Source organism: Onychostruthus taczanowskii, unplaced genomic scaffold (assembly GCF_017590055.1).
Source record: "Onychostruthus taczanowskii isolate IOZ18803 unplaced genomic scaffold, ASM1759005v1 scaffold13, whole genome shotgun sequence".
NCBI lineage: Eukaryota > Metazoa > Chordata > Aves > Passeriformes > Passeridae > Onychostruthus > Onychostruthus taczanowskii.
This window is the reverse complement of record NW_024498462.1, coordinates 10,928,570-11,067,621: the sequence shown is the minus strand read 5'-3', so window position 1 is coordinate 11,067,621 and position 139,052 is coordinate 10,928,570. Positions and strand designations below refer to the sequence as shown.

The following is a 139,052-nucleotide window of genomic DNA, read 5'->3' as shown; positions in this document are numbered from 1 at the left end:
GGGGCCGCGCTCCGGGCCGCGCACACGCGGAAAGCGCGCGGCGCTCGCGCTACGGCGGCCCCGCCCACGCCCCGCCCCCGCGCCGCTCCCCGCGTTCCCATTGGTCGATGCGGCCGTCAGTCAGCGGCCGGGCCCATCTCGCGCTCCCCATTCATGCAGTTTGGTTGCGTGTTGGTGTATTTTACTGTTTGCAATAAAGAGGGGGGGATTTTTTTTTTTTTGTTCAGTTTCTGCCGCAATTAACTCTTGGTCCCTTAAACATCTTCCTTTTTATTTTTGGGGTTTTTTTTCCTGTCTATTTTTTCTTTTTTTTTTTTTTATTTTTTTTTTTTGCAGGACGGTCGGAACAGTTTTTCGCCGCTTCCATTTATTTTTCGATATCTTATCTCTATTAGGTTTTGCAATCAACTATTAAGGTGCAACTATGCCCAAAAGAAAGGTAAGTACGAAAAAAAATTAATTAAAAAACGAGGGAAGGCAGATGGGGAGAGAAGGGGGAGAGATTAAAGCGGCAATCGCGGAAATTTAGCTGTAAAAAAAAAAAAAAATTTAGCGCGCGCGCGCGTGTGTGTGTGGAGTTTTTTGGGTTTTTTGGTTGGTTTCTCTTTTTTTGCGTTTTTAATTTTCGGCGTATGTCCTAGAGCGGAGCGGGGAGCGGAGGGAGAGGGCTCGGGGCGGGCAGGGCAGCGCGGCGAGTTCACTTTTGGGCTGTTTTGTTTGGGAAGGAGGAGAAGGCTGGAGCAGCAGTGTCTCCATGCTGGATTACAAACAGCCATAGTGCTGTGCTGCCCCTGTGGAGAACGCGGGGCAGCAAAACCCCCCCAAAACCTGCGCCACGACCCCCCCAGGGCCCCCCACCCACCTCCGCCAGCGTTTTAATCCCCATCGCGCCATTCCCGGCTGGATTCGCCTTTAAACGTCGCCTCTTTCTCCTGCGTTTGCCTTTGTTCTCCTTTTTTTTTTTTTTGCCTCCCACTTCTTGTCATACCAGATGGTTGTGCAATGGTAATTTGGGGCCATTAGGCGGCGCAGAATTTGAAACTGGCCTTCAAGGAAAGCGGGGAAACGGGATTTATCGCCGTAGTCAGGAACTTTGGGGCAGCGGGAATATGGGGCGCCCCCCCCATCCTTCACAGCGCGGGCTGGGGGGGCGGGGCGGAGACGCGGTCGCCCCACCATCACCGTGGCGCCCGCCTGAGGGGTTTCGACCCGGTGCAGGCGCCTCACGGTCCCGGACGGGGCCGCCGGGGGCCCGGACCCAGTCGAAACGCTTCGGGCGGGCGCGATCGCCGCCTTCCCGGTTGTTCCTCATTGTCCTTGCGGGGCCCGCGGCGACCTTGTTGTGTGAGGGGAAATTGGCGGGAACTTTTCGAACTCGACGTGATGACGTAGTGACGGCTGCCGCGGGGCGTTGTGGGAGTTGTAGTCCGCGAGGCGGCGGGGATGGGGGGAGGCCGCCATTGCTGCGGGCGGTGTTGGGGGGCCCTGTTAGCCCCCCCAGCTCCCCTCAGGGCTCAGGTGGAGTCACAGGGGATGGTGCTGCCTTCTCACCTCAGTGTCTCGCTTTCTTTGCAGGCTCCAGCTGAAGGCGAGGCAAAGGAGGAGGTAGGAGTTGTGTGTGGTCCCCACTCCAAGAATTCCCGTGGGGTTCTGCAGAAATTAGGAGGCCCACGCAGCTCATGAGGGGTGTTCAGCCCCTGGGGGTGGCCTGCGCCTAGTTTTGGGGTGCTCGGGGCCATCACTGTCCTCAGAGGTGGCAGGTGACCCCCCAAGGTGGCACTGGGGGTCCAGCAGCTCCCCTGGGCTGAGGTCAGGGACAGGTTCCAGTGGGAACATGTCCCTTTGAGTCTCACAGCTCCTGCAAGGAAAGAAAATTTGTCCCTTCGAGGTCGTCAGCAGAGTAAAGTGGCGGCAGCAGAGAGCTGCTGAGCAAAGGGTCACTTCTGGGAAGTCACAGAATACTGCGAGTTGTGCGTACAAGGATCATGGGTCACAGCATGCTTTGGGTTGGAAGAGACCTCAAATGTGCTCTGGTTCTGCCCCTGCCACGGGCAGGGACACCTGCCACCATGCCAGGGTGCTCCAAGCCCCATCCAGCCTGGCCCTGGACACTTCCAGGGATGGGGAGTCATCAAGGTCCTCACAATAATGCCTATAATTTCATAAATCCTAGGATTTCTATGGGGCTCCATGATGCTGTGTTATTTTGGGTGGCTGTCATGAGAAAGCTGTGCTTTATGTGCTCTCTGAATTTTACTGACATATCTTTCCTTATGCAGCCAAAGAGAAGGTCAGCCAGACTATCTGCTGTGAGTATCTGTAGTTACCCTTTAATATTTTATCACTTGGGATGGGGACAGTTAAAAATAAACTGTTGGGGTTTTTCCCCCAGAATTGGGAAAGGCACACTTAGAGTATTGCAATATTTAAAATTCCCATTCCATGTTTCTGTTCCCTGAGCCTCCCCAGGCTTCTCATGTGAGATACAAGGTCTGTGTTAGTGCACACTCCATCTGCACATTCCATCCACAAGTATCCAGAGTTAAGGAATATTGATTCCAGGATGGATTTGTTCCCTGTAGGACTTCTCCATACAAATGCTCGTGGCTCTGTAAATCACCTGCTCTCTCCTTAGCCTGGTAATTTGCCCATTGATTTTTTTTGCAGGGCTAACCAATAATTTTCAAAAGCTACCAAGATAATGCTCATAAAAATAAGTATTTATTTCTGGTATTCACCTGATTTGTTTCTTGTGTTTTTTGCAGAAACCTGCTCCACCCAAACCGGAGCCAAAGCCCAAAAAGGCAGCACCTAAGGTAAGGGTTTTGAACTGAAGTTATGTTTTCCTTCTCAAGACATTTACAGGGATAAAACCCCAACAATTAACCACTTTGCATATTCATAATTATCTTGAAAGTTTTAAGGTGGAATTATGTGAGCTGAAATAATGAGAAAGACATAATTTCATCCAATTGCTGCTGAAGGAATGTGGTAAACTGAGCAGATTTGAAATCCCTTGTGGTGAGGCTTTGCTGCTGCTTTCCAAGGCTATTCTGAAGTTTCATATAATGCATTGTTGGGAAAATGATGCTTGGAGTAGGGATCAGAGACTCAATTAGAGGAGGCATTGAAAATCGTGCTTTTAATTACAGTTTCTTACTATATTTCCATTCTGAGGCCCTCTCTGCAGTTAGTTATCAGTTTATCACATTTTAATCACTCAGGGTTGTAGAGACCCCTTCAGCTGGGTATTTTTGGAAATGTCAGAAACACTGGCACGTCTGAGTATAATTTAAAAATAAACTATTTAAAGCTCTTTTTTAGTTTGGAGCAACAGTTTGAAATTTCAAAGGGGGCAGTTCTGCAATCCATGAGGGATTTCTTTCCATCCCCTTCTTATCACCCTTCCCAGCCATCAGTTTGCAGTGCCTTTTTGCTAGATTTTTCTGTAAACATTTAGGATTTTGCAGCTAAAAAAACAAACAACAACAAAAAAAAAATAAAAAAAACAACCCCATAGACACCCCAGCAACAAAACTTCAGTGATAGTTTTTAACCTGTTCCCATCACACATTTTCCTTGTGGTTTGGGATGATGAGGTGGGCAAAGCACAGTGAGGAGACACTTTGGTTGCAGAGGGAGATGATGGGCTGGGAACCAGGAGCTTTTTCCCTTTCCTTTGAAAAGGAATTGGCAATTGCCTATGGCCCAGCAGTCTTCCAAGTGAGGGAAGTTTCCCTCCACATGCTCTGTGTGGAACAGCAGAGATGCTGTGGGAAAGAGAGAGAACCCCACGTGTAATTTTGGGCTCAGCTCTGTAAGCTCAGTCTGTGCAGAGCGAGCTTTTCCCGTTCCATCCTGGCTGCAGCTGGAATTCTAGACCAGTTCCTGGCTGGATGGAGCCCTGGACACTCTGGGTTGCACTTCCCTCTAGTGGCTGGTGCCCCAGGCAGAGCAGAGCCAGCTGCTGGTGGCACACAGGGCAGGGCAGCAGTGGATGATCCACGTTGTTGTATTTTGGGTTTTTCCCAAGTGTGCTTTTCTATTTTCATGGAAACATCGTGGGGTTTAAACCCTAAAGCTGCCTTAACTGAATGTGAAAAGTTGGAGGAACAGGGGTGCAAGAGTTAAGGTTTGTAAGGGACTGGCAAAGCTTCATTTGGGCTCCCAGTGCACAGCTGGCTGGTGTGGTCTCCCTTTGGGATCGTGCAGGGATCCCCTGGGAGCTGTGCCTTGGGAATTGCCCAACTGCCCTTGGGAAGAGTTGGTCCTCCTGCTCCTGAGGTGCTGTTTGAAGCCACTTGAGCTGTGGTTTTGGCTCTCCAGAACTCCTCAAACACCATCAACACCTGTGCAGAGGGTGATGGAGTAAGAATTGTGGAGGCATTTTTAATTTTTGTCTGCCCCAAGTGCTTTACTTGTCAGCCTTCAGGATCTTGGAATGGTTTCCATGTTTCAGATTTCACCTGTTAAACTTTGCCATGTTGAAAAACACGGAGCTGGCAAAGGAGTTTTGTCACTTCTAAAATGCAGGACCTGAATTTTGAACTGTTGTTGCCATCTCTAGAGCAAAATTATTGAGGAAAATGAACACAGTGCTGTAGCTGAGGACATGTTGTGTCCTGTGGGACCCTTTCTCTCCAGTCAGTTCAGCCATGGAAGTCCATTTCCCTGGGTTCTCCTCCAGGGCTTTCTGAAGAGGGACTTTTCCAGCACAGAGAATTGGGTTTAGCTCTGTTAATGCTTTGTTGTGGGGTTTTTTTGGTGGGGTAAGGGAACAGATAAGCAGTGCCATGGTACAATTGTAATTCTCACTGCCAAACAGCACCAGGATAGTGGGTATTCCCCAGACAGGGACTCCTGACATCACACTCTGGGAGAGTTTTCAGGGTGGGATGAAATCCCTCAGACTGAGTTGTCAGAGGTTAGAGAGGAAAGAGACCCTTACTCACTGAATGTACTGACCCCACCTTAAATTTTCTGCATTATTGGAGGATCTGCTGTTAATTTTGGTGAATTTTTAATAATTGAAGAGTCAGATTACTTTACCCCTTAACACTCTCGAGTTTGCCCTTAGCAGCTCATTTCTAAGGTGAATTAACTGTGTGCATTAATAATGAGGGATTGAAGTAAGAAAGTAAACTTTTTGTAACCTTTTAGTAGTCACTGAGACAAATCTCCTGAGCAGATAAATGTATATCCAGTAATGTTCATTTATCCTCACTCAGCTGTGAGCAGATCTTGCAGGGTTTCTGGTTCCTCTGTGGGAAGTAGGTTAATCAAGCAAGGGGCTGAGCCAGTGCTGTTACTTACTGGCAGCAAGAGGCACATCTTTGGAAGTGAAACTAATGAGGGTCAGGTATTTGGGTCAGGATCTGACCTTGCCTATGGAAAATTATTACTACAAAAGCATCAGGTTTTGGGTTTTGTTTTGATTTAGCTTGATCCACATATAAGAAACTGCACTTAAATAATAAATGCAACTCTCTCGTGGTTAGCAGAGCGATGCTGTTAAGTCCCCAGTTTTTCTGGCATAGAAGTGGTTTATTATCACAAGGAATATTTCTGGCAGGGAAGGGGAAAAGTCCTTTGCCTACAGCTTTGTTACAGTTTTCTAAATAGGCATTAACAGCACATCTGAAGTATTCTGGTGTTTGCACATGTTGGTTTTCTTCTGTGGCTGCCTTTCAGCAGCAGGGCAGAAGTACAGGCCAGTTCAACATTTTTTAGCTAATTTAATTGAATGCCTATTTAAAATGAGAATTCTTTTAACCCCAGCCATGGCTGCTTTTATATTCTGCACTTCCTTGTAGCACATTCAGGACAGACTGAAGGAAAACATTTCTCCTGTGAAACTCTGATCTCACCTCAGTTAATAGGAAGTTTGTGGGGTGGAAGGAGGTTGTGCAGAGAGTTTTGGAGTTGAGAACATGCTGATGCACAAGGTGGAAATCAGGATTTAATACATCACTGTCTGTTTTCTTAACAGAAAGAAAAAGCAGCAAATGATAAAAAGGAGGACAAAAAGGCAGCAACAAAAGGGAAGAAAGGAGCCAAAGGCAAAGAGGAAACTAAACAAGAGGATGCTAAAGAAGAAAACCACTCTGAAAATGGAGATACCAAAACTAATGAGGTACTTTAGCTCCAGTGAAGCTGAGAACAGCCAGATGTGCTGGAAGCACAGCTGCAGGGGCTCTGCTGGGCTCCAAGGGTGGGGGGTCACTGCCACACTGTGAGGACAGAGCAGCTGTGGCACCTGCCCAGGGCAGCTTCCAGGGAGAGCCTGCAGGAATGGCCTTCTCCTTCCAGCTCCTTCCTGCCCTGTGCTGCAGCCCTTGTTCAGGTGCTGTCTGCTGGCCCTGGCCCCTCTCAGGGCTGGCTCACAGCAATGCCCAACATCTGGGGAACAGGGGAGCCCAGGGACATCACCACCCTCCAGCCCTGAGCTGACTTTGCACATCCCCTCTGGACTGCTGGGTTCCTCCTGCTCAGCACGGGTTGGTGCTGGGCCAGAAATCTGGTTTTGAGTTCTACACAATTCTTTAGAACAATTATTTGGCTCAGAACAATTCAACAAGGGATTTGCAAAGTAGACTCGGTCTTGCCTCTTATCTGCAGCCTCTTCCCACAGCTCCTTGCTGTGGCAGCTCCTTACCTCAGCTGCCTTTTGCTAGGTCCAGCTGCATGCTCCATCAGCTGCTGAGGGATTGTCCCAGCAGATTCCTTGCTGATAGTGAAGCAGTGTTTTCCCAGGGCTCTCTTTGCCCCTTGTGTTCTGTCACTGACAGTGGTGTCTCTTCATGGGTTGAGTGGCACCATCCAGCCAAGGGTCCTTTATTCTTCCCTGTCTGAAACAAGAGCAGGAGCTGCTTGGTTAGAGCACTACATGGCTGATGTGCTTCAGAGGGGCTTTGAGGGAGCTCTGCAGGTTTGATATGTGACTTGGAAAGTAAAAGCACATTTTTATAGAGAAAGGTGAGAAGCGGCTGATGTGCTTCAGAGGGGCTTTGAGGGAGCTCTGCAGGTTTGATATGTAGACTTGCAAAGTAAAAGCACATTTCTATAGAGAAAGGTGAGAAGCAATTCCCCAAAGTTCAGACAGAGCAGGATTGTGGTTGATGTGTAATTCTTCCACTGCCCCATCATGAGGGCTTGAACTTCCCCTAACATATAATTGATCCTAATTAAAATATATTCCAAATCTCTGCCTCTCTGCAGGCACTTATTCCAAAATTACCTCACTAATTAATACTCCTGTGTTTTTATTTTAAGAATTATCAGCCCATTGTTATATCAATGTTTTCTGTGCATTCCTGTCTATCCACACAAAGCCTTGTCCACGTCTGTGTTAACAAACTGGTCTCTTTTTGATGCTGGTTAGATTGGAATCCAATTAGCATTACCAATAATATTTCTATTCTTCCCAACCCTTTTTCTAGGCACCAGCTGCTGAAGCATCTGATGACAAGGAAGCCAAGTCCGAGTAATGTTAACCCTGCCCTATATCTCCATCATTTGGTATCCGTACCTCCATGCTGTATTGTTAACAGAGAGGAATATTTTTATCAACTATTTTATAAATGCAGGTTTTTTTAGCATGAATTTAATTATGGAACATCTTCATCTCGGTTACTTGGGAATTAAATCCCTAACAAACAAAACAAAACAACAAAAAAAAAAGTCATTGTTTTTAAATTTTGTGATTGTAATAGTTTGTATGGTACATGGAAAGAATAAGTGGTGGTAGCTTTTGACTTCTGTCAGTGTGTCCCTTTTTGTGTAAGTCATGCTTACAGACTTCAGATTTTAATTTTTCCCTTGTATGTGTTGTATGGTTTCTTAAAGTGGGGAGGTCTCAAAACAAATAACCGTGTGAAACATTCCAGTGGTTCTGTGGGTTGCTTTTATAAAGAAGGTGAGCTATTTTCATGAAAAAAAACCTAAGAGCTGGAAATCTGTTGTTTCCCAAATGTAATTTTATTTTGTCAGTTTTGAAAAAAAAAAAAAAAAAGAAAAATAAATAAATAAAAGTGTAATCCTGTTTTTAAATGAAATACAAACATTTCTTTTCAAAAAGGGCAGGTTGGTTGTATGTACCCACTGTTAGGAATTTTGCTGGATTTATCTTAATAAAAAAGACTCCTCAAAAGCTGATTGTGGTTTGTTTCTTGTGCTGCTGGAAAGGTCCCAGATTCCAGGAGAGCTGCAGTGGGAGAGGGAGAGCCCATGGAGAGCTTTGGGCTTTTGGCTGGGGCTGAAGCCCCTCTCTGCCTCAGTTGTGTGACTTCCCATTAATCCAGGCCTCCTTATTCTGGGAAAGAACTGGAGCAGACCAGTGACCTGGGGTTAAGTCCCAGTTCTGTTGTTACAGCTTTTTTGTGCAACTTTATCAGCTCCTGCTAAAACCTGCCTTTATAGAAAGTCTCTTCACATCCAGGATATATCTACAGGATATATTTAATAAGAAGAAAAATGTCTGCAATGCAGAAACCTCTCTCCCATTAAATTGTTCCTCGGCCCAGCAATCCAAGAGCTGGAAACCCCAAACAGCACCTCAGTGAGAGTGTCTTGGATGCAGTGGGGTTCAGGATGCATCCCCCAGGGCCACTAGAGGATGTCTAAATGTGGATTTAATTTTCCAGGCCTGAGGCACTGGGGATTGTTATTCCTGCTGCTCCACCTGTTCTGTACAAACACTTGGGGTTAGCTGGGCTCCAGCTTCCTCAGCAGTGAAGGTGAGGGAGTTCTGAGGGGCCTTTTCCTTGGCACTGTATTCCCTTAATCCAGCAGAGATTTTGGGCCATGCTCTGGTCTCTCCTCCAGTGAAAACTGATGGAGCAGTAACTGAATTCCCTGTGCCTGGTGGAAGTGTGCTGAGCTGTGGGTAAAACCAGGGAGACTGAACATCCCAGTTGGAACATGCTCCAGCAATAGTTCAAATGTCATCCTGACTGACATCTAAAAATGATTCACCAAATTCCCACTCCTCCAGGACAGGCTGGGAGAGCAGGGGGTGTTCAGCCTGGCAAAGAGTAGGCTCTGGAGACCTTGGAGCCCCTTCCAGTGCCTAAGGGGGCCTGAAAGAAGGAGGGAGAGGGACCTTTCATACAGGCACATAGTGACAGGACAAGGGGAAATGACTTTAAACAGAGTTCAGGGTTAGATGGGATATTGGGAGGGAATTCTTCCCTGTAGGGTGGGGAGGCCCTGGCACAGGGTGCCCAGAGAAGCTGTGGCTGCCCCTGGATCCCTGGCAGTGTCCAAGGCCAGGATGAATGGAGCTTGGAGCAACCTGGGACAGGGGAGGGTGTCCCTGCCCATAGCAGGGGGTGGACTAGATGATCTCTAAGTTCCCTTCCCACCCAATCATTCCATGATTCCATGAGTTTAGCCAGCAGTCAGTGAGAAATCCCAATGGGCCTTCTCCCAGGAGAGAATGCATATTGGAAATATTTTAGATTTGTGTTATTTCCTACCCCAGTGGTTTCTCTAGAAGGGCTTCGAACAGGAATCCAGCCCTGCAGGAAGGTGGAGCCCCTTCTCCCAGCCCTGGTGCCATGGCACCATCTCTCTCTGGCTCCACCTCCAGTCAGAGAGTCTCAAACATTGTGATTTAAGCAGCAGACACTGAGTATAGCTGATATTTCCTTAGCACAGGATCCATCCATCTGCCAAGGTACAAACACCCTTTGGAATGAGGTCACTCTGATCCCAAGTCGTGTCTCTCCATCTGAGCCCAGAGGTTGTTACACAGAGCGTACAACTGAGTGTTTGGTTTTGGTTATTTCTTTCTTGAGTGCCAGGGTGGGATTTGTTCTTAATTCTATAACTATTGTTCTAATCAAATTCCTCTTTCAAATAAGTACAGAAAATTGCCCAAGAACATTTTGCTCAAATTCATAACTTTTCGGAGCCATGGGGTATTGAGAGAGTTGCACAACTGAATGGATTGTCTGGTTTATGCCAAACCCTCCTCCACGGCTGTCCTGGTGTCTAGACACTGAATCCAAAGGCAGCTCCATGGCAGCTCCCAAGCTTGGCTTATTTTGTCTGAAAAGGAGAGGTTTCAAACTTTCAGGTATTTGGAATTTGTGGAGAAAGTGCCTTCCCCAGGGTCCTTGGCGATCTGTTCCCTGTGTTCTGGGTGTTACCAGGTCTGACCCTGCTTGGGAAACATCCACAGATTACTGTGGATCTGGTTATCATTATTCATTGTAACAGCTGGGGACCTTGAGGATGCAAAGGTGAAGAGATTCATGAGTGTGAAGGTAGTGGTGGTTCTGAGGTGATGTCATGGGAAGAGATTTGAGCAGTGTTTGCAACACCCTGCCATGGTGAGGTGTCCAGGCAGCTGGTCAGGATGAGAGGAGACAGCCTCAGGGTGCACCAGACAAGGTTTAGGTTGGATATTAGGGAAAAAAGGGTTGTCCAGCCCTGGCACAGGCTGGAGTCACATCCCTGGGGGGAATTTAACTGTGGATGTGGCACTTGGGGACGTGGCCAGTTGTGTCCTTGCCAGTGCTGGGGGAACAGTTGCACTCAATGGACTTGGAGAGCTTTTCCAACCTAAATATTCCTGTAATTCCATGATCCAGCTTTTGGTGCGGGCTCCCAGAGCAGCACAGTGTCCTCACACAGTATCCTCACGGGATCTTCAACAGAACTGGGCAAGCATTTGCTTTTGTTTGCTCAGAACAATAAACCCACTGAAAACCACTTTGAAAACACTGGTCACTGTCCTGGGAGGGACAGGGAAATCAGAGGAGGCACCTCCAGACTTCATCCTGGTCTCCACCATCAGCAACGTGCTGGAGCAGCACAGAGGGAAAAGGCACTGCTGCCTCAGCAAGAGAATGGCAAACACAGTGAGGGGAAATGGGGGAAAATAAAATAAAACAACCCCACCAAGCACATAAAAGGAAGGGTTTTGCAGGGTCATCCCACATCTACCTTTGCTCCTTTGAGTGAAGTGACTGTACACAAAAAAAAAGAAAGCCCGTCTGCTCTGGAGCCAGGCTGGGAGAGCTGGGGGAGTTCACCTGGAGAAGAAAAGCTCTGGGGAGAGCTTGGGGCTCCCTTCCAGTGCCTGAAGAGGCTCTAGGAGAGCTGGAGAGGGCCTCTGAACAAGGGATGGAGGGGCATCCCTTTGGAAGGGATGGAGGGACAGGGCTTTAAGATGAAGGATAGATTTAGTTTGGATATTGGGAAGAAATTCTTCCCCATGAGGGTGGGGAGGCCCTGGCACAGGGGCCCCAGAGAAGCTGTGGCTGCCCCATCCCTGGAAGTGTCCGAGGCCAGGCTGTATAGGGGATAGGGGAGGGTGTCCCTGCCCATGGGAGGGGACAGAACCAGAGGATATTTGAGGTCTCTTCCAACCCAAACCAGTCTGGGATTCTGTGACACTCCATCAGCTCTGATTTTCAGATCAAGAGCAGCTCCCTGGCAGTTAATGGAGTAACACTGGTGTTAATCTGATGAAGGAGGAAGAAAATTGAATCTCTGCAATGGAAACGATGGCTCCTCCCTCTGTCTCGGTGCTGCTCCTTTCCCGTGCAGCTGCCGGGAGCCCCCGCTCTGAAACTTGATGCCCTGGATGGGCTCCAGGAGCCGGGAACACCCCGGGCCCGGCGCTGCGCGGCTTCCGAGGAGCTCCGTCCTTTGAGAGAACAATGTCAACGTGGCTTCCAGAGACTGTCCCCGTGCCCGGAGGAGCTAGAGGTGGTCACAAGTGAGCATGGACAAGGGGACAGATGTCACTGGTGACTCATGTGTCCCCTGCTTTGGAAGGGGTGTGATTGGGATTGGGCTAGCGTGAGTCAGGGAGGGGATGGGGAGAGGATCAGAACTGCTCCTACCCCTTTCACCCACACCTTTCATCTGTTTTCACAGAAGCTGTGGCTGCCCTGTCCCTGGAAGTGTCCAAGGCCAGGCTGGACGGGGCTTTGGTCTCCTGAAAGGTGTCCCTGCCTATGGCAGGGAATGAGATGGGCTCTAAGGTGCCTTCCCACCCAAACCACTCTGTGATTCCATGATTCCATGACCATCCCTGATTTATCCACCTCTGCTGGAAGACGACAGGGAGGGGCTGGTAGGACAGGATCCCAGAGGAATGACACTCCCTTTCTCCTGCAGCACCAACCAGGGAATCACTGGAACAGTGTCAAATGGAAATGATGTCCAGGGATTAGTGTGAACTTCAGGCTGAGGTAACACCTGAAAGCACGGAAAGGAAGTTGGTGCTGATGTGATAAAAAAGGGAAAAACAGCAAATTGAAAAGCTCTGTTCCTAAGAGTGGGAATCCAAATGACACCATAAAGCTCTCAAAGGCAACTTAATACAATTGGACACATCTTAAACAATTCCAGACGTTCTTAAAAGGGGGAGAGGAAGCATAAATTACACAGGAAAAATGCTGGATTGAAACCTAAACACAGAGTGGTCAAGAACACTCCCACTCCCAGCAGCATTCCCAGTAAGGGGGTTCCAGGGCACAGCTGCTCCCCTTTGGAAGTGCCTCCCTCCCAGTGAGCGAGGTGTGCTGCTTCCACTGGGGATGAAGAGCAGCACAAGCCTGGAATTCTCAGTGAAAGCTGCTCCAAAGTTATCCCAGAGCCAAAATCTCACAAAATCGCTGGGGTTTTGTTTGTTTAACATGAACAATTCGGGGAGGGGGTGGAAGTGCATTTCTTGGAGCTCAAACCAGATGTGCGACATCCCAGCCACAAAGCTCCAGCTTCTGCGCTGTTTGTTTTCCCCCCAGGAAGATGAAAGGAGCTGTGGAGAAGGTTTGGATTGTGGCAGCTCTCGGGTTTCACCCTGGCTCCAGGGGCGCTGGCAGAGGCTGCTCTGTGGGACCACAAACGAGTTTTGCTGTTTCACGGATCCGGGGCCACTGCTCCCCTCGGAACACGGCCGGAGTTGGAGGTGGGCTGTTCCTAAGCCTCAGGCTGAGACTCAGCCTTCCAGCAGGCTGGAATTTTGCTTGGTTTGGTTTCTTCCTTCATATAAATCCACTGTCACGGAGGTGCTGACCAGAAGTACTTCCCCAAGTCATGGTTCTATTTTGTGCCAGCTCTGCCAGGAGAGAAAGGCTGGAGTTGCCTCTCCGGGCCTCATCCAAGGGCAATCCTGCAGGATCTGCCTTCTCTTCCTATAAATCCTTCCACGCTGCCAACAGAAAGTTCCAAATCCAGGCCAAACGTTCCCTGCTGTGGTTTCACCACCCATGTGGTTACAGCCTGGTTATCAACGGATATCTTGGAGTAAACCCCGACTTCCCCACTCCGTGTTTACTCCTGTGCTCCTCTATACCTACAGCATTACCCTGGGAATAATTAAAATAATTAACAAGTGTAATTAACTGTTGGAGGGGAAAGGAGACTTTTAGGACATTATACCAGCAACAATTAAATAAATTACCCTTTTTGTCTTGCAAGGAATTGACAGACAGGGGGGAAAAGGATGCGGGATTTGTATTCCCTGGTGCAGCGGCACAGGGACAGTGAATAGGGGTCGGTGGCTCTTGTGTGGGGACACAAAGCAAACAAAGAGGCCCCAAATGAAATTACAGAGTGGCAGATGCAAAACGAGCATATTTCACACAATGAGTAATTAAACCATGTAACTCATTGCCCAAATGGAGCATAGGAATCATAATGGCTTAGGAAGTGATTACACAAATTCTTGGAAGATGATCCAGCGGGGCTGTGGGACACAAAGACATGTCACCAGCGCAGGACCAGCACCCCGTGGTGGTGGGAGAGGACCCGGAGCTGTCCCTGGATCTCTGGAAGGAGCTGGGGAGTGAGGGGACACAGGTTTGTACTCCCCCTTTTGTTTGATCCCCTCCAGCCATTCTGGGCACTTTGAAAGGAGGAAAACTTCCCTGCTGTTCACTGTATGTGGCTGTTGGTGGGGACAGACACACGGCGTGGATGTACCCAAGGTACCACCTGTGTCCCTGCCAAGCCTTGTGCCACTGACCTGGGCTGTGCACATGCCCCTGTGCAGGTGTGTTCCTGGAAATATTCTCCATTGGAGCTGAATTTTTCCCAGGAGGAAAAGGGCACCACATCGTCCTGTTCTGGGCAAAACCCCCTCCCCAAATGCCACCCTAGGGCTCAGGTTTGCTGGGTGCTGCTGGTGCTGAAGGTGAGGTGATGGCCACCACTGGGCTGCAGAAGGGGCCAGATTCCCAGCTCCCAGTGCTGCTCCATTTGGACTTGGGAATTATTTCCAACCCTCTTTGTGGCCCACCTTGGCTATAAATCATTTTGGCTTCACTTGGTGCTGTAGCCTCTAGGTGGTGGTCCTTGTTGGGGGTTCCTGCATGGCTGCTCTGCACACACAGCAAGGTCATCCCTGGGAATTTGGGGTTATCCAGCTGCTGGGGTGATGGCATGGGGACCAGGGGCAGGTACCACAGCTCTCTGGGTGTCACAGGATGTGGCACCATGCTGGTGGCTCCACAGGGCTGGGGGATGGTGACAGCAGCTCTGTCCCTGCTCTTGCTGCAGGGATGCCCAGCAAGGATGCACAAGCAGGGACCAGAGAGCAGCCAAGGCAAAATGTATCCATGGTTCTCCTCCATCACCTGGAAGTGTGATGTCCCTGCAAGAGCTGGAACCTTCTGGAATGCTGGGAGCTCTCCCTGCCTGCCCCACAGCCTCTTTGCTGACGAAATTTGGGGTGACAGGAACAGTGCAGTGTGTCCCATGAGGACAGGCTGGGAGAGCTGGGGGTGCTCTGGAGAAAGCTCTGGGAGACCTTAGAGCCTCTTCCAGTGCCTAAAAGGGCCACAAAGAAAGATAGACAGAGACTTGGAATAAGTCATAGAGTGAGAGGAGAGATCTCCTGGCCTCAGCAGCCCACGACATCCCTGGGAGAGCAACAATGTGCCCATAGCTGCAGCAGGAATTGGTGATACTTGTGTACAGTTTACATATTTATGTTTTATACATATCACAGAATCCACAACTGCTTTGGGTAGGAAGGGGCCATAAACCCATCAAATTCTACCCCCTGCCATGGACAGGGACACCTTCCACTAGCCCCAAGGCTGCTCCAAGCCCTGTCCAACCTGGCCTTGGACACTCCCAGGAATGGGACAGCTACAGCTTCTCTGGGCAACAATATTGAATTATATATAATATACATAATATGAAATATACACATATATCTGTCTATAAAATGTGGTGGTAGGTGCCATGTTCAGATCAGGAGTGACTCTGTGTTGAAGCTTGAGTTGATGTCCTGGCACCAAGGGCTGTGCACCCCTTCACTGATTGTCCCCAGATGCCCCACAATGTCTCCGTTCCCTCAGCAGGGACAAAACCTTGTGGGTTTTTTTTGGTTATTCCCTGATCGGAGCCCTTGACTCTCCATCTCACTTCTCTCAAGAGCTGCATGACAAAACCAGCAGTTCCAGCCTATTTTGGCGACCACTTGCTTCAGGAACCTCAGGAGTTTCATCAAAAGCCTGGATGGATTTCGGGTCTCGGGTTTTATTCATTCCAGCATTGGCTGACAAAGCCCATTACATCATCCCTTTGGAAGAGAAATTCTCCGCAGCTGCCTGTGTGGCACGAGGGGGGGGGGGGGGGGTGTTTAAAAAAATAACACAGATTTTTGTTTCTTTCTTTCTTTCAGGGCAATTTTCATCCCAGTTGCTGGAAAACTGAATGCTAAAAAGCTTCAAAAGTGGGAAGGAAAAGGGCAGTGCGCAGCAGTTCCAGCCAATCCTGGGCTTATTATTTTTATTATTATTATTATTATTATTTCCTTTCCAAAGACCGAGGGGGGAAAAATAGCCCCATTACCCCGCGCATCCAGCGCGCCCAGCCAGCCGTGAAAAGCAAAGCCAGTGTCATGGCAATGGCAGATGGCACAGAGCGGGAGCAGGAGCGGGAATGGGAGCGGGAACGGGAGCGGGAACGGGAGGGAGGGCTCCGGCCCCGACCTCCGCGCGGACCGCGCTCCTAATTAGCCCCGGAGCAGGGACTAATTAAACCCGGAGGTAAGACAAGTGATTACTTTTCCTCGCAGTGATGTGGACGGAGCCGGAGCCGGTGCTGGAGTCGTCCTGACATCAGTGGTAGGAAACGATTTCAGTCTCGGCGCATCCCCCCCGCGCTGCCAGGGAGCCGCAGCAGCTATTCCCTGCTCTCCCAGTGACCAGGGGCTGCAGAGAATGTGGCATTGCAAGGAAATACCGATGGGAAGGAGAGAGGCAGCGTCTGGATGCTGTGCTGGTGACGTCAAAATGTGACAGTCTCACTTATTAGCATTATTTGGCACCAAAGTATCCAAGTACCCCCTTGAACTCACCCAGGGTTAGAAACTCCTCTTCCCTCCTCCACAGCTGTTTTGGAATATTCTTTCATGCTACATAACCTCATTCCTTTTAATCCACTTCTTCTGGTTTCCTATAAAAGAAGCAGTTGGAAGTAAATTATTTTCACTGCCATTAAACTGGGCACAAAGCTCTCAGAAAATGGGATATAGAGAGGAAAATGATGATATTATATAATATAAAGATAATACAGAAATATTATATTATATTATATTATATTATATTATATTATATTATATTATATTATATTATATTATATTATATATATACAGTTATTCTGTAAATGTATTTATTTTTGCACTGCAAGAACTGGAAGTCCAGAGCTGGTCATGCAGCTGCAGTTGCTGATGATTCCTTCTGAGATGTGCTGGGCTTTCCACGGCTTTTATGGATGGGCTGAACTCTGCAAAAACCACGGGAAAACCTGTAGTTGTGGAGCCTTTGGTATTTCTTTGCCCATTCCCAGGCAGATGCTCTGTCCTCAGCACCCTGGGTGAGCACAACACCAGTGCACACTGCCTCTGCTCAGCTTGAAATAGCTCCAGCCCTGCCCTGCCTGCTGGAGCACTGGGAGCATCTCTCCACCTGGACCATGATCCCAGTCCCTGGGGATCAGTGGGATTTCCAGAGCAACATCCCCCTCTTGCAGAGCATCATCTGGATGATTCAAACTCAAGCGTTGCAGGATTTCTGCTTCCCAGTGAAACACCAGACAATTTGTGTTTCTATATTTACCCTGGATTAGTCAAGGGTTGCTGCAGGACCAGATCAGGGGTGCTGGGCTTTCCATGGCCTTATGCTCCATCCCATAAATGCTCTTGGCCTTTGGCAAGCAGGAGGAAAGCCTGACAGGAAAATTCCTCTTTGCTGCCAGGGTTGGATCCCTGAGGAGCTGCCAGGGCTGCTGCAGGTCAGCACAGCTCACAGCCTCACCCCCACCACTGCACTGCCCATCCCAGCTTCCCTCACACACAGGTGGTCAGAGTCACCCACTCCAGTCTAAAAAGCATCCAGAATTATGAGAAAACTTGGGAATATCTCACCAGCAGCGCTGTGGCTGAATCACCACAGCTCCAACCTGGCTGGGATGCTCATGGGATGAAAAGAGCCAGGGAGAGTTTGGAATTTCCAGAGAAATCTCTACATTTCTACCTGTTGCTGTTATTTAATGCAGAAACAAGGGGAAAGCAAACCTGTCTGGAAAGAACAACTATGGAAACGGAGTTTGGGATTGTTGGAAAGGGATGGACTATGTCCATGAAAAATATTAGCAATAATTAGTCCCAATCATTGCTGTGAGCTGCAGATATCGATAGTCTGGATCTCACATCCATCAGAATGACTTGTAGTTATCAGCAGCTCCAGGGTTTTCCTGCCCTCCAGCAAACACATTTTTCCTTCTTCTGGAGGTCTGGTCATGTTCTGTTTCATTTCATTGCTGAGAGAAATTAAAATATTTCTTACATCTGCATCAGCATCTGGTAACAGATTAGGAATTAGGAAGCTGAAAATTTAGCTGAAAATAAGAATTTAGGAAGCTGAAAAAATATTTAAAAATACATAAACATAAAAATATATACATATAAAAAATGGGAGCTTCCTCCCCGTATTCCCTGAGCATATGAGGTTGCTTCCAATGCACATTTTATTTTAAGGTGAGTTATTTTGTTGCCATAGTGACATCATTCAGGTTTCCAACCGCTGCCGTGTTGGTTTTCTCCCAGGCAAGACTTGTCACAAGCAGTCAGCGTCCCCAGCCCCTTCCTGGCCAGCAGCTTCCCACGGGGCTGCAGGATTCCCTGGAATTCCAGCCTGCAGGATGAGCTGTCACCACTCCCTGCTAAGGCACCGGGGGACACAGGATCTGGGGGAGCCAGAGAGGAGAGGCAGGCAAAGAAAAACTCCGACCAAAAGGATTTTCCTCTGCTCATTCCTTATCCTTCTTCCTCCACCCGTGCAGTGAGCTGGGAGAAGGTCAAAGAACCCGGTAGCTTTATTAATTAGTGCTAATTAATACACTCAGCTGCCTCTGGTGTTACTGTGCTCATGTACCCCAGGCCTTGACACAGGCAAGAATAAACCATGTTTGCCCCCAAAAGATTAAAATCTCTGTAAATCCTATTTCTTACTGCACAGGTGTCTCATGGATTTACTTTACTACCCAGAGAGCTGCATTAAAATAAAGATTTTAAATACAAAGGTCTGTAATTATGTTAATAAAGATGTAAAGAAATGGGATTCTCTGGTGAGGGAATATTTGTGGGGTTATTTGGGTCAAATGGGCTCTGTAAGTGTATTGGAAATTAATATTTAATTTTATGTATTTTTACATTAAATATTTAAATTCATTGTGTTACTATGATGCTAAAGACTTTTAATGGGAAATGCATTCTTTTTTTTGGTAATTAATTTAATTAAAGTAGGCAGAGTGTGCCTCATTAGCCTAAAACCTATTTCATGGGTGCCAGGCCCTATATGTGACTGAGAGCCCGAGTGCCTGTTCTACTGCAAGGCCAAAAGGAGCTCAAAAAAAAGCTGTTTCAAAGGTTTGCTATGTTTTTAATTTTAAATAAACCATTCCCAGATTATCAAATCAAGGCTACATTCCCGTGGCAGACCTGAGCCCTGTGTAAGCCTTCCCAGCATTGTAGCATCTGGCTAAATCCAGCCCAGATTAAAGCAAAGCTTTCATTGCACAAACTCTCCCTGAAAGGAGCAGGATGCTCCTGACGCCGGGAAAAGGACAGAGCTGGGAATTGCAGGCAGAGGATAAGGAATGCCAAAGGCAGCAGCAGGGTCCAGAGGAGAGGAGGCAAGGTCCTGTGCTGTACGAGGGGCTGGTGCACTTCTCCCCTGCAGAGGGAATTTGGGAAGCAGAGCCATTCCAGCCACGGCCGTTGGGTGTTCCTGAGATCAGCCCGGCTCCCTGATGGAAACCCTCTGGAACACAGCCTGGACACACCAGTCCACAGCTCAGCAACAGCCTCCACAACAAGGCTCTTGGCTTGCAGAGGTTTTAGCCAAAGCCATTGTTTTAACACCCTTTTTTAATATTTATTTCTGAATGTCTTTGACTGGGGGAAGGGTGGAAGGGGCTCCCAATTTAATTCCATAATCCTCCTAAGCCTTGCTTAATGCACTCACTCTGCCTGGCCTCTGTGAATTCTACAGTGGTGTTTTGGGTGGTTGCAGCACTGCCCTGGAAAATGTCCCATCATTTATTTTGCAGCTATTTGAGGGAAATGATTCCCAGGGCTGGAAGCCTGGTTGTTAAATCCATATTGCCAAAGGAAACAAACTCTGTCACCCAGATGGGGCTGGACCTCGGGGCTGCCACGTGGATTCCTGGATGAGGTAGCTCAGAGTCCAGTGAAAACTCCCAAAATTAACATTAAAGCAGGAGCAGGAGACTTCAGCAGTTGGTGAAAAATGTCATTTTTAGCTGAGGGGGTGGGTGGGGCTGCAGGGAACAAAGCAGAGTGCCCAGCTCTGGGACACCCACATCCCCTGGGATGAGTCCCCCCAAGCATGGCCATGGCTCACCCCAACTGCCCTTGGGTGGGAGGGATGGCAGTGCTGCTGGAGGGAAATTCCAACAACAGATTTTGTCCTGCTGCTGTCTTCTCCTGACAGGGAGGGAGTGCTGCAGCCTGGTTTGTTTTCCACATGTTCAAGAAAGACAAAACAACACTTTCAAGAGTCTTGAGGCATCTCACGAGCCTCCGGTCTCCCTAAATTCCTCCCTCAGTTCTCAGGATTTCTCCAATATCTGCTTGAAACCTGCACCAAGAGGACAGCATCACTCTCAGTGGGATTTTTCCATGTCCCATTTCAGGATGCACTGTGTCTCTCATGGGAATGTTTCTCAGCCATTCCAGAGGCATCCTGGAGTCAGCAAAGACAAAACCCCAAATACAAGGGCATGGGGGGCTGGCAGAGTCCATAGGCAGCAGCAAAGTCAGCATGGGAAGATGGGTTTGGAAGAAAGTCAAGGTCTGAAAGGTGTTACCTGTGACAACCTCAGTCAGCAAGCAGGAGGAAGGAGCAAAGAGAGGAAAAAAAAGAAAAGACTGAGATCTACTGACTGCACAGAGCAGGAGGGAGAAAGGTGTCCAGAGACATCATGAAACACACGGAGAGAAGAGGATCCTCAACAGGAAATGGCAGATCCTTTAGACTTCAAGGACAACGTGGAGAACGAACAGGAGAAGCTTTCTTCCACCTCTACAGCCTTATTCCACATTTATGCCATTATAATCCAGGGATAACAGAGAAAACCTCAGGGAAATAAGGACTGATGGCACAGTTCTGTCCTGATGGATCCCATGTGCCTTCACAGCTTCACCTCCCACCTATGGTGGTTTTCCAGCAGAAACTCAACCACACAGAACTTGGGGACTTCATAAACTCTTAATAGACTTTTATTGGTGTAAGAAAAATGAAAGGGAACAGCCAACAGGGCAAGAACTTGCAGGTGCTGAAAACCACCTCACTGGAAATTAAATTACACTAGTCCTTCAACCAAAAAAAACCCAAACAACACTTTAAAGGACCCTCCAAGAATGTAAGGCCACTCTAAATCAAGATGACACATAAAATATTCTAACAGGTTATGTCTCAAGCCCTAATAATTTAAGGCAAAAAATAAAAAGAGATTCTGAAATCTGAGGACATCAGGGGAAAGACTTTTCCCAGAGATAGAATGCTGGAAGGCTACAGGAGAATGTGAACCTCAAGCCCTAATAATTTAAGGCAAAAAATAAAAAGAGATTCTGAAATCTGAACTCCTGAGGACATCAGGGGAAAAACTTTTCCCAGAGATAGAAAGCTGGAAGGCTACAGGAGAATGTGAATGTCCATTAAATGATGGAAGTGCAAGAACTAAATGAAATATGGGGTCACTCTACTGCAGAGGAATTTATGGAAGCTTCCATGTTAAAGCTTGTCCTTATGAGGGATAAGAGGGAGATGTCATCTCGAACTGAAGATCACGAGAAGAGGCTTTATAATCAATAAATAAAGATAATGGGAAAAGAATTCCTGTATGGGACAGCGCTTTGAGAAATGTTCCAAAATCCCATCCTTGGATTCCATGATCAGTGACTTAGAAAGTTCACTCTAAACTCACACTCCTGTGAACAAATTTACACAGGACAGTTTTCCAATTCATCACCTCATGCAGTAATTGAGAATTAATTTTTTAAGACTGTATTTAAAGAGTATTAATGAGCTTATTTACAATGTCTGCCTGTTAAGCATATCAAGAAATAAAAAAAAATCATAAAAATGTTTTATAACCTTTTATTTCAATAAAAGCAGTGCTGTAAAAAACCCTATTGCACTCCTTCCCAATATTTCTGATATTTTTGTAGAATGAAAAATATAATTAAAATATAGAAATCCTCAAAACTTTTTGGAAAAGGGTATGGGATACAGAGGGATGTAATTTTATTAAAATTGTTTACGTAGCTGAGGGCATTCCAGTAAAATTTGCATGTCCAGGGAGAGATGTGATAAATTCCCAGCTGCAGTCAGATGCTTTGTGCCCAGGCTTCCAGCAGAAGCCAAAAATGCAAACACCTAAAAAATCACAAACAAAACATCAAAGGATTATTTACAAATATTTAGCATGACTTGAAGTTACTGAATTAGCCCAGCAGTGATATCAGGTGGTATTTTTGGGGCAAGACCCTTGAGCAGGGGACCCCTGGACTGGCAGCAGCCACAGCAAGTCAGAAGCTGGAAAAGGCTGGGAACAGGGGCTTGATCCCAACCAGGGGACACAGGTCAGAATCAGGCCCCTAGGCAGGGATTGTGCAGAGTGCAGTAGTGACAGCAGCAGTAACAAAACCTACCTGCTCACTTACACCCAGTAGTAATTTTGCTGCTGTGAAACATGGGGTTCCAGGCACTTTGAGGTACAAAGTTGGAATTCAGAGATGCTGAGGATGGACCTGACATTGATATCATTCCCCCAGTCCTTCTGCTGGCAGAGCACAGAGGGACACAGAGCTACCCCTTTTCCTGGGTGTTCCATCCACAGCTGGATTTGGCATTTCTGTGTGAAATACAGAGAAATGTTTAGATAATAGCCAGAAATGTCACTGCTCCGCAAACCAGGCAGATTAAGTTCCCCCAGCCGCAGCAGGGCTGCACACACTGATCACAGCTCACAGCAGCTAATGGCTGCCATAAGGAATATGAGATATGGATCAGCCCACGGAGCAAGGGATTCCTGCTCCAGGCAGGTGGAATTTGGGCTGAGTGGATTTTAGCATTCTCAAAAGGAAAAAAACATCATATTTACATCACCAGAACAAGTAATTTTTCAACAAGATGAACTGCTGCAAGATAGAATTTAGAAACAAAGGCGAGCGGCGTCCTGGCTGCGCCTCCATCGCCTTCCCATGGGATAATGTCGCACCCAACTCTTGGATGTCTGGCACCATCTAGAGGAATAACTGGAATGATGCAGCTGAGAAATTAAATAATAAATTATTATAAATAGCAAAAATCCTAGAGCAGATCTTGTGTAATATCTAACAGCTATTTAGATATAATTTAACAGCTCTTGTCGACGAAGTGAACCATAGGAAGGAGTGGAAACTTGGAGATTTGTCCTGCAAAAACAGGATGTTCATTTGCACACAAAAGCCTTGCACTCCAGCAAGTGTGATTAGTGCTAATTATTTTCCATCTCATTTTTTTAAAATAAACTATGATATCAAAATTTGAGGTTGCATGTAAAGATCTTAAAATAAGCTTGAACTTTTTATTATTCCTTTATTCACAACTGTGTAGCACAAGGCACCCACTCCTGAATTCCTTCTGAACAACTCTTATTTTTGAATCACCTAAACAAAAACTTGGATTTAATTTAACTACCATCCTGGTTTGTCCTTTAGCTCAATATGAAAGACCCAAGATTAGCAGAATGTTCATAGAAATTCTCGTGGGTTGCTTCCAACTCACGGGTATTTTATGAAATGTACACAGAAAACATTTTTTTTAAAAGCCAAAAATGCTTAATTTGTTCCAGTATTTAAATCCAGCTGGATTCAGGCATGTGCATCCCCATCTACATTTACTGGAAAGGTACAATGCAGGTAAAACCACCACACCTGCACAATTCCACTCTAAACTTTTTGATTTTAACATTTTAACATTTCTGGTTATGCAAAACCACAATTCTGTTTTCACACACACAGCTAAAGCAGGATTTGACTCATGAGGGCAGAATAATCATAAATAAAATATGAGAGAGACACCTTTACCTGGTTTTACAAGCCGATTGGGGGAAAGCTCATTTAATTTTGTAGTTAAATTAAACAGGGGGTTGAATTTTACTTTTAACCACAACTGAGAGTAAAACTCCCTACAACACCAAATGGGGAGAAGCGATGGGTATTTGAATGTCATCAGTTCCTACTCCTAAAATCCCTCAAAAACTTCCATTTTTTTTCTTTAAAGAGCAGTTATTTTTTTTTTCTTTAAAGAAACAGCTACAATCCAGCTTCTTCCTTAAAGCATCTCTGCTCCTGAATCCTTCCGTGGCTCATTAGTCTGTTCTCCCTCCTCCTGCCACCAGCTGCTGCTGGCATTTACATAACAGAGCTGTGCTCTGAGGAAAGATGAATCAGCACATCCATAAAATCCTGCTTTCACTCTGAGATTTACTATCACCCCCAGCACGCTGCTGCTTGGATGCAGAGGATCTGGAAAAAGATGAGTCATGGAGCTGCAGAATCCACGTGTGGTGTGGAAATGGAGCTCCTGGGGAAAGAGAGGATGGCATTACTCACCAGACGTGACTCCTGGAGGGGAAAACCCGGGAGAGGTGGGAAGAGGTATCGGTAACAGCCCTTGGAGCAGGCTTGGGGAGTAATGAAGCAACTGGGAGAGCGTTAAGGAGAGGAAGCTGAGCTGCCAGGGAGTCAGGAATGTCGGGAAGAAGCTCGGGAGTGACTGCACAGCAGCACAGTCCAGCCACAGCTAGGCCGAGGGAAGTCCCCTGTGAACTGTTTGGAATGAGGAATGCTGGTTGTACCTGCCCCTGGTGCAGGTACAGCTGCACCCTGCAGCACACACAGGACACACCCGGGGCATTCCCAACACTCCCCCCTCCTGCTGATGCAAGAATCCATCCGAGCCCCATGTGGAGCAACACCAAGCACGGCAGAGCAGTGACCCAAGGTCCACACTGAGCACCAAGCAAGGAGCAGCCAGGTTCCCAGCTGGGATGCTGCAGGAAGGACACAAGCAAGGCATGGATAAGCTGACTTTGGGAGCATTTTCTATCCCAGGCTTTTGAAAGCCCCTTTTAGTTAGTACAGAAATCCTGATGGACTCTAGACAGGCCCAAACAGAACAATCCTGCCTGGTGGTGCTGCAGCTTCACCTGTGCCACCCCCAAAGCTCAAATGAAAGCAAATTGTCAGTGGAGAGATTCACTAAGGCACCAAAATGTGCCAGGGAAATGTCATATTCCTAAAGAAATACAGAATCACGGAATCCCAGAATGGTTTGGGGTGGGAGGGGCCTTAAAGTTCATCCAGGGGTCCTGCTGGGAAGCTGGGAGAGCTGCTACTGTTGGGAAGCCACTGGAATTTGCAGCTTGGTGAGGTGGCACCTCGTGTCTGTCCACTGACGAGCTGAGCAATGAACCTGCCCTGAAAACATTCCAACAGTAACTGTTTGGAGCCTACAAGAAAAATGGAAAGGGACTTGGGACAAGGGGAAATGGCTTCCACTGCCAGAGGGCAAAGTTAGGTGGGGTATTTGGAAGAAGTTTTTATTGAAGGGGCTGAGGATTTTTTATTGTGAGGCCCTGGCATGCGGTGTCCAGAGAAGCTGTGGCTGCCCCTGGATCCCTGGAAGTGTCCAAGGCCAGGCTGGACAGAGCTTGGAGCAAATGGGATAGCAGAAAGTGTCCCTGTCCGTGGCAGGGGTGGCACTGGATGAACTTTAAGGTCCCTTCCACCAAACTGTTCTGGGATCCTATCAACAGCCACTGAGAACTCAAGAACTTTAGAGGAGGACGAAGAGGAAACAGGGTCCACGCATCACCCAGTTCATCCAAGCTCCTGGCACAAAACAACTTCCACAGGAGGATGAAGGGCAGGTGAGTACAGGTGAATGATGTGAAACGGCTTCATGCCAAATCCCCAAATCCTCCCTAGACTGGTCGGGTGCCTGGAGGCATCCCGTGGAGCTGCCAGCAGGAAGGACTGCATCCTGACTGCACAGCAACAAAACTCGGAGCCAGTGCTCCACAGCAAAGCCGGTCTGAGCAGCTGCCCAGACTGAATTTATTCTTAATATTTCCAGAGCATCGACTCACAGTGATGCAGCTCTCTGTATTCCCAGCATGAGGAGAGGCTGTCCTTTGCTATGCCATGATGACAGTGGTTTTTACACTGGAGTTCTAACACTGAATGTCAGGTCCTTGAGATAAAATACAATTCACTTGATGTGTTTCAGCAACTCATTGCTGAAGTGATGTCGATTTCAGGAGCTCTGACAGGATGCATCTCATGGAAAAATATTTATTTCTATTAAAACTATCTACTTTGACCCGGCCTCTTTGTTCCTCGGGGAGAACACGTGCTGTATCCATCATATTGGAATTTCCTGGTCACTGGGCGCAAACAATTTTATTTAACTCCTAAAGCCACCTGAGACACTTCCCTGCAGCCAGGCCTTGTTTACCGAGAGCCTGGAAGGGCTGTCACCTCCCCACAGAGCAATCCTGTGTCCCCTCCACGGCACACGCGTGGGCTCCATCCCCCTACGCTTGACAGGATCCCTAAGATTCCTGAATCCCTTCATTCTCTTAAAAACTGCTTCATTTGAGGCACTCACGGGCCTCCATTTCCCAGGCGCTGCCAGGCAGGAGGCCACGACCAGAGGCCGAGAACACTGCGGCCGTGAGGGCCGGAGCTGTGAGGGCTGAGGGCCGAAGCCGCGAGGACAGAAGCCGTTAGCGCTGCCCCGTGACGGCTACGGGGCCCTCTAAAGCACAGCCCGGCTCAGCGCAGCCCCGTGACCGTGGCCAAACGCCTCGGGCACATCCCGGCTCTCCCGGCCCTTCCTCTTCCTCCCCTTCCTCCTCCTCCCTCAGCCGCCGCCCGGAAGTGGCGGGCGCCCCCCCGCGGCGCGTCACCGGGCGGTGCCGGCGGCGCTCGGTCCGCGGAGCCGCGATGAGCCCGGGCGGGACCCGCGCCCGCACCCGCACCGGGACCCGCGCCCCGCACCGGCACCGCCGCTCCGGCATGAGGCTGCGCCCGCACTAGGAGCCGAGTCCCCCCGGGGCGCCATCCGCCACCTCCCCTCCCCCTCCCGAGGAGGATGGCGGCGGCGGCCGCCCCGACCCAGCTGGAAGCCGGTGGGTATCGCTGGCGGCGGGGGCTGCGCTCCGCACTCCCTCCGTTCTAACCGTGTCTAACCCGCTCTCCCCCGCCCCTCCGCAGAGCTCTACTACCTGATCGCACGGTTCCTGCAGTCCGGACCCTGCAAGAAATCCGCCCAGGTGAGCGCGGAGCCGGCGCTCCGGCCGGGCCGGGCGGGCGGCGACGGGACGGGACGGGACGGGACGGGGCGGCGGAGCCGCTGCGCTGCGGTCGCCGGACTCACGTCCTTTGTGTGTTTCTGTGTGTCCCTCTGTCCCCAGGTACTGGTGGAGGAGCTGGAGGAGCACCAGGTGAGGCGCCTGCCCCGGCGGGACGGGGGAAGCCCTCGGGACGGCGGGGTCGGCGTTTGCCCTGCCCCGTCTAACCCAGCCCATCTCCGTCCGGGACACCCGGCGGGAGCGCGGCTGCCCCGCGGCGGGGCCGGGGGGCAGCGGCCGGGGGGGCTCCATCTCGGGGGGGGGGCGCGGGCGGGCACCGGGGGGCGCTCCCCGGGGAGGGGTCGCTCGGGCTCTGACGGCCGCCCCCGTCCCCGTGTCCCTCCCGCAGCTCATTCCGCGGCGCCTGGACTGGCAGGGCAAGGAGCACCGCCGGAGCTTCGAGGACCTGGTGAGACAAGTTTCACTCTTGACTTTTCCGACAACTTCCCTCCGCCCCTCGCGCCGCCGCTGCCGCACCGGGCGCCGCGTCTCCCCCCTCGCCCCGTTTGTGTGTTCCCCCCCCCACCAGAGCTGCGGGGGTGCGCCCCGCCGAGGCCGCGGCGGGCCGCGGGGTGCGGAGCGGAGGGGCGGGCAGGGAGCTGAGGCGCGGCGGGGCCGGGGGCTGCCGGTGAGACCCCCGTGGGCCGCCCGGTGGCACCGGCGGAGCGGCCGCGCCGCGCTATTGTGGGGCCGGGGGTTATCCGAGGGCACGCACCGGGGCCCGGCGCGGCCAATGGCGCTGCGCCTTACAACGCGGAGAGCGCTGCGCGGCGATGTGAGGCGGCAGCTGATTGGCTGCGGCGGCGCCGCGGCCGGGCCGGGCTCGGCCGCGCTGCCGCGGCCCGGCGGCGGGGACGTGCCGGACGTGCCGCCGGGCCCGGCGCTGCCGGGCTGGGTCAGGGATTCCCGGCCTGCGGCGGCCTGCGCGAAACCCGCCCCTCTCCGCGGCGTCTGGGCCTGCTGTCAGGCAGGAAAGGAGGGGTTAGGAAGTGTGGTGTTGTGGCTGTTAAATGCCCGTGGAATACACGGAGTGGTTGCTTTTGCTGAGTGCTAAACCCTCTGAATGTGTGTCATTGAGGAAGGTCAGTCCCTCCGCAAGGCCGGGGGTGGGGGTGGCCCTTGGCCCCGCACCCCCAGATGTGTCTGTGTGAAAGTGACAAAACCGAAGCTGTTCCAGTCCTTTTCCAAAGGGTCCAGGCGGCCTTGGTTTCACTTCTGGGAGCTCTGGGCGATGACGTGTGGCGCTGATGTAGCACTTTGCAGCTGGGAGGCTGTAAACTTCCCCACAGCGTTTGTAGCATTGGTACCTGTGCCCAGCGCTGGCACTCACCTGGAAGGAATGGAAAGCACGTCCTGGCCTCTCCCGGCTCCATGGTGCAATCGTGACGTGGGATTTTGCCATGACTGTTGCTCAAACTCCTCTGCATCTGGCTCAGGAGCTGTTTCCCACTTTAGCAACATTATAAGAGCTCAGGTGTGGACAGAACTCCTTGTGCCCAGGGGAGACCTTTGGACCAGCTGTCTTTCCCTTTCTAAAGCCTGTGCAGAATTTCAGGTGGAAGCTGGGCTTCCTCACACCTCTTGTGGGTGAATCTGGGACTGGGAAATTTAATTCTAAATTGAGTGAGCAGACATAGAATAAGTTCTGCATTCAGTAGATTTTGGTGCTCTATGGTCTTCCTAGAGAATCTGAAACCTAACTGTGGGCTGTCTCAGGTTTAGGGTGGTACTGCACCCAATATCCAGGAGGAATATTAGCAGTGTAACTGTGAAGTCTGGTGTCAGACGGTGGTTTTGTGTATCACTTTGATTAACATGTAATTTTTTTCCTTTCATTCTCTTTGGCACAGATATGAAAGCCTTAAAACCTTAAAATCTTTTTTTTTTTTTTAATGTGTGTGTGAACATGCACTTTTCTTTAACATTTCAGAAATGAGAGAAAAAACATTTTGAAGTGAGTTTTGGAGTTAATGGAGAAATTTCTTATTTTTGTATAAACTCATAATTAATTTTTTTTTCTTGTGTTTTAAACTAATCAGCATTAACCAATACTTTTAGTTTACCCTTGTATCTTGTATTATTTAACTGTTTCTCATGGTTTACAGTAAGGACCAGGATTATAAATGAATCATTACAGTGAGACAGGTTGATGCCAGGTGGGATGAGCTGAGTTTCTGTCTGTGAATCCTCAGAGTGTTAAGGATACTAAAGAAAGGCCTTTTCTCCCTCATTGCTTAGGGTTTGCTGTGTTTGGAATTTGGACTTTTGGCTGCATATGGTTGTTTATTAACCTGAGCTCCTCGACTTCAGGGCTGGCTGGATGTCTGAATGCCATGTTCAGAACAGAGCCAGGGTTGTGAAGGACACAAAGCACTCTGACCTTCATTTTAATTATCTCAGGCACATAATGAACCAAAATTAAATTGGAGATGCCAGCAGTTGGAGGTAAAGGGGTTTTTTTCAACCCATTTCTGCTTTTTACAGCCAGAAACCCAGAATCGTTTACAATCTCAGCTGGGTGGTTTAGCTGCTCTGGTCAGGCAGGTAATTGAATTCGTGAGGGTTTACAACCCAGAGAAGTCTGATTTGTTTGTTTGCCCAATATTCAGACAGAGTATTTCTTGTTCTGGTGTTTCAGCTTTGTTTTCCATCCTCAGTGTGGCTGTTCTGGTTCCGAGTGGTGTTTTTCAGAAAATATGCCAATACTGTGACCCCTGAGTACGTTGTTACTGCTCCTGGGCTTTTGGGAGTGATAAAGATGGAGCAGCCCAATGGCCACTGGATGGTTTTTATCTAGGGAATGTTTACTCCCACTTCACTCACGTTTTTAGGCAGGATCTGAAAGCTCACTGAGATTTCTTTGTTCCTTTTTTTTTTTTTCTTTTTTTTTAATAAACTGAATCTTTTACTTTAAATATCAGGTATCACAGGGCAGACGAGTAATTTAAGACACGCTAATAAGAATTGCACCTATGGAGCAAAACCACACAGAATGCAAGTTTATGTGCATTTGTGTTCCTTTGTTTTTCCTGTTTATTTTCACGTTGGAACACTTTTTTGCCTGCAGCATGTGGCTGCCTGTCTAGGTAACCAGAGCCACAGAGTATCCTGAGCTGGAAGGGACACACAGGACCATCAGTCCAGCTCCGGGCCCTGCACAGACACCCCAACATTCCCACCCTGTGCATCCCTGGGAGCATTTCCAAACCCTCCTGGAGCTCTGGGAACGCTGGGGCTGTGCCCTGGGAGCCTGGGCAGTACCAGCACCCTCTGGGGGAAGAACCTTTTCCTGATCTCCCTCTAAATGTCCCTGACACACTTCCAGCCATTCCTTGGGTCCTGTTCCCTCTCTCAAGGAGTGAGATTGGAGCTGCCCCTCAGGAGGAGCTGCAGTCCCCGATGACTCCCCTCAGTTCCCTCTTCTCCAGGATGAATTCTCCAGGTGTACTCCACAGTGGTTTTACTTTCTCACTGACTGCTGGTGGTCTTGAGACATGAGATGTGTTTGTAAAGGGGAGGGTCGGTGAATCACAGAATCCCAGACTGGTTTGGGTTGGGAGGGACCTTCAAGCCCATCCCATTCCACCCCCTGCCATGGGCAGGGACACTTTCCACTACACCAGGTTGCTCCAAGCCCCATCCAGCCCGGCCTTTTGAAGGTCTGAAGTGTGTCCAACTTGCAGGCAATTAGTGCTCTTGTTTTAAATGAGCCACAGCAGCTTGGTGTGGAGTCAGCTGCTGTACAGATGAGTTGAGCTGAACGACTCTGATTATCAGCACAGTCTCCAGTGACCTGCTGTTCCACATTATCTTTGTTTATTCCTGATAAAGGTGACTGGCTCTGCTCTGGTTTTAAGAACTTTCTGATGGGCTGAGTCTTCTGGCTCAGCCTGGTTTGGTCTTTGTGCTGAAAAACATATAGTTCCAGGCAAAACAGAAAATCAGCTGTTGTTGGACAGTGGGGAATTTGCATCCATGGGCGGCTGTGCTGGTATGGAACAGCTTATGGGATTTGGCTCCGAGTTCCTGCCTTGCCCATCTGCATTGATTTAAAACTAGCCCTGAGTCCGAGGTGCTGGTATTTATAGATCCTGCCAATCCCAGCATTAGCAGAGCAGAGATGTTACGGTTTTGTCACCTCAGGAAAATGTCATCTGGTAGCATGGTCGTTCCAACCTGTTCTCTCCGGGGACCCCAGTGGGTAAAGGCTGTTTTAATTCCAGTCTATTTGCATATTGTTGGCGTCTTGTGCAGGTCCAGTGTCTGAGCTTCCTTTTGCTGAGATTCCCTATTTGAGGTCGTTGGTAATTTCCTGCTTGCTCAGCTGCCTCAGCCTCTTGGCCTCCTCCACTGCTTTTTGATACAGTTGTCAATTGATTCATAATTGATGGTTATTTTGGCAAATGAGGGAGGTGTTGGATGACTACCTGGAGGAGAGAAATCCACTGCTGAGGCCCAGCTGGGCCTGCCCAGCAGGACTGGGGACAGAGCAGTCTCCAAAGGGCCGCGTCACTGCCTCGTTCCAGTCTGCAGCTCCTGCCTCCAGTCTGTGCTTTGAAGAGGTGTTCCACTGGGCTTCCCAAAAGAAATGGTTCCCAGAGCTCCCTGGTTCCCATCTCTGTCAAAACAGACATCTTGCTTTAAGTAGTAATCACAAAGAGTCTTTTTTTGGTTGTTTGTTCCCCATGTATTGAAACCTTCCTTGGAGGAGGAGTTGTCAGCAGCTGTAGAATCACAGATTCCTGACTTGGAAGGGACCCACAAGGATCATCAAATCCAGCTCCTGTCCCTGCTCAGACACTCCAAGAATCCCATCCTGTCCTGAAGGCATTGTCCAAGCTGGGATCAGTCGCACCGGGGGATTTTGTTTCAGGGATCAAGAAGTTGCTTGTCCCAGCTCCAGGGAGGACTCTCTGCTCGTGGTCTCTGAGGTGATGCTCCAACCACAGGACCATGAACAGGTTTAGGGGTTGAATTTCTCCCAGCCCTGACGTGACTTTACTAATAGTTCTTTCCTTGTGCTTATCACTGGAGCAGCTTATCTCAGCCTGGCTCAAGCAGTCAGGACTGGGAGAGTTTTTTAAAAAGAATAGATTAGCTTCACTTAATCTTTCACTTTTTAGATCCATTGTACCTGTGTGGTTACTGTGTCAGAGAACTCATCTGGTTCTGTTGCATTCTTGTGCTCTCATATTTTAACTTTTATAGGGTTTTTCACTTCCTAAGGCAACAAAACATATTTTCTTTATGATTTATCCCAAGATGCAGCATTTGTTCTCACTTAGCACGTTTTCAGCTCTGCATTATTTTAACTTGCATGGTTTGGGCTTGTAGTGCAGCGTAGTACTCATGTCTGATTTTTTCCAGTTTTCTGATTATTTTCTAAAATATTTTCTAATTATATTCCAAAATATTTTCTAAAATATTTGAGGAGCTGATAATATCCTTGCTGCTGTTTCATTTTGCCACGTGGGATATGGACAAGCACACACTAAGAGGTGTAGCTGTACCTTTGCCTTTTTCCATCCCTCTTTTAAGCAAAATCTGATCTGGGAAACGTTGTTTTTTTCAGCTGGATGTTTGTAGCTTCATGTTCTAGAAAAATACTTAAAATCCATTTACAACTCTCTCAGAGGTGAAAAGAAGGATTTTTGATTCAAGTTCTTCTGGGAACCTGAAAATAGAATTGCTTGTTTAGCTCTGGGCTGTGATTTAAGCATTTTTTTCTAGAAGTTATTATGGAAAAAAATCACCAGGAGAATTTGCTGCTCTTGCTGCCTGCCTATGGAGCTGTTTGTTAGTAACAGCAGTGCTAATATTCAGATTAAGGGCTGCTTATTTGGGGCTGTTGTGGGTTGTAGAAACAAGGAAATGTGCAGGGGAAGAAGTGAGATCAGGGAATGCTGTTGGGTCCCACGTGTGTCAGAGTTTGCTCTTTGCTATTTCCTTTAAAACTGTGCTTTCATCTTCAAGCCACCAAGTCTTTTTCCATTTTGGAGGTAGTCAGGAGTGCTTGTGGAACACCTTGGGCTCTGTCTCTGCAGTGGGATATTTGCTGCCAGGTTTAATTCTTCACCTTCCTAGGCACAGAATGTGGTGAAACTCCCAAACCAGCTCCAGGGTGAACAGGGGAGTGTTTGCTGTGCTACACTGGGAAAATGGTTTGGATTTTTTACATTTCCAGTGAGAATGGTATGGTTTGGGGTTTTTTTGGTGCTCTGGAAGTAAAACTTCAGAGCTTCTTGGCTGGTCTTTTTGATCTTTTAATCTTAATGTTTATACATTACTGTGTGTTGGCAGTTGGTGACTGAGGGGCTTGTTGCTGGTTATCAGAGATGGAAGTAAGAATTTCATATTCAGATTTTACTTAACTGCACATTCTCTCTCTAGAGCTTCCCTTTCAAAAATCTTACACACTGAAGGGAGGCTGCTGCAGCATCATAAAATATTTTGTAGCATAAACACATTTACAGTTTTTCAGGAATGAGTCAGAGGCAAATACCAAAGTTTGGATAATCCTTTTCTCTCATTTCAACTTCTGTTATATTCCATAATTTACAGTGAATTTACAGTGAGAGACAATTCACTGTAAATTTCAGTGCTCATACACTGAAATTGACTGGTTTTACCCATAGGAAGGTGCCAATATAATTTCAGAACTCTGATTTTAGGGAAAAAAGCTAAAATGACTGGAGAAACCTGTCAGTACAGGAGAGCATTCACAGGGTCATTCCTTGATGCTCACTCACAGGATGAAAGGTCTTGGAATGAGAACATGGTAATGCACTCATCAGGTTTCTCATTCCTGCCCTGAAAAAAATGATGATTTTGGATCTTTAGATTCATCATGACTGATGAGGTGATTTTTAACCAGCAGTGACTGAGGGATGAGTAGAGGGAGGAACCTGTCTCTTCTCCAAGAGTTCCATTCACATTGGAAGAGTTTTTAGTCCCTTTTAATTAACTGGTAATTTGTATATTTAATTAAATATATTTCCCTTTTCTTTTTGGTTAAAATGTGAGTTATGGGACAGTCTTGATCCATCTCATGGTGCAGGTGGTGACGTTATCCAGCCCTGCCTGGCTGTGCTGGGTCCTGTAGCTCCACTGCTATTCCCAATTAGAATAAAAAAATTCCCAACGACGTGTGCTAATAATCTGTTTGATGACTCAGTTGAGTGAACAATGTTTTGGCAGCAGGGCTGAGGGAATTACAGACCTTCTCCTTCTTCCTGATGCCTGGCACTCCCTCCCTCTGGTGTGCTGGGGCAGGAGCTGGGCACATCCCTGGGATGGTAGGAGTTGATCCATGGAAAGAGGTGGATGGAGCTGTGTGTCCTGTGTCACAGGAGCTCTGATGAGCAGCTTTTCCTGCCAGTTTGTAAATATGGCAGACAGGCAGTGCAGGGCATTCTGGATAACGAGGCACAATTTATTTGTTGTTTGAACAGACTGTCAGAAAAACTGTTGTCACTCAGTCTCTGTCCAAAGGGAAAAATAAAGGATGTTCTCCCAACATGACAAAATTGGAGCCCTACACATGTGGGTCTTAAAGATACCTACTCCCAGGAGCTGGGGAAGTGTGGAGACTGAGTATCGATTTTAGGGATTTTAGGTAATTTTTAAAGTTTTTATTCTTTTGCACATGTGCTTCATACAGTGATGTCAATGCAAAGGTGTTTCAGTTAAGCAAAAAATGGGAAGAGAATGAACCAAAAGGTAAAAAATGTTTAAAAAAAGTTGTTTCAGCAGGGCACCACACTGGGTGGTTTTGTTTCTTATTAAGGGATATCCGAAATTTACAATTAAGCTGTTACAACCTGAAATTTCTGGTGTGGCTTTTGCAACACTCCACTTTAAAATGCAGTATAATTAATGTTGAGGGGATTTTGAGGGGGTTTAGGCTTGGTTGCAGTAACTTTACACTTCAATATGAAGCAAAGTACTACCAGCAGAAGGAAAAATAAAGCAGTTTTCAAATGTCTGTGCTGTTTGTGTGTTTAGGTGGCTGTCAATGCACACATCCCTCCGGATTATCTTCTTAGGATCTGTGAGAGACTTGGACCCCTCTTGGACAAGGAAATCCCCCAGAGTGTCCTGGGGGTGCAGACTTTGCTGGGTGTCGGGCGCCAGTCTCTCCTGAGGGCAGCAAAAGGTAAGATTCTCAATTTATCTGGGCTTGAATTCTGTTTTAATGATTAATCCCCTTTTGTTGCCATTCCTGTTGGGATTTCTGTGTGTTTGCATTTGCCCTGCTTTGTCTCCTGTGCTTGCCAGCTTTTTTCTTCCTAAAATGCAGTTGTTGCTGGCCCTGTTGGATATATTTTCTTGGGTTGAAAATGCCATTTTAAGCAATTCTTGCCTACAGTTGCCTGATCTTGTTACTTTCTCTGCCTCCTTCCCCAGTGTGTTGGTGTTTGTGTAAATGATGTGAATGGGATTAGGGGTTTGATGCATCTGAAAAATGCCATTTTTTCCATATACATTTACACACATCTGTGTCTAAAATCACTGAGCTGGGCTGTTTTTCAGCCTGGCTTTTTCCATTCTTTGACTGCCTGTCTGTGCAGGCACAGGACAGGGTGGTGGCATCTGAGGCAGCATTTAGGGAGTAGCAGAAGGCCAGGCTGATTCCTCAGTGACAATTCCTGCTTGTCCTTGCATCAAGTTAATTTAAAAGCCCCCGTTCCTTTCATGAAGAGAGCACCAGTCCTTTTCCCTTTGAAAAACTCTCTCTGCTTGAGAGAATGATCCTGAGAGCAGTTTTGTGTTAGAACTAAAGAGATCTGAAAGCCATCTGCTATTGAAGTGATTCCTCCTTCCCTCCTCACTCCATGCCCCTGCCACTTCCTCCCTGCAGGAGCCAGAACTTCCTTGATCCTGTGATGTGCCGATTCAGAGAGCTGAGATGTTGCAAAATTTGTTGTAGTGAATTAAATGAGCTGGTGGAAAAGGATCACAGGGCTGGAGGTGACACAGGAGGAGGAGCATCATCCTGGGAGAGGAGGAGGGATAGCAGAGCAGGACCTTCCTGTTTTGGTGGCAGTTGAGCACTTAATTCCCTGTGAATTCCCTTCACATCCTGTGAAGTCACCGTGATGCTGACGAGCATCTGCTGATCCATTGGATATCTCCTGGAGGGATGAGCTGTTCCCAAACACGTTGCCCTACAGAGTTTTGGGACTGAGTCTTGTTTTGCCTGTGCTTTGCTGTAATTAGGTGCAAAAATTCAGGTTTGCAGAGGAACACTCCTTCCTTTCACACTCAGTTTGCAGCTTAGAAGCAAACAGCAGCAAAATGTAAAGAGAAAATAAACTTTTTTTTGCAGGGGAACAGAAGGGTTTAGGTGGATGGATCTATTTTAGGAAGTCTGAATGCTGTTTTTAATGAGTATCATTTAATACTCTGTGCAGCAGTTTGGGGTTTAATCAGAAGGTGCTCTCAGGAGTCTCTGAGTCACCTCAGCTTGTGCACTTTATGTTCAGAGACCTACACGGTGCTACACAGATCCACCAACCTGCGGCACTGTCCTTCTGTTTCAGCACTTACTCACCGTGGAAGCTCATTTCTCTCCCTCCAGATGGCCAGAAATGGAAGAAATCCAGGTCTAATTTCTGAGGCACTTTGAACAGTCTCAGAAAAATCACTATTGTTCTAGAGAGGAGCCTCTCTGAGGCCAGTTGGCAGCAGCGGGCTGGAGAGTCTTTAAAGAGAACACTCTTCACTTTAAAACAATGATTTTTTTTGGGTGGGGGGTGGGGTGCAGAGGACAATCTGAAAGGCGGGCACATTGCCACATATTGCAGGAAAACAGATTTATTGGAAAAAACCCTCACTTCTCTCACTTTTAGGCAGCAAAATGTGAAATCTCAAATTTGCAGTTCTTAAGCAGAAGTGCTTTAAGTGTTGGCATTGCAGAAGGAAAACATGGCAGAGTTCAGTTGGGCCTCAATATAAAGTGCACCCACTTTTTAAATTCACTTTTTCTCTCCATGGATTTAGAGTCAATAATCACCCGAATTAAGCACATATGAGTTGAAACCATTTACGCTGACTCTGCTGAGGAGCTGGAAATCAGAACCTCAGTCTTTCAGTGAGGAATCTGACAAACTGTTTCATCAGACAGATCTTATTCTGGGTTGGTGGGAGCGGTGCTTGATCTCTTGATTATTTAACATATTGATTATTTCTTGTCCCTTGTCACTCTTGCTGGTGCAGACTTCAGACACACACTATGGAAAGGATCTGCATTTGCAGCTCTGCACAGGGGCCGACCCCCCGAACTCCCGGTGAACTACGGGAAACCACCAAACGTGGGTGAGTCTGGAAGCCCACAGAAGCTCCTTTTCTCCTCTCTGTGTTTCTTCCTGTCCCACAGAAAGTCCCTCTCACTGACTAAAACACTACTCTGGCTTTGCATTAATGTTTTCTCTGACGTTTCATGATTAATTAGTCTAAAATAGGTCTCTCCCTGACAATAGGATATTTTTTTTGTGTTATTCAGGCTTGGATTTTCCACGGTGTGTGTAGCCATGTTTTGCATGGTTGTTTGGAGGACAATGGGCTGGAGTATTTTTTATGATATGCTTCCACAATACATACATGTGGTTGTAAGATAGGATGGGCATGGTCGCAGGAGCATGGAATCCTGGAATCGTCATGGAATCCCAGCCAGAACAAAATGTCTGGCTCCCAGGGAACTTTTTTGACTCAAGAATTCCTTTCAGTTGGATTATGACAGAAAACAGACTGCTTGCAACATCCCTCTCCAAAAAGGAAATAATCACCAAAGCAACATTTGTGTTCCTTCAGCCTCAGTTGTCCACACAATTAGATAAAGAACTTGTATAAAACTCAGATATATGTGGGCTCTCAGCTTACATCTCATCACAGAGCTGCTCTGTTTTATATAAACTCAAGTGTTTGCCTTGTATGGTTTGAACTTTCATTAACTGCTTTTATAGCAAAAAAAAATTGATTCTTGCAGGCATAAAAGTAAATCCTGGTTTGTTTCTTTTTAGGGCATTTTATCTCTGTGCAAATGGATACATTTTCCTGGTTTGTCAGGGAGTCCTTTCACTGCACATCCTCCCTCCCTTTGGAGAAACAGGGATGGTGCTGGCAGTTTTCTGTTTCTACCCTATCTGTGTATTTATTATTTTAGGCTGGTTCTGCAGTACTTTACTGTGAGCAGTTGTGCTGATGGATTACTAATAGTCTGAATTGTAGATTTATTGAACACAACTCCTCTGGTTGTATTCCTGCACGGATTCTTGGATCAATTCTTTCATCAGACTGGGTGTTTTTGGAATATGTGGTATTATTAATGAGGCATCATGGCAGATTGGACTTCAGCATTTGTCATGCTTTCATGGCAAAGGACTGTGCTGCTTGCTTGGTAACTATTTAGTGAATTAAAAAGCAGAATAATTTTTTTTGTTTGGGTGTTTTTCTAATTGCTTTTTTTTTTTTTTTTTGAGAAATGCAAAGGTGTTATATGGAAAAGGGTCTTTCATAGCCAGGAAATCATTTATAGAAGTATTGATTCCTGAAGAATACAGTCCTTGGTGTAGCTACATAAACTACTATTAAGAGAGGAAAATGTGCATAAATATTAAAATAAGAATTTGACTTCAGGCAGGAGTTTGATTTTGGGATTCCTTGTTCATCCTGAAGAGGAGGTCAAAAAATTCTGTGTCTGTTTGTGCAAAATGGGTGTTTTTTTCCTGGTGAGTGCTGCTAGCCAGAGATGCTGCAGTGTGTGTGTCTTAAGTACAAGATGAAGTGTGCCCGACCTCTTTATTATTTTGGCATAACTGTGAATTCCCACACTGTGCTGGCTCAGGCAGATGGATTTTTCTGGAATTACTTGCTGAAGGAGTTGGGCTGAAGTAAAAGACACCCATTAATGTGTATTCAGGAGTGTTCAGGATTGTTTAAGTACCTGTGCAAAGTGGTAAATAAGGTATAGAATGAGCAGCCAGGAGCATTCTCACATCGTTTCCCTTCCAGTGATAAGGATTTAATCTTTCCACCATAAATGCTGAGAGAATGGGGTCGCTGATGGGATCAGCTGGGGGGACCCAGCTGCAGGAGTTGCAGTGGTTTCCTTCCCATGTGATTGGGATGGGACCTTGTGGTCCATAATCCAAAATAAAAAGTCCTGCACTTTTTATTTAACGCTGGAACTGGAGCAGGAAATCCGCGTTGCCTTTTCCCATCGTGTTTGTGCAGAGCTGGGCATCTTCTGGCTGGGGGAGTCTGGGAAAGTGCTGAGCTGTGGAAGTCATTCCCAGGGATGTGGTGCCTGTGTGTTGGGGCTGTGGTGATCTGGAGGGGGACAGGGAGGGAAAACACTGGCACAGAGCTTCCTGCTGCCAACAGGATGGCATGGAGGAGGAGGAGAGTCTGCTTCAGCCTTTCTGGGCAGCTTTTGCTGTAGTGGAACTTTCAGGGCTCCCTTTGTGCTCTTCCAGACAGAAAGTGGAAAGACTGGTCATGCAGTACCTCAGGACTGGGAGTGATTCCCCTTTGATAAAGCTGCTTTTGATGCTACTTCGATTTTGTCGGGGTTGTTTTTTTTTTTTTGTTTTTTTTTTTGCAGGCAGCTCAGAGCAGATTACAAAGAAGGTTGTTTTCACTCTTTAAGAGCTGCTCTAACCTGAGGATGGAAATCTTTCTGTGGGCAGCTATTGTTAGTGAAAAAAACCACAAAATTGGGAAGCAGAAGGTTTTCAGCACAGTCTCGGTGAATAAGCATTTCAGCTGGGTGGAAATTCACAGCCAAGGTGATGCAGCCACCTTGGGCCTGCCAAGGAGCAGCGCTGGGATGAGGTCAGGAATCGATGATGGTTGTGCTGGAAATGAGTTCCATGAGGTCAGCAGCTCCCAGAGCTGGAACATGCTGTGCTTTCGCTGCTTTTCCTGGGTCCAGGCTCTTTGTGGCCACACAGCCACTCTCTGAGAAGGTGTTTTCCATGTGAGAGCCAGCTGTGTTTGTTTCCTGGCATTCCTATGAAACCTTGTGTCTCTCCCAGGAGTGGTACCCGATCCCTGCTCGGATTTGTGATGAGGGCAAAATCCAGGTGCTCATTACAAAGTCACACTGCTTCTTGCAAAGGTGAAACAGTCTGACAGGAGCTCATCACCCCTGAGAAACTGATTTTAAAACAAACATTTGCACCAGCTTTCCCATTTTCTAATTTTCCTTGCAAAAAGTGGATCCAGACAAGGGTTTTTAGTGAGAGCAGGAATTCCAGCTGGTGCTGCTCAGTGACTTTGCCTCACTGAAATGCTTGAATTCCTTCTGAGGTTGTGATTTAACTTTGAAGTCTGGGCTTTGTCTGATGATTGTTTTTTAAATCCAGCTTTCACTGGTGGGTTGTTGTTGCTGGGTTTGGGGTTTATCCTTCCTAGGTGAGCTTTCTTGCCAGGGTTCTTACATTGTGCCGTTACCTGTGGTAGAATGTGAGGTAAATTGTGATTTAGGAATTGCTGTTGTCAGCTTATGTGACTTGCGTTAAACACTGCAGTTTTCCTCAAGGTGTGGCCTTCTGGGACCAAGGACTGTGGGGAAAAAAAGAGAAAAATGCCTGTGTTTTACAAGTTGGTAGTTGGAGGAGCTGAGATGGCCCTTCAGTGTTGGGACAAAATTAACTTTTCTTATCAAGAAGGCTGGATCTCCTCCCTTTTTATGGGAAATAACTGTCTTGAAAGTTTTTCCTGGCAGGGAATAGCGAGGGGGTGGACTTGGCAGCTCTTACATCCAGTGTGGCATGAAATACATCAGTTAATGAGATAGGTTAGTAAAATTTTTTAGGGTTACTAAGTTGCTGTTTCTCTATGTGGGAATTGTTGGGTTTAGTGCTTTGGGGCCTTAGGAGGACAATAACTTAATTGTGCTGGAGAAAGGAAACTTGACAGGGATTTTTGTCATGTGGGGGTAATTCCCTATTTAGATATTGTGTATTAATCTTCCTAAAAATACAGGAATGGAGAATGTTTGCTTTGTTCCTTTGAAGCAGTGATAGTTTTTTTTTTTTGTCCAAAGATGCTGCTGCCTTGATAAAGTTGTTGCTCCTCATGGCTCAACAATAGTTCTGGATGTCTCTGATTGAAGCATTTCATAAACAGAGCTTTTTATTTGGTAATTATCCATGGGAGATGGAGAAGTTTTATCCCCATTGTGCAAATAGGGAAATAAACACAGAAAAAAAAAAAGAAAGAAATTACTTTCATATCCGCTGAAGCTGAACTGATTGCAAGGCTGGGAATCGACTGGAAAAGTGAGGTGCCAAAACTGTGGGATTTTGGTGCCTTTTGGTGCTTCCTTCATGGGATTTACAGCAAACAGCAGTGACAAATGTTCAGAAGGATTGCAGGGGGACACAGGAAATATTGTGATTATTAGGAGTATTTTGACATGAGAGCGTATCTTTTTGATTCACACAGTTCTTTGTGTGGTTAAAAAAACATTCAAAGCCATTTGAAATTGCTTACAGGCAGATACACTGTTATTATGTATTTAAATATATAAATATATATGTATTGAAATGGTTGAAACCTTGAAAGGCACAGCAGAATCACCATGTTGCTGAATGACTCCATGCCTCTGTTGGCACACAGGGTGGGGGGAAAGGGAGGTGTAATCTTTTTAAGAATTCAGCTTTTAAGCTGTCATACTCGAAGAGTAAATAAAATAATGTGTAGGCAAAGCTGAGGTACCTTGAGCATTTATCACTGCATGATCTCTGTGTTAGAGATAGGAAAAAAAGAGTGTAAAATTTCAGGTTTACTTTGCTCAGGGAGACAGTTTGATTTAACAGCCCTGTATAATATTAGGTATCATTTGAATAGTAGGTAGGTAGTAAATTAATTTGCTTTAGTGTGTTTTGCTTTTTAGTATTGCTGAATGTGTGTTTTTACATGCAAAGCAAATATTGACGGAAGGTGAGGTTATGCTGGAGCCTGATGGCTTTTGCAAGCATCTTTTATGCAGCTTTTTTCCCCTTGTGTCATGTTTCAATTGCATTGAATGATTAAAAATAATCCGCATTTCAGAGCCTAAAACTGAGACACAAAAATGCTTTCTTTAAAGCTGGAAACAATTTCTTTTCCTTGCTTGTGTGTAAATACTTCAATGGTATCAATTTACACAAGGAGTTATGGGTTAGGAACTCTTTGAAATGGCATTTCTTGCCTTTGTAGATTAATTTTTTAACGTATTCCCTGATCTTTTTTTGGCTAGATTGGCAGCGATATCATGAGACAATTAAGACATGGCTCGAGTTTTTCACTAGAATTTTAAGCTGAAGGAATGAAAGGCACTAAAGAGCTCCTGTGAAGCCCAGCCCACATCAAGGTGCAGGGGAAGATAAGGAATTGCTCCAGGGGATCTGCTATCACAGGGACTCCACAAACCCACCAGCACAGCTCTGTTAGATCCTCAAGTGCCTCTGAAAAACCCTCTCAAAACTTTCAAATCCAAAGTTCAAGTGCTGTGAGTGAGGATAAGTTGGGGAAAATAGAAATAGGAGAGAATTGGTGGAATTAAATTCCCCAAAATGGTCTCAAACTGTGCATCCAGTCAAAGGCTTTTTTACAGGGTGGGTTGGTGGGTTTTAGGCTGTTCTTGGAAGGGCTGCTGGCTATGGAAACAGGAGGGAGTTTGTTGTGGTTGCAGTTCTTCCTCCTGCCTGCCATTCCTCCACTGGGAGTTTCCCATCAGTGCCACCTATTTCTTGTCCTTCAATTCCATGGGAATGCACGGATGTGGATGTGGATGTGGATGTGGAAGTCCTTTGGCCCTCACGTGTGATGTGGAAGCCATTCCAGGCAAAGATTTTTATCACTTTTTATCACTTCTTTTACCACAAAAAAAAACCCCTTAAAATAAACTATTATTATACTCTTCTTGTAATTGGTACTAGTAACATGTAATTTCCTAAATTTCCAAAATTTCTTTTCTTCCTTCAAAGATTTTCCTTAAAGCTTGTCCATGTCCATGTAGGATAAATGTATCTGTTACCTGTTCATGAATTGAACATTGGAATAACTCCCAGTTGTGGTGGGAACTTTTCATTCTGCTTATATTTTTGGTAAGGAAGCAGGTGCAGCCTGTAGTGGGTGCTGAAAGGCTCCATCAGGATTGGGATTTCTTTTTATAACACTGAACAGAATGTTCTGATAAGGTGGAAGAGTTTCAGATTTATTGCTGATTCTAATAATAAGGTCATTAATCAATACTATATTTGATTTAATATTTATTTACTCTGAGTTCTGGACAAAATTCATGTCTCACTCTTCTTTTTGCTTCTTTTTTCTCTCCCAGTTCATATCCTTTCTGCCAGGCAATTAACTGGATGTGGCCGTTTCAGCCACTTGTTCCCAACATCCACCTACCAGCACATGAAGATGCACAAGAGGATTTTGGGGCACCTCTCCTCTGTTTATTGCATAGCCTTTGATCGCAGTGGGAGGAGAATTTTTACAGTAAGTTTAAAATTTGGACCTTTTTCTTTTTGAAGATTGCTTTGTTTGGTTTGATTTCTTTCCTCAACAGCCTCTTAGTCACTGATTGAGATGGAGATGTGACTCCGTTCAGCTGCAAGTTGCTTTTCTACTAAACTTACCTTCCTGGATTTGTAGTGTGTCAGTGAATACATGACAATTATTTTAAGTTTTTCTTCAGAATGCACTGACATCCATTTCTGTGGTGATGCCCTTGCTTTTGGATATATTTAAAAATCAACAGATATTTCAAATGCATGTTGCATTTTTAGCTGTTAATGTTAATCCCTGTGCATGGAGTGGCAGGACAAGGAGGAATTCCCACTGCCAGAGGAGAGAGTTAGGTGGGATATTGGGAAGAAGTCCTTCTTTAATGAGGGTGCTGAGGGCCTGGCACAAGGTGCCCAAAGAGCTGTGGCTGCCCCATCCCTGGAGCCAGGTTGGATGAGGCTTGGAGCAACCTGGGACAGTGGAAGGCATCCCTGCCTTCCAAATAGATCCCTTTCCAGCATAAGCCATCCTGTGATTCCATGATTCTCTTTTATCAAATTGAAATCCTTGACTCCCTAAGATCATCCCCAGGCTCCACAGTTCATAGAATCAGAATCCCAGAATGGTTTGGATGGGATGGAATTTTCAAAGCCATCCAGTGCCACCCCCTGCCATGGGCAGGGACTCCTTCCACTATCTCAGGGCCCATCCACCCTGGCCTTGGACACTTCCAGGGATCCAGGGACAGCCACAGCTTCTTTGAACAACCTGTGCCAGGGCCTCACAGGGAAGAATTTCTTCCTAAAATTTGCCTCAGTGGAATCCCATGGAGTTGTCCTGTCAGTTCACGGGGGTTGTCATCCCTGTCCGTCCGCGGTGATCCGTGTGTGACACGCATGGAACATATCCCATCTTTTCTGTAACCTTTGGGAATTCCTGTGGCATTTCAGGGGTCAGATGACTGTTTGGTGAAGATCTGGGCCACGGACGACGGGCGCCTGCTGTCCACCCTGCGGGGCCACTCGGCCGAGATCTCGGACATGGCCGTCAACTACGAGAACACGCTGCTGGCCGCGGGCAGCTGTGACAAGGTGGTCAGGGTGTGGTGCCTCAGGACCTGTGCCCCCCTGGCAGTCCTACAGGGCCACTCAGCTTCCATCACTTCCATACAGGTAAGGACTGATGGGGCTTTCTCCTAAATCCTTGAATTAGAGTGGTAGTAAGAGCTGTGGCGGTCAAGGGTAAAATCGATCTTTTTGGCTGTGATTTCTCCCAGCTCAAGGGTGTTTTTCCTGGTTAACTCAATCCTGTGGTGCCCAGGGGATAATCCTCCTGATTCCATGTGCTTTTAGCTGTGTGATCCCACTACTGCTTCCTTAGGTCTACAAAATGGGAGATCTGATGCTCTTTTAGAGCAATTCAGCAGCATCTCCTTGGCTCAGCTCGTGTTTGGCATCTTTGGTGGTGCTCCTGGCACAGCAGCTGACCCAACACTCTTGTGTTCACTGAGAACATTTGTTTTTCAGAAGGATCAGTTAAAATTCCTTACTCCCTATTTCTTGTTTCCTTGTTATCTTAGCTTGTAGCTTAAAGAGCTGCTCTGGATGTTGTAGCAAATGCAGATTTCTTTAAAAACAACTTCACAACTGCCAGGCAGAAGCCTTCAAAAAACAAAATTCCAGGATAAAAAAGACAATCCCTGCAATTTGGCAGGTGATGCACATAGAGGGGAGAGTGAGTGGGGCTGTTTGGCTCAGAATCCCTCTCTCCTGGAGTGGTGCTGCCTTGGATTCAGCACAGGCTTCTCCATTGTGCCAGTATTCCCCAGGAGTCTCATTTCTCCCCATCTTCCCTACACTTCCAGTTTTGTCTGATTTCAACCATGTAAAGGTGATTGTGTTAGAAATGGGTTTATAACTGGTGTATTATTTGTTTACATGTTTGTGTGTGTATATATATATATATATATACATGTGTGTTTGTGTGTGTGTTTCTCTCAAGCTCTTTGTAAAACAGAGTTTTATGATATAATTTAAAATATAATCAGTCACTGCTTTTTGAGGAAGCAGTGCTGGATTTATTTATCAAATTACCAGGTAGCCTGAGGATTAAAGGTATTGCTGCAGTTATGAAATCAAGAATAAAAAGCTTTCCCACTCCTTAGAGAGGTTTAGGAAGATAGAGGAGAGGGGATCCTGCTGTGCAGCTGTTCTTCGTTGGGCTTGGATGCAGGAATGGTTGTATGTGCCATGTTTGATCCAGTTCTGTCCTGGGAAGAACTGGTTTTGCTCCATTTACAGAGCCTGGGCTCGTTTCATTTCTCCAATTTCCTTTGTGTGGTAAAAACAAAGAATTCCTAACCAAAATGTAGGTGTTTTCCATTTCCTCAGCTTTGTTTTTATGGAAGTTCAGGTTCTGTGCTTACCCTTGCTCTCTGTACTCCTGGGGAGAAACTAATGCCTTAGTGAAAAACATTCTTGTCAACAAGTTTCCAGCATGAAAGAAGAGAAAATAGGAGCTGGTTTAATTGTTACAACTTTTATTTTTAGTTCTCTCCAGCAAGGAAAGGAACAACTCGATACCTCACTTCCACTGGTGCCGACGGAACAATCTGTTTCTGGCAGTGGCATGCGAACACCATGAAATTCAAGTGAGACTCTTGAGATAATTACAATTATTTTAACTCAAGGAGGAATTTATTTTTAATTTTGGCATGGAGAAGAATGCTGAGATAATGAAATAAGGGTGTTTTCTTGCTCAATAAGCTGGTGTGTGGGGCAGGAGCACTTTGGGATTCTGTGGTGTTGGAACCCAAAGGGGAGGCAGAGATTGGGGTTGTTATTTCTGAGGTTTGTGCTTTGCAAGCCAAAGTTGTGGAAGAAATTCCAGCTTTTGCATTCAGGATTAAATCCCTGTCCAAAATGTACAGGCAGAAGAATTAATTTGCTTTTAATCAGAAGAATGTACATATGTAGATGTCCTCAAACCCATATTTAATCAGGAGGAAATGCTATTGGAATAATGGTTTGGCAGGGTCTCTTTTAAATAGATTTGAGTTGGTGAGGATAATGATAAATCAGTTCAATAATCTTCTCAGTTTAGAGAATTGCTGTTTACTTATTAAACTAAGGAAGGAAATTCCTGAAATTAAAAATAAATTCCAGCAAACTTAGGTGAGAATTATAAAATTAAGAGACTGAAGTTGAGCTTCACCTCCACCTGCTGAGCTGTAGTGAACTGTTTGTGTTGAATAAAGAAGGAAAAATAAAAATACTGTGTTCTGCATGTAGGGATCGTCCTGTGAAGTTTGCAGAGAGGTCCAGGCCTGGTGTTCAGATCTCCTGTTCATCTTTCAGTTCTGGTACGTGTCCAGCATCAGCTGTTCCATGAATCTGGGGCTTTGGTGCCAGTTCTGTTCCTTCTCTTTAAATACAAATAGTGTTAAACCCTTTTCCAGTTAATTTTATTCCTGACAAATTGTGATTATTGGCAATCTTCCCTGCAAAGTGTCTGCCTCAAGCTGCTCTTTCTCTTTTTTTCCTATAATTAAAGCTAAAATATCTTGACCACTTCCAATCCTTTCAGTCTCTTGTTTTGCACATCAGAGATATTTCTCTGTAACATCCTTTCAAGACTTTACCTTGTAAAGTTTTTGAGTGAAAAGTTGTGAAAATCCTCTGTCAAAGGTAACCTTTTTGCTAGTCTTCCAAATTTTGCTGAATTCTAAGAGGATCAATTCGATGTATTGGAAAATCTCTGCTTAACAAACCTCTTTTGCAGCTTTGAATGAGCAAAAATACTGATTTTTACAAAGAAAATGATGTCATTACTCATTAAATTTGCTTTTTGAAAGTAAGAACTTTTGTAGAGCCAGGTTCCTTTTTTAAAGCCAGAAATCCTGAATTAACTAAATCCATTTCAATGCAGTAAACCACACAATAGTGCACTTTTTGAGCAATATTGTAAAGAAATTACAATAAATAGCTCAATCACTGCATCCCACCTCAGTAATAATTTCTTTGATGTGTGTCAAGCAGATACTGAAACTGCATTTAAATATTTTATTTGACATTTACGTTTTACATAGAAATTTTCTGTTTAAAACTAGTTTGCTGCTTTGACAAGGAAGCAGCAAATTAAAATAAATGAAGTTAAAATAAGTTGTTCCTTGGATGGCTCCTCTTCTCACAGAGAATTCTCTGTTTTAGGTGGCATGTTCATTGCAACAGGGAGTACTGACCACGTGATAAGAATTTATTATTTGGGCTCAGAATCTCCAGAGAAAATGGCTGAGCTGGAATCTCACACGGTAAGAGGCAAATCCAGAAGAAAATCTCTTTTTCCCTGCTCGCTTTTCCTCATTTCAGGAACTTGATTTCTGTACATCCTACTTTTTTTAAATATTTTTTTTATTTACTGTCTAGAATGTGTTTGGCTTTCAACCTTGTGGTATTTAAATGCTTGGAAATTTGTGGGATGTTTATTTTTAAATCCCTCTGAGGCAAGAGGTTTGTGCAAAGTTGGCTTTATTTATTTCATTCCCCAGAAAATTGAGGGACCAGGTGATTTTCCCTTATTCTTGAAAAAATTCTGTGTTGGAATGAGGAATTAAAATAGTTTTAATGCACAATGTCATTTTTTCCTATTAAACTTGCTGTTGAATGTTTAGTTAAATCCACATAAGACAAAGTAATTCAGATTTTGGACTGTGCTGTCAAAATTTGGATCACAATGCTAACTTCATTTAGAAAATAAAGCTTAAAAGCATATTTTTTTCAGATAATGCAGAAGCGTTCCCATAAAAATTCCAGCTACAAATTTACCACCTCAGGAACATTTTATGGATAAAGCCCAAGGTCTAAATTGATTCCCTGAACTTCAGTGGGAGTTGTGGCTCTCACGTTGAAGTCTCCAAGCCAACTCATCTAACAAGTATTTTGGTCACAAAAGAGAAGGATGTTTTCTGTATTGAACAGGTTTGGAAGAAGATGTAATTCCTTTAATTTCTTTAAATCCACTCTTAATCCTGCAGACAGCTGTCAGCCCCCCCTAAAACAAATCCCTGTTAGCAGGAGATAGAGACATCAGTGGCAGTAAGGACAGCAAATCATGGAGCCAGCACAAGTATTGGGCAAATTAAAAAAAGGGCAAAACTATGTCTAAAACATAACATTTGTTACTCAATGATCTGTGAGTGTTAATAAAGCCAAGGTGTGCATTTTTCTGGTTTAAATGTTTTGATACTTTCATGTTAGGTGTATAAATTGCAGGAAACCATCACCTCTCTGAAGTTTCCTATTTCAGTGTTTAACAAAATTTGTCTGGTGGATTTTAACTTCAAATACAACTTTTCTGTACTTGAATTTTTGGACTTTTTTTTTTTAATTTGCTAAGTAAAAATCTCATAGAGATTTTAGGCTGATCTGATTTTAGGAGATCTTTTAGGCTGAGCTTTTCACATGTGTTGTTCTCCTCTCTCCTGTTTAGGACAAAGTGGTTGCAGTGCAGTTCTGTAACAATGGTGACAGGTGAGTGCTGGGTTTTGGACCTGACAATGATGATAGTTAATTTTCCAAACAACATTTAGTGGAAAATTTGGCACAATAGGAAGATTTGCCCGTGGGCTTGGCTTAATCTTGGACAAATTATTGCAGTGTGTTGCAAGATGTGTGTCATGTCCACAAGCTCGAACTCGTTGTCCTCTGCTGTAACAACAAAAATGTTCTGTAACTGTGCTTTTAATTTGTTTTTTATTTCAAACAGGAAATTGGAATCCAAATTTTAGAACCTTTCTTTGTAAGAACCATCCCAGGTAGCCCCCAGAGGGGTTGCCTGTGGAGGAAGAGCATTGTAATCAATGTGGTCTAAAGCAAAAGTTAGTAAATATAGATGTTTTTATCTCAGCTTTTGCTCCTATTCCTTATTTTGGAATAATAAAGGAGGTTTAAGGGATGTGCCTTTAAGGGATGAGTCTTCCAAGCCCAGCTGTAGTTGTGCACCTGTACTTGGAGAGCTTTGTCATGTGGAATTATGTGGGAATTTGCTGGGATAATTGTACCACCAGTTCCTTCCAAGCCATGTGAGAGGGAAGGAGGTCACAGACTCACTGAAAATTAAATTCTCTAACAATGCTTTGAATGGAAATGGGGTACCTTCCTTTTTATTTTAATCTAAAGAAGTAAAATTAAGAAGAAAATTAATATGTCACAAGCATTTTCAAGCTCTTTTTCATCACAGTGAAAAAAATCAGACCAGGGAAACTGAAAAGGTGAAACAATTACTTCATAAAATTTAATAGATTTGTCTTTTAAGTGTAGTTTTGTATGTAAATGGAATATACTTCCAAAATGTATTATTAGAGGAGCTTTTTTCCCAGTTTCTCGACAAAAAATATTTCTGTGACATGGATGGCCAAAGCATTATGATGTGATTAAATATATTTGCTGCATACTTGAAATTTTTTAATAAGGAAGGGTTTAAAAATTAAAATATTCCTGTTCAGCTCCACAGGCAGGACAACCTCCCTGTGCTCCATTTGGCCCTTTCCCTTGCCTGTCTTCACCCTGTCCCTAAGTTAATGCATTATAATTTATGCCAGACTCCTGGCTCTCCCTTTCCCTTTCTTTGCTGCCACTCTGAGCTGCTCCAGGGATTTGCTGATGTCATTAAAAAGGGAATGTGCAGCTCGTATGAATTACGACATTGAAGTCATTCCAAGGCCATCTGCTGCTGGAGCCAAATGTAATTAATGTTGTGGGCTAGAAACTCTCTTGTACCCTCCAGTATCTGGTAGGAAAATTGTAACCTCATGAGTGAGAGAAGTAGAGATGCACAAGTACACACTTCCAAGTGTATATATAGAATTTATTGGTGTCCATGTGGGGATGATACCATCTTTATTCAGAATTTCATGCCTTTTTTTTTTTTCCTTTTACCCCACAGCTTAAGGTTTGTCAGTGGAAGCAGGGATGGAACAGCGAGAATCTGGCACTACCATCAGCATGACTGGAAGAGTCTGGTCCTGGATATGGCTACGAAAATGACAGGGTAAAGCAGAGCAAGCAGAACACACCTGATGGGCACATTTACCTGCAAGCTAAATCCTCCATTATATTGAAAACTGGTTATTTGCTTCCATTTTGAATTTATTTCCGTGCATTTATTGAAAATGTGGTGGTTTTGTCAACTTGCACAGTTAATTCACCCCCAAATAAATAATAATCTGTTGGTACTTTCCTATCCTAATGGTTGAGGAATATTTAATATTTTACACATGAAATAAAAATGTCACATGATTTATCTCACAGAAGGAGGTTTTGCTAGAGCCCCAGTCATTATTTGCTAATATATATCCAACATGGTTCTTAACATTGTACTTCTATCTTAGGTTTCCAAATAAGAGGTGAAATTAGTGTTTGGTTCTCAGGTTCAATTAGGGTCTTGAGTTTTTCTTTTTGAGATCCTCAAGTGACTTCTTTAAGTGCCTTGTAATTGAATTGTCATTGAATATTCACAACAACAAAGAGCAGAAATGGAGAAATCCATTAGGCACTTGCTTTGCAGAATTCTCCATATTTCAGTGGTTGCATTTGCAGTGTTTGTAGTCGGAAGTGTGGGTTGGATTTATTTTGCAGGTTCCTGCTCATTGTGGAGTTTACTGATATTGATGACTGATAAGAAAAATGCCTTGTAGGAAAAAGCCTAATAGAGCTGAAAGGAAAAATTGGGGTAGGGAAGGATGATGGCTTAGGAACAGAGGAGAAAATGTCCTTTTTAAGGAAATAGAGCTCTATAAATCTCAGTGGCACTGAATTTTCCTGTATTCGGTTTTTACCACTGCAGAACCATCCTTCATTCTCCTGCCTTAGCCAGAGTCACAGAGGTGCCTGTGATCCATCCTCCCCCAAATTTCATACTGAATTAGCTCTCCTGAGTGTTTCCATATGTAGTTACTAATTTATTCCTTTTTAAATTGCTGATTTCCTTAGAAACAATGTGGCATCTGGAGAGGACAAGGTCACCAAGCTGAAGGTTACCATGGTGGCTTGGGATCGATACGATGCCACCGTCATCACTGCAGTCAACAATTTCCTCCTCAAAGTGTGGAACTCGTCCACAGGGCAGCTTCTCCATAGCTTATCTGTGAGTACAATTCCAGGGGGGAGTCCCAAGTGGGTGTAGTTCACTCTGAGATTGATTTGATTTGTCATTCCCATGACAAGGGTTTGGTGTTGAAATATCCAGCTGTCCCCTGCCTGCTGGGAGGAGGGTGCACCATGGGGGCAGGAGCTGATGTGCAGGATCCTGGTGATTGCTGGGAACCCTTTGGAGGCTCCATTTGTTCCCTGATGTCTCCTTCCTCCTCATCCCTCCCCATCTCAGCGGTGCTGAGCAGTGACACTGCCAGGCCTGTGGCAGGAATGGTGACCAAGCACAGTTCCAGTAAACTGAGGTGACTCCCTGATCTGGGATGTCCTCTCAGTGACTCCCAGCACATCAGGAGATACCACATGGAGAAATAAAACTTCTTTTTTCCCCCCTGGTGTCGTTGCAGGGTCATGATGATGAAGTTTTTGTTCTGGAGGCTCATCCCTTTGACCAAAGGATTGTGCTTTCGGCGGGACACGATGGGAATATTTTTGTTTGGGATATAGACAAAGGAACAAAAATTCGCAATTACTTTAACATGGTAAGGATCACAGAAGGTTTGGTTTTTTCTTTTTTCACAAAACTGGTCTTGAGACAAAAGCAGATTTCATTAAATACCTCCAGAGCCAGTACAGCTCTGAGAGCTTTGGTGATCTTGCCTTATGTCTGCCATTAACATAAAATGTAGACTTCCAGGTGGTTATTCCAGAACATACGTTAAAAGTTGGGCTGAAATTTCAGGACAGAGAGAAAATGTGAAGTTTTACTTGTTATTCAGTTTAATAAATAAATAAATAAAAGTGTAAATCAGTCTTGAGCAAGATGAGATGTCACAGAATGAGGATTCAGTATGTGTTGGAGCACGGGGAAATGTTTGTGAAAATGCTCTTATAGAGTGTCTGGTTGTGAAAGGAATTCTCTGTGCTTGGTACAGATTGAGGGCCAAGGCCATGGAGCTGTTTTTGATTGCAAGTTCTCACCAGATGGGCAGCATTTTGCCTGCACAGACTCTCATGGACATCTGCTACTGTTTGGTTTTGGATGCAATAAATATTATGAAAAGGTGGGTTGAATGAATTTTAAACTCTTCCCTGTCTTGACCTGATTTTGTCTTAGAAGTATTTGTGTTACAATTTATTCCCTCAACCTGCCCCAGACAAAATAATAATTAGGTCATGGAGCAGTTGCTGTTTATCTAAATCAAAAAGATTTAGACAAGAGACTCTATAGATAGAGGAGAAAAGCATTAACTTCTCTGTCCACCTCTCTTGGCCTATTTTACTGTTGAATTTCTGCATCAGGCCTTGGTAATAAACCACATTTGTGGTAGGAATCTGTTCTCTGTCATAACATTCCTTGTGCTGATCCCAAGTGTAGGAGTTGTGGTTTATGGGAGCCATTCCAGAGCAGCAAGACAGCTGCAAATGGCCATTGATTTATTTCCTGAATTGCTTTTCCCTCAGATTCCTGATCAGATGTTCTTCCACACGGATTACCGGCCCCTGATCCGGGATGCCAATAATTATGTGCTGGATGAGCAGACTCAACAGGCTCCACACCTTATGCCTCCTCCATTCCTGGTGGATGTTGATGGAAATCCTCATCCCACGAGATTCCAGCGGCTGGTGCCAGGGAGGGAAAATTGCAAGGATGAACAACTTATTCCTCAGCTGGGATATGTGGCTAATGGTACTCTGTCTGAAGCTCATGAATAATACAAGTGTGGCACAGTATTGAGCACCAGCTCCTAGGATGGTGCTGTGAGGATGTTTAAATTAATGGTTTAAATTCAATATACAGGTAGAAGAGGGGATGGGGTGGGGTTATGTGTGGAACCAAATTGACTAGAGGCAAGAGTATTCCAAAATCTCTAGATTTTTCCCAGGTATATGGTAGATGTTTAAAGCATTGTCTGTTAACCTCTGTAACAGTGGATGTCAGAAAGCAAGCAGGAAGGTGAGGAAGACATGGAAAGCCAGCTTTTGTTTCTTAAAAGAGTTCTTTTTTCTAGTAGACATTAACTTCAGCAAAATGCTGATCCCCAAAAAAGACCTTCCATTCTTACCTACTGCAGCATTATTTCTTTCTGCCATTTCTCATGGTTTGTGTTTATGTTCTACATGTGGCCTGGAGTTTTAGGATTTTATTGTAACTTCTCTTCTAAACTTTGCCTCCATTTATTACATGAGAGAGAAAGCCAGCTGGTGATCAGATGTTTTGCAGAGCAGACAGAAAGTGTTGCAGAGTTTTAAATGGGATTATTTCTATGCTGTTTGCTACTACAGAAATCCATCATTTTATCAGCATTTGTGACTTTGTTCTTGTCAAGGTGATGGTGAGGTGGTTGAACAAGTCATCGGGCAGCAAACCAATGACCAGGATGAGAGTATCCTTGATGGAATGATCAGAGAGCTCCAGAGGGAACAAGATCTGAGACTGATTAATGAAGGAGAAACTCCTCCAAACCCTCCACTCAACAGATCCCACTCTGTTAATGGAGGTCAGTGTCCAGCCTTATCTGCATCAGTTCCTTCCTTATCACAGGAAGGGCTGATCAAACTGTTAATGTCAATTCTGACACATTGTCTTTGAAGAAGCTTTTCTCTCCTCTTTTTGTACACCTTGTTAACCCCTGTGGAGCACTGGGATGTTCTGTGGATTCCAACAGGGGAATTAAAAATGTAAGGGGCAGCTGAGGGCACTCAGTGGTCTAACTGGGCTCTATCTGATTGTTTGGAGTTATTAGACTGGAATTATTCCTGCTATAAACCAGTATCCTGGAAAATAAGCATGAAGTTCACTGTATTGTCTTGATATCAGTGCAGAGATGAAACTTCATAACTGCAAAATGCTAAAATGAAAGCATATAATTAGGGGCTGTCAGTGGAATACAGTGTTGTGACAGACTAATGGTTTCCTGCTGCAGCACAAGGCTGAGCATCGGTGCTAATAAAATAAACATGTTGCTCTGTCTTAGTATTTCCTTAGAAAGCTTGAGATTATTCTCCTGGTAAGTGTTCTGCTACTGTGATTTTATTTTTAATACACAAAGTGATTAAAAATTGAAACCACACTCAATCAGATGTGAGCAGCTGAGTGAGTGCAGCTGATGGGAGCGAGCAGATGCCCAGGACTGTGCTGCAAGTCAGCCTGAGCCTTGGGAGAATTCACAGCTGCTAATAAATCACTTCTAGGTTAAGTGACTGATTACATGTGTTTGAAGTAGATTTCCTGGCAAAGCTCATTAGGGTTTGGATGTGGAATTGCTTGTGTTTCAATCCAAGAAGGAGTAAGAAAAATATCGGGGAAAAATATGAAAATGCATTTTTGCTTTGATCTAAGTTGATATTTCAAAAAGGTTGCCTAAAAGGCAGCTTCAGCTCACACAAAATCTTTTCTGCTGCTTGGGATCTGTTGATGTGTTGTACAGCCCTAGTTCCCAGTTTTATTTGTTTGTCCCTGTAGGTGTGTAAAGGAGTTTCCAGATATGGGTAGTGTGGAAATCAAAGCAGTTCCCTTCTAGAGCTTACAATGATCAATGACTTTGCCCACATGAACTGCTCATTTGAGTAACTGGAGTATGTTTAAAGTATTTAAACAGCCAGATATTTTTATATAGCTTTGCACAGCCGTAAATGCAATATTGTCATTTGATAAACAGTATCTTTTTGATTTGATAAACAGTATTAAGCCTGTGGGAATTGTGAAGGAAAAGTAAGGACAACGATGGCAGTGATTCCATTATTGTCAACCTTTGTTCATTAATCTTTGTGCTGTCCTTAAGGTATAAATTGTGGATGGGACACAGGGGAAGGAATTGTTGCCTGTGAGGGTGGGGAGGCCCAGAGAAGCTGTGGCTGCCCCTGGGTCCCTGGAAGTGTCCAAGGCCAGGCTGGACAGGGTTTGGAGCAGGGTTTGGAGTTGGACTGGGCTAGTGGAAGGTGTCATGGCAGAGGCTGGCACTCCGATCTCTAAGATCCCTCCTCACCCAACCATCCTGTGACTCCACTACATTATTGGTGATCCGTGGAAGTGAAGAAGCTCTCTCTTTCCCTCTCCCAGCTCTCCGCAGCCCGGGCTTGGACGTGGCCTCCCCGCCCAACGTGGGGCTGCGGCGCAGCGGGCAGATCGAGGGCGTGCGGCAGATGCACCACAACGCGCCCCGCAGCCAGATGGCCACCGAGAGGGACCTCATGGCCTGGAGCAGGAGGGTGGTGGTCAACGAGCTCCCTCCAGGCATCAGCAAGTAAGAGGCTCAGTGGGATGAGAGGTTCAGTTGTGTAATGTGGAACGATTCTTCCATACACCTGGTGTAGCCATATTTTTCATAAAATATGCAATCCTCTTTGCTAGGATTTTTCTCCTATTCGAGCTGAGAAGCCTCAGAAAAGAAATGTAAACAACTGACTATCTGCTGCTGTGGAATGCAACAGGTGCATCTGTGATTGGTGCATTTAATTAATGGCCAATCACACTCAGCTGGTTTGTGCTCTCTGAGAGTCATGAGCTTTTGTTATTCATTCCTCTCCTGTCCTTTCTAGCCTTCTGATGGATCTTTTCTCTCTATTCTTTTTAGTATAGTTTTAGTATATCATTTTAATATAATATATATCATAATAAATCAGCCTTCTGAAACACAGAGTCAAGATTCAGATCTCTTCACTCGTCCCGGGAGCCCCCGTCAGACCAACCATACTCCTGGAATGAGCTTTCAGCTTTGGGGCTTGGTGGGTTGGGTTGTTTGGGATATTGGGATCAGAAGGAGTTGAGAATGGTGATTCCTTCTTTTCACAATTCAGTCTTTCTTCAGTACTCCAAATACCACATTTCCCTCAAACTTTATTTAAAAAAGACTTGAAAATAATTTTAATACATTTGAAAATAGTTATGGCTGCTCAGCTAACAAATTTATTTCTTTAACTTGTGATTCCAGGAGTGAATGGATGGATGATGCTAGGGGGATTTATGCACGGATTTCTTAGAGCAGCACAAGTCTTCTAATGTCTATATTAAGGAGGCTGTTGAGTTCCATGGTGATTTAATGAATATAATGTGTGTTTCTTATTTATAATTAGGGTCCAGGAAGAATGTCGAGCTGCCAAAGGTGAAATAGAAATCAGTTTATACACTGCTGACAAGAAGAGAAAGCCATCCCACACCTTACAACGGGTGAGTTAGTAGAGTAGGCTGGAAGAGACAGCCTGGATGGGAAGCAGTTCTAAGCACTGAGCAACAAAAACAAGACCGACAAAAAACCCCAAACCAATTTTATTGAATTATTTAGAAGATCAATAGTCCTAATTGTTTCTCTGGCTCACTGTCTTCTTCCTTCTGTAACTGTGATTTGGCTGTCTGTCATATCCAAATAGTGGTAAATCTCTGTCCTTGAGGTTTCAGTGGTGGGAAGATGCTGGGAAAGGAAAATTGCAGAGCCATGATGGGTTTTCAGTTTGACTTGTGGAAAGTAGAGGTGCCAAACTTTTACAAGGGCTAGATTTATCTTATGCAGAGACTGCAGGAATTTTATAGAAAAGAATGGTATTTTCAATCATTTCCTTTCCAAAGACTGCTACTTTATAAAGCAGAATTTCTGTTGAACCAAGAATCCACATCTAAAGCATCCACCATGTGTCAGAGATACTGTCTAATTCTACAACGATTTCTTACTGCTCAGTTGTAACTGGGGTGCAACGCTCAGCCACTGTAACCAGGCATCTTTTTAGTGTGTAAGCCATGAGTGAGCCCCTGATGTGTCCCTGTTTGTGCTCCTGTCCCCCTGGCAGAGCGAGTTCCAGGCGGGCGGCGGCCGCGCGCTGCGCAGGAACCAGCGGAAGCGGCAGCACGCGTACCAGACGCGCTCCACCATCGAGCACAGCCAGCAGGGAGCCAGCCAGAACCCCTGTGCACACCACGAGTCCGACAGCTCCTCTGAGGTCTGAGCCCCCCAGCTACCTCCGGCAGCTTCCCCCTTCCCAAATCCGTGTTGAGGTTCCACGTGTCTGCTGGAGGGAGGAAGTTTGTGCAGCCGAAGCTCAGCTTGAGCTGGAGCTGCCAGGACTGGGGTGGGGGCAGTAAAAAGAGGTTTTTCAAATGTATTTGTGGCAAAAGGTGGTGTAAAAATAACATTGGCGTGTTCCAGGATGGGGATGGTCACCTCACAAACAGGGACAGGGCAGAGGGATTTGACACATCCTTTGTCTCCATCTTCAACATGGATAATGGAGCAAGGGGGTCCCAGTGCTCTGAGCTGGAGGGCCATGACTGACAATAATCAACTCCCAGTCAGCCCTGAACTTGTGTGGGATCTGCTGCTCCAGCTAGATTCTTACAAATCAATGGGGCCTGAGAGAATTCATCCAAGAATCCTCGAATTGCTGCTGATGCTATCACAGAGCCTCTCTTGATTTTTTGAGCAGTCTTGAGAATCCAGAGGTTGTGACAGTGACAGGACCCAGGGAGAAGAACAGCTGGAGCTGTGCTGGGGCAGTGTCAGGCTGGAGATCAGGGAAAGGTTCTTCCCCCAGAGGGTGCTGGGCACTGCCCAGGCTCCCAGGGAATGGGCTCAGCCCCGAGGCTCCCACATCTCCAGGGTGGTTTGGACAGCCCTTCCAGGGATGCACAGGGTGGGATTGTTGGGCAGGGCAAGGAGCTGAGCTCTAATCCTTGTGGGTCCTTTCCAGCTGAGGATATTCTGTGATTCTCCACATGGGAAGAAACACTCAGGTCATTGAGTCCCTGGGATTTGTGGTGTTCCTGTGGCATGTTGGTCTTGGAGAGTGAAGGATCATGTACCTAAATGCCAGGACAGTGTTGGAAAAGTAGCTTAAAACAGCTCCTGTATTTTTGGAAACCTGAAACATTTTCAAGTAAATTTAACTGGGTTGTGTTAAACCACTTGCTATTTCAGGATTTCATGCAGCACATGGATTCTGGGTCAGGACTTTGATTTCATTTTGCAGTGCTTTGATTTCATCTACATCTGTAGACTGCTGTTGAAAGAGATTGAGTATTGGCATTAATCATTGATTTTGGCAAGGGAAGAACCTAAAATATACCAGATAAATATAACTTGTTCTCCTTAAGGAAGACAGTGAACATTGCTGCTTTGTAAATGCAGTGAAAATAGAGAACAGCTCAAAAAGCTGGGCCCTGGGCACTAAAATGTGTTAATCAAACACTTAAATAAGAGCTAGTTCTGTAGTTCTGATATAATTAAAATACACATTTGTTTTAAAGGAGCTATATAAGGATATAGTATTAATTAAGGTATAGGAAGAAATTGTGGATTTATTTCTTTAAAGCTGAACCAGCCCTTCAATGGAAAGCTTTCCTCAGATGACACAACTTGCTTGCAAACAAAAAATACACATTTTACCCTTGGTCCCAGAGTGAATCCTCTTGTTTTCACTACAGGAGGATGAGACTGTTGGCACAAGTGATGCATCCATGGATGATCCTGTGTCAGCCTGGCAGAGTGAAAGCAGTTCCAGGTACCTCCACTGGGCTCTGAGTTGGGATCACTGGTTTATTATGGGATTTAAGTAGGACAGCTGATACTGAGATACTCAGATTTCATTTTGAAGATTGATTTTTAATCAGTTAGTCATGAAACATTTCATATTGTGATTTTTTTTTTGGTTTTTTTTAAGTCAAAAACAGTTCTAAAAAACCTTTTATAAGAAGATATTGCCTCTAATTAAGAGCTACTTGAAAAAATCAGTGCCAGTTTGCCATATAAATCCTGTACTTTTATTATTTGACATTGAAGAAACCAGAGCTGGATTTTTAGAGAAGTGCTCTAGTTCTTTAAATGTTCCATGCATTTTTTGCTGCCAGTTCTTGTGAAGTCAGTCTGTGAATCAGTGAGATAATGAGAATTGATATCAACCATACATGTAGTTTTACTGTGAGTTTCAAATTGATAAAAGAATTTACTGAAATCACAAATCAGAGAGCATTTGTTTTTCTTTAAATTCACATGATAACAAAATTCTGTGCTAATCCTGAGCAGAGCCAGGAGAGCAGGTTGAATGTTTGGACTTTTCAATCCACTGTGGGGAAACTGAAGTTTTCTGTTCTCTTTCTTACAACTTTTTTATCATCTACAGTGATTCATCAAGTGAATATTCAGACTGGACAGCAGATGCTGGGATTAATCTGCAGCCTCCAAAGAGACAAACCAGGCAGGCAGCTCGGAAAATCTGTAGTAGTTCTGAAGATGAAAATATGAAGGGAACAAAAGGGCTGGAGCCAAAGCGAAGGAAACTGAAACAGCCAAGGAAGAAGGTCAGCAAGCGTAATTCTAAGTGTCTTTTGTACTTTATGAATATAAATTTAGGTTTGAGTGGTTGTTTTTGAAGTAAAATATTTTATAAATGGGCACAGAGTAAAAAAAAAAAAAGAATTACAGAGATCACAGTAATTGTGCTACCAGTGGTACCAAGGAATTTTATAGTTTGTTTTATTGGGCTTCCATGTTTCCCACAGGTGGTTCTTCATTTCAAATGCCATTTTTTTAACTCTCAGATTTGTGCTCTTCACCATAGTCAGGTTTACAAGAGGGTGGTTTTGTTGTAAAATTATAATGGATATGTATTGTATTGACATGGTGAGATTTCTTTTTCCTGGTATTTTTTAAAGACATTTAGAATATTCATTAAAAAATATAATTTATTTCTTTATTATAGAACCACAGACTGGCTTGAGTTGGAGATGTCTTAAAGTTCATCTTATCCCACCCCCCTGCCATGGGCATTTTAATGATTTATGAATGTTTTAAGGCATTTTAATGATTTATGAAGGTTCTGATTTTCATTATTATTTATAACAAACCTGTCTTATTCTCTGCTATTTAGTGGAGATTTTGGGAAGGACAGCACTCCACAATTTGCTTTCCCTTGTATCTTACCTGCAGTAACTGCTGCACGATGAGTTTTCCACAGTAATTAACTGTACTCTGAATATTATGTTGGTTGCATTCTAAATTAATGTATTTAACTTCTGTATGTAACTTACATATGTGATCTCCTGCTGTGTGTGTTCAGAAAGCCAGTGGGCTGCTGTCCCTGGAAGGGGAGCCCAGTGAGGAGTGGCTGGCCCCGCAGTGGATCCTGGACACCATTCCCCGCCGCTCGCCCTTCGTGCCCCAGATGGGGGATGAGGTACTGCCCTCTGGCTTGCTGTGAAAAGCCAGGTGTCTGCTAAGGGAAGGCAGGAGCCTCCCCTGAAATGGAAAATGTAAACCCCCTCCCTCTGAGCTGTTAGAATTTTTAAAATTAAGTGGCTCTCAGGCAAAGATATGGGAGCAGGAATAACAGTTCTTTACTAGGGAAGAAAAAAAATAAAATAAACAATGCAGTAATACAAAACAACACTGAGAGAGTTAGAATAGGCCCTGACCCCCTGTGGGTCAGGGTGGTGGCACAGTCCCATCCCATGGTGGCTCAGCCCTCCTGCAGTGCCAGCTGTGCTTCTGCTGGAGCAGGGATCCTGCACAAGGCTGCAGTTTTCCTCTGGAGCTCCAGGGCTGCTGGAGATGGGCCTGCTCTTCCTCTGGGAATGCAGGGCAGGAGAAAGCTGCTCCTCTGGGAATGCAGTGGGCAGAGGCTGCTGTGCTGTTCCAGGCTCAGATTGTATCCAGGTAGGAATGCTTGGCTCCTCCCCTGGGCGGAGCATCTCCCCATGGGATGCTGGAATTTGATCAGCCCTGCAGGAACACTCAGTGGCCGTGGACAACAGAGATCTCCTGGGGGCAGGATTGGCTGTGGGAGCGATGAAGAAAACTGCCCAGTTACAGAAGGTTGGCTGTGGGAGAGATGAAGAAAACTGCCCAATTACAGAAGATGACTGCCCCACCTCTGACAGATGGAATAGAATACACAGCCCCATTTCCAACCTCAGACACCCTCAGCAGTTCCCACATTCCCAGGGAATCAGCAGCTCTGCTTGCTTTGGACTCTTCTGCCCAGCAGTATTTGCAGGGAATTGTGCTCAGGGCAGGCTGAGTTTTGTTAACTTTGTTAATTTAACCAGGCACTTTGTTGTTTACAGAGTCACGTCCTGTGCCCCTTTTTCTGTACAGGTAACTTGGGAATATCAGGAAAAATCAGTTGTGCATCTTCACCTGCACATTTCTTAATTATCTCAGTTTTAAAGTACAGAGCAGGTACCAATTTGGGGGCTGATATAAATATTTTTAACAAGAGGAGTGGTTTATGATGAAATAAATAAGTGTGCAGTGTGTTCTCAAAGGGCTAAGAACTGGTATTATGAACAGGAAGAGCACAGTCATTAAAATAATTTTCTCTACTTTTCTCTTTTGCTCTGTTTTTCTCTCTTAATTTTCTCTCTTTTTTTCCTCTTTTAAGATCATCTACTTTAGGCAAGGCCATGAAGCTTATGTGAGGGCAGTGAGGAAAGCCAAAATTTACAGTATTAACATGCAAAAACAACCATGGAACAAAATGGAACTCAGGGTAAGTTCAAGAAATACTTCAAAGAGCTGAAAGTCTCTGTAATGTTAAACTGACATGAAAAACCAGCATGAAAAATGTAAAGAAAGGATTGCTCTAAAATGTTAATATCAAAGTTTTAATTGTAAATATTAATGTTAGTTTTTATTAACACAAAGTCTTTACATCTGTTCACTTCCTGGTTTTGGACTTGATTCTCAGGGGTCTCTTTCAACACAAACTATTTTTTCCTGAACACTGAATTCATTCAGAACCCAGCACTGCAGAGCTGTTTGTGGTTCTCTCACCACTCTACAGTGACCTGAGCATTTGGGTTCTGTTTCTTGTTTTAATGCTGTGGTAAGAAATTATAGTGTAAACACCTAAATGTGTGCAGGAGTTCTCTTAAACACTGGATCTTGCTTTGGATGAGTTGCCAAGCCTTAATCCACAGTGTTGCCTTATTTTTTCCTGCTGTCCTCAGATTTCATATCAAGAGAAGAGCCCATATACGTGCTCATATTCACCTAACCATGCCAGTGCTTCTGTTAATGAAAGTAATTGCTTTGCTGGGAAAATACCCAGTTACCAGTCCCAGATATTCAGTGATTCCAGCTGTAATTTTCCAAGGCATCAGTTTGTGAGGAAAAGGAAATAGCTGTTCACTTAGGATGGGCTTTGACAGGACATGAACATAAAGGCTATTGTGGAATTGCCATTTGCAGAGGAAGAATTTCCTTTTTTCCCCCCTGTGCAAGAATGGGGGGCCCTGGGGTAGGTCAGGGAGAATCTTTGGTGTGTTTAAAACTGGGTCTGTTCCTTAGAACCTTCTTAAGTAATTTGTAGGAATCTTGTTCACAAACCTGCCAAGGGAATGAGCTTCTTCATTTTTCTTTTTGAGGTGACAGTGATTGATTTTCATATTTGGAAAAGAAAAATTAATGGGTGAAATTACCTGTGCCGTAGAGTGGAAACATACTCGGGTTCCATTAATATGTTTCACTTTAAAATGGATATTTTTGTTGTTGGCAAGGTAAAATAATGCTGTTCCATGCTTCTTGCTAACTAGGAACAAGAATTTGTGAAGACTGTAGGAATTAAATATGAAGTTGGGCCTCCCACACTCTGCTGCTTGAAGCTTGCATTCCTGGATCCAATCACAGGCAAAATGACAGGAGAATCCTTTTCCATAAAGTAAGTCACTGGAATGCTGATGACATTCTTCAAGAGCTTTCCTTGCAGTGTAGAAGCTCCCCCCTCCTCCTTTCTTATTTCCTGTGCAAGGCATGATGATGGCAGTAATGGTTATCCCAAATGCATGGAATTTGAGAATATCATCTAGAACTGTATTTCTGGGTAATAATAACTTTTTTTGGTCTTATTTCCTGAAGGTACCATGATATGCCAGATGTTATTGATTTCCTTGTGCTGCATCAGTTTTATAATGAAGCCAAAGAAAGGAACTGGCAAATAGGTGAGGGGTTTTTTCCTAATTCCATGTGTTTTGCACCATTTCTGCAGCTGTTTAATTGGACGCAGTGTCTTTATTACCTGATGTAAAAGACTATACACACGTGATTTTGTCAAGATTATTGGAAACTTTTTATCTGATGTTTGCTGCATTTCCTGTAGCAAAAAAAAAAAAAAAAAAAAAGGAAATGGGAGAAACTGTTCCAAGGGCAGTGATAACAGGAGAATCTCCTGATCTGTTGGGATCTGAGGTGAGAGGCAGCTGTGGGTAATTCCCAGAGATGGGCAAGTCCTGCCCCGAGGGCAAGGGCTCAACTCCTGTGGTACAAAATACAAGGATGGAAGTAGGGCATTTACAAAAGAGGGAGCTGATTCTCTAGAAGGAAATATTTAGCAATTCTTGATGATGCTCTTTTTCTGGATGCAATGTTTGCCCTTCCAGGGGATCGATTTCGCAGTATCATTGATGATGCCTGGTGGTTTGGGACTGTGGAGAGTCAGCAGCCTTTCCAGGCAGAATATCCTGATAGTTCCTTCCAGTGCTACAGTGTCCAGTGAGTATTTCCATGTCCTGGGGCTCCTACACAACTCAGAGAACTTCAAAAACAGGATCAAGAACCTCAAGAATTAAAATCCCTTTTTCCATTTAAATACATATCCAGACATTTTATTTACTTATTTAATTTCACATATTGTACTTCTTATTTGTTACTTACTATTTATTTATTTTAGAATATTTTGAATATTTACTTATTTAATTTTTGAATTTGTTCCTAAAGCAACAGTTCTGGTATAAACAGCAGTGCAGTGACTGTATGGGAGATACAAGAGGAAAAAAGGGAGTTTGAATGTTTTATTCCTAACTGGAGTGACCTTTTGGGTCAAATCTGGTAAAGAAAAGGTGTGTCTTTATATTCAGCTCTAACTTGTGCATTTGAATGAATTTTTTAATAGCTGGGACAACAATGAAAGAGAGAGGATGAGTCCATGGGACATGGAACCGATCCCAGAAGGAAGTAAGTGTGTGTTGGATTCCTGTCCCTTCACAAAGCAAACAGCTCTGGGGCCCTGCATTTACCCTCTGGAATTGTTCCTCTCCAGCTGCTTATCCGGAGGAGGTCGGTGCTGGAGTTCCTGTGACCCCAGAGGAGCTGACAGCTCTTCTCTACAAGCCCCAGGAAGGAGAGTGGGGGGCCCATTCCAGAGATGAAGAATGTGAACGAGTGATCCGAGGGATTGAGCAGCTTCTTTCCCTTGGTATGTTTGGAGAGAAAAGAGAGCAAAAACAATATCAGGGAGGTGGCACAGGACTGAAGAGTAGATGGGATGGAGTGCTGGGACTTGGTGTGGAGTATTTGACATGTACTCAACTAAGTTACTGAAAAGAGCCTTTTAAATTGCATATTTCAGTTTCCAAGCTAAATTCCCTTTTTTTTCTGGGCTTCACCTGATATCATTCAGTGGAGCTTCCCAGTGGGTCATATCTAAAGGTGAAAGAGCAAAACATTATAATTAAACTCCTCAAAACCAACCAGCAAATCCTCACTAAATACCCTCACCTCCAAATTCCTTGCAACTGGTTTGTAACCATTTAACAGAACACTGTGCTTTAAATTCTGCCTCTCTTTCCACCCAGGACATGTCTGTGTTCTTACTCAGTGTTGCATGTTGTAGTATTCCTGTTGTAAGTGCAAATGCCTCGTTCCTTTCAGTCAGATTGGCTGCTGGCACACAAATCTCAGATGTGATACTTAAACAAAAAGTGCTTTTTCAAGAGCAGGAATAGATGGTACAAGAGGAGGAACCCTGCCCTGTGGGTAATGACATTCTCAGCTGTAGATCTGTGCTGCTTTTGCTGAATTCTTGGAAAGAAACCCCAGAAACCATTAAAAGGAATCTTGGTGTAACATCCCTTGGAGGCATCTAAATGATTGTGGTCTTTTGTCTTGCAGACATTTCTAATCCCTTTGCTGTTCCAGTGGACCTTAGTGCCTATCCCATGTATTGCACTGTTGTTGCTTATCCAACTGACCTCACCACCATCAGGAGGAGGCTTGAAAACAGGTTTTATAGGTGAGTTTGGGTTTGTAGCTGACATTTATTGCATTTATTATTATGTGGAGCTGAATGCTGTTTAAAGTCCCTTCAGCAACTGCAGATCAGATTGGTCTTGGGCAAAGTGAGTCTTCCTGAATAATAAATTCTGCTGGCCATGTTGTTAAGGCAAAAGCTGCTGTAGCTGGATCTGGGGTGTTGGTTGAACACCCTGAGCCTGGCTCTGTGTTGGAGGCAGAGCATGTTTGCTTTGTTTCCATCCCTGCTGTCTTGAGCAGGGGCTTTGCTTGTGTTGCAGTTGCCAGAAGGGAACTGAATGATGCTGGAAACTGGAAATCTCAGTTTTCCCAGTTAATTTGGGAATAAATAATGTCCTGCTCTTATTTTCCCCTCTGAGGACAACCTGTTTCTGCTTGATCTGAATTCCCTACTCCATTTTTTACTGAAGAATCCTACTGAACGTGGAAGAAAAATAACATACACCTTGTTCTCCATCCCATTCCTTAAATTTTATGTATTTTTCAGGAGAATCTCTGCCCTGATGTGGGAGGTAAGATACATTGAACACAATGCCAGGACTTTCAACGAGCCAGACAGCCCCATAGTCAAAGCAGCCAAAATTGTGACAGATGTCCTGCTCCGCTTCATTGGGTGAGTTTGGACCTCACAGACCCCACAGCTCCAATTCCTGGGATCCTTCATTGTGTTCCTTGGTTTTTGTCATTGTCCTGCAGAGATCAGAGCTGTACTGATATATTAGAAATCTACAACAAGGTGAAAGCAGAAGACCTGAGCAGTACTGATGAGGAAGAGGAGGTAAGATAATTTCCTTCCTTTTTACAATTCAGCACATGAAAGAAATTTGGATTTTTGTTGAGTCTTTATTTTATGGGTAATTGCACTGGGTTTTGGAGATGAGGCTGTTCAGGCTCACCTGAGACAATAAGCTCCCTGAAGTAAAAATGCTTCTTGGAACTGTCTGTCTTTAATCTTCTCTCAGTACATGATGTTTTGTTGGAAGGATGAGTAATGAGGGGAGCTGGGAAGTGGAGCTGTTAGTCAGTCAGAAGGACAACAGCTCTCCATTGTCAACGAGGCAGCAGAGCTGATTTCCTTATGTAATTCTGTGTCATTTCCCATCACTTGATCCCTGGAGTGAAATGTCAGGTGGAATCCAGGGTGGATATCACTGCCTTGAGCTGCTTCCCTCTCCTGACACCTTCTCCCCTTCAGTGCAGTTTGAGATGTGCTGTAGTTCCTGTTGCCAATTGCCCTGTCGTTGTTGTTGGCTGTTTTTTAACCCTTTTTCCATAGCTGAGGGTTTTGCAGACCTGCCTGTGTGTGATCATTCCCTTTGCCTTTAGGTGGCAGAAGTGGATGTGGATTCAGATGCTCCAGGCACTTCCTCTGGGAAAAGACGAGTGAGTAAAATTTCTGCTGTGGTAATTTTTTTTTTTTTAATTTGATTTTAAAGAAAATTATCTCCAGCAGTCAAATTTTGATGCAGCTGATAAATATAGCAAGGCTGGATCTGAAATATTGCAGCTTCTCGTGGGTTTGAGTGTTATATATGACCAGAAAAGGCAAATTTGTTTAATTTGTCTAATTTGCATATTGCTGCGCCATCAGCTCTGCTTTAATCTTCCTGGATTTCTGTTTTTAATTGGATAACGCTTTAATTGCAGAATGCTGAGAGATCAGTAGGAACTTCAGGGGAGCAATGTGAATATTCTGATACCATCTGCAGTACCTGTTTCCCTGCAGGTGAGACGAAGGGTGAAGAGGCAGCCCATGAAAGCCAGTGCTGATGCTTGGAAGGAGCAGTGCCAGCAGCTCTTAAACCTGATTTATGAACGAGAGGACTCAGAGCCTTTCAGGCAGCCTGTTGATCTCTTCTCTTACCCTGTAAGTGCAGCTTCCACACCCAGAACTGTTCCTCCTTTGGCAGAACATCCATGCTGGGCATGGCTCTGTCCTCTCCCTTTATGAGCTGATGTTTTCAGGGAATTATCTGCAACAGCTCTGAAAGTAAACTGATGACTGGAGCCACTGGATGAACGCTGAGGTGATGTTACTGTTACTGTGATGTAGGATTTGAGAGCTTTGATTTTTCTCTTGTGTGTTCTCACAGGATTATCGAGATATTGTAGACACTCCCATGGACTTCAGCACTGTGAAAGAAACCTTGGAAGCAGGAAACTACACCAGTCCCTTGGAATTCTACAAAGATATTCGTTTAATATTCTGCAACTCTAAAGCTTACACTCCTAATAAAAAGTCTCGTGTAAGTAATACATTTTAATGCCTGTTTTTTTAACAAAGACCCTCCATGAATAAAACACATGAAATAAGGTCTGAAGAGCAAAAGCAGTGCTTGGTGTAATAAAAATAACCAAGATACACCAATTCTGTGGTTATAAACTTGCTTTGTTCTCCTTTCCCAGATGACTTCTAACATCCATTTTCATCTGGGATGATGGTCACTGTTGCAGCTGTTCCTTGCAGTATTTGTATCAGAAAACTGGTCACCAGTTGCTTTTATTTTGTCAATAATTTATCCCTGTAAACAAGGCTTGATAACTGCACATATTGTGGATGAGGCTACACAAAAGCAAGGCCTAGAAAGAGGACAGAAAGTGGTTTAAAGATTTTGACATCTGATTTACAGAAATTAGGACTGAGGACATTTTGGCTTGCTTCTCTGTAACTCTGTAAGGGTGGTGTAAGGACAGTTCATCAGGGATGTAGTGCCAAAACAAAGGTGAGGAGACGTGAAATCCAATTGTTTTTCCCTTGGTGTTCAAGTTACCTTAAGGCCTGCTTCCATGCTTCATGGGGATTGACAAAGGGGACAGTAATCCAGAAATCCAGAAAACCATTTTCCTTCAACTCTGGAAATACTCTGTACTATTACTAAGTCCTTTTAAGAAAACACTTTATTTTGCAAGAGTATACATGGCCCATGGAAGGAAATTACTTGCAAAGAGCTTCATAGTGGAACATCACTGTGAATTTTTGCTTTGTGCTACAAAGTCTGGACATCTCTGTGATGATTTTTTGGTTGATCTTCAAGTTACTCAACTCTAATAAGCCTGACCATTTTTCCTCACTGCAGATTTACAGCATGACCCTTCGACTCTCTGCCTTATTTGAGAATCACATGAAAAACATCATCTCTGAGTACAAGTCAGCAATGCAATGTCAGAAGAGGAAAAGGCCTCGGTACCGAAAACGGCTGAGGAGCAGCAGCAGTTCCCCCTCAACCAGCAGAGCATCCAGGTAAAGCAGGGATGGTGAGCCTGGCTGGCAGTGCCATCCCAGAGCACAGGGCTAGATGTGCTTTTGGGAATAACCAGCAGCAGTGCTGCTCATCTCCTGACGAGTGTGCTCTTTTGGGAGATAAAATCATGCTCAGTCTGTAGTTTCTAATTCTGTTAAGTGAAAGATGATGTGGTTACAAGTGTTCCCTCTGGAGGAAATGAAAAATCAGCTGTCTCTTTACCTTCTAGATGTTGAAAGAAGTGTTTTGTAACACTTCCCTACCTTCATCTGATATGTGTTATCTAAGTAAAGTGTTGGTTTTAAAAGGGGGAATAAAACCTTGTCCCTGCAAACTCCTGTACCTTTAGCAAACAGCACCGTGGTGTAAGTATTTTTAGTGTTATCACACCTGGGAAAAAGAGATCACTTTGCAGGAGAAATCAGTGTTGTATTTCAGTCTTTGGTGATAACAGATTACTCTCTTTGGGGTATTCTATGTTTGCAGCCCAAAAGGGAAACAGAAGCAAGTGAAGATTCAACCTAAACCCAACCAAAATACCTCACTGCCCCTGACCAGGACTAACTCTTCAGTCTCATCTCATGGTGAGGAGAAACCCAGCCTTTCTCTTACAGCAGCTTGTCTGTGCAGGTTGAGTCTTGACCTCATGAGACACGTGCAAAACCTACCTGTTGAGGGAGAAAGGTCCTGAAATGTGTTCTCTGTAGGTTGTTTTGGCCGAGTTTGGCTGTTGGGAAGTTCTGGGGAAGGATCAGGGAATCCACGTTGGGAACGTGGGTCTGGCCATGATAAGAATTTTTCCGGTGACAAAAGCCCAGACTTCCTGTGTGTGGGCCTCTCTCCTACAGCAGTGAAGGATAATTAATTAAATTATTCCTGCTTGGGATTACACTCGGGAGGAATCTGTTTTTCCAAGGCTGCAGAGCAGCTTGGTGAGATTACCCTGACTTGGGCTGTTGACAGAACTTCCCCAGACACAGCACTGTAAACAGAGCATAAAAATCACCCTGGCCCCTTGTGGTGTCCTGTCTGAAGTTTCAGATACAGCAGAAGAACCTCTGGGTTCAGCCACTGGTGAAGAGCTGGAGGGTCAACCATCTTCATCAGGCTCAAATGCACAGAGCCGGAGTGGAAATGCCATAGACCCAGGGAAAAGCAGACCAGTCAGGAGCAAATCTACACCAGTGAAACAAGGTGAGAAATAATTCTGTGCTTTGACTGACTGGTTTCACTAGAGATGAAAGATCTTGCTTCTGTCTGATGTTTATTGCCTCAGTGTAGCATTGTTTATATTCCTAAACCATACCAAAAAATGGAATTTACTTTGCTCCTTTACTCTCTGGTGTCTTGTCTGAGCTGTGGAACGCAGATGATTCCATGTGCACTTTAGTGAAGTCCTTTAAAATCTTTCCAGATGGAAAACTTGATTGCTCTTAAACTCCTACAATTCCTTCAGGAATTACAGAAAGCAAACAAACCAAGAGAATCCCCACCCCAAAACATTTGCCTTTTATTAATCAAGCTGAAACCAAAGATGAAAAAAATTTAGAAAAAAAATTTAAATATTTTTCTTACATGCAAAACAAAGTAGTTGTGATTAGAAGGGAAACAGTTCAGGTGTAGTAATCTTGGGGATGAGTTACTCAGAGTTTCCACCAAGGTGGGCATTTCCTGAACCCTGGAGCCTTTCCCAAGTCCACACTCCTGTGCTGTAGCAGTGCTGGATGCTGCAGGTGAGCTTTTCCTGTCCTGTCTTAAAGAAGATATTTGATGTTCATTGTCAGATTCATAACCCTGAAAACATGGAGGATTTTGGGTCCCAAGCCAGCAAGATACTTTATTGAATTTTCATTTAAGGTGTCAGCAATCCCTGTGAGCTTTCTTGTGTCATTGACTTTCTTGAGTTATGCTTTCCATTAATATTCCCTGGACTAAGCCTTTTGAGAACATGCATTTGATAAGGGATAAATGCCACTTGTGTATATATAGTTTTGAAATGCATTTTAGAGTTTTACTGCCTTGGCACCCCAGGTAGGATTCACCTGACTGAGTTTTAGATGTTTGTGTCCGACCTGGTCACTCCAGGCTCCTTTTTTTGCCTGGATCTTCGCTGAACTCTTGCTCAGGAGAGTTTGCAGTCATTGTTTCCAGATAAAAACTGTGTTTACTTTGGTAGATTTTCCTCTTAAAGCACCGGCTTGTGTCCACAGCACGTAAAGGGTGAGTAATTCCCAGCGGATTATCCCTGAGCACACCTCAGAGACAGCTGAAGAGAATCCCAAAGGCAACTGCAGCAAATCCCACTTTTGTGTCCTGTTTGGCTGTGGCGTGATGCTGATGGGGTTATTTTGTGTTTGCTTAGATCACTCTCCTGACGGGCCACTCACCAATGGGGATGGCAGAGAACCCCGGGCGGGAGTCAAGAGGAAGCTGCTGAGCGCCTCAGAAGAGGATGAGCACCTGGAGGAGGCAGAGGAGGAGGAAAAGAAGAGAGAATTAAAGGAAAAGTCTGGTTTGTCTTCATCAGAAAGTGGGGAATCGGGATCCAGCTCCAGCTCTGAAAGCAGAAGTGGCTCTGATTCCGACTCGGAATCAACCTCCAGAACAGACCAGGATTACATCGACGGCGACCACGACTACAGCAAAGTTGTGCAATCCAAAAAACCCAAACGGAAAATCAAACGGAAACTCACTGGGGGCAAACGGAATTGGCAGGGCCGAGGGACAGGGAGGAGGGGCAGATGGGGCAGGTGGGGCAGGTGGAGCAGAGGGGGAAGAGGGGGCAGAGGTGGAAGAGGCTGCGGCAGAGGAAGAGGCGGCGGCCGGGGAGGAAGGAGAGGCCGAGGAGGCCGAGGGGCCTCACGAGGAGCCACCAGAGCAAAACGCGCCCGGCTCGCCGACGATGAGTTTGAAAACCTCTTTGGGGGACAGTTTGGGGAGAACGTGTTTGGAGGGAGATTCAGCCGACCTCCTCGGATCAAAACCAGGAACGAGGGCAGGAGAACTGTCCTGTACAACGACGACTCCGACAATGACAATTTTGTGCACACCGAGGATCCTTTGAACCTTGGTACTTCCAGGTCAGGCAGGGTGCGGAAAATGACAGAAAAAGCCAGGGTCAGCCATCTCATGGGATGGAATTATTGACAGATGGAAAACTTTGGAACAATTTTAAAAGAACTTCAATGGCCTTCTACTGCAGGGATTTTACCAGAAATTCTACCAAGCAAGTTGTGCGGGGACTCCACTCACGTTTCACAGTGGTGCTTTTCCATCCTGTCAGTTTGTGTTTGTTTTAAAGCTTCAGATCTCCACACTTCATTGGTCAAAACAAGCCTTAGTCATTAGGCCTTAAATTACAGAAATTCTTCCCCACACACTACGAGTTCATCACATCACAGAGGCTTCCAGCTTCTCAGTAAGAACATGACATTTTCGAGTCACGCTTATGACTTCTCTCCCTCGTTTTGTTTTTGTATTATAGAAATAGCACCTTCTTACAGAGTTTTTATGTGGTTTCTGCCATAAATCCTTAGACACAGTAATAATTATAACTTTTGCACAATACACCAATCCTAAAGGCAGCTATAAAATGTTTACAGTTTCTATATTGTAAGAAGGATCTGGATTATTTTAATCTTCCCAGGCCAAACGTTGATGGAATTGTGCCGAACTGAAGTATGTTCATACTACAGTTTTGGGGGTCCTGATGTGCTTTCTATCGGTTCTTTATCCATGTAAAAACAGTGACAAAGGGTTGGTGCCTTGTAAATATGTAGCAAACCTTTGATGTGGTGTGTCCTATGTGTGCATTAACTTTATTAAAAAGAGAATACTTGAGAAGTATGAATATCTAGACAAAAGGTGCCAAATGCAAAAGTTACTTGCATCTATTTTCTTTTTGTCCTCTCATATTTTTATAGTATTAATCGAGATTGTGCAGCTAAAGGGGTGACTTCAACATTTGAAAGGTTCCTCCTCTTCAAAGCATGATTTTTAATAGTAGCTCAGCTACCTCTTATTTACAACTACTGGAAACTGAAAAGAAAATAGATGCTGTTATTCAGAGCGTGGTGAAGAAGAGGCGAGAAGGAGCGTAGAGGGGTGGAAGTTGTGAGTAGCTGTATCTTCCTTGTGTTGCCACCATGAAAACAATTGCAGTGGTTCTCAGAGATGTTTGGGGCAGGTGGGCATTTGCTTGTGCAGAGGGGCTGCTTGGCCCCCGTGCTCCATGGAAATGTGGTGGGCACGCTGGCCCCTCGGAGGTGCTGAGGGAGCTGTCACCCCCCCAGACTGACTCTTGTGTCTCAAGCTTCCAGAAGAGAATTCCTGTTGCACTGTGCTCTTGTTGTCCTGGGAAATGCTGACTTGAAATCCTCTGGCAGTGGTAGTGCAGTTGGTGAGGAGATCCCTGCTCTGGCTCCTCGGTGACCTCGGTGGTGGTGTGGGCTGAGCTGGAGGTGAGCAGCCTCTTCCTTCCTTCCTGGGCTCTCCTGGAATAGATGTGGGATTCCAGTTTCCTCCCCTTGTCTGACAGTTCAGAGCCAGGTTACAGAGAGAACAAGTCAGAACAGATTACAAAGTTCCAGTGGAGTTTTTCAAGGTTTTTAGGTTTTTTTTAAGCTTTCATCCAATATCCTGAAGTTCTTCTGTGCACAGCTTGGTCAATAATTCTGGAAAACCTCAGGCAGCAAAGAGTGACCCATGTATATTCTCAGATGCAGAAGGAATTTAATTTTTGACTTTCTATATTAAGCACTAGCTATTTTATCTTGCTTTCCAAAAAAAAATCCTAGTTAGATGCAAAAATGACTTGAAAATAAAAGAAGCAGAGGTTTAGTTTTGTGATGGAGGAGAGTATATCCTAAATTGCTCATTAATATGAGTTTATGGTACAGTACAAAACCCACACTTTTAATTTTGTAAGAAATGTTTGGAATCAGCTGTAATCCATTGCTAGACTTGATTTGGTTTTTGATGGGGGGGGTGGGGAAAAAACCAAATGCAGAGGCTCTCCTAGTTCTGTGTTGGGCTTTAAAGTATAAACACCTGTCCTATCATCTCTCTCATATATCTGTATATATACACGCATTTATATTTATAAGAAATGTATTATTTGTTTGACTGATTGGTCTTTTTACATGTGGTAACCAGGAATAGCATGTATGCATCAGTCCATAGTTGGAATCATATCCCTTAGATCAGTCCTGTGAGCTAATATAAACACTATGGGTTCTATCCTAAAGCCTGAAAAGCTTGAAATGCAAAAGAAATGCTTTTTCCCTCTATTTCTGACTGGCTGAAAATCCACTTATTCCTTATTTATTTTGTGTAGGGGTCGGGGAGAGAGAAACCACAGGGATTCCAGAGAAATCATTTTATAAGTTGGTGTATTTTAGCAGCAATTAGAGTAAGATTAAATATGTTCTTAACTGTATCTTTTCTCTGTACTGTGAAGATACCAGTGAAGCATCACTTTGCTGTGGCGTAAGTATTACTGTGTCCCATGAGCTAGAGCAGGGGGTGCTGGGACAGCAGAATTTAGTGTAAAAATTGATAAAAAAAGCTTTTTTTTTTTTTTTTGTGCATGAGAACCTTTTATAAGCATGACAAATGACTTGGGTTTAGAGCTGTTCTTTTTGCTTGGATTTGTGTCTGGATTCTTTCTCTGAGTTGGGCAGTTGATTTCTCATAGTTCTGTGGAATAATTACACGTTTGTAGGAACTTGGATGATCTCAAATACCAAATCCTATCAGGAGCCACTTATGGGTGTGGTAAACTTAAGATGAGCCCACAGGTGCAGCAGAAGCAGGATTTATAGTGATTTAAACCAAGCACAAGCTGAGCTCCAGGCAGCTGCAGAGTCAGGAATGTGCTGTCTTTCCTTGAACTCTTAAGAAAAATCTCCAGACTCTGCCTGAGGAATGGGATTTAAAGTCTGATTGTGAATGGGGTTCCTGAGGGTGAGCAAGCAGGCCAGGGGCTCCTCAGTTCCTGCAGATGTTTGGGCATTGGTGCCTCTGTTCCCTTGAGTTGTCCCACTGGCAGATACCAATCCTGAACTGCTGGGGCACCTTAGGGATACCTTGGGAAAGGCTCCAGGCCCCCACACTCCATCCTGCAGAGACAGGGCTGAAATCCTGGGTGTCTTTGCTGTCAGCTTCTCCCAGCCCCAATCCACTGTCCCTGCAGTGCTCCCCTTTCTCTGCAGCCTGGGGCATGGACGGCAAAGCTTGTTTGGCAGTAGTGAGGTGCTGTTGGCTTGGATATTAGGGAAATTTTTTTAATTGGAAGAGTGGTCAGGCATTGGAAGAGGCTGCCCAGGGAGCTGGCAGTCACCATCCAGGAACTGAGCACATGTGGCCTTGGTGGTTCAGTGGCCGTGATGGGATGTGGCTGAAGGTTGATGATCTTGGAGCCTTTTCCAATCCTAATAATTCCATTATTCAGCCCAAACTTCACCTGCTTTTTATTTTCTTCATCACTGTTTATTTCCCTCTTTGCCATGCCCCACCTCTGTAGTTTCCTTTTATAGGCTATTTATTTATTCTCTTGGAAACTTTGGTTATCATGATGAATTTTATTTCAGCTGCCAGGCTGTTAAGTTTAATCCAAACTTTTCTGTTGGTGCTTGAACTTGGATGGATTTGGGCAGTTTTATCCCTCCTCCCTCTTTCCATCCCTCCTTTCTCCATCAGCCAAGCAGAGGCCACACCCTAATCACAACCACCCCCACCCTGCAGACACAAAAACTACAAAAAGAATTGGGGAAAAATAATTCTTGGAGGATTTTTGGTTGCTTCAAATTCGGCGTCCTGTTTACATAGTTTCATTTTCCTGGAATGTTTTCCTCAATGTCCATCCCAGCTGCTCCTCCTGTGGGGAAGCAGAAGGACTGAGTGGTTCAGAGAGCATGGAAAGGAGCTGGCACCAGGGGTGTGGCAGAGAGTTTTTAATTCATTTTAAAAATTAAAATATTTGGAGGCTCACTTGACTCCCAAAAACAAGATGACTCTTGCAAAGCATTTGGTTCTATCAGGATTGTCTCTGTGCTCCAAATCACAGAATATTAACATGAGAAAATAATTTTAAATCAGTAATTTTTGATAAAAACTTGATCCATTCCATCTTTGAGTGGTGAACACCAGGGAAAAGTGAACAGCTGTAGGTTTGAGGATGTTGTGTCCTGATATCTGGAGTGTCCTCTCATGGATTTCATGGGTTAAAAACGTCTTTGTGTGTTTACATGTCTTAATTTTATCTTTTTATTTAAAAAACATCCTGCAGTTTTATAAAATACTGATGATTTTCTGAAGGAGCAGTTAACCCTCCAAGGCTAACTCTATATTTAATAGGTAGGGAGCTGTTTTGTGTTCTTACAATGTGTATTATAGCAAATCCCTGCGCATGAGCGACAGAGACTTCTCAACTCTTCAATATATCCAAGGTTTACAAATGGTAAAAATACTCCTATATGTACAGTAAGTAACAGCCTGCAAAATTTAGTCTAAAAACTCGTCTTTTTTTAGTCTTAGAAATGCAAAGACCTGTTGGAAACTTGTATATTTTTACTACGTCCTGTTCGGCCCACAGCGACTCACACAACTGTGCTATGAATCCCTGAAAAATTGAGATTTCCAGTGGGAATTGCTGTCACAGCCTTAACTCTAGTGTTCTAAAAATGGTGCTGAAATACATTTTTGTGTGTGGATGTGGGTACCTGATCCGAGTCTGTGAGACTTCCAAGGCAAACCAAGCACTTGGAGTTACTACTCCTGGTAGTAACCGCAGCCACGCTGGGGAGCTGGCAAATGTGTAAATAGTTGGGAAATAATTCCACCAGTGGGAAATTAGGAGCAGTTCCTTGGTTTGGGGCTTTTCACTGGCGAGCACTGCGGATCTTCCTGGGTTTTGGGTCTGTGAGGAGCTGTTTGGGGGGGTGGGGGGTGAAATCCTGCCGGAATATTTGCAGGTAAAATCCAAATCCACCGTTTCTCTTCCTAAAATTCTTCCTCAGAGAGTGGTGGCTGCTTGGGTGTGTTCAGAACTCAGCGTCTGAGGATTATTTTTCTGTAGAAATATTAATTCAGGCTCTTCATTCCTCCATGAGTCATTAGAGCAGATTTCATGTAGAAATACCACTTGATGTCAGAGCAAAATTCACATGATTTAGGCTCTCCAGGTCGTGTTCTGGATTTAAAATACTCCAAAAATGCACAAAACTATTAGAATGATGTCTACTTTCTATATTATTTTTTTTCAGGTGATATTTATGCCCATATCTTCACATCCGCTATCTCAGGTCCCTTTAATGAATACTTCAGGGATTTTGATGCCACATGTTGGCAGACCAAATGTAATATTTATATGCAATGAGCTGTTAGTTTTTTGTATTGTACAAATGTAAATTTGTAAAGATTTTTTTCTAGAGTTTTTTTGAAGTCACTGATGTAATCTAGGATGTTTCATTTTCCAGCTGTGGGATTGTCTTAATAAAAAAATAATAAAAAGAGAAACTCTTACTTTGGTTTTGCATTGCTTCCTGAGTAGTTGACACATTAAAAGGTTAAAAAAATAGGTAAAATTGAGGTTTTAATGTAAAATTAAAAAAAAAAAAAAAAGCTTTTTGATGCAACTGGCTAATTTTACAGTTTTAATTGGAAGTTTTATGAGCTGGATATAGAGACTTTATTTATAAATGGATAGAGAAGATTTTATACACTGAAGGTCTTGAGCAGGATGGGATGGAGACCCTCAACCCAGTCACCATCTGATCTGGCTCCAAAATCCCATTTTTCTGGGAAAAAAAAGGGTAGAAGCAGCTAATGATTTCTTGGAAAAAAAGGGAAGAATGCCTAAAAGTGCTGTGAAATGGCTAAAAATGCCATGAAAGGGGAGGAGGAGGAGGCTCTGGGCGAGGTCCCTCGGCCACTGTGGGACAGGGGTGGGTTCAGGGGGTGATGGCTCCAGGGGAAGGTTGTGCCTGTTACCTAAGGGATATTTCATGGGAAACAAGGAATTGTTCCTCTGCTCTTGCCCTTGTTAAATAGCAGTGATAACATTGTTTAAACAGGGATTTTGGCGGTGGATGGGGCTGGGTTTCTGTAGAGCTGCCGGGGGGGGGGGCTTGGTGCTCGGCCAGGGGCAGGTGCTGACAATAAATACATGGAATAAACTCAGCAGGAATTTCTTCCTGGAAAGGGTGGCCAGGCATTGGAAAAGGCTGCTCGGGGAGGTGGTGGAATTCTCACCTGTGGTGTCCAAGGAAGGATGGAGGTGGCACTCAGTGCTCTGGGTTGGGGACAAGGTGGGCAGCGGGCACAGGTTGGACTTGGTGGTCTGGAAGGCCTTTTCCAGCATTAATGGTTCTGGGATTCTGTCAGTCTATTTTGACTTTTCCCCTCATTAATCTGCTGACTTATTTGACATTTCACTTTATTGCACTGATTCCAGTGGCATTTCCTCTCCAATGGGAATGAATATCTCCATTTCAACACAACACTCATCCTCCAAACCCCAGGGACAAAAGGGCTTTTTATTCTTTTTTTTTTTTTTCTTTATTTTTTTTTTTTTCTTGATGGTTACAAAGAACAAAATTAAACTTGTTTTGCAGAGATGCTGGAGCCCCCCTTTATGTACATCCATCAGATGGCATTGGAGGGAAGGAATTCCACTCCCTTCAGAGCTGCTTGATCTTTGCTAAACCTCCCTTGGCAGTCCTTCTGTCGAGATTATATTGATTTGATATTATATTGATATTATATCATAGCTGTTGTATACTTTATATCACGATGTTAAGATCAGATGGGATAATGCACATTATAAAATACATTATATAAAATACCAGAGAGATAGAGAACAACTGTTTCTCCCATGCACTTTGGTAATGTGTTTGTAGAAGTCCCTTTTTAAAGGTATTTTTTATAGATGTCTTAGCATTCAGCTGTGATTTTTATGCATTTCAGCAGCGAGTGGACTCAACACTGCCTTGCAGTGATGTGCGGGACAGCTGGGTCATCCCAACGCTCATTTCCAGCCCGGAGAACCCCAGGAGCACCTTTTTGAATTCACCCCACGATGGTTCAGGCGTGCAGGGCGCTGCCGGTGACACCGCGGGCACCGTGTGGCCCCGAAGCCTCCCCGAGAGCAGGGAGAGCTTTGCCAAGCTTTGCCTCCATCCCACCTGCCCAGTTCAACAGGAACGGCGCGGTCCGAGTTCGGGAGCGTTTGGACAGCGCCTCGGGCCAGGGTGGGATTTTGGGGGATGCTGCTGTGCAGGGCCAGGAGCTGAGCTCCGTGATCCCCGCGGGTCCCTGCCAGCCTGGCAGAGCCAGTGACTCTGTGTCGTTTGTCACATCCAGCAGCTGGGTTTGGGCACACTGTGAGGCCGCTGGCAATTTGGAGCCGTTTGGAAGGCCGAGGGTGCCGGCTGGGCCAGCGCCTCCATGCCCCGTCTGACAAGACTTCGGGTGTCCTTGTTTCTGGGTGAATAAAAGCGTCTTTGTGCCGAGCCTCGGCGGATCAGGTGAGGAGCCGGAGCCCGTCCCGTGACGCAGGTGCGGGCGGTGCTGGCAGCGCTCCCGGCCCGGGCCTTTCTCCCGCTCTGCCCGGGCCGAGCCCTTCCCTCCGCCGGCGGTGGCCGGCCCGGGGCTGACGCAGGACCTGCCCTCCTCCATCAATATTTGCTCTGGTGCCAGCAGGGAAGGCTCGCAGCGCTCCCGCAGGAGCTCCAGCCTCACACGTCCCCGCAGACGGTGCCGGAGCCCCGCAGAGCATGAGGGACCGGCTGGCGGAGCTGCAGCAGCGAGTGGCGGCCGAGGGGGACCCGCACGACGACTCCCTGCGCTTCGACAACCCCGCGTTCGTCGGGGACGACGCCAGCCCCGTGGGCCGGGCGCTGCGGGAGGCGGCCGAGCTGTGGCGGGCGCTGGAGCGGCTGGAGCAGCTCTCGGAGAGCATCGACAGGACGCAGCAGTCGGTGCTGTGCTGCACCTCGGAGGAGAGCATCGCCCGCGAGAAGAGCGGCCTCGGAGCGGCCCGGGCCGCCTTCGCCCGCCAGGCCGCGGCCCTGCAGCCCCGGCTGGGAGCGCTGCCGGCGGCCCCGCTCGGGGGCTCGGGGCGAGCGGGGCCCCGCGTCCGCCAGACCCAGCTGTGGCTGCTGCTGCGCCGCTACGGCGCCGTCCTCGCCCGCCACTACGCCCGGGAGAGCCGCTACCGGCACCGGCTGAAGGAGCAGATCCAGAGGCAGGCGGAGCTGGCGGGCATCAACCTGGGCGCCCAGGACGTGGATCTGCTGGCCGAGAGCCCCCAGGGGCCTCGCATCGTCGGCCGCGACCTGGAGGAGCTGAAGGCCAAGCATCACCTGGGCCTGGCCCAGGCGCGGCAGCGGCAGCTGCTGGAGCTGGAGGCGCAGATGCTGGAGCTGCGCGGGCTGTTCGTGCAGCTGGAGGGGCTGCTGGCCCAGCAGCACGGCGCTGCCGACAGCGTGGAGCAGCACGTCCTGCGCACCCTGGACTACGCGGCGCAGACCGGCGGCGGCGTGAAGAGAGCCGCCAAATACCAGCGGCCGTCGCGGCGCTCGGCCCTGCTGAGGGCGGCTCTCGGCCTCTGCTCCTGCTGCCCCTGCCTGCCCTGCCCCGGCCGCGGCCTGCGATGAGCCGGGGCTGCGGGGGCATTGCAGCAGCGCTCGGGGATTCACCCCGCGCCGGGCGAGAAACGGTGTCTGGTGGGAGGGAGAATGTCCTGTGCTCCCGGAACAGCGGGGCAGGAGACGTGGACACCTTGCATGATGGTGCAAGGACCATGTGTAGCTTGTAAAGTGGTGTAAGGGCCATGCACGCCTTCCTTGATGGCACAGAGACCACGCACGACTTGCTCAGGGATGCAGGGTCCATGCACACCTCACATGGCAGCATGGGGATCACACACAGCTTCCCTGAGGGCACAGGGACCGTGCACACCACTTCTTAGGGCACAGGGACCATGCACATCACTCCTGATGGCACAGGGACCGTGCACACCACTCCTGATGGCACAGGGAGTGTGCACACCACTCCTGATGGCACAGGGACCATGCACACCATTCCTGATGGCACGGGGACCGTGCACATCACTCCTTAGGGCACAGGGACTGTGCACACCACTCCTTAGGGCACAGGGACCGTGCACACCACTCCTGATGGCACAGGCACCATGCACAGCATTCCTGATGGCACAGGGACCGTGCACACCACTCCTGATGGCACAGGGACCTTGCACATCACTCCTTAGGGCACAGGGACTGTGCACACCACTCCTTAGGGCACAGGGACCGTGCACATCACTCCTGATGGCACAAGGACCGTGCTCACCACTCCTGATGGCACAGGGACCATGCACACCACTCCTGATGGCACAGGGAGTGTGCACACCACTCCTGATGGCACAGGGACCGTGCACACCACTCCTGATGGCACAGGGAGTGTGCACACCACTCCTTAGGGCACAGGAACCATGCACATCACTCCTTAGGGCACAGGGACCATGCACACCATTCCTGATGGCACAGGGACCATGCACACCACTCCTTAGGGCTCAGGGACCGTGCACACCTTGGATGGCAGCACAGGGACTGGTTGCACCTTGTACAGTGATGGAATAACCATTCACACCTCACCTGGAAGCACGAGGACCAGGAACCTCTTGCATGGTGCACAAGGACTGCCAGCACCTTTCCTGTTGGCACAGGGACCCTGCACACCTTGTGTGGAGCACAGGGACCCGGCACACCTTGTGCATTTATGTAAGGACAATGCACACCTTATATAATAATGTAAAGATCGTGCACACCTTGCTCAATTGCACAAGGATCTTGCAAATCTTGATGGCTTCATAGGGACCATGCACCTCCATTGCAGCACCCAGCCAAGAAAAGCACTTTTAACACTCCAAAACCTGACTTCAGAACTGTCACATTTTTGATTTTGTTATTATTTCAAGGAGAGAGGGCAAAAAGCCTGTTGAGGTTTTTGGCAGGTCTGTGGTTACATGTGAAGGGACTCAATGGCTTGGTGCCCCCAAGGAGCAGCATGAAGGTTCCTCCACCACACCCCAATCCTGATTCTTCTAACTTCCTCCAGTTTCTGCTTCCTTGGGGTTATTTGGTGCATTCCTGTTGCATTTTGGTCATTGCTGGTTTGTTAGGCAGTGGGTCACCTTTGGGCTGGGTGCTCCTATGGCTTATCCCATGCTCTGACACCAGGAGAGGATTTGCATAGTTGTTCTGGGAATCTGCAGGTTTTTACTTCATCCTGCGCATTGCCAAGCTGGCCAATATTCCACACATGCTGGAAATGCTGAAAACTTTGAGTGGCCCTTTTATTTGGCCCCCATATCACCACCTGAATTTCCCAAAACCTCTCAAATTAAAGCCTGAGGCCTGGTTAAGTTTTTGGGGACCCTTTGTGGAAGGTCCCTCTGTGTTCTTGCAGTTCCTGGCAGCTCATCCCAGTGCTCTCAGCCACCCTTACATTTATTTTCATCTTCTGGCTGAGCTTTAATAAAACAATTTCTCAATAACCTCTTGAGTGTGGAGAGTTATTTCTTTGCAGCAGGGAGCCCAAAGCTAAGGAAGAGCAGAAATTGAATGACTTCTCAGTGTGTTGATTGAGTTAAATTCTTAGGAATGCAGAAAACTTAATTTTCAGGCTGATAAATTCATATTTTCTGTTGACCTGGAAGATCCCCACATCAGGAATGTACATGCCTATGAGAGCTCTGGGAGCCAAGTTGAGTGGTTTCTGTTCCTGCCCTCTTCTTCCTTCTTTATTTTCCATTTGTGAGGTCTAAATGAATATTCCTTTTTCATTCAAATTTTCATGAATGGAAGTTCACCTTTATTTAATTTTCATTTAAAAAAAACCCAAACCCACGACTTCCAGACCATTGGAAACACCCCATGCATCCCACATCCAACCCCACATTCACTGTGTGGCTGCAAGAGCCGTCTCCTGGGAAGAACTGAGGTTATTTACAGCCTCCCAGGACACAAAGAGAAGGGAAATAAACCTGCTGAGGTTGGGAGGTGGCAAATCTAAGCTCAATAAAACATATTTAACCTCCTTTCATGCCCCACTGTCACAGCTCCATGCAAACAACCTCCCTGGAGCCCTCTCGGGTGGCTGGGCAGCGTCTGGCCCGACTGGTTTTGCTGCTCAGGAGATCATTATCCATAAAACTCAGGGAAAAGCAGCAGAGCCTTCAGCCAGGACGTGTTCCCTGAGGATTTCATGGAGCACAGCTCCCCTGGAGCCCAGCACAGAGGGGATGGTCCTGTGCTCGTGGGGCTTCAGCAGCCAGGAGGTCTCCTGAGTGTGTGATCAGCAGGAGAATAACCCTGATTGTGTTCAGGGATCCGTGAGGAGTTAAAGGAGGAGAAAAAGAGGAGAAACTTCATGGAGTGGACCTTCCCACTTCATGGGGCTTCAGTAGTTAATGAGATTTTTTGTATTTTTTTTTTTTCTGCTGCCTGGTGGCCTTTAAATACTGGCCTCAGACAGGATCTAATTATTGCAGAGCAAAATAATTAATGATATTGTAATGTGGGCATGAACACCCAACAGGATGGGGAAGATTCCTTTCCCTTCTGACTCTGGGACTCACCTGGAACACATTTAGGAATATTCCTGGAGGTGGTGACACCAAGGTACAGAACCTGCTGTAACAATTCCAAGAATATCCACGAGAGAGCTGTTTTAATTATGTCACAAATGAGCATCAGAAATGTGAGAAGTTCACATTTAAAAGGAAAAAATAAGAGAAAGCCAAAGTTAAAAATTCAAGCCCCTCAGCTCTGTTCTGTGCTCAAACTCATGGAAGGCACCGAAAGAGGAATTTTTGGTAAAATGTATTAAAAGCAGCTGGATGAAAAGCCCAAAGCCTTTGTAACTGTGCTGGCAGCACCTGCAAAGTCTTTCTGTTGAAGAAGTGTCACTGAAAAGAAGTTTTTTTTAAGAACACAAAATGTTTTGCTGACATTTAGATAAGTAAATAATTCCAGAGCAAATTAATCACCCTGCAGAACTTGTTTTTAAGGTGAGGTGGGTTATCAGAGCTCAAGAGTTCCTGCTCAGGGACCCCGGGGGGGTTGTGAATTCCAGCTCAAACACTGAGCTTTGGTTCCTTCCATGCTGTCAGTCTTGATGTCACAACAAAAACCCACAAACACAATAATTTCTTGTAAATACAGGTTTTTAAAAACCTCCTGAATGCTGAAAAGGAACTCAGTTCCCTGAATTCTCTTGCATTTGAAGCATCTCTTTGGCCAAACCTCTGGGCATCCACTTTTATCAGCAAAATGGGGGCAGGAAGTTGAACCATGATTTCATTTTGTTGTTCTCCAGTTCCCCAGCACAAGAGGAAGGATAAATTCTTCATTCAAAATATCTAAATATTTTAATTCAGTAGGAGATATTGAATGGATTATATTTGCATTTTCTTCATTGAAAACCATTCCTCAACACTTCCAGAAATTTTTCAAAAAGGGTTTTTTTTTAGTTCTCAAATCACACTTGGTAATTTTGTTCTGAATATGCTTAGGGTCAAATCAGAAATCCATTCTGCTGTGGGGGCTACCAAGTGAATGTCTTTATTCAAAACACTTTTTACAGTTCCCTCCCCAACCCAGGAATGTGTCAGCAGTTTAAACCGACTTGATTTGTTTTCTCCCCAGTTTTTCCTGTATTTTGCAGTGAATCAACAACTCTATTCATAGAGCTCATCAAATATCTGCTGCTGCCTCTCCAAAAAGTACGGAGATCTAGCTGACAAGCCTTTCTGCAGGAGTAGGGATTTCTGCCAAGAAATTCAGGGGAGACACTGCTTGTGTTGGAAACCCATTTGTTTTAGCAACAAATTGAGTTCATTTTTGGTTTTTGCTTCAGCTGGATGTCTTTGGTGTCCCTGATCTGTGTGGGCAGCCTGGAGCAGGTCACATCTCAGTTTGAGATAATTTTTAAGGGGGTTTCACTACAGGCATGAACTAAATTGCGTTTTCCAGGGATAAAATACTACTGTTGGATTTCCCTGTCAGGGATGAAATTTTATGTCCATGTCTCTTCCTGCAGCTGACTCATACAAAATCTACCAGCAATAATTTAGGATCACAGAATCCCAGAATGGGTTGGTTTGGAAAAGGCCTTGAAGATAACCCAGCCACACCCCCTGCCATGGGCAGCGACACCTTCCACTCCCCCAGGATGCTCCAAGCCCCATCCAACCCAGCCTTGGACACTCCCAGGGATGGGGCAACCACAGCTTCTCTGGAAAACCCATTCCAGGGCCTCCCCACCCTGACAGCCAGGAATTCCTTCCCATTATCCCAACTGACCTTGCCCTCTGGCAGAGGGAAGCCATTCCCCCTTGTCCTGTCACTCTCCAGCAGCTCAGACTGGAAATTCCTGTTTCCCGGAGCCTGAAGCCCTGTTTGCACAAATCTTTTTTTTTTTTTTCCCAAGCCGAGACTCAGATTTAGGGGCTGTTCCTGGATGGGAGGGCAGAGCTGTCATGATGGGAGAGAAAGGAGAGGGATTTGTGGCAATATTTTATCCTCACCGTGTTCCCATCACGCCGTGGGAATGACAGATATGTCGCAGTCTGCCAGGATCCCACAGTGGCACTGCAGGATGAATCAAGGAGAGCATCTCGGGGATGATTTGGTGCCTAAGTGCTGTTTGCAAAGCTCCAAGTGAGATCCAGGGGGCAGCTGGATGTTGTCCCTGGCAATCTGCATTGCTGGAGCCTCAGGGATGAGTCACACCCAGGGATGGGACAGCGGTGACCTCCACGGAATGACTGCCCTGGCTTTGCCTGGAAACAGGGTCAGAGCCACCTGTGCACCCATGGTGATCAGCAAGGCTTTAAACAGCCCTAAATTCAAGCTCCGGTGCAATCCTCACTTCACAGGATGTTTTTAATCTGGTTTCACACAACATATCCACCCCTCTGGGCTCCATGACCTGGATCAACTTCTGCTTCTCTAAAAAAGGGCTTTGTTTTAATGATTTTGTCAATCCATGTGCACCACAACATCTCCACATTTGGTGAGTCTTGAGTCTTTGATAACCTTTCACTCGGAATACAACGTTTTTCAGGCTGGATTAACAAGAATTGACTGTTCAAGCCCAGCAAATGGGTCAAGGTGAACTTTGCTATATCAAATACACCTGAACGAGAGTTTTCCCTCCTGTTTTTAGTGGCACAGAGCCATTTGTGATGAGGAGCTGTTTTACAGCTCAAATGTTCTGTCTGGCTTGCAGGAGTCTGTCTCCAAGACAGATCCTGTGCCACTTGGTTTATGGGAGAGGGAGGCTCCAGAAAAGGCCCAGTATTTTTTATTCTTCACAAAATTACGGTGGCTGAGTGACGTCATTTCCCTCATGTTCCTCAACAGTGAATCCTATTTCCCAAATATTAGCACAGCAATAAACCTGAGACCTGTAGAAAGCTTTGGAGCCACCAGCCAACAACGAGCGAACTGGCGGTGACTTCCAGATGGAATCGTGGGCAGAAAGCACCAAATAGGAGCAGCCAATGTCATAAATCACAATTATTAACTGGCATCATTATTTGGGCCACAAAGATCAATTTTTACTTGTCTTTATTTTTTAACAGAGATGTGAATCAAAGATGAAGTGGGAAAACTGGAAGAGTTGTTTCCAAGTGTGGTTTTCAAGAGCAATCCTCTTCCTGCTCTCTGGGTGACACGGTGGAAACCTTTGCTCCTTTTTGTCCCCAAGTCATATCCTTCAGAGGGTGGGTATTTCTGAATTTAATTTTGATGTCATGCAAATGGGAAGAGAAATGATGGTGTCAGTGCCTCTCTGAGGTGAGGGTACAAAAGCTTTCCATGCCTTTCCACACTAGGATGGCATAATTGCAATAAAACTCTGTTTTACTCACTGCTTTACACTCAGCTCAACTCTAAACCAGCTCCTTTTTTAATCATTTACTCATTTTCTTTTTATATGGAGCCTGACAGGCTTCAGAATAACTGAAGTGGAGAATATTAGGAAGAGAGGAGCAGGGAAGATAAACAATCTTGAGAGCAGCGTACAAATGCAGCTCGTTCAGTGCTGGAACGGGAACATTCAGGCACTTTTTCCAAAAGAAGCAATTAGCACTTTTTAAATAGCTGTATTATGTGGCTGCAAAAACTCCTTGTGTTCACTGCCATGAGGAATGGATGAGGTTTATTCACCACAACAAAAAGGATTTTATTGAAAACAGGGAACAGACAGGAGACCTGAAACCCAAACTTTTGTTGGAAGTTAGTGGCTGTAAAGTCCGAGTGGAGCAGGGAGCTGGGTTGGTTAAGGTGGGCAGCAAATATCCATTACTTTCATATAGGAATTTCTTGAAGTTTCCAAGGTTCCTGCCCCAGCATCCTCAGAGCTGAAATGTTTCTGATTTACTATTTCAATATCGAATGGCAGGATGGTTTGGGTTGGAAGGGGCCTTAAATCCCATCCTGTCCCATCCCCTGCCACAGGCAGGGACACCTTCCACTATCCCAGGGTGCTCCAAACCCCTTCCACCCTGGCCTTGGATGCTTCCAGGGATGGGGCAGCCACAGCTTCTCTGGGCAACCTGTGCCAGGGTCTCCCACCTCACAGGGAAGACTTGGTGCCTGAAAACCATCAGCAGCACAGGAAGACCATGAAATTCCTGACCCAGGTTGTGTTTGGATTCAGCTCTGTCCACAACAGCTGCAGGAAACCCAAATCCCAGCCGGGGTGACTGGAGGGACCGTGGGGCTCATCCAGTTCAGCATCCCACAAGCCTAGGGCAGCTGGGGCTCTGCCCAGCCAAGTGTTAACAACCTTCAGGGATGGAGACCTCAGTCTCTGGGAAATCATCCCTCAGGGGAGTCTGTTACAGAAATTTCTATTAAATTTGGTGGATATTGGGAAAACTGAAGTGCAGGTTGGCTGTAACTCGGGACCTGCAACACTTCCTCTAATTTTGCTCCATGTTCTTGAGTTTTAACCATGCTTTGTCAACGTTCAGAAATGTAAATAGGGACTGGAGCAGATGTGCCTCAGTCTAGGATAGAAAATCAGTATTTTGTCCTTTTGTCTCCGAGCTGTTGAGGAAGCTCTGGGAGAGGATTGTGGACGTGACCCAGCAGATCGGCTCTGCTGTGGAACATGGGCCCTCTCTCTTGTGCTGCCTCAGAATAGAGTTTAAAAGAAATAATTCTTATTTCCATACTGAGTCATTGCTGGCACTTTGTTGAGCGAGTGAATTTCGTTTCAGCTGGTGGTGAATTGGGGACAGGTGCAGAGGATCAGCTTTTTGTTCTCCTGGCAGATGCAAGGAGGGGAGAAAGCAACATGGTTTTCCTCAATAAAGCAGCCACAGAATAATGGTAAATTAAGACTAAAGCATTTCTGATGAGTAAAGACAGAAGCACAAAGTTTCAGAAGAAAATGTGATCCACAAAAAAACTGAAGTTTCCAAACTTGCAAAATATGAATTTGTTATAAAGCCAGATATTTATCATTTGTTTTAGTGGCTTTGAAACATCCCCTGGAATCATTTCAGTTGGAAATAACCCAGCTGGAGGAGCAGAAGGTGGGTGAAGTCACCCAGCCCAGGACATGCTGGTCCCAGGTAGGTGGGAGGTGTTACAACAGGTACAGACCTCAGAGCCTGACCTTGGACCCCCCCTTGGGTCCTGGCCAGCACAAACATTTCTCACCAATTCACTGCAATCTGTTTTTTGCACTTATATCATTACTAAAAGTGGTTTTGGGTGACTTGGCCTGTTGCTTTATTATTTAAATGATTCTTTCTCTAGTTAGAAAAGGCTACAATAAAAGTCTTCAGCGATTTCAAAGCTCTCTCTTGAGAAAAGTGATGTAATGAATAAAATTAACTATGAAATACTTGATTAACTGATTAAATTTGGTTTTTAAACGCTGGCAAAGCTGCAGGATACTTTTCACTGTGGGGCAGTGAGCCCTCCTGGCTTTGGGGGCAGCCCGTTTTGGGGCAGGCTGATGTACAAGCACAGGCTTTGGAGTGAAAGAAAACCCAAACGGTGATTTCGGCAGAGCTCCACCCCAGGGTCCACATCCTGCATCCATTTATCCTTCCAGGGATAAACTCCGAGCTGTAATTCCACCCCAGTTCGGCAATCTCATAATTTATTTTTCATGGTTTCATGGTTTTCCCAGCTAGCGACAGCCGTGTCCCAGAGCTGCTGTCCCGAGCACAGGCAGCTCCAGAGATGCTGCTCAGGCTCCTCCAGCCCATCTGCCGCGGGTCCCAGGGATTTGTGCCTCCAGCAGGGAGGACACAAGGAATTATTTATGTGTGGATTCACACGGGAGCGGCCGGATCCCTGCGGAAAGCTCGGAATGCTCACTTAGACACAGTCCCGGGCTGCAGGAGGGCAGCGGCTGCCACGGGGGATGCTCAGGGGGGATGCTGCAGCCCAGCCTCTCCCGCTCCCCGTGCCCATGGCCCCGTGCCCGTGGGAGACACCCGGGCAGGCCTGGGGATGCGTTTTGGAGGAGGAAAATTTGGGATCGGAAGGAAGCGATGCCCGTGGGTGGATTGCGGGGAGGCGGCCGGCTCTGCTGGCACGGAGCGAAGGGCTGAGCCCCGGGCCCTGGACCTCGGCTGCACCATCCCTGTCCCACCCAGCGGTGCCCAGGGAGCTGGAGCCATCCCCGTGCCAATTAACACCATGGCGGTGTTAATTAACCCGCCGGCATCCCGGCTCTGCCCCTGCCCGCGGCCCAGAGCGGAGCCTCCCCCTGCTCGCCCCGGACCGGCTCATTAGCCCCAGCCTAATTAATGCCTTGATGTGTACTAATGGCCGCACTAATTAAATGCTGCTGTTTATCATTAAATAATGAGGCTCATTAGCATAGGCGCTGGTGGCTGAGCCCAGGAAAGCCGGGAGTTCCCTGCTCCAGAACGGGATGATCCACGGCTTTCCCCCAGCACGTTAAAGCATTTTGGCTTGTTTAGCCAAAAAAGACTTTTAAATCGGGAACATTTCAGCAGGCTGTGGAGGGAAATATCTATCTGCTTGCTGGTTTGGGTCACTATTGATCCCTTCAGTGCTCCAGAGGCACCGGGAAAATCTGATATGGATCACGTTCCCAAAGGGAACATTTTCGCATGTGCACAAAGCTGAATTGATTACAAGAGTGCAGCCAGCACTGTGAGAAATCTCAGCTGGTTGTTTTGCTGGTGCACAACAGAACAATGTTTTTTGTGTCATTTCTGCACCATAATTCTCAAATTTCCTGAACTAAGCAGAATGTTAAAGAGAAGAGTTTTAAAGACTCAAATCCACTGAAATATTCGCAATATAAAATCTTAGCACATCCCCAACACTAATTTAAAACATTCCAGCCACTGGGTAAAAATAAAAAACTGGGAAAAAAACCCCCAAAAGACACAGCAGGGCCGAAAATCCAACTTGTTTCCACCACTCAGTAGCAGATAACCCTGGTGAATCAGAGAGTCCTTTTAAATCCTCATTTTATATAATTTATTATCAGAGGGGCCAGCTGGGATCATTGTGGCTAAAGATTATCAACATTTCCATTACCATCACTTTATAGCTTGGCCATAAACATCCCTCAGAACTGGGATGGTCCAAGGCTTTGCTTAGGAAGAAATTTTTACCTTCAAAACTTCGAGTGTCTTAGGAACCATTAAGGAAGGCAAAAGGAAAATAAAAAGGTTAATTTTCCTCGTGGTAGATATTTTTTCCAGCCTTCATAACATGGACGTCTGGTTCTAATGGATATTGCTCCTTCTTTTTTGCTTGTTTACTTGGAATATAGCTTTGTATCAGGAGCAAAACGGGACAAAAATGGGATTTTTTTTGGTGGAAGGTTTGTTTCTGGGATGGGGTTTGTACTTGTGCTCATGCAGAAGGGCAGAGTTGGGATTTACGCTGGGTGTGATGTTTTCCCCTCTCCATTAACAATGGAAAAAAAGCTGGGATATAGTGCTGTGAAACTGCACTGAAAGAGGGAAAACTGGGAGCGATGAGAACTGGAGCAAATGCCCTTTTGCTGGATACAATGGGATCATTTTATTCATAAAATGGCAAATGATTTCCACGCTGGAAAGCATTTTGCTTTTTCCAAGCAGGGAAACAATGGGCACAATTGATGCAGACACCAAGGAAAACACGTTTGGAGGCAGAGAGAGCTCCAGAGCTCCCTGTGAGTGTGGCAAATGCTCCTTTAATTCCACCTCCAGCCCCGGAGCTCCCTCAGGGATCATTCCGCACACGATGCAGTGCCCTGGATCAATAGATTAAAGCTTCCTCATCACTTTGTACCACTGGGTCAAATAAAGCTTATTTTCAGCTCCTAACCACTTTTGTGCTGTGCTATCCGGGAAGGAGGAAGGGGAAATATTAAATTCTGCAGCAGGACTGTACTGCCTTATCTCTTTTCCAGCTCCAGGTTCCAAATGAGTGTGCAGATCCCAGAATCATCCCAGTCCTAGAGAAGAGTAGGATGTATCCAGTGGTCGACACCCTGCTGGTGTCTGCTCCATTCATCACCATCAGCAGGGATGCTGCTCTGCCTGGCAGATTTTTTGATCCATAATTGGATCAAAAGTGGGTATTAAAGGGAATATTTCAGGCCCTGGGTGGCTTGGAAGAGTTGAAAAGGACAGTGTTAATTGAGGAATTCCCAATTAGAGGGTCAGCAGAGCTGCATGGAAAAGAGGAAGGAGAGGGAGGAGGCTGAGATTGCAGAGCAGTAATGCTCTGAGTAATCCAGCAATCAGGGATGCTGGGCTGCAAAACCAGGAGTAGATGGCAGCAATTTTTCCATAAGGAGAGGGACAGGACTGCCCAGTGACAGCACAGCCCTGACTGGATCACATTTCAGAGTGGGAAAAACTGTGTAGATGGAAAGAAGGACGTGGCTCACGGAGTTGTTGGGTTTGACATTCTTTCCTGTTGGAGTGCTATCAGTGCTGTCTCCATGTGAGCATCAGACAAGGGGTTTGACCCTCATCTATTTATTTCCCATTAGGGGAGCCCACTAAAGGAGATCAGAGGCCAACTCAAAGTGCACAAATCATTCCTCTTGCTACTGAGAGCCAGGAAAGTAAGAGAAAAGAATTTTATTCATCCCTTACTAAGCAATTCCAGGTCCTGGGGTGATCTGTGTCAGGCTAATATTCAGGAAATATTCATCCACATTAACACATGGACAGTGCCAGAATGCCCAGAATGGTTTGTGAATATTTACATTTACATGCTTTAAAAAGTCCCATCCCAGCAGAACCAGGCACAGGACTGCAGCCTCAGCCCTGCAAGGTGGGAGCAGCCACATGGAGCTGAAGTGGGGACAGAAGTGCCTCTCCTGAGAGTCAAACAGAAAATCCCCAGCTTTGGAAATACTCAGGAAAGCCTTGGGGCAGGCTGGCTGCTCCCACACCCAGAGCTCACTCCGAGTCCTGCCAGGCTGGAGCTCCTCCTGCTCCAGCCCATCTGTGGTGATTTTATCACCGTAACTTCAAATGAGTTGGATTTCTCCTGAATCAATCCCCAATTAATTACCTTGGCTGAACATTGTACAAAGGACCAATTTTTATCTCTTTCCCTGCCCATGTGACTGATTCACTGGTAATGGAAATCTTTGCCTTCAGGCAGAGGAACAATGGCAGCCAGGTCTTCTGCTGCCCATAAAAGCCAGAAAAACTCAGAGATATTGCTCTCTTTTTCCCATTTTCCATTTTTTATAGACATCTGCATCCAATCAATTGTAACAAATGTCTTCTCTAAGCTCCTTGTATATTTTTTAAAGGTCTGACTAGTGCAACTCCTGAAGGAAGCAATGGGAATATGGCTGTAAATGGGCAATTAGTGGGAAGCAACACTCATTTATGATTTTTTAATAATTTCTATGAAATGTTACGAGTCATTTTACTGAAACCTGCTTATTTGTCTTGCACTGACCTCACTAGAAACACTCATCTTGCTAAATTGACCAGCAAGCCACATTTATTGGAGTCATTTAAACTGGGAAATATCAAGTGACTTACAAAATGCAGAAGCTGGAGCAGAGGATTCACATTTGTAGAATCTCCTCTTTCTGCCACTGGTTAAACCCAGCCACTTCAATGGCAGCAGACTGTGAGTCATAATCCTGCAGGAAACAGAAAATCCATCCAAAGTCTGGAATATTTGTGGTGTTAGGAGGGACAGCACCAGGACTCAGCCACTGGAGAAGGAAGGCTGAGGATCCCCCGGGGGTCTCCAGCCTGCAGGACTTTTTCCACCAAGTGAAAGGAACTCACCTGCAGGATGGAGAATCTTTGTCTCCCCTGTTTTCCTGAGAGAAATCTGTCAGTTGTGCCATGCAGTGAATTTTATCAATTGATGAAGCCATTTTCCCTGGAGAACAAACCCTTCTCCCCATGCTGGGGATGAGCCCAGGAGATGGGCTGGGTTTTGATGGCACAGGAGCTTGTTTGGGTTTGCTCTTTCCTCCTCCCTCAGCTCTTCCTGGTTCTCCTTTCTCCTCCTGACTCATAAATAATGGAGCTGTACAGAAGAGCCAGAATCTACCCAGATCTTCTTACAAAAGGAGGTGTTCTCCACTGGAAAAAACCAGCGTAATTGCAGTTCCATTTTATTATTTGATCTCTCTGTTGTTTATAGTGTAAATAAGGAAGACTGGGATTTGGGAGGTGCCTCCCAAAAACCTCTGTTAAAAAGGAAGTCAGGTTATTTTGCTTGGCTGCTATAAATACTTCATGAAAATGTCTACTCTGTCAAAGAGAATGTGAATTTGCTGAGTGTTGAAAGGAGCTGCAGAAATGCACATTAAAGATTCACAGCCCAGCCCAGGCTTCATTCAGGAGAGGCTTTCTCATGATTTTTTCAGTTGATGGGATCCTTCACAGACATGAGAATATTTGTATCTTCCTTTGACTAAAAAGCTGCTTTAAAGCACAGCTTGATGGTCTTATTCAAACAGAGACAACATTCAAAGCTGGCAATTAAGGACTTGGGGTTTTGGCCAAGGCATCACATCCCCACTGCTGAAATACTCAGTGCTTGGTGCTGGCACTGGCTCTGTCTCTTGGGTGAGGAGCAAACTCTGGATTTGAGCTCTGCAGGTCACCTCAGGTGCCTTGTGACAGGGCCACACTGTGATTCTCCATGTCCTCCTCACTGGATCCAAAATTAAATAGCCCAGAAATCACAGAATCCCAGGATTTTTGTATTGTTTTCCACTCCGTTGGTTGTGGGGATATGTGAGGTGAATCAGCCAAATGGTCCATGAGATTTTAACTTGAATTCCAGCTATTTTGGTTGGACAGAGCTTGGAGCAACCTGGGATAGTGGAAGGTGTTCCTGCAGGGAATGGAATGAGATGAGCTTCAAGGCTCCTTCCAACCCAAACCATTCTGGGACTCTGTGATTCTCTCTTGCATATTCCCCAGTGGATATTTTTCAGTTTTTCAGTAGCCAAGCCCAGCAAGTCCTGCATGTGTAACACAACACCTGCATATCCCAATTAAATCCTGAATTCTGTTTGTCATTGAATACTTGTCCAGAGCTGTATCTGAGTCTAACCTGCTGACTGTTTTTCCCTAACAAACTATGATTTATTTGAGTAGATCCTGCAATCCATTTCTCAGGGCCTCTCCCTGCAGTCATTTGGGCTGTTCTGTGTCTTACTGTGCTTCCATTCTTTTTGAAAGAAAATGAAATCTCCCACAAGGATTAGCATAATTTCTTGTGAGAGTGACTGTGCTAAAGCCATTGACTAACACGGTTTGCAAACCAGAATATTTTTCAGGGAGATGAGTTCCTTCTGGGCAGATATGCAAATGCAGTCTTCTTTTTATTCAAATATCTGAGGAATTATTTGTGGGAAATTAGTTTGTGATTGTTCCTGAATCAGTATAAAAAGCACTTGGACACTGCCTGCATATTAAGAGCAGTTATTTATAACACTTAATAACTCAACTCAGCAAAGGTCACAAGGGATAAATGGTGCTCCTGGATTCAGGCAAACATAATTCATTAAGGATTAACATCTGTCTGGTAATAGAAAAACACAAAGGAGCTACTTGGCCTTCACTAACTTCCCTAAGATCAACATCCTTTAGGGTTTGGGGATATTTTATCTATTTTCTGTGCAATACAGATCCAATGAGATATTGATTGGGATGCTCTAAGGTCAAGCCCGGGGTGTTTATGGAGCATCAGGGGTTGAAAGGTGATAAAGAACAAACCCTCAGCTCTGGCACTGCTAAAATTGGCAGCCTGAGGTAGTCCAGGATCCAGAAAAGGAAGGTGACCTCTTCCTAGGGTACTTCTGGGCTGAAACCACCTCAGCAGGAGCTTTTACCATTCCCCAGACAGCTCAGGGTAATCAAAAGCAGCCCAGAAATGAGGAGAGCTCCCAAAGAGTGTGGAACCAACCAGGAGCAAACCAGGTTTTTTTTTTTTTTTTTTAACGTTTCTCCTCAGGTGTGGCAAAATTCCACCGGCAACCACCAGCTCCGTTCCGAGCCAGCCCATCCTCCGGGAAGGGGAGCGGGGCTGGCGCCCAGCATCCCGCCCCGGTCACCATGGCAACGGGATGCACAGGACAGCGAGCAGAAACCCTTCGGAAACCTCTGGAGCTCAAGAGGAATGTGAATAATTACCACCCCAGCCTCTGGTGTCTCCAGGGACGGCAGTGCAGGAGCAGGTGACGCAGGCTCTGATGTCACCGTCGGAATCCGGCGGCTGGCGGTGGCGGCGGTGTCACCGAGAGATGCGGCAGCCGGGGGAGGCTGGCTCTGCGGGGGGACCCGGAGCGCTGCGAGTGCCGACAGCGCCCGGAGAGCCCCTGCTCGGCATGGCAATGACGGCCCGAGGCAGCGAGCGGGCCAGGGAGAGCGAGAATTGTGGTATCGGAGGGAAAACAGAGGGATCGGCTGCCGGGAAATGCGGCTCATCCGCATGGCAGGGCTTTGTCTTCGTGGCCAAGGGTGGGAGGAGAGGGACACGTGGAGGTGCGGGTGATCTGTCACTGCCAGGATCAGTCCTGGCTGTTGGTGTTTGGGATGGCTTTTGCTTGGGAGATGGAACAAAGCCACACTATTTCCTCTGCTGGCTCCAGTGTCCTACCTCGCACCTTCTCCAGTCATTCCATAGAATCCCAGGGTGGTGTGGGTGGGAAGGGACCTTAGGGATCACCAATTCCAGCCCTGGCCATGGCAGGGACAGCTCCACTAGCCCAGGCTGCTCCAGCCTCCCTGGGACGCTTCAGGGATGGGGCAGCCCCAGCTGCTCTGGGAAATCCATTCCAGGGCCTCCCCACCTTCACATGGAGGAATTTCTTCCTAATATCTGATCTAAACCTGCTCCCCTTCAGCCCAAAATGATTTTCAAATCACATCTGCCCAGCTGCATGAGGAGCAACTCACTGAGCACTGTGAGTGGCATGCAGGAACCTTCTCCACTGCTATTGTAAAAAAAAAAAAAAATAAATTAATTCAAGTCTCAGATTTTCAGAGAAGAAAACTTTAATTGGAACAAGGGTCACAAGCACAGGGTCTTTCTGCAGTGGTTCTGAGCATCAATAACAATTAATTTCTAAAGCTCATTACATGGGTGATTTGTGCAATGAGCTCAGGCAGTGTTTGAGTCACTGCAGCTGTTCCAGGTGGGAGCAGCTGAATCTCAGGTGAGGGATGATCTGTGCACAAAATCAGAGAGGGGTCTGACCCTCACCCAGGGGCTGCTGTGTCAGCACTGCACAGGGGATTTCAGGGAACACCACAGCTCAAATTCCTGCAGGGAGGAAGCAGCAAAGACCAGGAAAATCAGGGCAGCAGCCTCGTTTAGGGGAATCCCAAAGATGAGCAAAGGGCATTTTGGCCATCAGGGGGAACTTCTTGCCCAGCCTAGGCTGAAGGATTTCAGCTGCTCTTCCAGGATCAGCAGCAGCTGTGTTTTTTAAGCAAGCTAAAAAGTGCAGGCTGCTCTCTGCCCACTTCATAGTGCTCAGCTGGGAAATCCCAAGGATGTGGAGCAGAAATAATTGGATATAAAATGACAAAGTGGCATTATTATATATCATAGACTTTCTGCTGAATCAATACATGTCAGGAAGCATTTTGCTGCCCCCAGCTATCAGCAAAGAAAGTTCTCCATGGCAGTGCCCTAAGTTTAGTGCTTTCTTTTCTCCTGCACACTCTGCACCTGTGAAGGAGCCCATGCCTGGGACAGGGAGACCAAGGAGGGAGCAGTTTGTCACAGAGCCACCTCAGAGGCAGGCAATAATCCCCTAATGTGATTCACCCTAACCAAATTTACCCTTCCTCACCATCCTATAAAGTATTCACTCAGCTTTTTTCCCCTCACAGAAAATCAAGAGAAAAGCTTCCAAGTGTTTGGGTGAATCAGATGGATGAGCAGGTAGTTTAAAATCAGGATTTTTGACCCACATTATGAGGATGTTTTCTGAGCAGGCACCCAGGAAAGCCATCAGTGCCCAGGTCTCCTCTCCTCAGTAGTTTCCACCCTGACTGACAAATTGTTTTCCTTAAGACAGCCCCATCCTTCCCCAGAGCTCCTCTCCATGCTGTGCTTTCCTCCCAGTCCCTCGGAGCAGCAGGGCAGGGCAGGAGCTTCTTGCACACCTGTGACACCCTCGGGAGCTCTGACAAACCCCAACCCGAGCATCCTCCACTCTGCTGACACCAGTCCAGGGCAGAAATTCCTTTAAAGGCTGGTCCAAGCCCCAAAGCACAGCCCAAACCATGTGGGCACAGCTGGAATCAGGTGACAAAACATCCAAGCAGGCAGCACTGCTGCCGCACAGCTCCCAGAAAATTCCCTCTCCCTGCTCCTGAACACCCCCTGGAGCAGCCCTGCCCCTTTCTCTGCTCCTTCTCCCCACAGAGAGCTCCCAGCACCAGCAGCCCCGGGGATCCAGCTCATTAGAGCAGATAAAAACCACCCCAGCCTTATCAATGCCACAGCAAATAACCAGAAATAAACTTATTATTTTCTTTTTTTCACTGCCTCAAACATAACCTCAGCTCCCGTGAGCAAAGGTCCCTCACCGAGCAAGCCCAGAGCTGGAGCACCCAGAGTGTTGCTCGACAGGTTCACGTAAATGACCTGCCTGCTAATTAACAGCTAATTATGTCCTGCAAGAAATTGCTACCAGATGTTCTGAGTAAATAACAGGAGAGGCTGGGCTAGTCCTGTCCCTTCTCCCAGCCCTGGGAAAGGGAGCTCTTGTAAGGGTCTCTGGAAGTTCTTTGCCTTCAATTGTATGCAAACTGTAATTATTGCATTAAAGTTTTGTTGTTTGTGCCACGGGTGCAGTGCTGTCTCCTGGCTGGCTCTGCAGGCAAATGTCCCTTTCTCTTTTGCTCTGCCATTCTTTTATTTGAGTAAATCTAACTCGGGTGTTTCTGTCTTCCTGAAAAACAAACCAAGGAATCTGCAAAAAGCTTTTGGGAATGCTTAATGCTTGTCCCTGGTTACCTGCTGGGGGATGAGGCTGGGGCAGGAAAGTCCCTGGGACCCCACCTGCCATGGGATGGTTAAAACACCTCTGTGTTCCAGGTGGGTCAAAATTCCAATTCCAGCTCTAAATGGGCAGAAATGCTCCTTCTCCATAGGAAGCAAACCTCTAAATCCTCTGAGCAGTCACAGCCCCCAAAACCTGGGCAGGGACACTGTTTCTAGGGGGAATTAAAGGATGGAAGAAACAGCAAATACCCCTCAAGTGATGAAAGAGACCCAAATTATTCTTGCCTGCAGAGGTGATCTGGGGCCATCACGTGCCCCTGGCAGCTCCTGTTCCAGTCCCACCACTGGAAATTAATTATTTCTGGCCAAACAGCCAGAATCTGGCTGTTGCAGACGTTCAGTTGTGGATGTGGGGTTGTGTCTGTTCTCCTGTTTGGGCACTGAGGAGGTGGGACAGGGCTGAGCTATTCTGGGGTGAAAGGATGGAAATTCCCCCAACACACACAATTCCTGTGCTCTCCTTTACTCCCCTGGGATGGAAGTCCACTGCATTCTTTTCATTTCCCCCTCATCACAAATAACTTGATATGGTGAGTGCAGGATTTTCTCCGTATAAAAGGTGTGTGTTAACCCAGCTATAAAAAGTTTGTAGGACTTGATGTTCCTGAAAATATGCAGAGGTGGGAAAGGGGGGGTGGGGAAAAAAAATCCATAATGTTCATAGCTCAGGTGGGAGAGTTGGGTTTTGCTGGGAAGGAAACCTTGGATGAACTCAGAGGGCTGGAGGAGGAGGAGGGGTGGGAGAGGCCTCCTGGGTGCCATTCAGGATCCCTCCCTGTGTATTTTGCTGCCCACATCCCCTTAAATGCCAAAGCAGAGTCTCCAGAACCACGGGCCAAGTCAAGGAGGACACATTGTTCTGTCCCAGCCCACCTGGAAATGTGCCCTGGGATGACCCAGGGCCCCCAGGCACTGCAAACTCACCTTGTGCAGGGTTTGACACCCAGGGGGGATTGCTCATTCCAGTGTTTTGTCTCTGCTCCCACGATGTGCACAGCAATCTCCCATTATTGTGTTCATTTATCAATATTACATTATTGTGTTCATTTATCTGTGACATTTCAGCAGAGCTCTTGCAGATGTCTCTGAGCAGCATTCACAATGATGATAGTTTCGTTTCCTCCTCTTCAGAGTGAATTTTTCCACACCTCATAGAGCTGGGAAGGTTCGTTTTAGGAAAAATCTCATCTTTTCCATCACCCAGTGTAGATTCATACTTTTCTTCAATCTCAAATCCCCCCCTGACTGTGGCAGCCTGGGCAGGGAGGAACCAGACCTGGGACACTCTCAGGATTCTCTTCCAGGTTTGGCACCAATTTGTGTCCCTGCTTGCAGGGCCATGGTGAGATCCCAGCAGCCAGGACCAGGTTTAATCATTAATGTGATACAGGCCCCTCCTTCCCACCCCTAAAAGTAATTCTTGTTGAGACTTCAAATGGGTAATTGACTGCAGCCAGCAAAGCTCCTCTGATGCAAAACAAGCTGCAGGATTTAAATCAATATAATGCAATTCCCCGTTTTTGTCTCAATAAGGTGAGCCCCCAAGGAGAGGGGAGGTAGTCCTCAAGGAAATGGTGTTTCCTTGCCAAACCTTCCTGCCTTACCCAGTGGGTAAATTCTGATCCCAATAAAGCTGCTGGGGGAATATTTATTTCCTTGCTCACACAATTTTACTCCCTCAGTGAATGTGCTGCCTTGGTCTAGCCAGGGGTTGCATGAAGAGTTTTGCATTGGTCACTGGAGTTCCATTTCCAGGCATTTCTCCGGTCCCTGTGCTGTTACAGGAGGTTGCACTGGGCTCTGTTTTGGGGAATGGAGGGTTTATGAAGGAAGGAATTGTTCCCTGAGAGGGTGGGGAGGCCCTGGAATGGATTTCCCAGAGAAGCTGTGGCTGCCCCATCCCTGGCAATGTCCTGGGCCAGGTTGGACAGGGCTTGGAACGACCTGGGATGGGGAAGGTGTCCCTGTTCATGGCAGGGGGTGGGATGGGATGATCTTGAACATCTCTTCCCACCCAAACCACCCTGTGATTCCACCTTTTATTTTTCATTGTGCATAAAATCATAAAATTTAAATTTGCTCGGTAGGGAAGCCGCTCAGGCACTTCCCGCTCGTGGCACTTCACCCCTGGCTCCCCTCACAGCTGCCACCAGCCCAGACAGCTCAGTCAGAAGTTTCCAGCTGGGATTTGTCCCTTGCCAGCCCTCCAGGGCTGCCCAGCCCAGCAGCTCCAGCAGCAGCCCAGTTATGCAATGGTTCCGTGGCCCTTCCCTGCGTCAGGCGAGGGCTGGGCAAGTGCAGGGAGCTGGAGCTCTGCCAGGGAGTGTTCCTACTTCTGGCTGGTGCTGCTGAGCCTCTGCCCTGCTCTGCGTGGGCTGGAGGGGACAGAAAAACACTCACACGGTGATTGGAGAGATTTTGCCTTGAATGGGGATGTGCAAAATCCCTGATTTGGGTGGGGATGGGATCAGTGTGCTGCCCTGCCCTTGAAGAGAGGGAGGAGGTTCTTGTGCTTCTTCCAACCCAGAAAAACCCCTGACTCATCCATGCCTCACCTACACACCACAGCCCAGGTCTGAATGGAATTCTCAGGATCCTCAAAGTCCATTAAACCCAGCAGAGCTCCTCCTGGTCAGGGAAAGCAGGCTGGAGTTTGTCTTTCCATGCATTAACATCACATGCCAGAAACGTGGAGCTGGGTGTCCTCGCCTGACCCTGAGATGGATCCAAAGATCAATAAGATTTCAGTTTACATCATTTATCTGTAATTTCAGATGCCTTTAAGCAGAAAATTTACTAAATCCTTTATTATTCTGACTTAACCAGAAAGCAGCAATCATTTCTTCTCTCAGAGTGGGAGCATGGAGATATTTGCTCTTAAATTCTGTGCCCGGTGTGGGTTTGTTCCAAAACTCTGTTCTCGGTGGCTGAGCATCCCAAATATTTACCAAGCTACAGAAGACAATGTGGGAAAGGCCAATTTCATTTATTTAGCCTAAACCCCTGGGCAACACAAATGCTGGGCTGCCCTGGTGCCATTTAAATATTTATATAGAGCCATCAGCTGACTGACCTGCTCCCTTCTTTATTAAACAGATCCTCTGGATAAATGAACGAGGCTTCTGCCACTTCCACTGGGATTTATTCAGTTGGGATTTAGCCAAATCCCACAGTTTGCTGTGACTTGGGGCTGGCATTCTCTTTTGCCATAAGTAATCCCCTGATGATGAACTTTTCTCCCAGTCTGATGGATCACTGTTCCAGCAAGTGTTTCCCTTCAGGATGAGAGCCCACACTCCTCCACTCCCTGTGCTGATTTAATCAGACTTTTGGGAAGAGGAAAATTCAGAATGTCTTAGCCTTCATTATATTGTAATTGATTTCTTTTATAGTTTTTCTGATTGGTTTTGAGTTGGTTTTTTAACTACCCTTCCCTTCAGTCATTTTTTACCTCTGTCTGCAGGAACCTGTCATGTCCTGCAGCCTCTGCCCTCGCTCATTTTTCACTCAGCTCCTGGCTCTGGCTGCAGGATCTCTCCAATTCCGGGTCATTAATCACCTGCCAGGACCCAAGCTGGCATCTCCACAACAAACCCACAACAAACCTCCTGTCAGCAGAGCTCGCCATTCATGGCTGGGGTTATTTTTCCTTCATGCGCTCCATTATGAATTAATTTATTATGTTATATCCTCACGCCCTGACAGGCAGTGGGTGTCGATTTCCAGGGATGACGCAGGAGGGTTTGTTCCTGGTTTGTTCCCATGTGCTGCTCCTGCTCCTGACAAAGCCCTGGTGTGGATGTTACACAGAACCTCCTCTTCCATGAATCCATGAATCCATGAATCCATGAATCCGTGAATCCATGAATCCATGAGGGGGGTGCTGGTGGAATTTTCACCCCTTGGCACAACCTGTTTCAGCCTCAGCTCATCTTCCTCGCCTCCTCAAGAATTTTCCACCATGTGGAGATGCTTGAAATCCTCCTTAGGTCAAGTTTTCCTTAATTTGTGAGGAAAAAGTCCTCTGCTCTTCATCTGGGGTTTTATATTTGTGTAGCTGTCCTTTGGGCTTTTGGCTGCAGTTGGTTTTATTTAAAAAGAAAAAAAAAAGTTTGGTTTATGTTTCAAAACCCAATCAAAAAATAATATAACAGTTGCAAACTGTTTTAAATGCATTTGATGTAAAATAATATTTTTTAAAAAAGAGAGAAGAGAGCAGAGCTGCCTTCCACATACCCCCACACCCCCCTGGGCAGGGGTCACCTCCTCTGCCCTCACCCCAGCACTGGCAGCACCTTCTGCACTTTTGGGGTTGACCATGGGGAGCACTGGGACACCCCAAAGCTGTTTGGCTTGGTAATGCTGGTTTAGCATTCCAAGATCCAGTTGGATTTCAAGCATCATTTCCCAGCTGGGCAATGGACTCTACCCTGAAAATGCTCAGAAAATTACTGAGTGCCCACCCCTGCGTTCATTACAGAGCCAGGAGCTGGAAAAAGCCACTTTGTAACCTTCCCAAGCAGGATTTGGGCAGAACCAGAAAAAGGTACCTGTAATGAACCTGCGCTGAGCTGGGCTGCAGCTCAGCCACGTCATCAGCACAGGAACCAGTTCTATTCCATTAATTTTGCAGAAAATATATGGGAGCTTCTGCCTAATGAATACTAATAGACCCTTTAAAGCTCATTTACCAAATCCTTACAATTAATGGACAATGGGAGGCATCACTTACAGAGCACATCTGAGCAGCCCCAAAATATTCTATTTGTTTGTCCCAATAATTGCAAAATAAAATACATTGATTGCTCCATATTTATGAATTCAAGAGCTATTTGTGTCTGCGCTCTGTGTAATGAAGGTTATAAAAGCATCTTAATGCAAAGTACAAGGAAAACTTGAAAACTGCATGAAATTTGGGAAATAAGACCTTGTGAGTCAGTCATTTACTCATGTTCTCTCACACCAAAGCACAGGGAGGATGATGCAAACAGGATGTGGGAGGATTTGTGGATATTTATGAGCAGGTGCTCTTCAGCTGGAGTCAGGTTTGAACTAATTGGCACCTGAGGCAGAGGCTGCCAGGGGATTTCGGTGGGAGCAGGAATTCTGCTGCAGTGTCCTTGGATCTACAGCAGGATCTGTCACTCCAGGCTCAGCACTGAGCAGCACATGGAATCCCAGCATGGTTTGGTAGGAAAGGACCTTAAAGCTCATCCCTTTCCACCCCATCCCATTCCCTGCCACGCGCAGGGACACTTCCACCAGCCCAGGCTGCTCCAAGCCCCATCCAGCCTGGCCTTGGACACTTCCAGGGATCCAGGGGCAGCCACAGCTTTCCTGGGAAATCCATTCCAGGGCCTCCCCACCCTACAGGGAGGAGTTTCTTCCCAATTCTATCCCACCTAGCCCTGCCCTCTGGCCTTGGGAAGCCATTCCTGCCCCATTCCCCTCTGGCCAAGGAGAGCAGTGACACTGCACAGGCTCTGCTGGTGTGTTGCAGCCCTTCACCCCCACCTTCCATGAGGTTTTCCCAACAGGAATCTGGGAGAGGAGCCCAAACCCACTCTGCTGACTGAGGGGGCAGTGCCCAACCTCTGCTCCCACTGCCTTTCCCAGAGTTGGGGTGGAAAAGGATGGGGTGGGTGCAGGAATTCCAAACCTTGCAGTAAAGGATCTCCAGTCAAGAGCCACCTGCTTCCTTTTATTTCCAGTCTGGAGTCATTTCATGTCGAATTGTCTCTGCAAAGACACGTCATTTTGCCAGGTGTTTTTCTGCTTTAGAGCAAAAAGCAGCTGCAGCAGAGGGCAGGCAGAGGGTCCTCAGGAACTCCAGCGGCTGTAAAGGAATGTCAGAGGTGCAGGCATGGCTGGGGCCAGGGATTTTCCACAAGGGATAAATAGAAGCATCCCCAAAAGGGGAAAAAACTCCCATTGCATTTTAAACCACGGAGCTGAACCCCAGCAAAACAGTCCCCAGCTGCACTGCTTGTCTTTGCTGAAGGACATCCAGCAGGCCCTTGGGCTTCTTCTCAGGGCTCTGGGCACAGCTCCACCACATCCATCTCCCTGTGGTTTCCATATTCCCTGGTTAAACCTGTGCCTCCAGCAGTGCTGGATCTGTTGGTTATCACCTGCTAACGAGCCCATCCATCTCTCCCAGGCAGGGGAACCAGACTCATGTGGTTCTCAGTGGCTCTTTTGTGATTTTTTATTATTTTTTAACCCGATTTCTCCAAATCCACAAGTGCTGTTTTCAGTTTTCATCTTTAACGTGCCCATCCATCCCTCCTCTTGCTTCCCCTTATTCAGAAACCACCTCCTGCAGCTCTGGGGAGGGATCAGCCTCTCAAAACACACTGATCACCCCCAAAATGCTGCCAGCCCCAGCCAGGGGTGGTGGCAGCACCTCTTTGGAGCTGATGATCAGCCCCAGACCCCCCAGCCCATCCATCAGGGCTGTTCCTGGGGGAAGCAGCTCTGTGAGGCTGCACAGCCAACCTGTGTAGCTTTCAGGACAGGAATTTAATAATTCAGTGGGGTTTTCTTCTTCCAAGCATCATTTATTAGCTCTTTACAGAGCTGTTTGCTGCTCAGTCAGAAACTAAAGCAAATATTCTTTGTGAGTGTGTGGCTCTGATGCTGTTAAACTTCACAAAACCTCATCAGCAGTGATTTGGCCCCAGGTATGAACAACTGAGGAGGTAAACAGCAGCGTTTTCCTGCTTGCCTGTGGATCTTAGGAGCCTGGCAGGCTCTTGTTGCAGCAGATCCTGGCTCTTGGACATGGTCACATTCCCCATGGCACCAGTGGCTTGTGCCAGGCAATGAATGATTTGGACACCCACCAAAATCTCCTCTGAGTCATTCTGAAACCTTAAAGTGCTGATCAGCATTGCTGGGGATGACAGGAAGCCCTGGGAAAGAGGGAGGAAAGCTTTCACTTTGCTCTTTTTTTTTTTTTTTTTTAAATAATTGCCTTTTATTGAATGAATTCTTTTGCTTGAGTGGATTCTGAGGTGGGAGTGCTGCTAAGTCCCACACACGGGGAGGGCACCACAAACGTTTCAGGCCAGAGCTCTCCATAAATCAGACTGAATTCATCAGCAGTTCCTTGCTTTCCAAATAGTCTTTTTTTTTAGCAGTGCAGGACTTGGATTAGCCACCAAACCTGCCCTGGGAGGAGTGGCAGAAAGCTGTGGCACTTCACCCTGGTCGTGTCCCACCCCGAGGTGTGGAGCCCGGTCATTCCCATGGAAACATCGGCAGCGCAGCCCGGGGAAGGGACACGGCCGTGGTTCAGTGGCTCTGACACTAATGATATAATTAGCTGTGTTAAAAGTCACGCCTGGGAGCAGCCACTTTGTTTCCAGGGTGACTGAAGTGCCATAAATGACGCTGTCCAGCGGTGTTTCCATAGAGCTGCAGTCCTGGCAGGGTGGGACACGGGGCAGGACACGGACACGGCCGCAGGATCCATTCTGCCTCCAGACTGGCCAAGCTGAGACCAGCCAGCCTCACCCAGACCCAGGGAGCCACTGGTTTTATTTAAAAAGACAAAAAAACTTTGGTTTATGTTTCAAAACCCAACAACAACAAAAAATAATATAAGAGTTCCAGGCTGGAATCCTTCTTCCTTGGCAGCCCACAGGTGTTGAGCACCCCTTGTTTTGTACATTCACAGAAGCACAGATTGGTTTTGCCTAAACCACTCCCTCCCAGAAATCTTCCTTAGTTTTTGTCCTAGAACGTGTTTTCTTGTTATGTTACTTAGAAACAATGTGGAAACAATCCCATTTCAGTTCAGGAAAGCACCTAAATGTACCCAGGGCCCAGTCTCGGTGAAATCACACCTTGGATAAAAACACTTGTGACACTTTATTTTCCTGCAAGAAGAGTTGAGAAATTCATTGACTGGATACAGTATTTCAATGCTTCCCAACCCAAATGTTTGTAATGTTCCACGACTGAGTGTTTGGGATGGAATTTTGGGTTTAATCAATTTTAAGGACGTGTGATGAGTTGTGGGTACTTTAGCATGGGGAGGTCACAGCTTTTCTCCTGATTTGGGGTAAATCAGCCGTTTGAGGCTGGTGCTGAATCCAGGTCCGTGCTTGGGCAATGCCATTCCCTGGGAACAGCCAGGGTTAAGCAGGCAGGACAATATGAAGGAATCTATTCCAACATCCATTTGGATTCTTAAGCCAGAACCACGAGCTGCAATTCCAGCCCATTGTCTGGAAAATGTCAGGAGCTGAGAGAACGCTGGAGGAAGAAATTGTTGGCGTGAATGGTGAGAGCACTGCGGGGTCTCATCCTCTGGAGCTGAGAATTGTCATCCTCCTGCTGCTCCAGGGGGAAAACAGGAGGGCAAAGCCAGCCCTGGGCAGCTCCTGGGACGTGGAAACGCCTCTGGGTTTGTGTGTGCAGAAATCCAGGAACATATGGGCAGCATCCTGTCCCTGTCTGTCCCAGCAGCAAACAGGAGGAGTGTGAATAAACTCCTGTCAACAACAGGAGGGGAATATTTACAGGAAAATGAAATAGAGGATGGGGGAATGGGGCTCCTGCTGGAGGGTGGGCTTGGGAGGGAGTGGGGCTGCATGGTGGAGGGGTTTGCTGTTCCCATGCACCCAGACAGGAGGAAAATGAAACAAAAATGACACGAACCCGGGGATGCACCAGCAGACAATGCCCATAAACATCCATGATCTGCACCCCGTTCTCAGAGGACTTATTTTTACTTTTATTTTGGAATCCTAGGCAGAGTGAGCAGCCTTCAAGTGTATTTATTACGGTCTTGAGTTGCTTTCCATGGTAACTAATTGTGATTTCCGAGGCACAGGTTCTGCAATGGCACAGGATGAAATGGAGCTGAATATGGAGGCAGCTGAGAAGAAGAAAATCACTTGCTTATGAAATGGTATTTAATGATGGGGATTGATGGAGCAGAAAAAATGGGGGTGGCAGGGACTAGAACACAAAGCAGCTCTCTCAGCTTCATGTATTTCCTCAGATTTTGAATTCCTCAGGAATGCATCTGGTGAATATTTAAGGAAGGGAAACTCCCCTATATGTGCTGCCTTCTCACTTCCCCACTTCCATTTTATTGAGGCAAACTCTTAAAAATCCAACTGTATTAAAGAAAGCAGTCAGGAAATGAAATTATTGTTATTATATGGTGTTTGCTGGTTAAAATAATGGGAGGGCTTTTACAAAAATTTACCCATTGCACAGTGAAAAAAGAGGTGAAAAAACCCTGTTTTGAGCAATGTTGGATAAAATTGAGGAAAAAAGGTTTCCCTGGTGTGCAGGGGTCTCACTGCCCTCCCGCACCCTGGGATGGTGCCCAAGGCTGAGCTGAGTGGAGCCAGGGAAAACACTGAGGACAATTTTGAGCCAATCGGGAACTTCCAAGCTCTCACATGGGGTCAAAGTTTCTGGAATGTTCCTGTTCCTCTCTGTAAGACTCTGAGAGTCCATGGGATTTAACAGCTATGGGATTTAACCTCCCCTAGAGAAAGAGCAATATTGTCTTGTCCTCTTTAAAATCTCTTAATTAATGAGCAGCAGTGCAAAACCCAGCCCATGAAACAAACAAACAAACAAAAAACCCCCTAAAAAATCCCAAACCCACTCCCCAAAACCCAGAAAATCCAAGTAAGCAACCAGAAATGTAACTGTGATGAGTGTGGTTGTGTTACTCAGCTAAAACCCACAGGTTTGTGGGAGTTTCTCTGACATTGGCCCAACATCACCAGAAATCCTGGATAAATATGGGATCAGATTTGTGGGGATGTGCATGTGTAAAGTCCAATCCTTTGCCACTGAAGTATTAATTTTATAATTAATTAACTCAGCAGACAGTGAGGTTTTTATTATATAAATACAATATTGAGATGTAGGCACTTCAAATGTATTTTACACAAGCCTGGTGCCGAGGAGCACAGAGCCATTCCAAGGGATGGGAGATCCATGGAAACCCTTCTAGAACCTTCCCTGTGGGTCTGCCAGGCTGAATCTGAGCCTGTGGTGTATCCATCTGAGGAACTGTAACCAAATTTTCATCTCTCTTGCAGTTACCACACTCCAGTTTGGCTTCCTGGAGCAACCTGCCTGTTCCAGCTGGAGCAATCAAGGGATTACAGGAAACCACAGGTTAAATAAAATGTTCTTTTAATGATCACCCCCCAAATACCCAAAGGCACCAGTCAACACCGTGGACTAATGACCTACAAATTGGTGGGATTCTTACACATTTGTAGCATTACAATATTTTTTCCACAGCTTCAGATGGCACATTAAGAGGAATATTTCATCTGCAACAGCTTTGTCCTGAATGCCCTTCCATGTGATTATTTAATAGAAAAAGGATCAAACCAAAACTGAGCTGGCTGCCCTCCTTGCTCCAGGTATTTCTGCAGCTCATCTTGAATCCACACCTGAATAATTCCACATTTATTTCCAATTTATCACTGTAACTCCTCTAACACCACCCAAATCCCCTCACAGATCCTCAGGCTCCAGGTAACACACGGAGAGGCAACGCCTGCACTGAGGACAATTTGCATTTCTTTTATCCATTGCAAAAACCTCTGTAACGTGTCAAGTATAAAGCTCACAAAATACATTTTAAAGGAACTACCATAAAGTATTTGCTTCAAATAGACCTTTTACAACAAAACACAAAGTTCAAAGGACATTTTTTTTTTTAAGGAAAGCACTTGAAACTGTAACACTTAGGTCCTGACAACATTAGATTACTTTAAGCTGTAAACCCTAAAAAGTTTTGTGATTAAATAAAATCAGCATTACAATTTCCAGGCATTATAATCATTGAACAGATTGTAACAACGAGATATAATTATAATGCAAACATGAAGCTCAGGAGACTGGCACTGAGAAAACTCTCAATTCTTTGTAGATTTAGATCTGCACATGATAAAATCAGTAACAACTGGAGAAGAGGTTCCAATATGTCATCCTACACACTGATGTCAGTGTTTTCCAAACAGCAGTCAATACATCATCCCCTTTTTAATATTACTTTTCAGAGTCATTATGACCTTGAACAAAAAAAGCCCCTCCAGGTCAATTGCTGCTGCCAGGTATCAATAGAACATCTGGAAGGAAATAATTAAAACCATAGGGTTTTGTTAATTGCCCCTGTAGGTGTAGATACACGAGATTTTATATATGTAAGGCTAAATAAATTACATATATATATATATATATATATATATATATATGCTTACATATACAAAATCACAACCTCAACCCTCAGAACTGAACTACCTCTAGGTAAGAAATATAAGACCTTTTTCCATAAATTTAAAGGGTTTATTTATACCTGAGAGATTTTTGCATATTGATGTCTTTGTACCTTTGCCTGTAGGTGCTCCCCTAAGTCTTTCCTCTGTCCTGGGGTACAAAGCCCATTGCAGCCAGGTGGGTTGTTCCCACCCAGCACCATGGACTTTGGCTGAGCCCTTCCTTACCTAACCTGGATCATCAGAGAGGTGACAGAATTCAATATATACCTAAATAAAGTTCTGTACAAGTGCACAGGCTGGTTTATACAAATCCACAGCGAGTTCACCACTCCTGATACTTCCACAATATCTGATTTCAAAAGTATTTTAGTGCTTTACCCAATGCATGTTTCTACTTGTTGGTTAAAAGAACACCTTGGTGAAGAATTTTTCTGGGTTTTGGATCACTGGCCATGCAAGACACGCTGAAAATGCTCCTTCCTGCCTGATCTGTTCCCTGGTTCTTGGGAAGATCAACCCATTTTTCCACCCAACAACCACGGAAACCAGGAGTGGAGGAGTAATAAATCAATGTGGCAACACTACATTAAGGTCACAGGTCAGTGCAGATGCACTGAGACTTTCCAAAAAATCTAAAGAGATTAGGAGCCCCCTCCCTCCTGAAATTTAAGGCATTTGGATGCCTGATTCCCACAGATTCCCCAGTCCAGCTCTCAGCTCCTCATCCCTGCAGATCCCAAGCAGTAGCAGGGACATGACCCACGTAAGGCTCTTACAGAATTTCACAGTGCTATTTAACATGGCAAACACCAAACTAAATGGAAAAGTTCTCTTTGTCATCCCAACAGTTCAATTAAAACAGAAATGAAAGGAATCCACCATGTCTCATTCCATTTGGCTGCTGACAGGGGGAATTCCCTCAAAGTGCTTTTTGCAAACATGGTGTTACCATAGCTGATCACAGAACAATTAGAATTGATGGTTTCATTAATTATAGTTTAACCAATGGAAAGATCTTGGTGGAAGTGGAATAAAGTGTGCTTTCAGACACCAAATTGGACATACCTGAAAAGTCAGCAAAAGTAACAGTACTCTATTCATGAAAGACATCACAAAATAATTCAGATTCACCAGCAAACCCTTCTTATGTTGTAGAAATACCAATTTTTTGCACTGTATTTTACAGAAAAAAGTTGACTTTAGTGATGATGGTCTTTGAACAATCCAAATGTACAGCAATATAATGGGGAAAAGGGAAGCTACATTTCACTGGCAATCAGACTTCACAGACCTTAGAAAATTTAGAAATGTTTGATTCACAACAGCACATTTATGGACCACATTTCTCCGTAAAATAAATCAAACTCTTGTGCCCAAGTAGAAGAAATTCCCAAGGTGTGACATCTGTTGTAAATGGATGCAATGCACCCACTGCTCTGGAGCAGGAGGAGATGAGGATGAACAGTGACAGGGACAACACAGTGACACACAAATGTAAGAAACTCTACAGCTTGCATTTCCAGTTGGCTGTTCCCATTTTTTACCCACACCCCTTCCAAACCTCCTTTTCCTGCTAGTCCTTCTTGTTCCTTTTCCCATGTGTGGTTTTGGTGACCCCACCTTAGATCCATCTGTCCCAAACCTGCTCATCCTGGAGCAAACCCTCTGCCCATTGCTGCTACAAACACTCTGCACCCCCAGGGCGTGTTTCCCTTTCCATGCTTCCCTTTCCATAATTTAGGAGCTCTCTGGCACCATTTCCAGCATTTCATGGAGCAACTGGCACAGGGAGGCACTTATGTGACATGTTTAAAACTTATCTTTGGTAAACACTCACACACACACACAGATGTGTAACTCATGTTTTGCTTCCTGATGGTAAATCCTCGTTTGCTACCGGTGGATGTGTGCAGGTATCTAAACACAGACAGGACTTTACCAGTATAAAACAGTTTTTCAAATGCCACTGCCAAGGATTTGTTTTAATTCACCTAAAAATAGCGCCAGTCCTGGGCTTTTGGAGTTTTTTCCTGACTCTGTTTGTTATGCATTAAAGCAGCTGTGATCAATAACAAATTAGTGATAGAAAGTGAGCCCATTCTGCTCAATTTTCACCCCCTTTCTCATTCTCTTGCCTTGGTTTTCAAAACCAATTTCATCAGAATAGTTGTACTTCTTACAGCTTTTGTTATCTGTGAGGCACATTCTGGGCTCTGATGCTGCCTGATTTGAGCAGCCAAATCTTTCCCTGGGATCAGTGGAAATTTCAGATACACAAAATGCTGAGTCTGTTCTTGGTAGGGGCATTTCCTGCTCACCAGTATAAACCAGTACTCTGGGGAGGGAAGAGACCCCGAGTCTCTGACTGACCTGAGGAATGATCAGCCACCAAGAGAGGGCCCAGCAACGTGGGTTTTCAAAGATGCAGCAAATAAATGTTGCTGGAACTGAATGGATAAAACCAAGGGATGATTGACTTTGACGTACTCAGAGCACTGTCCCTTCTAACATCAGGCATTTCTACAGAGAGGTATTTCATTGGCTTCGGTTTTCATTGACACCATGTAGACTTTTCATAATAATTTTTTTTCTTTTTTAGAACCCAGAACTTAGTGCATTTCATTTTTATAAAATTAGAATAATTTATACCCTTCTCTTTTCATTGCAAAAAAATACAGCCCAAACACACATCAAGGTATAAACACTTCACAAATGACAGACACTTCACTTATTTCACCTGCTTAATGGTGAGTTAGACATTGACCAACCAAACAACTTTGGCAACTTGCACAAAAATATGTCCTTAACTCAAAAGTGCTGATAAAACTCGCTTTAATGAGGCCTTTATTAAGGAGAGAACTGGAAAGAGAGGAGTGGTGAGTGCTTGGAGGTCGGAGCGTTCCTACACCATCCCGCTCTGTAGCTGTATGTGGAAAGGGTACGGCTGGTAGAACACAGGGGGTTGTCCATGGGCAATGTAGTAGTTGCTGAAGTTTCTGTCACTGATATAGGGAGCAGGCTGATAGTAGCACGTGACATTGGCCGCGTTCGGGATGATGTTCTGTTCTCCGAGCACTTTTAAAGCCAGGATTGTGATCATATTGAGGGTTTGCCTTCGCTCGTGCCCCATGAGGCAGACTGTGCTCTTGTTCACCACCCCACGCAGGGTCATCAAGTAGTCGTACTTGCTCTTCTCCTCCCCGATGAAGTGGTTGCGCAGGTACGACTCGATTTTCCTCTGCTGCTCGGCAACGTCGGGAAAATCAATGAAGAACCTGGAGCACATGTAACGTTCCAGAGATTTAATTTCAGCCTCATCCGCTGGCTTAAAGTCACGGACCAGGAGGTTGCTGTACTTCAGGAGGCCGCCTCCCCTGATCTCCTCCGGGTTCCGGGTGGAGATCAGTTTGTATTTCAGGTGGTCCATGGCTTGGTTGAAGTCCCCGTACATGCTCTCGGCGATGACGGCGGGGTGGCAGTCCTGTGTCAGGGGCCGGTCTGAGGCTCTGTAGATGGCCAGGATGGAGTCCAGGATGATCTGGAAGGAGTCCACGCTGAACTCGAACTGCCGCCGCAGCGAGCTGACGAACTTCAGCTCCACGTTCTTGCCGCTGTTGTTGGACAGTGAGATGAGGCTCCAGCGGTCGTGGTCGGTGGAGACTTTGACCATCTTCTGTACGTAAGCATCTTTCATGGTCTGAGCTGTGATTTTTTGCTTGTTAACACATTTTGGCAAGAAGTCCAATAGGCAATTGAGAACTGCTTCCTTAACGACCTGGAATTCGAGCTCACTGGGAAGTTCCACTCCAAAAATGATGTCCAGGTCCTTGTAACTGGTGCCATTGTGCTTCACCAGGATGTGACTGGCAGTGGAACCGTTCAGGCGGATGTCCCTGACATGGATCTGCTTCTCAATGAGCTGCTCCTTTACCATGTCGATTATATCCTTCGGCTTTACCTCCAGGGTTGGAAAATTTCCTCTCCCATGAATAGGTATAGCCTCAGTCAAAACCTGATCCAGGATTTTAATCTGATCCCAGGTGAGATAACTGAATCTGTGGTCCAAGTCCTCAGTCATTGTGATATTGGTTGGCTAAATAGGGAGAAAGAGGAATTAGAGGCAAATGTTAGAACTTTCTGGAATACCAGTGAGGACATTTCACTTGGTTATACCAAACTTCCTCCCTCAGTGTAATGACAGAGCTGTTCATTTTAGAGACACAACCCCAGTTAATGGTCTGAGTCAACCACTGCACTTGTCACAGGCTTTTAATTGAATTTTAATGTACTCAGGTTTTAATCCTGCTGAGAAGCCATCACGTTATTGTATAACCCATGACTCAAAGTAAATGCAGCAAACCATATAGACCCAATTTAAAACTACTCAAAGGTTAATAACACAAAGTACTAGGTGGTTCTAATGGAAGTCCAAATGAATTTCACCGTGAAGAGATAAAACAAGCAAAATGATCAAATTTGTTCTTTCTGTCCTGCCTAGACATCTCCCTTGATCTTCAGTGGCTTGACTACTTAAAAGTACTAAAAGACCAGGAAGTTTTTTTTGTGAAAACCGGGAATGTTGCAACCTGCTGCCTGTTTATCCAGCCATATGCCTTGGATGAACTTTGGTCTCTGTGGATCATCTAAACACACACATCCTTTAATATCACTTGTGGTTTAAGGATTGGTTATCTGATAATTGTCAAGTTGTTTCCATGATGTTTCTGTGGAAAATATTCCCCTTCTAAGCCATAAGCCATGTTTTGCATTAATGTATCAATGCTGCAAGTCGTGGTTTGCAGATACGGTGAGAAAACCCCTTCCAGTCTTGTGGAAAAAGGACGTCAAGGAAGAAGCACCTACAGAATACATGGGATAAAGCTCAGCTTTGGGAATTTCTCAGTTTAAAATGATATCTTGAATTCATAGCATCACTTTTAACAAGGAGATGAGACACTCAGGTGGTGGCCAGGTGGCATCTGAAGGGGCTCAGTGAGGCACCAGCCGGGTGGAAGGAGTGCCTTTGGGAGTCTGCCAGCACCCAGAACCTGCTTCCGAAACACCCCCGAGTGTTTCTGCAGCCAGATGGCTCAAACATATTCTTTCAGCCAAAGCTCAAGAATAAAAATAAAGTAAAATCATACTAAGTAACAACACTACTGAAAAGTCCCCACTGTTGTTTCTCTAACCAGTGGTGACTCCATATGTACGTTGTCATACATTCCCCTTCCCTCGCCTTCAGATTCCACATTCTGGAATATTTTAGTAATTTCAAGTAACTTGTGACTGCCAAATGGCTTGGGAATATGGCAGAGCTCTATTTCAAATACTTCTGCTGGAATTTCAGCTCCCATTAAGCTGATCAGGAGCATGTGTAATTCCAAGCACCTTCCTGGCCTCATGACAAAGAATGGGACTAACCAGATGTTTGAAGCTGAAGGAATGTTTTAAAAGTTGGCTAAAGCAGGACTGAAGTTGGGAATTTAATTGACAGTGTGAAGGTTTTGGAATCAGTCCCATAGGTCTGGCACAACCATGTAGCTCCTGGCATTGTGTACCTAGTGTATAATTCCATATCCACAACAGGTATGTTTTCAGGTGTATTCAGAAATATCCACATTTTCCCTGCAGGCATTTAGAGGACACAACATTTGAACTGAAAAGGAGAGAAACTGCCCTCCACAGCACTGCCAATTTTACATGCTAATGATTTCACCATTGAATATTCATTAGAATTCCAAGCTTATTCATTTAAAACTATAGCTATGCATCCTTCAGAGCCTTTATGACAACTCAGTACAAGTCTATCCTAAAAACCAGCTTTTACAGAGAGCTAACTGCTAATTCTGGAAGTGGGACAACCTTGGGTGGAGACAGGTTGGAAGGAGAGGGTTTTGTTCAAATGTTTTATGCTGCCATGTTGTCACCTGAGTCATTCATACAATCACAGAATTAAGGTTGGAAAAGACTTCCAAGACTATCAAGTCCAGCTTTTTATATGCCAGATTATGGTGGACCAGCCCAAATGGTCCCCTAGCAAACTTAAAATTGTCAGAATTGTTTTCTAAGCAGTAGTTTTTATTATGGCATTTGTCTGATATCGCAAAACCTTGACCTTTCTGAGGCTGATGCTGTGACATAAAAAAAAAAGGGAGCAGAGAAAGGAGTGTTGAAATTCAACCCCCTTTTAGCAGAGGGACCCTCTTCAAACACTTGGAAAGTCAGAAGATGGACGTATCCCCAAATAAGCTTAGAAATCCTTCCTTTATTGCTACATGTTTTTAGGTATTTCAGATGTTATTGCAATACACTGAGGTTTGAAACTGAAAGGAGAAGGTAATGTCAGTAAATCTCTCTTTTGTGTTGAAGAGGCATCCCTCAAAATGTCATTTCTCTGAAGTGATTCCTGGAGAATCTGAGGAGGCTTTGGGAGCTCAGTCTCACCATTAATGTTTTATGATAAATATTAAAAAATTCTGTGCTGAAATAACACCTTCAACTCTGACAAGTGAGGAAAATGGCTAGGAAAAAAACCCCAGGAATTCAGTTTTCAAAATTATTTAAAAAAATATTTTATTTGCAGTTAAACCTAAATAAATATTATTAGCAGTAGTAGTATTTTTTATTATGTACTAATTTCCTACCAGTTTGCAATCTAGTACTTTAACCCTGCACTCTCCTAGAAAGATTTAATTTTGTTATTTTCTTCAATCTTGTCTGGCAAAAAGAACAATTTCCAGGCACTTTTATAGTCATTAGGAACCTGATTCTCAAAGCAGGAGCAAATTTACTTACTGAGGCGCTCAGGTTAATGCCAGGAGTTATTATTAATGTAATTAACCTCAGTTACAATACATCAGCAGCAACACCGAGGTTGTAATTAGTCCAAGTGTTGTGTAAAACAAGAGATCCTGGGATGAAGGGAAGGAAACTCCCTGCACGTGACCACAGCACCTGGATGAAGCCAAGCACAAGCGAGTACTGAGCTGGTTAATTAGAAAAGGGGCTGGAAAATCACTTTATTCCTTGGAAACTGCTGCTGTATGCAATGGAGGATGATCAGTTTTCACAGGAAGAGAGTGATAGGACAGGGGAATGGTTTTAAAGCAAAATAAGGGAGGTTTAGATTAGAGACATTCCTCCCTGAGAGGGTGGGGAGGCTCTGGCACAGATTCCAGAGAAGCTGTGGCTGCCCCTGGATCACTGGCAGTGTCCAAGGCCAGGCAGGACAGGGCTTGGAGCAACCTGGGGTAGTGGAAGTGGAACTGGAAGCAGATGATCTTTAAGGTCCCTTCCAACCACGCCATCCTGGGATTCTGTGATCCCTGGATGCAGATTCCTCACTGGCACCCCCAGTCCCAGCTGTCCCTAAGCCTTCCCTGCTGCACCCTGCCAAAGAATTCCCTTTGTGAAACTCCTTCCACACAAATACCCCAAAGCATCTCAGGTGTTCCACACTCAGGGTTTTCTTGTCCTAAACTCCGCATGTGTGCAAATGGAAGCTGCACAAACATCACCACCATGGCAGTGAAATTCAAAAGAGGGTGTTTTTTCCACACTTCATCAATATTTTAATTTACTGAGATTCTCTCCTAGTGATTTTTCGTGAAGTTTTGTTGTTTATGGATTTTAAAATGTTACCATAAACTGCAATAGACCTTGAATCTCGTCTGATTTAAGATCTCTGCCAGAAAAAAGGATGAGGAAAAGCAGTTTTCAGGGTGTTTTCTTTTACATACACTGGCTAGAGAAGTGCAGAATAAGATGGATCAGACCCAGTCAAGTCTTATGATATATCATTCTTATTATAAGGTTAGAAAAATATTTCCCTGACTCAACTTCCAACTTGTCCTTGAGTGGTCACCTTCACCTGATACGGCAATCACAATGTGGAAAAATGTTTGGATACTTAAACATAATATTGTTAAATCATATCATTTATTTTCCTATTGAAATTAGAGGCTCTAATTTTCTTTTTGGAGCAAGAAACTCTTGAGTTTGGGCTGACAATGATGCTAAAATGTTTCATTAACCACCTCTTAGCACTCCACTGTGCATGAGCTTCATCAAAAAAAATCCAAGCAGATCTGGCTTTACATCTGAATGAAGCAAATCTGCCATGCTAATGACAGCTTTCATGTTCCCCACAACTTTCACAGAAACAGATACTTGCAGTCTAGAGAACAGCCTCATCAAATTTAGCTCACATTTTACTGATAAACTGTTTAGATTCTCTTTTTATATATTCCATAATGTTGATTCAGTGTGTTTTCAAAGGGTTTGCCATGTGCTGGCATTTTCAGGCAGGATACAGCTGAAATAGGTTTTGTGCAGCTGTGGCAGCTCCATCCTCTTCCCTTTGCATCTATCTGCTCCCATGTTTTTCTGTTTACAATAAAGGTTGGCAATATTTAAATGCTTCAATTCTTTTTACTTTGCACTTGAAACTGGTTGTGCAGGGACCTCTCACAGATCACAGAACTCCAGAAAGAGGTTGGAAAAGCCCTCCAAGTCCAGCCAGTGCCTGATCCCCACCTTGTCCCCAGCCCACAGCTCTGAGTGCCACCTCCAGTCCTTCCCTGGACACCTCCAGGGATGGGGACTCCAAACCTCCCTGGGCAGCCCCTGCCAAGGCCTGGCCACCCTTTCCATGAAGGAATTCCTGCTGCTGTCCAACCTGTACCATCCCTAGCACACCTTGAGGCTGTTTGCCCTCATCCTGTCCCTTGTTCCCTGGGAGAAGAGGCTAAAAAAGAAATGCAGCAAAATGTCTTGGGAGCTGCTGTGGTGGCCTTGTTTTGGGGGATCACTCCAGAAACACCCACAGAAATTCTGCCATTCCTCTTATTTCTGCACTGGTTTTCCTGCTTACACATTATATACATCACTGTGTATGTCCATGATCTCCTGCTAAAGCTTTATTTTAATTCAAAGATCCATTTCTTTATTAAGCTGGACATTTGGAAATATTTTGTTCACTTACTTCAGAACTGCAGCTGGCATAAGCTCCAAAGGCAGGAATGTCAAATATGGAGGGACTTCCAGTCGTAATTGAAACCCAGATGAGACAAGGAGAAGGAGTAAAGCATCTGGGAAACCTAAATGGGGACACATTTAAACTGGTTTGACAGTGTTTTCCATGAGTTTTTCCTTCCATTAATGTTAATGCAGGCGGTGAAGGCAGTGTTTATTTATCCTGTTATCAAGAGATAACGCATGAATTGCCATCAGTTTTCAGTCCAGTTCCCATCGAGTTTCCCTGGGATAACAAATGATAGCTCAGCTCTTCCCTGGCAGATAAGGCTGCAAGGTGGGCAAAATGCAAAGCTGTGGGCTTGGGCTGTGCCACAGAATGGCACCTTCAAGGGCGCAAAAAGTAAACAGAGGACGAGACTTAATCCACAAAAATGTGTCCTACTTTTTCCACCCAACAAAAAGCCATGGATAATGGCTTTAAGGGAAAGAGGGCAGGGTTAGATGGGATAATGGGAAGAAATTATTTCCTTTAAGGGTGGGCAGGCCCTGGCACAGGGTGCCCAGAGAAGCTGTGGCTGCCCCTGGATCCCTGGAAGTGTCCAAGGCCAGGCTGGACAGGGTTTGGAGAATCCCAGACTAGGATGATTCCCTGCCCATGGAACAAGATAGGTCCCTTCCAACCCAAACCATCCTGGCATTCTGTTTCTACTGGAATATTACAGGATATTGGCTCAATCAGCTGGGAGCTCTCAGGAGGCACAAATTGAGTTCTTTAACTTGGGCACCCAGTATGAAATCATGATCCATATTCTGTCATGCTGGATATTTGGGGTTTTTTGGATGTCCCATTTTTCCATCGTGACTCATGGTAGATTCATTCCTAGCCAGATGGGGATCCCCTCACAGGGCAACATTTCAGGGCCCTGTTTATCATGACTTGAAATCAGTGCCCACAACACATGAGACTCCTTCTCACAGGGCTCCAGTCCAAACCAACCAAGCCCTTTAAAAAACATGGGACCAGCAGTATCTCAATTGCCCTAAAATACTTCAAAAAATAGCTTTTAAAAAATAGCTACCATAGCAGTATTTGGTCTGTTTGGGTCTGTGGTCATCCCTGGGAAGTTCCTGCTTTAGGAAATGCTTATTTTTACTACCAAACACATATTTATGGACTGAATCCTGAACAATATTCCCAGCAAGAATGCAAAATCCCACGGACTCACCGTGGCAGGACGACTGGGAGTGTGTATTCCAGCAGAGTTAATAGGATGAGTCACTGGATCATTTGGTAGAAATATGAATTGTCATCTTGTCGCTGACAGAAACACAAAGCTCCCCGGGAAAGCTGCAGGAAATAAAACCCAACAAACAATCACGTTCATTTGGAGATCAATGGTAACCACCGGTCACCTGCTGGACATAATAAATGATGCATTACAGCCTGGCAGTCCTGCAGGTGTAACAACAGACTTTGAAGTTGGGAATGGTAAGGGAAATGTAGTGGAAAAAGCACCAAAGGGTTTATAAAGACTCTGGGTTTCAGGTCATGCTTAATCCTCTGTAAGGATATTAACAAACCTGCCATTTTCCCTATGGGATTTTGAGTGGGAATTTAATATTATTAATAGACATGCAAATTAGAACGGACTAGTAGTAGGATCATATAAAATTTAGAATGAATAATAATTCAGCAAAATGAAGTATTATGAATTGTGCAGTGGCTTTAGATTCTTTCTATCAGAGTGTGCAGCTGGCAGAGTAAGCCCAGGATCCTGTTGCTGGAATTTCCATGTTCATTCCATGTGCTGGAATGAAATATTTCTGTAAATATTCACCTGCTATCATAAAGGCACTCCCTTATATTTGTTTCTCATTTCAGACATGCTGACAGTCAGTATTCTCAGGCTTTCCTTGCAAGACCTCCCATCCTGCAAAGCTCACAACACCCACTCAAGTTCCCTGACTATCCCAAGCAGGGCCTGTCCACTGTATGGTTTGATATTCACAGAAATTTACTCCTTGTTGAGTTGTGTTCCACAATCTCAGCTTTTATGCTCAAATTATATATGGCTCTTAGTAAAGAGAATATTTAAAGCATGATTTAAGTGTAAATATCTGCATAATCTGCAGAAAAAGCTGAAATTATAGCCTAAGGAGGTATGGACTGTGTTATTCCTTTATTAGGAATATAATGGATTTTTCCTCGCTGCTACAGCAGGCAGATTTTTATCCCTGAAAATGCCATTTTAATGCTGCCAGAAGCACAGCACTTGCTTTGCTCACCCTGTGAGGACCTGTCTGTTGTGCCAGGGCCTGTCTGCAGCTTTCATTTGCTTTCCAACTCCTGATGGGCCACTAATTAGCTGAATGCATGTTCCTGACCTGCTCCCAAATCCGTGCTCACGTTGGCAGCTGCAATAAAGGGTTAAGTCTGGCAAGGGCTGAGCTCTGCTCTGAGCCTGGCAGTGAGCAGCCAGTTAGGCCTTGATGGCAAAGGGAAGAGTTCTGGGCTGCTTAGATAAAAGGATCTCAGCATGTGGAATCTGGAAAAGTCAGACTATTCAGTCACTTTGCAAAAAAAAAAATAAAATTACAAACTTCTTTTTAACACTGAAATATTGTTATTTCTTTCTGTGCAAGGATGGAAGATTTAATGGATGTATGATATCCATTAATGGATATATCACCCTTGGAATCTGGAAAAGTCAGACTATTCAGTCACTTTGCAAAAAAAAAAATAAAATTACAAACTTCTTTTTAACACTGAAATATTGTTATTTCTTTCTGTGCAAGGATGGAAGGTTTAATGGATGTCTGATATCCATTAATGGATATATCACCGATAGAACAGATTAACACGGGAGCAGAATTTATGGCTTCCCCTGGTGATATTTAGGGGAAGAAGAGAGAGACCTTTATAGCATTTTTTTTTTTGGTAGAAGAGGCATTATTATATAATATGTTCATAGAAGCAGCAGCTGAGATTGATGAGCTGCTTTGCCTACTGGGACATTATTCCCAACAGCTGCCTTTTATTGGCTCAGTCACCACAGGAAAAAGCATCATTTCCTTACTCTACGCTCAGGGTTCCCAGGGTTTTTTTCAGCTGAAGGAAAAACAAAAATAAAAACGATGATGTCAACAATTTAAAGAGACCATTTCCCTGTTCCTGAATTGGGGATGTGAATTATGGCAACATGCACCAACAAAGCCATTCCCAAGCCTTTTCCCTTGGTGCCTCTGTGCCTAAGGAGCACAGGACTATCCTGAGATGCAGCAGGGTATGGGAGATGACGTGGGGCTCTGGGCCCTGGATTTCCCTCTGTGCCACAATTTCCCAGCTGGGCATCCCCACTCCCAGGTCTCACCCTGAGGAATATCAACCCTCAAACCTTCCAGGTGGACCTCACATCTTTGGGGGATGTGGAGGTTGCTCAGCACCTCATGAGCTCTCCCAGGGCATTTTCAGGTGATGCCCCCTGAATTGGCATGAAAAAGAGCCAAGGGTCCCAGGGATTCCTTCCTCCCCCTGTGTGCTGCAGCCTCCTCTGACTGCTCTGCTCAGCTCCTCAGACTAATCCCAAAATCTATTTACTCACTCGAGATCCCAGTGACTCAATCCAAAGCTCACTTATCAAGAACTCTCATTATTATGACTAAACTGCAGCAAAAAGCAGGCAAGGTAAAAATTGAAACAATCCTTCTTTTCCATCTATTAACCATCTTCATAATCATCTGTCCTCTTCAAATGCCAGAGGAAGAGGGATGAGTGATGCCATGTGCCACTGCAGCCCTAAAGCTGGGCTGCTTTCAGGGTAAAAAGGGCATTACAAAGTCAAGGCTCTCCTCAGGAACTCTCCAGAACCATCTCCCCCTCATCTACACCTAAGGACACCTATCAAATATCCCCATTGTCACTAAACCATGAGAGGATTCTCCAAGATCACATTTCTGTCTGTTTTGAGAGGATTCCAACACAACCACATGCACTGAATGGATTTCTCTTTTTTGACTGATCACACCCCAAAACCCCTTGCTGGAAGCTGCATTTAGTTCATTCAGTCAGTGCAGTGTGGGGGTTCCCCTCTAAACCAGGACTGAGCATATGGAGGGTGGGTTTTGATGGTTCACACAGAGTGGATCTGGAGTTTTCCTTGGGAGGAGCCCCAATGATAAATGAAATGCACCCTGAAGGCCTCTCTGCCTCACCCCTGCTCTGCTCTGCACAGCTTACAAAAGTGTTTCTGTTGAGCAATTATTCTGTTCCACTCCAGTAATATTTTCATTTTGTGGCAGAAGCCGTGAGCTCCAGGCCCAGGCTCCAGGTTGATTTGTGAAGCAGTTTAGGATCCCTCCAAATAAAGGCTCTTCCCTATTGCTACAGCAAGGGGGGAGTTTAAATTCAATTGGGAAAACTTCTGTATCCTGCAGCAGGCTGAGCTGGCATCTCCACAGGACTGTGTCTCACAGGCTACTCAAAGATTACTGTGTCTTCCATTATTTAATTATGTTGCTATTTGTGTTTACAATGTTCATATAGAATTCATATTTTTATGAATTAATTTCCATACTTCTATTAGAAAGTTACTCTCTGAATACAAAACACAGCAGTGGGATTTCATTTTGATGCCATTTTCCCAATTTTATGAGTTACACTGTAAAAGTGGGGAAAAAATAAATGAATTATTCATTATCTTCAAAGTATTTGCTGCACAGGAGTTTATGTTTAATTTTGCATCAGTACCAGCCAAGATTTCCATACAAAACAAGTGAAATGTTTTCTAGAGTTTGCAGTTGAAAAATCTGCAGAATTCTGGGCAAACTATGACAGGAAAAAGGATTCTGGCTGAAGCAGCAGAGCAGGGAACTGCTCCTCTTTTGTGGTGAAGGCAGCACGAAATCTCTGTTGACATTATTACTAAAAGGCAGAGAGGAGATAAAGTGATGATTAAACCCAAGAAAAAGGCCCAGGCCCTGCAGCACAGCTGTGCATTCGTGACTTTTCCATCACTATCAATAATTCATAATGACCATCATGCACCTGACAACACCAAGTTGGGGAGAAAGACTGAGTCAAGCTTTCACCAAATGTGCAAAAACATCCAAGCTGACATCGGATGTCAGGGCAACAGGACCTGCTGGATAAGCAAAGATCCAGCAGAAAGGGTAATGGAGAAGAAAATCAGCTGATGTGGACATAAATCAACATCTGCTGTACCCATTTGTGGCATTTTGTGAAGGAAAACTCTGCTTTTGGTGGTACACGCTGGAAAAAAAAAGTTTTTAGAGCTTCTAAAATAATTTTTTTCTAGAAAACAACTGAAATGATGGTTTACCTGTGAGCAGTTCTGCAACACGAAGGAACCATGCTCAATATTATGCTCAAGTTTTGCAGCTGGATTCTCCTGTGCTGTACCACACTAACTCAGCATGGCCATAGGCAATGGCACACTGCTGGCTCCTGGGGCATCTTAGATTCTCTGCTGATGCTTTGAATAATTATTTTTGCATGAAGATCATGGTGGCAAAGGCAAAAAGCAAGACTGCAATTCGCAAATTATTTCTATTTTTTTAATGTTTGAATCCAAATGGAATAAATTCATAGAACCATGGAATGGTTTGGCTTGGAAGGGACCTTTAATCTCATCCAGTTCCAACCCCTGCCATGGACAGGGACACCTTCCACTATCCCAGGCTGCACCAAGCTCCATCCAACCTGGCCTTGGACACTTCCAGGGATCCAGGGGCAGCCACAGCTTCTCTGGGAACCGGTGCCAGGGCCTCCCCACCCTCACAGGGAAGAATTCCTTCCATATACTGAAGTGAAATCTGCCATCTTTCAGTTCAAAATTATTACTTCCTGTCCCACCACTACAGTTCCTGAGAAAGAAATTGACTGAACAATTCAATTCAGCAGGAATTGCTCTGGTGTAAATGGGAGAGGAACTGGCCTGGTCTGCTCATGGCTGAGCATCTGAGCTCTGCAATGTAAACTCTGGGCTGGCTTCCACTCTCCATGGACCATCCCTCACTCCACGTTACCCATTCTTTGATGGTGAAATTTGGCTTGGAATTTGCCTCCAAGTCCTCTGACTGTTCATTGCCTTTCATCCATTAAAACCACTGGGTTAAACATAGACACATAAGAGACATATGACATGGAAGGCATGTAAATGACATGGAAGACATAACTGTGTGTTAAATCCATAAAAAAAAAAAAAAGTCAATCCCCACATGCAGAGGCCATCAAGATACTGAGAACTCAACAAACACTGTCAACAACCTCAGCAAAACCCACCAAGGGCTTCACAACAGGAATGAGAGAGCCAAAACAGAGCAAAAGGTAGCAAGATTCCTCCCCCCCTGGGTGGCACAGCCCAAACCCCTCCTGCAGGTCTGATCATTAGAGCCCAGAACCACGAAACCACTCTGGATTAGGAGTGTTTTGAAGCATGGGCAGAATTTAATTCCTTCAAGCACTGTTAATTAATGAATTAATTTCCACTGCCAGCCTAAATGCTGCTTAATTGACTCTCCAAAATTACTCAGTCTCAATGTGATCTTTCAAGAAACTTGGTCTACTTCTGTCTCCCTGATTTATGGTCGATTCACAAATTATGGGACTCTATTGTGTCAGCAGTTAGTCCTGAGCTTGAGCAGGAGCTCAAGCCCTGATCTTGCAGGGCAGGAATTTAGGGTCAGGCTTTTGCTCACAAGGGTCACCGTGTGTCTGTGTGGCAGCTGAATCATTCCAGAGCACACAGTCCTTACACAGCTCTGTGTGTCTGCTGCCTAATGAGGCAACAAAACTAAATTTACTGTAAAGTTATGCCTGGGATGCACAACTGGGCAGAGAGGGTGTGCAGGCAGCACTGCCCCGAGGTCAAAGGTCTGCAGCACTGCAAATTAAAGGAATTATTGGTGCTCCCTTTGAACTAAGCTGTGGGAATGCCAGAGGGATAAGGCACAAGGAATAGAAGGTATAATGCAGACAGCTATTCTCCCTCCACACATCATGCCCGTATTCTCGATTCCTGGATGCTGCAGGCACAGCACATGGAGGATGAAAGGGCACAGGGATTGTTTTTAACATTTCTGAATGGGACAGACACATGACATCTGCCTCTAGAGCTTAAGGAGATGTCAGGAGCACGAAGCACGGGAGAGCCCCTGCTCCGGAGTCACTGTCATTTATTATTCATCCCTCGGCCTTTAGCGGAGAATTCGGCACATCCCCATTCATTCCCACCTGGCTGCTTTTCATGGGAGCCACGAACAGGCTGTTACTCTCAAGGCAGCACACGCAACACAACGTGTGAGCCTGCAGAGCCCAGCCTCCTCTTTCCGAGGGAACAATTAATGCCATTACGGATTTGCAGCGGCATAAAGATGTATCAGAGATGCCTGTGGGAGAAGGCAGGGAGCACACGACAGTGATTCCTGGCTGGGAAGACACAGAATTCCAGCCCCGAGTTGCTGGAAAGCAGTTTTGCTTTGCATGCAGGCACTTCCGAATAGTTCAGGGCACAGAATCTCAGCTTGCTGTCACTGTCACTTCAGTGTCACTGTCACCTCCAGGCTGTGACCTCCCCCAAAACACGGACGGTCCTTGCAGAACACACAGAAAAGGCCTCAGGTACCAGGGCTGTCATCATCCAAGCGGGATGACAGAGCTTCCAACAGCGAGTAAGGAATGCCACGCTCCTACTACCGCTACTAGGAACGCGGCGAGGCAGGGCTTGCCCAGACCCAGGGAGCTTTTAGGGTTCGTGCAAAGGAGCGCCCGTGGTGGGACGGAGCTCACGTGCAGCCAGACACACACAGCCCCTCCGGCACCGCGGCGCCGCCGAGCCGCCCTTCTCACAAGTTCACCCCTAAAGTTTCTAAGGAAAACGCCTTACGGAGAGAGAAGGAAGAGGCCGGATCCGAGCCGAGCGCTCCGCGTTTCTCCAAGTTTTTTAACTGAGCCCAACCGCTCCCGCAACGGCCCCGCCCGGCCCAACCCCGCGGGCACCCGCGACCCGCCGGCCCTGCGGGCTGGGCGCTCTGGGGACACTCACTCGCCATGCGGGGGACACCGAGCGGCCCTGGGGGGCACTCACTCACCGGGGACGCTCAGTTACCGAGCGGCCGTGGGGGACGCGCTCCGTGCGGCTGTGGGGGGACCCTCAGTCACCGTGCGGCTGCGGGGACTCTCCCGCAGCGAGCGGGTGTGGGGACGCTCACTCACCGTGCGGGGACACTCACCGTGCGGGTGTACGGGACGCTCCCCGCGCGGTGCCCGCGCCGCTTCAGCCGGGGCCGCCGCTGTCCGCGGCCGCGCTGGTGCTGAAGGGGCCGGAGCGCAGCGCCATGGCCGCCATGGCAACGCCGTGAGGGGGCCGCGCCCGCCGCCGCCCGGCCCCCCCGGGATCCCCGGCACGCCCGGTACCCCCGGCAGCGCTGTCACACCCGCTACCCCCCGCACACCCGCAGCCGCGGAGGGTCCGCACGCCGGCACTGCGGCCGTGCTCTGCCCCGCGGTGACATCGAGAGGACGCGGTCACCGTCGCCTCGTCCACCTTCCGTGCCACACGCTGCCGGTGGAGGGCATAGAAACGTGGGAGCGTGGAATCAAGCGTAAAGTCTGGGAATTGTTTTGGTTGGAAAAGCCCAGTAAGGCCATCGAGAGACCTCAGGGCTGCCAAATGCATCACTGATCCGTGTCCCCAAGTGCCACGTCTACATGGCTGCTAAAGCCCTCCAGGCATGGGACTGAGGTCCAGGAGCACTTGGACAACGCTCTCAGGAACAGGGTGGGATTTTTGGGATAGCTGTGCAGAGCCAGGAACTGAACTTGGTGATCTTGATGGGTTCCTTCCAACACAGCATATCCCATGGTACTGTGATTCCACCTCTGCCCTGGGCAGTCCATTCCAATCCAATGCTTTAAGAACCCTTTCTGTGAAGAAATTTTTCCTAATATCCAACCTGACCCTCCCTGGTGCCACATGAGGTCCTGTCAGCCTGTGGAAAGAAGGTCCCACTGACTTGGTGGCAAACATTTTTATCCCAATGATCCAGTTCTCAGGTCACTAAAACCAAGAAAAGTCAGAACTAAACTTGTTCGGTTTCGAGGTCCTTCCTGCACAAATAGTCTGTGGGTTTGGCCTCACCATTTCATAAAACACTGGAATGGTTTGGGTTGGAAGGGAGCTTAAAGAGCATCACCCTACCACGTCATGGGCAGGGACACCTTCCACTATCCCAGGTTGTTCCAAGCCCTGTCCAGCCTGGCCTGGGACACTGCCAGGGACGGGGCAGCCACAGCTTCTCTGGGCAAGACACATGCACAGGATGCAACTGCCAAGGAAATCTAAGGAAACCGACATTTCAGAAGTGCAAATAGATGGATTAAGATGACTGAGGAGAAATCTGATGTGAGCACCAGCACCTGCAGTTTGGCCACTCAATCCCCCAAATTCTGCCTCACCTTCAGCTCTGTCCTTCCCGGAGTAGAAAAATACTTGTCTGCTGTGTGATCCTCAGCTCTGGAACCAGGATCTCCTCCAGCGTGGCTCTGCTCAGAGATAGTCCCACTTTAAACATTCCATCTTCTCCTACCTGTACAAGGCATGATGTCACAGACTCAGTTCTGGCTCTAAACACTCAATTTAAAGCTTTCCAATGCTGAGCTTATAAAGTTTATTATCTTTGATAATTACTTCACTGGATGATGGGATAAAACCTGGCATGGGATGAGGTTGTGGTATTTGTGCCATTTTTGGTAATTTCCATTGCACTGTGACACTGAATACCTTTGCTGCTGTACAGTGTTTAAGTTTGCTCAGACACAGACCTAAAATGAGAGATAATTTACTTAACTGTTCTGAGAAAATATGCCAAATGGGTAAGCCATGATTAGTTTTGAAAAAAGTACAGGTTTAGTACTACAATGACTCATAACAATGAGCAAAAAAAGGTCATGAAAGTATTTTAAACTTCATTTTATCATAGGGAAATATAAAATTACCTCAAATAGCTGTGTCTGTACTTGACCTTCCAGCACCCAGGTACTTCTAGGCTGGCTCTTGGGTATTACACCAAAGCAGGATTTTAACCTTTTCTCCTAAAAGAATCCACAGCAAGGAAATACGACCCTTGCTGAACATAAAAGTCCCCAGACCAGCTGTTATTCTTTAGGGCCCTTAAAAACATTTTTCCTCTTGGGAATGGTTTTATGATGGAGCAATTGCAGCTATTACAAAGCACTTCACAATTAAAGAATCCCACTCCTGAGACAACTTTATTTTATGTCATAAAGTTAGTTTATAATATTTTATATTCCCAGCTCTGAAAATCATTTATATTTAAATTACTTTATATTATTGTACTAGTTTATTATTTATTTTCTTTGTTTATTATTATTATTATTGTATTAATTTATATTCCTAGTTCACAAATTAGTGAAAAAGATGTGAGGAAACATTTAAAATCACATAAATTCCAAACACAAACCAAATCTCAGCACCAAAATGTCTCTTTTCCAGTTACCTGGTCCTGAGCCATCTGAGCCAAGCTGGAGGGAGCCCAGAGCCCTGCACAGGCAGAGAGGAACGGGATGGAAGAGCATCCTAACTCTTAGCTTGTGCCAGGATGAAGCCCATGGCTTGCCCAGCCATTGTATGTAGCCATTGAGTGATTAATTTGGCAAATTAATTAGTTCATGGTCCTCTTGTACTTAGGAAAAGATACATATCTTTTTTTCCCCCACTTTTTATCACTAGGAAGTTGCAGCACCATGGCAGGGCTGGGCAAGGGAATAGTGTTCAGCACACTGAGAAAAGCTCGTGTTCAATGGGCAATGAACCCAATTTAATGTCAGGCAGGGAGAGACGGATTCTCCTGGAATTATGCCTTTACCTCTTTGCACATTTTCAGGGAGGCAGATGTAAAAATGTGCCATGGTGATGTCACCAGGCTGCTGGGACTGGCCACAGGCGGGTCAGAAATGCCAGCACAGGGCTGGCAGCACCACATTCTCCAAGGGGAAAAGTGGCAGGAGACTGAGTGAAGGACAAGGACATCTCTCTGATGACATCCCATGGCCCCTGAAGTTGCTGGGACTCCTGCTCCTGAGTTCAGTAAAGCTGGGATTTCACCCAGCTCCTTTTGTCTGGTTTGTAAATGAGGATTTTAAAGGCCACCCCTGAGGCCAGGTCTCCTGTGCTGATGTACAAGAAACAATCCCTAAACCTGGACCTAATTCCAGAAAACACTTAATATATTCATAAACACATTTATATACACTTAATATATCCATAAATACATTTCTCACCGGCAAAGCTCTTGAGCAAACACCTCATTTAAAGATTTGCTTATCTCTAATTCCTTGGTGAAGAAGTAAGATATTACTCCAAAGGAGCAAAAAGGGATAATCAAGCTGTAAATCCTCACAGTTTCTATCATTTATAACCAGAGCTTAGTCATCTTTTGACCAGTGACGCACAGCACTGATTTCTTGCTGAATAAAATTGTAGAAGCACAGCCAGTTTTTCACAGAGCTTGGAACTGTGCCCTTTTGTGGGGTTTTATGAATGCAGAGCTCAAAGTCCATAGTATGCCATGGATAACCTAATGCAAGGTCATGTTTTGCTGGAATAACAGCACCTAAATCCTCCACAGCAACGATGGGGTCCAACCCTACCTGGAGATTTTATCAAATTTCACAGGGATTTGGCTGTGCAGAACAAGTTCAAACTGTGAGAGCAATAAAAGCAGTTGTTAAAACGCTGAAGATTGGAACTGTAAAGGTCAGAGCCTGATCTGCACTCTCCCAATTCTCACATGTATTTAGATCTGAGATACCCTGTGCATTTACCTCAGTGCTCTGCAGTTCAGCAAGGTGGAAGAAAATTATCTTTACCTTTGGAAAATTCCATCACAGGGCTATGTTTTCCTCTAAAACTCCAAAATTTCATGTAATGAATGATGCATATTCTGTCTCAAAGAAAATCACCCCAGAAGAAACATTCCCCATGGTCTTAACTTTAGGCAGATGCTGGTGAACCAGCATGGGGGTGTATAAAAGTGCATTTCCCAGGTGAACTGGACATTCACTTCTCCACACACACACACACACAAAGAGAACAGAACCACGAGAAAGTTTTCTTTCCAGCCTGCCACAGTGAAGCCAGATTGCACACAGAACTCTCAGAGCACTGTAAACTCTTTCCTCTCATCCCCAAACACCTGGATTGAGCACTTGGCCAGGATTTGGAAGGAACTTATATTCAATTTAGTAGCCACTGAGTGGAAGTACTGAGAGCTCCTTGCTGTGTGAATTTCTCTTGAGAAAGCCCTAGAAGTCCATTGAGGTTAGGGGTTTTATAGCTCCTGCTCCCATTTAGGGAGTTTTACTCTTAAATGTGAAGCGATTTGTTAAGTTTTTGTGTTGCCTATACCCAGAAGTGGAGAGTATTTTGATTCATCCAAAGAAACTCTCTGAAGGCCATCAATGCTCAGAATGAAAATGAATCGAAACAATCAACCCCCTGAGATTAGTCAGAATTAGCTCTTTTCCTGTACTGGTCTGTATGAAATAATTCCTTGACCTTTGACCAGGGAGAAAAAAGTTAAAAAGCACAAAATAAGCTATAAAAATGACCATTAAAAATTTCCTCAGGAAATCTGTTTAAATGCTGATGTCATTTTCTCCAGTCACCACTTCAATTTTACTCTGTTTTAAATCAGAAAGGCACCATCAGAGTCACAAGGAGGGCAAGGTTTGGCCAGGCAACAGTAGGAATGTGGGAGAAACATCCAAGGGGGAATGCACATGCAAGGGCTGCCAGGAAGACTCTGCTCCAAGATGAGAAAGAAATCTGAGGAAAGAGGTGTCTCCCTACTCTGGAATCTGAGGTGGATCATGGGACATGAAGCACAGAATGGTTTGGGTTGGGAGGAACCTTGAAGATTTTCTTCATCCAACCCCTCTGCCACGAGCACTCAGCTAGTCTTGCTCCAGATGTCCAGGTTTGGAGAAGCTCGTGGAAGTGTTGAATTTAAACAGAGGTTTAACAGTCCAGCAGGTGAAAGGCTGCAGAAAATCCACTCAGGATCATGACTCTATAATGGAGTGAAGAAGAGGACTCTAACTCAAGGCAAAGAGTGGTGAGTGCCAGTGTGTTGGAAAGCCAAGGGAAACAGGAGATGTGGCCTCATAAATCTGGTTATTCTTCCAAAAATATACTGCAGGAACATGAGATACTACTGGGAACACACACAGTGCAGCACAGTGTTCAGCAAAGCATGGTAACCTAATTTCCGTGTTACATGAAAGAAGAAAACCCTGACTCATATTTTATGAAAATTGTAATGGTGAATCAGCAAATTACTTCTGTTTATCTCCTCCAACGTCAGCACGCTGGTCTGGAGCAACCTGAACTAATCCCAGGGCACTTTTAAATAGAATATATTCAGGCCAGCTGAAGCTGGGCTAAATGGGAACAAGCAGGAATTCGTCATCAATGGACAGATGGGAAGCTCCGAAAATGCTGTTTCCTGCCTGTCCAGTCAGAAGGAAAGACAAGCTCTGTGTGTGCCCTTCACCTCTGACTCCTGTATCAGATCCCAAATAAAAAATGTTTACACTTCAGAAATGTGTGGCTGTTATAACATGATGTCCCTGGATGGCAAATGCTGGTGGTTTTGTATATGGGCCTGTTTACACATATCCCCGTGGTGGTAGGAAGAAAATAAAACTGCACAGAAATCTATAACCTGATCCGGTTTGTTTAGCTGCTAATCCAATCTTCTCTCCTAGTAGAGCTCCAATAATTTGATTGTGTTGTGTAGGGCACTCTGGAGCACCTGAGGGATGAGAATGAAATACTGTAGATGAGCAGAGAAACTGCTAAAATGCCTTCCTGCATCAGTGCTCCAAGTACATCATGAGATTGCTGCTGCTCACCCTCAGAGCCAGGTGAGGACACACAAATCCATGAAGCATTCCATAGGTGTTGTGTCAGGCATGGGAATGGGGCTGCCCAGGGAGGTGGCAGAGTCCCCATCCCTGGAGGTGCTCAAGGAATGACTGGAGGTGGCACTCAGTGCTCTGGGTTGGTCACAAGATGGGGATTGGTCACAGGCTGGACTCAATGACCTTGGATGTCTTTTCCTACCTCAGTGATCCTGTGATTCTGTGATCTCCTGCTCCAGGGCTTTTCCAGCCATCCCAAGCCATTGAGGGGAACACAGGGAGCACAGCAGGACCGTGCCTTTCCTTTGGGGCTGTCCCCATAGCCAGGACTGTGCCACTGCCTGGACCAGGCATGTCAGCCCCCACTGGAAGCAGCAATGTCCCCAGTGGGGTCACACCTGGCAGCACACCTTCCTGTAGGTTTGTTGCGCTCACTGGTGCTGTAACAGCATTAACTGCCTATAAATTCCCATTATGCCCCTCTCCCCCTTGTGAGGAAACTGTAACTGTGATGAGTCTCCCCTCAGTCTCCCCTTGTCCAGCTGTACAGACCAGTTGACCTCAGCCACTCCTCAAGACCCCCCACCATCTTTTGCCCCCTTTGGACGCCCTCTGATAGTTTAATTCTTTCTCATTTGTGGCGCCCAAAACTTCCCCCAGGACTGGAGGCGAGGCCGCCCCAGTGCACAGCACAGCGGGACAATCCCCTCCCTTGCCTCGTGTCCCCCAGGACAGGGATGTCCCTCCTGGCTTTCAGGACACTGCTGACTCAGAACCAACTTCCCGCAGGGAAAAGAGCCGGGATGGGACGGCCCTTCCCCTGCAGGCGGGGCACGGGCTGGAGCAGCCCGTGTCCCGGCGGGGACAGAGGCCGCTGGTGGCACCGCTGTCCCGGTGTCGGTGGCGGAGCCCGCGGCCGGAGCCGCAGCTGGACTGACCTCAGCGTGACGGCAGCAGCGCTGAGTCACCGGGCAGCCCGCACCGCAGCGCCCGGCGCGATTGCAGAGCGGGGAACGCTGGATGGGATCGGGAAGGGAAAGCAGCCAGGCTCCGCAGTGGGGCTCGTGTGCTGCAAGGAGCATTTCATGGGCTTTGTGCGACAAGAGCTGCGGAGGAGCCCGGTGTTATTATTTACTGAGTTGTGCAATATTGCAGCAATCCCAAAGAATGACGAGTGCTGAGCGGTTCCTTCAGAGAATCAGCCACTCTGATAAATGCTGCACTGAGGAAGGGTTTGTTTTGATCATCATTGAGAAAACATGTTTGAAACATTGGGCACAGCACAGACAGCCCTGGCAGCAGAAATCTGAATCCCTGGAGCACAGAGCAGTCACGTAGGCTCCTGGAGGTTCCCTGTCACATGATTTCAGCTGGGAAAAAAAGGGGGAAAAGCCCTAAAAGTACTCTGAAGGATTATTTCGTCAATGGTCAAAAATAAAATGAAAAAAAAAAAAAAAAAAAAAAGGTAAAGCAAGGACATAAAAATACCGCTTTTACCTTGAAAAAAAATTGCTATCCCACATAAAAGCTTTTGAAGTCTCTGAGCCTTTGGAGGTCCTTGGCTTCCACCAAGGCTGGGCTGAGTTTAACCACAGTTGTACAACCCCAAGTAGTGGCAGAGCCATTCCTGGCTGCTGTATTGATTTATTATTGAAAGGAGGGTAATTTTAAAAAAATAAATAATTTTGATTTTTAAAATTTTTTAAAAAATCTTCGTACTGGTTCTTTTAACTGCTTCTTTCCATCAGTCTTTTTCCAGAATAAAAATCACTTCCCTGTCACATTAACTAAGTTTAATTTTCTCCTTAAATCTGTCCCAGGCTTCTCATTTGCTCAGTGGTTGACAGAGTATTTTCAAAGGCTAAATATAATCTATTTAGGAACAGACAGAAAGCATTTTGGGGGGAAAAATAAACATTCAAATCTTTTTCAGAACTAGCAGTTTATTTTCCTCAATTTATTTTGAGTGAAACCCCGCATCCCTATTTTAAATTGAACATCCACAAGCCAATGCAGAACACAACCAGCACAGCTCAGTAGAAGGTTGTGCCAGTGCTCCTGGCAGAGACAAGCTGGAAATGAAGCTTATTCAGGAAATTCATGGAAATGGAACAGGGAAAAAAACTTAGTAGTAAAAGTAATTGAGCCCAGTGATGTAAAGCCCTTTGGTTTTCCCTGTCCTACTGGCTTTCAAAAAGACCTACTGGCTTTCAAAAAATAGGTTTACACCAATTTTTCTGAAAATGACACAATCTAGGGACCTCAGAGGTGGAGGATCAGATCATTAATGCTGCTATCAGAGAATTAAATGGTTTTATTGAACTGATTCATTCATGCCCTCTGGTTGCTGCATCTCAGATCCTGGCAGGTTTGCTCTGAATTCCTAAACACTTCATCCTGGGCTTTACAGTCCTGTTTGTCTTCATTGTTCCACAAAGAGACAGGAGAAATCCCTCTGCTGCTCCACATAAATAATGCCCATGGTGGAAGAAGTTTTCTTGCCATGAAACTTTGAAGGAGATGGCAGCATTTCAAAGGACAGCCAGAACGATCCTAAAGGCAATGATTTTTAAAGAACTTGGAATATGACAAAGAGGAGTGTGAATGGTGGAAGAAGTTTTCTTGCCATGAAACTTTGAAGGAGATGGCATCATTTCAAAGGACAGCCAGAACAGTCTTAAAGGCAATGATTTTTAAAGAACATGGAATATAACAATGACAAAGAGGAGTGTGAATTAAAAATAAAAAATAAAAAATAAAAACAAAAAACAAACACACAAAAAACAACAACAACAACAACAAAACCACCAAAAAAACCCAACCAAAACCCCACAACTAAAATTTAAAAATAAAACCAGAAAATAAGTTTTTTTCTAAAATATTAATTATTGAACTCTGCTTTCCTGGAAAATCATATCATTTCTGGTGTGTACTCTAAATAAGAACAATTTTTGGTGAATTTTCTGTGGAACAGAAACTCAGTTCTGTCCATTTCAGTAGTGTCTTTCAGGTGGAGCTAAACTCTGCTTTCCTGGAAAATCATATCATTTCTGGTGTGTACTCTAAATAAAACAACTTTTGGTGAATTTGAAAACTCAGTTTTGTCCACTTTCAGCAGTGTCTTACAGGTGGAGCTTCTACAGGAGTGTCTCAGTGAAAGAACAACCAGCAGTTCAATGCTGAACAAAACAACATTCTGTTGCCCAGAGCAGCTGTGGCTGCCCCATCCCTGGAAGTGGCCAGGCCAGCTTGGGCAGGACCTGGAGCAATCTGGGATAGTGGAAGGTGTCCCTGGCCGTGGTGGGGAATGGGGTGGGGAAGGCGTTTAAAGTCCCTTCCAACCCAAACCACTCCATGGTTTTGTGGTTACCTTACACCTGTAGTGATTTTATCAAGTCATGGAAATGCTCATTTGAGGATGTAGCCATGCAATGTGTGGTCAGGATCAACAGGCCTTTTACACCCACCAGAACATCCCTGGTTCAGACAGTGGGCAGAGCTGTACTTTGCCATCATCTCTCTCCTGCAGAGCCAGGACTGATTTGTCGTTCCCTCTTTGAACCGGACTCGTGCAGTTGCCAACCACCTGCAGTGGAAATCTGGTGAGTCACCAGCATTTTGGACCATCAGTAATTCTGAGCTGCAGAGTCCTCCTTCTGTGGGGAATCTGCTGCAAGTAGAAAAGCAAAGTAGCCAGTGGGCAACGTGTGCAGGTCCCGGTGCCAGTGCTGCTCCATCCAAGCTGCCTGGCTCATCCCAAGGGATAACATCATCCCTCCTCCCATGGCCAACTGCTTCTGCCTCAGAGATGCAGCCAAGATCTCACATCCCCCAGTGTCTTTATCACCTTAATTTCTTTTTGCTGTTTGTAGAATTTAAATACAAGTCCAATCCTTGTATTGCATTTATTTGTATCCCCTAAAATACCTGTATTTTAATGACAAGTGTTCTCTTAGGGTCAGAGTTCTCAGCAGTGCTGCATCACACCTGGATGTGCTCATTCTGGTGTTCTACCCCCTGAATTCCTATTTAACATTTGCTGCCTCTTGCACCTCATGCGTGACTGACACCGGGAGTGACTAAGGGACCAGATCAATTATTGTGATTAAAAATTGATCCTCATCGCTCTTGGTGTCACAGTTCACAAGCCAGCACTCATGAGCTCATTTGGCTTGGGCCTGTAACCATTGCACATGGTGAGAATCTCACTGAGCAGAGTAAAATCATCACTACGTCAAAACTGAAGGATTTGATCATCACAAGAATAAGACTCAAGCTGTGTTTGTGGCCTTTATACCTAACGGCAAAGTCATATTTAGCTTTGGATGCATTTCAAAAATGACTTTTAATAGTAAGAGCCACTCTTTGTGAGGTTTATGCAATATGGGATCTCAGGTACCATGAAAAGAAAATGTACCTTTGTTCCCTCTTGCAAAGCATGAAGAGTATTCCTGTGGTCTTGGCTAAAAGGCATGAAGGAAATGCCAAATGTTTGTAACACACTGCACTGAAAAGCTCATTACATTTAACAAATCCTGGGCTGGTCAATTCCTGCCTGTGAAAACACACAGGAAAGGGAAAAAATAGATGAAAAAGAACATGATGGAGGCAGAGTAAAAGAAAAAGAATGACTGAGCTGAGACACCACAGGCAGAGAAGGGAAATTTTATGTAATGAATGTTTTCCACCTCATCACCTCCTTCCTGCCCTAAACACCATCACCACCTGTAAGTGCACTCATTAAACTGGCAAATCCATACACCTCCATCATGCCTGGAAACTAAATTCTGCTGAGTTTTCAGCACTTTTATTTAATAATTCTGATTTTTTTTTTCATATATTCAGTTTGCTTCTTCCCTAGCTCATCCTTTTGTGCAGCTCAGTTTGTCAGTTTTATTTCTCCAAAGTGCTACGGAGGGAGCAACATATAATTCACAACTCAATAAAATTTAAGGAAAAATAAATATTTGCTGCATCCAAAATGAGATGGAGGATGTGTAGGAGGGGAGGAGGCAGGAGGCAGACTTGAAATTGCTGCTTTTGGAAGAGATTTGAGAATTGAGGGTTGGTACCTCAGTGCAAAATGGCTAGGGCTCTAAAATGGATTGATCAAGAATTGAAATGAAAAATGCAGGAGGGAACTGTTCAGAAATCGTGTCTGTGCAAGGTGATTTCAGTCTAATGAGCAGTACTGGACACCCATGATTGTTTGGAGGTAAACCAATTTATTTACAATTTTATTGGCTGGGAAAAGCCACCAAAAGGCACCTTCACTTTTCAAAACCTGGGTTTCAGCAAACTCCTCATTTTAGAGGCAGAAGGTCTCTACCAAGAGTTCAGAGATTAATCAACAGCTTTATTCCCTTCTAACCATTGGTGACTCACATCTCAAAAAACAGGGACTCCAGTGTCAAAGTTGTTCTTTTTCTGCTGGGTGAGAGAGGCTGGAGGGTCTGGGCACTGAGCTCCTGTGAGCAAAGCTTCACTCTGCACCCAAAGCACAGCCCAGGAGGGACCCTCCTATGCTTCCAGCTGTTATTATAACAAAAATATTTCTACATTACTAAATTACATAGGTTTCACTGCAATCTGTGCCAACATTTTGGTGTGTCTCTACACCTGCACTCACAGTAGGTAACATATTTAATTCGGGTTGCTGAAGATAATTGCTTGGTAATGTTTTTTTTTCCAAATTTAGAGTTTTTTTAATAATGAAAATTCAGTGATGATTGTCAGGAAAAAAACCCCAAACCAATAAAATGTATTTATTTTTTAACTCAGGTAGCTTTTTAAGGTATGCCATGAGGATATTTCTTCAGCAGTCAAAAGGAAGGGGAGATTTCAGTTGGAATTTGTGAGATAATGTCCTGAGCAGCTCTGAGGAAGCTGCAGCCCAGTGTGTTTCCTCCTGTGACACCTGTGTGACACTGATTGATGCTTCTCCAGGTTTAATTGAGGTAGAACATTGCATGCTCCTGTTTCTGAGCAGGTTTTGCTGCTTTGTTCCCTAACACTGTTGTGAGTAATTAGGCCAGGTTCACTTCTCTTTGACAGCACTGAAATGAATAATTTTGTTCAGAGTAGATGATCGCTCTAATACTTCCTATCTAATATCACTGCCACCTCCAAATCGTGTCCTAATGAGAGAGTTCCAGGAATATTAGAGAAAAAAGAAGTGGATATTCGATGATCTACTGTCTGCTTCTGACACTGGAAAACCTTATTCATTTAAAGAACTATTACTCATGAGAGTTACTGTGCAAGCTTCCAGGAGGCTGAACACAGGATGGTTGTCCAAGCAGGAACAGACTCTTTTAAACAGAGAACTATTAAATATGTTAAATCTCTACTGCAGCCCTCTCAAGATGTGGTTTAAAACCACATTTCTGTGAAGAG

General features: G+C 45.5%; 4 protein-coding genes and 1 long non-coding RNA gene across 9 annotated transcripts in view; 3 read left to right on the top strand and 2 right to left on the bottom strand.

Annotated features, from left to right (window-relative positions):
- HMGN5 (high mobility group nucleosome binding domain 5) overlaps positions 1-8,149 on the top strand; it is an 8,585-nt gene extending 436 nt beyond the window's left edge. The window contains exons 1-7 of one of the 4 annotated variants that reach the window (XM_041396685.1): positions 128-170; positions 396-439; positions 1,576-1,605; positions 2,280-2,309; positions 2,766-2,816; positions 5,990-6,133; positions 7,440-8,149. In XM_041396685.1, coding sequence (XP_041252619.1) covers positions 425-439; positions 1,576-1,605; positions 2,280-2,309; positions 2,766-2,816; positions 5,990-6,133; positions 7,440-7,487 — 318 coding nt within the window. In that variant the 5' untranslated portion in view covers positions 128-170; positions 396-424 and the 3' untranslated portion in view covers positions 7,488-8,149. Of the gene's footprint in view, positions 1-127; positions 171-336; positions 440-1,073; positions 1,606-2,279; positions 2,310-2,765; positions 2,817-5,989; positions 6,134-7,439 lie in introns of those variants that run through there. The other 3 variants (XM_041396686.1, XM_041396684.1, XM_041396683.1) reach the window with 3 other exon arrangements.
- Positions 8,150-21,648: 13,499 nt separating this feature from the next.
- LOC121331686 lies at positions 21,649-27,474 on the bottom strand. Its single transcript, XR_005952049.1, has 4 exons — positions 26,833-27,474; positions 24,155-24,370; positions 22,208-22,410; positions 21,649-21,932 (listed from the first exon to the last, which is right to left on the bottom strand). It is a non-coding gene; the product is annotated as an uncharacterized LOC121331686 (long non-coding RNA).
- Positions 26,521-77,385, top strand: BRWD3 (bromodomain and WD repeat domain containing 3). 2 transcript variants are annotated; one of them, XM_041396331.1, is made up of 40 exons: positions 26,521-26,736; positions 26,822-26,880; positions 27,022-27,051; positions 27,308-27,367; positions 34,963-35,113; positions 37,177-37,275; positions 43,289-43,449; positions 44,409-44,630; positions 46,008-46,108; positions 46,749-46,819; positions 47,667-47,767; positions 48,946-48,986; positions 50,401-50,505; positions 51,447-51,600; positions 52,013-52,147; positions 52,541-52,669; positions 53,070-53,295; positions 53,936-54,106; positions 55,669-55,852; positions 56,682-56,775; positions 57,390-57,539; positions 59,020-59,096; positions 59,715-59,892; positions 60,651-60,767; positions 61,974-62,081; positions 63,127-63,251; positions 63,449-63,531; positions 63,970-64,081; positions 64,482-64,543; positions 64,629-64,784; positions 65,480-65,600; positions 66,108-66,233; positions 66,317-66,398; positions 66,947-67,003; positions 67,347-67,487; positions 67,714-67,866; positions 68,698-68,861; positions 69,349-69,446; positions 69,898-70,056; positions 71,225-77,385. In XM_041396331.1, exons 1-40 carry the CDS (start codon positions 26,700-26,702, stop codon positions 72,007-72,009), a joined length of 5,385 nt encoding a protein of 1,794 aa, XP_041252265.1. In that variant the 5' UTR covers positions 26,521-26,699; the 3' UTR covers positions 72,010-77,385. The 2 variants fall into 2 exon arrangements, with proteins under 2 accessions (XP_041252265.1, XP_041252264.1); XM_041396330.1 differs by having other exon boundaries at positions 26,822-27,051.
- A 1,555-nt stretch (positions 77,386-78,940) lies between these two features.
- Positions 78,941-80,519, top strand: LOC121331918 (syntaxin-1B-like). Its single transcript, XM_041396749.1, has 2 exons — positions 78,941-79,112; positions 79,615-80,519. The coding sequence occupies exons 1-2, from the start codon at positions 78,941-78,943 to the stop codon at positions 80,517-80,519; spliced, it is 1,077 nt and encodes a 358-aa protein (XP_041252683.1).
- Positions 80,520-112,619: 32,100 nt separating this feature from the next.
- Positions 112,620-113,795, bottom strand: TENT5D (terminal nucleotidyltransferase 5D). Its single transcript, XM_041396625.1, has one exon. It carries the CDS (start codon positions 113,793-113,795, stop codon positions 112,620-112,622), a length of 1,176 nt encoding a protein of 391 aa, XP_041252559.1.
- Between the last annotated feature and the right edge of the window lie 25,257 nt (positions 113,796-139,052).

Excerpts from the sequence above, each read along its gene's own strand:
- BRWD3 (XM_041396330.1), top strand. The coding sequence starts at position 26,700 with ATGGCGGCGGCGGCCGCCCCGACCCAGCTGGAAGCCG. Across the intron at positions 63,532-63,969 it reads AGAAAGGAACTGGCAAATAG|GGGATCGATTTCGCAGTATC; the intron begins GTGAGGGGTTTT and ends TTGCCCTTCCAG. Across the intron at positions 70,057-71,224 it reads ATCTACACCAGTGAAACAAG|ATCACTCTCCTGACGGGCCA; the intron begins GTGAGAAATAAT and ends GTGTTTGCTTAG.
- LOC121331918 (XM_041396749.1), top strand. The coding sequence starts at position 78,941 with ATGGTTCAGGCGTGCAGGGCGCTGCCGGTGACACCGCGGGCACCGTGT. Across the intron at positions 79,113-79,614 it reads GGACAGCGCCTCGGGCCAGG|ACGGTGCCGGAGCCCCGCAG; the intron begins GTGGGATTTTGG and ends ACGTCCCCGCAG.
- TENT5D (XM_041396625.1), bottom strand. The coding sequence starts at position 113,795 with ATGACTGAGGACTTGGACCACAGATTCAGTTATCTCACCTGGGATCAG.